This window comes from Carassius gibelio, chromosome B21, assembly GCF_023724105.1.
Source record: "Carassius gibelio isolate Cgi1373 ecotype wild population from Czech Republic chromosome B21, carGib1.2-hapl.c, whole genome shotgun sequence".
Classification (NCBI taxonomy): Eukaryota; Metazoa; Chordata; class Actinopteri; order Cypriniformes; family Cyprinidae; genus Carassius; species Carassius gibelio.
In genome coordinates, this window is record NC_068416.1 from 7,980,427 (window position 1) to 8,124,605 (window position 144,179).

A 144,179-nucleotide genomic window follows, 5' to 3' on the forward strand; every position below is an offset into this window, starting at 1 on the left:
CATCATACACCCGACAGGAGCTTTTGGATATCGGTGAGGACTTTACCAGCAGTTTTATCACCAATCTTCGACTCATCCCTGAGATCGCTAGAACACCCGAGGCTTCGCACTCTACCTGGCCGGGCGGAAGTGCTCGCAGGCGGCGTCGAGATCGTAAACAAAGGCGGGGGAAGCGCGGAGGTCTAAGAGCTAAGCTAAAGCTAACACCGCTCCGGCTCTCTTTACCCAGCATTTTTCTCGCTAATGTGCGGTCACTGGTGAACAAAATGGATGAGTTACGACTCCGCATCACCCACAGTAAGAGACTTCTGGACTGCAATGTCATGGTTTTCACAGAAACATGGCTACACAGCGACGTACCCAACAATGCTATTGAGCTAGCAGGACGCTACACGCTCCGGGCAGATAGAACGGCAGATGACTCCGGCAAGACAAGAGGTGGTGGATTGTGCATTTATGTCAACAAAGCTTGGTGTACGAACACTGTCATTGTTGGGAGACACTGCTCAGCTAACCTAGAGTTTCTCATGGTTAAATGTAGACCTTTTTATCTGCCACGGGAGTTCACTTCCACCATAATAACCGCAGTCTATATTCCACCGGATGCTAATGCCAAGCTTGCTTTGAACGAACTTCATGCAGCCATTAGTAAACAACAGACTGCTCACCTGGAGGCTGCTTTTATTGTCGCGGGTGATTTTAATCACTGCAAATTAAAAACAGTACTCCCCGAATTTCACCAGCATGTTTCCTGCCACACCAGAAGAGACAAAACTTTGGATCATGTTTATACAAACATTAATGGAGCTTACATCGCAAGCCCCCTCCCCCACCTCGGACAGTCTGATCACCTTTCTTTGTTTCTCACCCCTAAGTATTCACCCCTCATCAACCGTGTGAAGCCATCAGTGAGGACCATCAAAGTGTGGCCAACTGGAGCAGACTCTTTACTTCAAGACAGGTTTCAACACACTGACTGGAGTATGTTTGCTTCACAGGCTGCCTGTGGCTCTCACACGGACATTGATATCTACACCTCCTCTGTACTGGATCACATCAACTCCACCATTGACAGTGTAACAACAGAAAAACAGATAACAACATACCCTAATCAGAAGCCATGGATGAACAAGGAGGTGCGACTTCTGCTGAAAGCCCGCAACACCGCTTTCAGGTCAGACGACGCTCAGGCCTACAGTAAATCCAGGGCTAACCTGAAAAGGGGCATCAAAAAGGCGAAGTACTGCTACAAGTTGAAGGTAGAGGAACACTTTTCCAACTCTGACCCCCGACGCATGTGGCAGGGCATCCAGATCATCAGTGACTACAAGTCAAGCAACTCCACACCAACAGTCACGGACGTCTCCTTCCTTAACGAGCTAAATGACTTTTATGCTCGCTTCAACAGCGACATCAAGGAGACGGCCACCAAAATCTCAGCCTCTTCAGACCACCAACCTCTCAAACTCACTTCCACAGATGTCCACACTGCAATGAGCCGGATCAACGCACGCAAGGCTGCTGGCCCTGATGGCATTCCTGGACGTGTGCTTAGGGCATGTGCAGAGCAGCTTGCAGGGGTCTTCACAGACATTTTCAACATGTCCCTCATCCAAGCAACTGTGCCTACATGTTTTAAGTCCACATCCATTGTGCCAGTACCAAAACACTCCTCCCCAACGTGCCTCAATGACTATCGCCCCATAGCACTCACACCCATCATTATGAAGTGCTTCAAGCGACTGGTCCTAGCACATCTCAAAGACTGCCTCCCACCCACACTGGACCCACACCAATTTGCCTACCGCAGAAATAGGAGCACAGAGGATGCAGTATGCACAGTGCTGCACTCTGCACTCACACACCTTGACCATAACAACACGTATGTTAGGATGTTGTTTGTTGACTTCAGTTCAGCATTTAACACCGTCATTCCCTCCAAGCTGACCACAAAACTTGGAAACCTGGACATTAACACCTCCCTCTGCAACTGGATTATGGACTTTCTCACCAACAGGCCTCAGCATGTTCGGTCAGGCCACAACCACTCCACCACCATCACACTTAACACTGGCGTACCACAGGGCTGTGTGCTGAGCCCATTCCTCTACTCCCTTTACACCCTCGACTGCAAGCCTGTGCATGGATCCAACTCCATCATTAAGTTTGCAGATGACACCACAGTGATTGGCCTCATCAGTGACAACGATGAGACTGCCTACAGGGAAGAGGTACAGCACCTGGCCACATGGTGCGCTGACAATAACCTGCTCCTTAACACCAATAAGACCAAGGAGCTCATTGTGGACTTCAGGAAGAAGAAAGGAAGCACGCATGACCCCATCCACATTAACGGGATGGTTGTTGAACGTGTCTCCAGCTTCAAGTTCCTGGGAACCACCATCTCTGAGGACCTGTCCTGGACTACAAACACCTCCAGCCTCGTCAAAAAGGCTCACCAGCGCCTTTTCTTTCTCAGGACACTGAAGAAGAACCAGTTGTCTTCATCCATCCTGGTGAACTTCTACCAGTGTGCGATCGAGAGCATCCTGACCAGTTGCATCACAGTCTGGTATGGGAACTGCTCAGTGGCTGACCGCAAGGCACTGCAGAGGGTGGTGAAAACTGCCCAACGAATCACAGGGACACCACTTCCGTCTCTTGAGGACATCCAGAGGAAACGCTGTCTACGTCGAGCTCGCAGCATTCTCAAGGACTCCTCTCACCCTGACCACAAACTGTTTAACCTGCTCCCCTCCGGGAGGCGTTTCAGGAGCCTCCGGACAAGGACCACAAGATTCAGGAACAGCTTTTTCCCTAAAGCTGTCTCCTTGCTGAACTCTGCCCTCTGACACCCCTCAACACCCCCCACACCACACACATAGACTCCTCCCCCTCTTCAACACTCTGATTTATTTATTTACTCACAACAAGCAAAAAATAACTTGTTATTACTTTCACTACTGCCTGTTCATCCAGGAACACTGTATAATCCATTTGCACATTGAAATATATATATATATATATATTTTTTTTTTTCTATGCACTTTACTGTCCATTGCAATACTGTAAATTATGTTCATAGTTCTGCCTATAGTGTACATACACTTTTACATAGCCCATCTGTATAGTATGTTCATAGTACACCTATCTGTATATCGTGCTTATAGTATTTAATATCTGTAAATTATGTCCATAATACTTACTTGTATAGTTATTGTACATATTATAGACCTTTATTCTGTACTTACTGCTTATTGCACTTCTGGTTAGATGCTAACTGCATTTCGTTGCCTTGTACCTACATATGCAGTGACAATAAAGTTGAATCTAATCTAATCTAATTTCAAGCTCCAATATCACTATCAAATTTCTTGACTTGATAGTGATATTGGAGTTTCATTCTTGTCTCAACTACAAAACTGATCTTTATTGTCTCTTATTGTATCTGTAACTAATTAATTTGTTCAATTAAATCACACCAATCTACTGTCACGATCGTCAGCTGGAGTGCCCATGAACTTCAGTAGAGGGCACTCCACTCAGGACTCACTCAGGACCCATTTCCAACTCCATTTCCCATAATCCCGTGCTTAGGGCTAATCACCACCAGGTGTTTCCCATTACCACTCCCCTAAATAAACTGTGTTTGGACTCTCAATCATTGCGAAGTCTTGTTTAGTTCTGTCTGGAATTTCAGAGCGTTTTCCCTGTGTTTGTTCCTTCCGTGTCTGATCTTGGATTGTTTATACTGGACTGTGATTCTCTGCTGCCTGCCTCGACCTATGCTTGTTCTTGTTATTGATTCTGGATATCCTTTCACATACCTGACGCTGTTACCTGAATTCTGCCTGTCTGGCCATTCTCTTTAATAAACTACTACATATGGATCTGACTGTCTCCGACTCCATGTTACATCTACATTCAAAACTGTTCTCAAGAGGAATTATACATCACAAAATGTAGTTTCAGTGCTGATCCATTAAGCATTTGCAACTGTAAATTCAACCTGATATTGAAGACTAATGGAGTCAATTAGACTCAACAGTAATTAGGCTCATGATGACCCAACATCATAACACGGCCAGCCAGAGGCAAAGGCACCCCGATCTTCATGCATGGCGACAGCAGGCCAAAGGGAATAACCAGCAGATTTCCTCTGTGCTAGCTGAGGAAGCGAGAGACAGGCAATTAAAACTTGCAAATACTCTTTCTAGAGAACTTCATGGAAAAACTTTTTAAAGCTAGTGAAGTGTGCAATGCTAAAATCTAACATCCAGCATGTAGTACTGGTATAAACTCTTGCACTCCAATGACTTAAGTGGGCATAATTTCTAAACAAATAAATAAATGAATAATGAAATTGTGTTACACAATAACACACACGCCTGCAGTTCACGTTAATTGTCTTCACCAAAGGAAGCGAAGCAGGAGAGCTTTGTGTGTTCAGAGCAGGGGGTTGTCATTCCATTTAATGACTGGAGCTCCAGCTGCAGGGCTCTCATTACGTGAATGCTAGTCATGCTGCTCTATGCTGAAATAAAAAGGGCCTTTAGATGGCTATGATGATGTCTAGGAAATTGTAAGACCACCCTAAACTCTGGTTCTAAGGGCTCACAAACTTACTTATACAGAGATGTCAAGAAACAATATATATGGAAGTACTTTTAATGTTTCTGTGCAAATACCGCTGGCATTAATTGTACATGACTTACACTCAAATAAACACAAACAAACAGTGCAATAAAAACCTGTAAAATGAATTAAGGAAAGCACCAGCTTAGACCAGCACAAATTTCTATGCTTAAAGAAATGTAACTTAACTGCCTGGTAGAGACGTGCCAAAAATAAGCTTATTTGGGTCATTACACACTATATACAGTTAAAGTTATTATTCATATATGCAAATGTTAGTTTGTCATTACTGTCAATTTTTATATATATATATATATATATATATATATATATATATATATATATATATATATATATATATATATATATATATATATATATATATATATTGGACCATTATATCCCTTGCTGTTTAAAAGCAGCTTATGACAACTATAAGGCCCAATCCCAATTCTATTTTATATCCCTTCCCCTTCCCCTACCCATCCGACTACCCCTTCCCCTTGTCCCTTGAAACAGAGTGTCAAAGGGTAGGGGAGAAAATATTCCCCTAAGGATTGGGACACCACTACCATGATGTCACACACCATTATTTGTCGTCTAGCTCTTACAATACAATACACACATATACTGGTGTGCTGGTGTGCATTAGAGCCTTTAATTATCGTTTTGTAGTAATGAGCTGCTTACTGATACACACACATATCTGAAATCGCGCAGCTCACACATCCAGGAGAAAATAAACTTGTTAACGCTGCCCCATGACTTTAATTAAATACTGTTTAAATACTGGATCGCTACATTATATTTTCCAGCGACGAGAGGATTCAACCGATGTTTTTAAGTGAACTCACTCTAAAAAGAGAAATGCACAGACGCGAATAAACGCAACTTCCATTAAGATAATTCATTCATTATCCATTAAGATAACCCCTTTGTTTGAAGTGTGGTCCTGAAAAATAATTTTTTCAGAAAAGTCTGGCCCCTCCAACCAAAAGAGAATCGAGACACCCCTACCCCTTCACGTGAATGCGAAAGGGGAAGGGCTAAGGGGTGGAATTGGGATTGGGCCTTAAATCTGATGGTGTATATCTGGTCCAAACTAGTTTACCAGCTATTAGAGTACTGGTATTCCACTGTAAATGTTAATATACTTAAATATACACAGCGACCATGTATGGTTATATTTTGGTACATATGATAATATATTGCAATGAAGACATAGCATCCCATTTGGTCTCACTTCATTTTAAGGTCCAATTCTTGTTATTACCAAACGATTAACTACAAGTTTTGCCCCAATAAATCTCTTACTGTAATTTGCTGCCTATTAATATAAGTAATGCAGATATTATGGAAGGATTAGGGGTGTAGATGCAGTGTTGTGTTTTATACAGTGGGGGCCAACATTCTTTGAACACTAGTATTTTCAACCGCTAAAAAATGATTTTGAGTCAGTTATTTCTATCTTTCACTGTAAGCAATAATAAACAGCAAATATGTTATTAAAAGTTATGCTAATAAGCAACTAGTTAATATTTTTGCATGTAATATATTTATTGAATAAAATAAGTTAATTTATTTCATGGGTTAGGTTTTTGCATGAAGGTGAACACATATTCATAAACTTTTATCTCATTTTATTGTTTGCATACCCACTTCATATATATAAATATGTATGATGGTATAAGGTAAAAAGTATTTATCTAAAAACAATTGAAAATGTTATGGGTTTTGCTCAATTGGATGTCCTGTCAAATGTAAATGTTGGGTAGAAAATACGATTTTTACAAATGTAAATTTTTTAAATATTAATATCACAATGCAAATTACACTCATAGTTGTGTACATATATTGTTCATACATGTTCAATACAATAATGTTACACATACACATATTACATGCCACTTCTCATATTAAAACATCTGATAATATACACTGAACAAAATTATAAATGCGACACTTTTGTTTTTGCCCCTATTTTTCATGAGCTAAAGATCTAAGACTTTTTCTATGTACACAAAAGGTCTATTTTTCTCAAATATTGTTCACAAATCTGTATAAATCTGTATTAGTGAGCACTTCTCCTTTGCTGAGATAATCCATTCACCTCACAGGTGTGGCATATAAGGATGCTGATTATACAGTATCTCAAAACTGCCCGGTCCAATTTCTACTCACAACTCATTCACTCAAATTCTTCTAACCCCCGCACATTATTCTCCACATTTGCAAAACTGACCAAACCCAAGGACAATATAACCTCCACATTCACTATAGACAAATGCAATAACTTTCTGTCATCCTACCATACCAAAATCCATACAATACACTGTTCACTAGCATCCACTTCCTCCGCTTCTCCTCCTTCTGAATATCAACTCCCTCCGCTCACACACCACAGCTTTTCCTCCTTCTCTCCACTGTCTCCCTCTGACACCTCCAAACTCCTCTCGACCATGAAATTCTCAAACTGCCAGCTTGACCCGATCCCTTCTCCTCTCTTCAAAAGCTGTCAAGAAACCCTTATTCCTCTCATCACCATCATCATCAACACTTCCCTTACGTCTGGATCTGTTCCATCCCCGCTAAAACTTGCATCCATCACACCCCTCCTGAAAAAACCTGGCCTCAACCCTGACAATCTGGATAACTTCAGACCCATCTCCAATATTCCGTTACTTTCAAAAATTCTGGAACGCGCCGTAAACACACAACTCCATCAATATCTCCACTCCTCTCAACTCTTCGAAACATTTCAATCCGGATTCCGTCCACACCACAGCACAGAAACAGCCCTTCTTAAAGTCACAAATGATCTCCTCATTGCTGCCGACTTTGGTTTCATATCCATCCTCCTTCTCCTCGACCTCTCCGCTGCATTTGACACTATTGACCATACTGTCCTTCTCCATCGTCTTCAATCTATTGGCATCTCTGGTACAGCACTTCGCTGGCTCACATCTTACCTCTCTGATCGTCACCATTTTGTCTCTGTTAATAACTGCAACTCCCACACCTCCCCTGTCACCCATGGCGTCCCCCAAGGTTCCGTTCTCGGCCCCCTCCTCTTCACCATCTACATGCTTCCCCTCGGTCAGATCATCCGCAACCATGGACTCCATTTTCACTGCTACGCAGATGATACCCAAATCTACTTTTCCACCAAATCCATCTCCCCGGCTATTCTCTCCACCATCACCGATTGCATTTCTGATATTAAAACCTGGATGGACAATAATTTTCTTAAACTCAACAGCAGTAAAACAGAACTCCTTATCACGGGCCCAAAATCTCTCCTCTCCTCTATTCAGAACTTTACTCTCCTTATCGACGGACATATTGTCACCCCCTCCCTCTCTGTCCGAAACCTTGGCATCATAATGGACCCCACCCTCTCATACCGAACACACATCAACCATATCACTAAACTATCCTTTTTCCACCTCCGCAATATTGCCCGCTTTCGCCCCTCCCTTACCTTGGCAACAGCTGAAATTCTCATTCATGCATTCATAACTTCAAGACTTGACTATTGCAATAGCCTTCTATATGGACTTCCTACCAATCAACTACAAAAACTGCAATACATCCAAAACTCAGCTGCCCGCCTCCTAACCCACACCCGGTCAAGAGAACACATCACCCCCGTTCTCCGTCAGCTCCATTGGCTACCTGTTCACTATCGCATTCAATATAAGCTCCTTCTCCTCACCTATAAGTCCCTCCATAACCTGGCCCCACTCTACCTCACTGAGCTCCTGGAACAGCACCAACCCACCCGCCACCTCCGTTCAGCTGGCACAAACCGCCTTGCTCCGATCGTCCGCACTAACCGACGGACTTTGGGGGATCGAGCCTTCGCTATTACTGCCCCCACCCTCTGGAACTCACTCCCTACATCCATCAGAAACTCGGACTCACTGCCAAACTTCAAATCAGTACTCAAAACCCACCTGTTCAAACTAGCTTTTCCCTAAACCCTTGTTGTTTTGTTTTGTTTTGTTTTGTTTGTTTCCCCATGTGAAGCGTCTTTGAGTGTCCAAAAAAGCGCTATACAAGTTTGATGTATTATTATTATTATTATTATTATTGCACGGGTGTGCCTTAGGCTGGCCACAATAAAAGGCCACTCTAAAATGCAGTTTTACTGTACTGGGGGGTCCGAAAACCAGCCAGTATCTGGGAGGCATGTAACAATATTGTATTATTGAATATAAAATTACAAACATTATGGAATATAACTATTATATATTGTCAGATGTTTTAATATGAAGAGTGGCATGTAATATGTGGTGATATTCTTTCGTCAATGATGAGATGTCTGCCAGGAAGCCTGAGATCCATGCAGCTACCTTTGGATCATCGGGTTGAAATGAAAGATAGAGCTGTGTGTCATCAGCATAGCAATGGTAGGAGAAGCCATTTGCCTTATTGATGGGACCTAGTGATGTTATGTATATGGAGAAGTGGAGGGGTCCAAGAGCTGATCCTTGAGGAGCCATAGTGACCAATTGACGTGCTTTCGATACCTCCCCTCCCCAAGTCACGCTGAAAGACCTACCAGTGAGATAAGATTCAAACCAGTGAAGTGGAATCCCTGTGATTCCCAGTGATGAAAGGGCAGACAGGAGGATCTGATGATTGACAGTGTCAAAAGCAGCAGATGGATCCAGCAGAATAAGAACTGATGATTTGAAATCAGCTTTTGCAATCCGCAGGGCTTCCGTGACTGACAGCAGCGCAGTCTCAGTTGAATGCCCACTCCTGAAACCTGACTGGTTAGTGTCCAGTTTGTTGTTTTGTGAAAGAAACAATGATACCTGGTTGAAAACAACTCTTTCGAGGGATTTCACTATGAATGGAAGGAGAGAGACAGGTCTGTAGCTATCTGTAAGTGAAGTTTTTATGTAGTGTGTAATGTAAATAAGTTATTTAATATCCATGTATAAATAATTAATTTCATATTATTATTTATTTATTTTTTTTGGAAGGGAGTCTAGCCAGTTAACCACTTTAAACAGCATGGACCAGCTGACAAATTCCAAATGCACCACTTAGAATGCAGGTGATTTAAGCCAAATTGCAGCACTATTAAAGCAATTGTCTTCAAACATCATCAAATTTAGAGACAACCAAAAAAATTAATCAACGTGTGCTCTTAAATTTCTGCCCACCAAATTTGTGATCATGCCTCAAACTCTCAATTTTAGCAATGTTCACATATGACAGAAAACAGAGTTTTGAAAAGTGCTTTGAAGGTTTTTTTTTTTCTGAAATGTCATATTCATGTTGATGAGGTCTAAAAGGGGCCGATTTATGGGGGAATAATCTACCGTATTAAAAATAATCTTTCTGTCAAACAAACCAAGATCTGTCTCTTTCCACACAAACCTGAGTGAAACACCAAAATAACATATATATTGTATGTTGCTGTTCCATTTAGTCATTTGACTATTTACAATATTACAAAAGTGAGATATGGACCATTTCACTTGATGAACAGTTATTATTGTTTCCCGCTAATAGTCAAATTTTATGATCTACACATTTAACATAGAGCTGCTGTTCAAATATGCAGTTCTGTGACCAGGTAACCTCCAACATTTCCTTGAAATGCTTTCCTTTAATGAACAACATGATGTCTCATCTAGTGAGTATTAGACCAGAGGCGTTTAACCAACAAAAGAACCACCACACACAGCTGACCACCTCTACTCTGTCAAGCACAAACAATTAGCAGAAAGTAAAGTAGCATCTCTGATCCTTGACACAGCATGACATTCTGACATCACAGAGACCTGTCAAAACATTAGCCGCAGTCTCGCTCACCCCCGCTCCAGACTGTTGACATTCTGTACAATCCACTGCTGCCTAACTAGACAAAGTTTGGCTTGGTTGGTTTGAGAAAATCCACTTCTTCAAAGCAAAGATCAACGTGACAGCCTCATATTCACCTCTCTCTCTTTGTTTTTTGTGTGTGGGGGAAGAATGATGTTGAATAAACTTAGCGTTTCATTGACATGTTGACTGCTTTTGATATGAAAGGTGTAATTTCAAGAGATAAGTTTATTTGAAGATGTCAGATCAGGCTAATAGGAAGCTGAAATGTTATGGGTCTAATGCTTTCCATTCAGTCCAGAGAGTCGATTTGTCCTACAGCGCACTGGGATGTCATTTTAACTACTGGGTAAATCCATTGATTGGTACCATTGCAATTTTGTTTCCTTATAGACCTTTATCATCGGCTGAGTAATCAAACTACCTCATGAAATGTGAATACAAAGCGGGAATATCTCAAGTCTGGCTTTAAATTAAATGTAGCAAATGTGTGTTGATGTGTTTTGGCTAGACTACAAAACTGGTGTTAGCAAGATCCTACAGTATCCTGCAGAATCTTATCCATCCTAGTCCAAAAGAAGTGAACTTAACTTTATTGAATGTGGGCTTTTATTTTTATAAAAAATAAAAACTCCTAGATATTATATATAAAATCCCACTTAAGTATACTTGAAAAAAGTACACATTCATGACTATGTTTCCCAACACACCATATTACACTTTTAATAAGTGTGTAAAAATGTGCGTTAAAAATATGGCATGAAAATTACAATTTAAATTGTCATATTTTAATAATCAACATATTTTGAGGTTGACTAACATAAGAAAGCACATGTTCAGTACTTGATTATAATTTATATTACATTACTATATTTTAAATGTATTAAACTCAAACTTCATCATTACAAATATGTGATTACAAATATATTTAAATACAATTTTCTGTAACACTTTATTTTATGGTGTCTTTGTTACGTGTTACATGTACTAACTATTATAATAACCATTAATTATGCATAATTACATGAAAGTAACACTAATATTAACCCTTACCATATAGTAATTACATGTAGTTAATTAATATTACTCAGTACTTAAAATGTATAATTGCACTTTAACATGGACATCTCAAAATAAAGTGTAACCCAATTTTCAATAAATATGACAAGTATTTTAGTTTGTCAGTACATTTGACACTTAAGTTCATCTGACTCCAGTCAATATAAATGTAAACTATAATAAATTGTAGCTTAATTGTAAATAGCATGCATTTAAGTGCTCACACTTAAGTATATAATTTTACAGGTTATTACTTCCATAATAGGTACTCCTTTTAAAGTATGCTAAAGTGTACTTCTTTCTCAAAGGGACACCTTTCACTTTGTGAAATCAAAATGTTGCACCCAGTTGTGAAAACTGGCTAATAGTGAATAGTTATTCTTAAACAGTTAGTGTTATGCTCAAGGCTAAGCTAATAGGCTAAACTGCTAGCTTATTAACTGAAAACAAACAAACACACACACACACATACACACAAATTACTTTTTTTTAATTAAATGCATTGGTTGCATAACGCTGGGACTGGGTATGTTCCATAGTATTTTGACTTGAAGTTTTTAAGAATAAAAGCTGCTTTTAGAAAATAAAATACTTAATAAAAATATAAAATAAACTATTAAACAGAGTCAGGCTCTGAAACTTTATGACATTGATTTCTCATTCTGGAAGCTTGCACTGGAAGCTCTTACATCCATCATGTCAGAAAAATAGTTTTTTACAGAATGGAAGAATAACTCTAGCTTTGCCTCTGCACTGCTCAACAGAGTAGCCAAATCATTTAGGAAAATTGTGAATATCTACTTCAAGCCAAAATAATATTGTTGTCTGGTCATTTCGTGCTTTTGCATTTCGTTTTTGGCACATACTGTAGCATTAGTGCTTGGACGAGCCAAAATGCAGTCCCCATTACCAGTGCTGTCATTTAAATTCGCTGGAGCCTGGACAACATTTTTATGGATAGGGCTAATGAATAGATTATACCTTAGAGAACCCAAGTGGGCCCCCTGGCTGTCCCCTTCCAGATAATAGGGTGATATGGGCTCTGCCTGTTACCTTGCATGTACAATGTGAGAATATGAAAAGATATCATCTAAGTCAGAAAAAAATTAACATAAATAAATTAATCAAATTCTTGTTCTTGTCATGAGTTTCTGACTCCCTGGCCAATTAAAGATGTGTATTTATTGCAAATTATGCAAAATAGTTTTATCACAAACTCAAAATGTACAATCAGCTTGCATGTCACCCCCACTGAAACAACAGAATAACATTCTTGTATTCTGAGAAGATGTATTATGGAACTTGTCCTGCAAGGTTCAGTGCAGCTTTATTCATTGATGTGAAATCTGCCGATATCTGTGTTGTTATTAGAATTGAAGGTCAGAACCGTTATTGATCAGGGCTCTGTGCTGTGCAGCATGAAATCACTCTCAAAAACAAAAGCTGAAACCTTTGAAACCATTTCAGATTCAATAGCAATAAGAAACAATAATGGCCCTCAAGTAATATAGCATTTTTTTGAATGTTCAGTTAATTTTAATTTGCATACCAAGAAATCTTACAAGACAGCATTGAAATTAGTTCTAGGAGTTAATGGAATTAAGTTTCATTATGCATGTCAAATCACAGAGATGTGCAGTTAAGTATTATAAAATACATTATAAACCTTGATATCAGTTCAGTCTTTTGCAGTATTGCCTTTATTAAACAACCAGGCTTTTTAAAGACAACAATGACTACAGTATGAACAAGACGTGTTTTTAATCAGATTTACAGCAAAGTCTTTAATTATTTTATATGAAAAATTGGCAAGCAGTGATACAAAACACACCAGCAATGCATGGTCATGACTGTTGCAGTTATGTTTCTGCATTTGAAACGTGTTCTGGAGTGATTCTTTAACAAAGGAAACTTTTGACTAAGATTTGGTAATTACACTTCCTTACAATTACAATTACACGTCACAAAGCTACTATTTGATCTTGATGTGATACATTTTGGGTTATACTTATCATACTTAGGTCACGATGGTGTTTAAACAACACTTCAAATGTGCTATCAGTTTATTTGCACTTGAGTTGTAGTTTAGTGTGTGGAAGGTCTTTTTCTTCACTAAATAAAAATATTCTGACTTGTTATCTCACAATTCTTTCTTTACATCTTGCAATTCTGACTTTGTTTCTCAGAATTAAGATACAATTTGCAAGTTATAAAGTCAGAATTATGAGATATAAAGAAGCATTTACCTTACTGATTTTTTTTCGTTCTTTTTTCTTCCAGAGGCGTAAAATTCTTACTTTATTTCTCAGAATTGTGAGTTTGTGTCGCAATTCTGAAAAAAAAATAAGTCAAGAATTGCAAGAATTGAAAATAGTCAGAATTAAGATTGAAAAAATGTATTTATTCATTCATTTTTTAAGTGGCGGAAACAAGTTTCCATGTTTAATTCATTCATATTGAAATGATCTGCCAGTGGGGTAAGTAAAATATTCGGTCCCACTTTATATTAGGTGGCCTTAACTACTATGTACTTACATAAAAAATAAGTACAATGTACTTATTGTGTTCACATTGTATTGTAAAACACTTTTGCTGCTATTGAGGTGGGATAGGGGTAAGGTTAGGGAGAGGGTTGGAGGTATGGGTAAGTTGGTTGCACTTTATTTTACAGTATGTGTACTAACATGTACTTATAGTGTACTTACAGTGTATTTATCTAAGAAAGTTCTGGTAATACAAGGTAACTACAATGGCGTAGGGTTAGGTTTAGGGGTAGGTTCAGGGTTAGTACCTAGTTATTACATAGTTATTGTAATTACTATAATAAGTACATAGTATATACATGAGGAACAGGACTGTAAAATAAAGTGCTACCGGTAAGTTTAAGGGTGGGTTAAGGTGTAAGGGATGGGTCAACAGTGTAATTATAAATGTAATTACAGAAATTAAATACAGATGTAATTACATCTATTTTTTTTTTTTAAATATAAGTACAATGTAAAAACATGTATGTATACAATAAGTACATTAAACTAAATTATTAATTAAAATGTAAGTACATAGTAGTTAAGGCCACTTAATATAAAGTGGGTCCAAATATTCTTAAAAGAGTATTTAACTTACCCCACTGGCAGATAATTTTACTTTAATTTTAAGAATGATAAGATATTTTGACTAGAAACCAGACAAATATACTAAGTAAGATAAGCCATTTTTTCGCGGTTGGCTGGTGAATCTGTATTAACTTTCATCGCAGTACTTTCCAGCAGCACATTCCACCCTCAAGCTATCATATTTAAGCACTAATCCGAAATGCACTTTCGTTCACACCTCAAAGGGTCTGATGTCCATCTGACAGAGCTTGGCAGCAGTAGATGTGTTAGTGTGTGCAGGACTGGCAGCGCTGTAGGCCGTGGGGATTGCATGCTGGACAGCGCAGCTCTCTGATTGACTCGTTGAAGCGATTGGCCAGCATGGACAGTTTGCTGCCATGACAGAGGGAGCACGGCTCAGAACCTGAACCTCCGCACTGTCCACAGGAGCCTGCTTCCTGCTGCACAAACAAAACAAGTAAACAAACAGCAAACAAGCGTGGTGCACAAGCAAGCAGAATGATGAAGCCAAGTGCACTCTACAAGCCAAGTTTTAAAGGTAAAGTTCACCCAAATATGATAATTCGCACATCATTTCTTCACCTTAGTATTCCAAACCTATTTGTATTTCCTTCTTCTGTGGAACACAAATGAAAATATTTTTTTACATTATTTATTTGCTAACATCTCTTTGCTCTCTGCTCTGCGTCGAGGCTGAATCTGACCACTAAAACTTTAAGATTAAATGGTTCATTTATATTTTTATAAAAATGGGAGAAAATGTAAACCACGGTTTGGCGGTCAAAGTCATTGTGTCCCTCACTGATTGCCATAGAAACATGACATGGAGAACACCATTTCATGTCTGTATTCGGTCTCTGGAAATATGGAGAAACTTATGGATCTAATGAACTGGTCTATGGAGGTAATTCCTGAACCCCCTGTTTTTCCGCTGGTTCCATCCAGCCCTGATCCCCCTGTATTCCCTCTCAGTCTCCTACTCCTACCTCCTCCAGTCAGTTCCTATGCTCCATTTCCTATGCTCCATTTCCCTGAATTTTCTGTTTCTCCGCTGGTTCCGCCCAGCTCTGAATTTCCTGTGTCTCCACTGGTTCCGCCCAGCTCTTAATTTTCTGCTTCTTCGCTGGTTCAGCCAAGCTCTGAATTTTCTGCTTCTTCGATGGTTCTGCCCAGCTCTGAATTTTCTGCTTCTTCGATGGTTCCACCCAGCTCTGAATTTCCTGTGTCTCCTGTATTCCCTCCCAGCCTCCCTCTCCCACCTCCTCCTAGCACTGCCAGTTTCCCTGCTCCACTTCCGCTGGTTCCGTCCAGCCCTGATCCTCCTGTGTTTCCTCCCATCCTTCCTCTCGCTCCTCCTCCTAGACCAGCCAGTTCCACGACCTCATCTCTGCTGGTGCCAGTCTGTCCCACAGCTCACCCTCAGTCCGCGCCATCTGGATGCGATGGTTCGACGCTGGACTGCCAGTCTCCTGCTCCACCTTGGCATGTTAAGGCCCTGTCTCCGCCTCCAGCTTCCGAGCCCTGGACTCCTGCTCAGTCCTTCGACCCAGCGGCTCCGCCTTGGCTCTTAGCTCCCTCGTCTTCACTGTGGCCTGGCATCCCACATGCTCCACCGGGCTACCTCGTCCCTCTGGCTCCACCTTGGTCAGTCGTCGACCATCCACCGCCTCGGTACTCCATCCCTCCGGCTCTGTCAGGCTCCTCCTTCCCTCTGGTTCCACCTCCATCCTCAGTCACTCCGGCTCCACAGCGGTCTTCCAGGACCCCACCTCCGCCTTGGTCGCCTGAACCTTCTGCTCCACCTAGGCCCTCTGAATCCTTGATGTCACCCTGGCTCTGCGGCTGTCAGCCCCCTGGTGTCGTCCGCTCATACTCCACCATGGCTCCTCCCGCCGTCGACTCCACCTTGGATCTCCGTCCTGGATGGTCTCATGGTCTACCTCCATGCTCCCTCTTCACCTGCTCCTTGCCTGCTCTTCGCCCGCCTCCAGAACCCCCACCCTCGCTCTGCTGGTATTCCTCTTGCGGTACAAAGACGCACATTTCCGGGAGGGGGTGAACTGTTACGTTTATGAACTTTCTGTTCCCTTATTTGGTCACCTTCCTTTTCTTGTTTTGGTTAATTGATTATTCCCCACCTGTCTCCAGTTCCCTCATTACCTCCTGAGTGTTTAAATACCCAGTCTGTTCAGTTCTCCCTCGTCCGTGATTGAATGTGCATCTGAACGTGAATGTATCTGTGAATGTACATGTTAATGCTGAATTTAATATAGTATATTGTCTGTTAGTCTCCTTCGTCATCCTGTAAACTCCTCATTTTAATCACCATACTCCACTAGCACTTTGTCTTTCGTTTAGCACTACCTCACTTGTAACATTTACTATATATTTCTTTATTTTTTTAGTAATACATAGTATAAAAGTCAGATAAAGTTGGACCACATTTTTATTTAACTGTAAACAATGCAGTTCATTTTCTGAAAATATTGCATTCGGTTTGCACATTTACAGGTGCATCTCAATAAATTAGAATGTCATGGAAAAGTTAATTTATCACATTTGTTAAATGTGAGCCAAAATCATCACAATTAAAAGAACAAAATACTTAAACTACTTCAGTCTGTGTGCACTGAATTTATTTAATACACAAGTTTCACAATTTTTGTTAAATTACTGAAATAAATGAACTTTTCCATGACATTCTAATTTATTGAGATCCAGGTGTATTTATTAAAGTATGCATTAAAGTGCATGCCATAGAGTCATTATGATATACTCTTTCTGTATGGTCAGTTACAGTTTGAAGAGTTAGTTAAAATGTTAGTTAAAATGCTTTACAATCTTGCAATGGGTGTATCTTCCATAAAAGACTGAACAGAAAGATTGATTAGAGTAAAAGATTTATGGACGTGAAATGTACAGTACAAGGATTCATGTCATGGTTCATTATTTTCAGTGGTGTTTTAGAAAAGAGTCATTTTTTATGACGAACTGTGTTTTAGCAGTGGATAACATTCTGCAAAAGTCTTAATAACTGCTTTGTAAATTTTGTTATACAGTTATACAAGTAGATTCCAGCTCTGAGAAACTACAAAACATACTGTACAACAGCTTTTTTTACACTATACAGATAAATGGAGAAAGTGATAAAACTAATGTTATCTTTTTTTGAGACACTGGTATATGGAGCAATCAAGTATGAGCAACCATGGTACGAGCAGACTAATTAAAGTTGGTGTAGTAGAACAGAAGTAAAGAGCACTGAGACAGAGCATTTACAGTCTACTGAACTTCAGACTGTTTATACCTTTTGTTCAGTCATTGTGTTCGGTTCCTCTGCGCAGGAGCGTGCTGTTCTATGTCTCCCTTTGCTCCGGGACTCCCGTCCTGGTGAACTTTCTTTTCTGTCCCGGCTGCGGTGAGGACTCCTTCCAGATTCTCCTCTTCTGTGAGGAGCTCGAATAATCTTCAGGTTGCTGGTGTAGATAATAATCTTTCCAAAATCTAATACCGGTTCCTATATTAACAAACAAAGAATCGCTATTATACTATTATACAGAATCGCATTATATAGTCTTTGTTATGGTACTCCAAGCATTTCAATGACGTTGCACTTGAATATGGTAGTCATTCAATACAAAAGTGCAATGATATTTTCACAGTAGCATGTTCGCCACAATAATTTTTCATATAATTTAGTTCATGCAGTCTAATACAGTGCATAGATTCATAGCGTCTGTTGCCATGTAATTACATATATATAATAATAATGAACTAACTATGTTATTATTTTGTGTATCTGTTTTTAAAATCTTTTTTTTTTTTCACTTAGATTTTTGAGATGTCTTTGAATTCAGCTCTCTGTAGGTTGATAATTTTTATTAAAATCAAACGATGTGGCATCCTTTCGTTCCTAACATGTTACCCAGTCCATATCAGTATAGTTATCCAGCATGATATTTTTCCCCATTGAGATCGGATGTGATTTCAAAGTGTTCTATTCATTTTTTTGAGCAGTGCGATATATAATATTATCGTGAATTTGTGTTAATCACGTGGAGCAAAATATGATATTGTGGCAGCCCTACTGCAATTACATAATTATATTTAATTATGTTAAATAACATTGTTATCATCTAAGGTAAAAAAAGAAGAAAAAAAAAAGAAAATTGTACTTGTATTTACAGTACTCTGGATCTATTTTACTGGACTTTTTAAGTCTTTTAAGGAAGGGAAAAGTCAAGAGAAAAAGGAAACCACTGGGGTAAGAGATGGGAAACCGGATTAGGACGTGACACAAGTCAGACTGAAACCTACATCCACATGAGCCTCATGAGTCTGTGAGTTACCTACTATACCATGGCTGGCTTTTATAATTCTAAGACATTGATAGATTTGATTAGATTAAATGTCGGAGATCTGATGTTAAAAAATGTGATAAATATCCTGTCCGTTTTTTCTTGACATGCTGATATGCAAAACGGAGGATCTTTGACAGTTTAGTCTTTCAACAGCATGTCACAGGTGACATTTTAATGAAAATGTAAGCTTAATACAACACAAAGAAGCAAACTAGCCTTCAGTCTTATTTAAAGATTATATGGTTCAGTCTATATATTTGAGTGATGTTCTTTTTCTTTTTCAGATTTGAGCCAGAGAAACACAACAGTGTTCACAATAGAAAGGAAAGCTGATCATTTCTATGCGGATGAGATATAATTGCATGCCTATGTTTAGAAGCTGTGTTGGAGTGGGTCTATTTTTAGATCTGGGAACTATGAATTAGTAACAGTGTGGCATGAAAACTGAGACTTTATAAATATCACTGTGACCGCGGACCAAGACAAAACAAGAGAAAATCTGGCAAGAAATGTTTTGCTTTTCAATGCCAGAAAAAACCCTAATGAGGAGGACAATAAGGAATCCTTACAAAACACACATTGTGTTTCGCCTACAACAAATCGTTACCGTTTTCTAAACTTCGCCCACCTTGGTTATTTTGCAAGATGTCCCACGGGAATGAAATGATGATTACTGTGAACAGGGCAATTTCCATTCCTGTGTGCTCATAAAACGGGGGGAAAAATAATAGCTATTATACTTACGTGGGCTGGAATGATGTTTGACATTGCAAAGCATTATCAAATAAAAAGAAACATTTACGCAGTACAATGATAAAAGCAGCAGACACTGCGAATCAGAATCAAGCAAACCCTTATCAGTCAACTGAAAAAAAAAAAGAAGGGTCTTTTGAAAGCGATGATAACATTAGTGAACAGAACATCAGTAATAACTGATTATTCTGTGAGATTTTTAAGGTTCTCATTGGTTTATAGGACCAAAGTCCCTTTAAGGCAAGTCATTGCAATAAGTAAACATCAAATTCTCCAAAACTGTTGGCCAAGCTTATGACTAAATGTTATATTTGAAATCACTAATTAAATCTAAAGTAGCTGCAGTGATGCGATGACTTTGCCAATTAGCGATTGGCTCTTCCCTCAGTGAAGGCGGGCACATTGCCCTTTCTTCCATTCATAGCTGGTCTAGATGGTTGCTAGCCTGTTCTTGGTGGTTGCTACATGATTGCTGACTCGCTCAAGTCAAAAAAAAGCCCCAAACCATATGATTTTCAGATCTCTAGATATATGGCTCACATCCCACCATGAGTGGATGTTTATGGGATTATTATATCCTATGTCTCCCAGGCAAGAATTAGTTCCTCAGTAAGACTGATTTGAGGTTTTGTTCATATCCATAATGTGAACAGAGGTAGGTTACACAAATGTAATACTTAGCTGGTGGGTTGTGGTGAGGTGTGGGGGGGGGGGGGGGATTGTGAATTATTTTAAATCCATTATCCTAATTGTGAACAATAGCAAAAGGAACAAATAAGATTGTTAATGATAAACAAAAATAGATAAATCTTTCAAAAGCCAAGTTTTTATAAATACGCTCTTTAAACTCATGTTGGTTGGAAATTATTGTTTAGAACTATTTTTAAGAAACATTTAAATTAACAACTCTAAAAATGTCATGTGGTGTAATTTTCAAGTAAAAATTAATAACTATCAAGTAATGACATATCTCTTTACATTTCCCATAGCCTACATGCGAGGGTACCTATGTTTTTAAACATATTTTTCTAAGTAAAATATCATTGCAATTATTAATTCATAAATACCATTGCACTTTTGGGGGCATTTCACAAGCTTAATTAACTGTGAATTGTTAATAAAAAGCTCAAATTATCTGATGTAAGTTTATAGACTCTGACCTTGACAGGCCTCTGTATGATATCATTTTATTTTGTTTTATATTTATTTAATTTTTCTCCATATTTCTGCATGTTGGTTGGCTTTTTGATTGGAATATGTGGCTTTAGATTTTTCTTTTTCTTTTTTTCAGATTTTAATAAGGAATGTGCAGTATTTATTATTGTAATTACTATTATTATGATACAAGATAATGCCAAACTATGTAGAAAAGTTTTCTATTTTAGAATGTTAGTGTATTTATGCTTTTTTTTTTCTCATTACATATAAGGACAGTCGGAATATGGTAATTAGAACTATATATCACATAAGAGGCTTACTTTAGTCAATGTAAGTACTTTAGGAATGTATTTATGTGTGAATGTATCTTTTTAAGGTGTTTTTATTTAATATTTTTTTATAAGTACCAAAGTTCAGTCCAGAGAGAGAAATCTAGCGTTCAGTTTAATGTGCTCTTACTTTATTATCTCCTTCTTGAAGATCTGCACACGCCAGGGAGTTGTATCCCGTCACTCCTCGATAGACGTTTATCCTCTGGGCGATCAGGCCTGTCGGGGGGTACAAACTCTGGTCCTGCATCTCTTCTAAGCCACACAGATGTCCCATCTCCATCTTGGTGTGGATGAAGCTGTGAGGGTACTGCTCCTCTGGACTGTCCAGCTCCTGTCCATCTTCATACACATGCTTCAGCACCCGGCCGCTGTACGACGAGGCCAGCTTGAACCTCACCTTCCTGGGCTTGCCCTCGCTCAAGCTGTCTGGTTCCCTCTGAAGCTCCTCCATGGTCCCTTGCAGCTGAAATTCCCAATGGTCTTTTAAAGAACTGGAAGAACTGTGGAAGAGAAGTATTGAGGAGAGACTCGGTCTGTCCAGCTGCTTTCCATAGCCCTGATGAATTATTGAGCAGGGGATCTTGTGCACAACAGGAGAGTTGCAAATTGAGACCTCACAGTTTCATCAAATAATGATGGTTGAAGGAGAGAAGCAGGTGTGTATCTGTATTGCTAATGCATAAATGAATGTAAATTCTTACTATTACTATTATGTTGAGAGTAATATTGTTGTGGGTGCACTCATACTTGTATATATGTATGTGTGTGTGTATGTGTGTGTGTGTGTGTGTGTGTGCGTGTGCGTGTGCGGGTGTGTGTGTGTATACAGTATAGACCAAAAGTTTAGACACACCTTCTCATTCAATGAGTTTTCTTTATTTTCATGACTATGAAAATTGTAGATCCACACTGAAGGCATCAAAACTGTGAATTAGCACATGTGGAATTATATACTACATAAAAAAGTGTGAAACAACTGAAAATATGTCATATTGTAGGTTCTTCAAAGTAGCCACCTTCTGCTTTGATTACTGCTTTGCACACTCTTGACATTCTCTTGATGAGCTTCAAGAGGTAGTCACCTGAAATGGTCTTCTAACAGTCTTGAAGGAGTTCCCCGAGAGATGCTTAGCAGTTGTTGGCCCTTTTGCCTTCTGTCTGCGGTCCAGCTCACCCCTAAACCATCTGGATTGGGTTCAGGTCCGGTGACTGTGGAGGACAGGTCATCTGGCACAGCACCCCATCACTCTCCTTCTTGCTCAAATAGCCCTTGATGCCTTCAGTGTGACTCTACAATTTTCATAGTCATGAACATAAAGAAAACTCTTTGAATGAGAAGGTGTGTCCAAACTTTTGGTCTGTACTGTATATATATATATAAATATATATATATATATATATATATATATATATATATATATATATATATATATATATATATATATATATATATATATAAATGTATAAATGCACATTCATAACCACATTCTGAAAGCCCCTTCCCTCCACTAATTTAAGCTTTGACAGTTGAGTGCAAGAAGTATCATTCATTACACACACACTTGAACACACTTTTCAAACTTTTTAATAACATAGAATAGTGCTAAAGTCTGCAAACTGGGACATGCATGTGATTCTGATTCATTCTAGTGAATTGGTTCATTCAGAAATCACCAAAAAATAAAATAAAATAAGATTTAATGATTTGATTCCCTGTATTATATTTTCAGCTTTTGTTACATAAATTAAGATGTTTTAGTGTATTTTAAATACATTTCCTTGTTCAATTTAGATATGGTCACCCTAAGATTTTAAAACTTAAGAACTTTTACTTTAAGTTTCACATTTAAAATTGATTAGCTTTGTATATTAGCATTTTTATACAGTGTAATAAATTAATTGTGGCATGTTTCTACAATGTAACTTATTAATATATATATATATATATATATATATATATATATATTTTTTTTTTTTTTTTTTTTTTTTTTTATATTTTAATTTTTTTTGCAGTTCAGGCCTGATTTATGACTTAATTTGTTAAATTGTTATAATTAAGCTCTGTATTTACTAAATAAATAAAAAAATATATATTAGGTTAAAAATGTCTGTAAAAACTATTTCCAAAAAATTTTTAGTAAAAAGCTTAGTTGCCATTAAGCTATTAATTAATTTATTATTGATTATGTAACATTATATATATATATATATATATATATATATATATATATATATATATATATGTATATATATATATATATATATATATATATATATATATATATATATATATATATATATATATATGTATATATATATATATATATATATATATATATATATCAACAAAAACATCAACAAAGTTGTGATTATACAATGCAAAATTGGAATTAGTTTACAACAGATTAGTCACATTCCTAAACACATTTGATGGTATTGTTTTAATAGTTAAATGCTATTAGCATATTTTCAATTTCTTTCTGGGCGCCTTGCAGTGTGTAAAACAGCAGAAATCCCTAAGATCAGCCAGTAGGGAGCCATTTTCCTGAGACAGTATCTAACGAATGGCTGACATTAACCCTTGTGCATTCTAACATCCATCTTGCAATTATCTCCCAAGTTGACTGTTATTGAATTCTAACCAACTGCTAAGATGGTTTGCCTCTTTTTCCTTCCTATATTCATATCTGCTATTACTATGAAATCATTCATGTGAAAAATTGTTTTGTGCGCCTCTCAGTGAAAGACTCATTGAAGGTGTCAAGTCTCCAACTAGGCTGTACTAAATGATTATTAATCTGCATGCGTGCTTATTTTCAGCTGTCATTTGAGACTTTATTTTTCTGCAGGGAACCTCCATTGGGACATCATATTTCTGAGTGCTTTAGATGTTGTCTCAATGATGCCTCTGATGATATGTCATCAGTTCCTTATTTTCCAGATGGTCATAAAAGTGCACGCCGTTGGGCAAAAATATGTGATGGCATAACCTTTCATCTCAGGAAAAGAGTTAATTATTTTCAATGCAAGCTAGAGTATCTGATATTGATGTAGTGTCATGCAGTGTTTGTTTATAATGGACTCTATGAATTTAAAGTGTGCACGAGCTCTCAGCAGTCTATTTATATGGAATCGGTTAATGAAAACTACAGTGGCCACAATTTTCTAATCATTTAAATCATGCTTAAAAATGTCGGAATGTCATTACACTCAGATACACCAACACAGTCTCACCCCTATTCGTCACATACTGCCGTTTGGTCATTTCCCCCTCACGTCCATAAGCAACGTTGAGGGTACCCCCTATTCGTCACTTGACAACGTAGAGGAGGGTCGTCCGATATTTGAATGCAAATCCCTCATCTTTGGATTTTGACGAACCTGACTTATCCATCTAGCGTTTTTTCTGCGCTGGAAAGTATGGTTTCAGGCAATTAATTTTAATGCTGCTAATATTATGTTAATGTATTTTGCAGTAGCATGCTGCCCAAATACTGTTACAATCATTATTTGGTGCTGTGACCATATATTTTATTGGAGCAGAAACCCTGTTCTAAATCGGAATCAGCCTTTTTTTCTTTTTTAATATAATTTTGGGCTACATTAAAATGGCATAATTGCAGGACTGCAAACAGTAGCAAACCTAGTAACTTCTGCAAGCAAATGCAGCTAGAGCTTTTCTCAGGACTAACCACTTTTCTGAGCCATTTTGCAATAACTTTTAACTGGTGCTGTAGTGAGAATAACCACAGGTGTAGATCATCACATTCATTCATTTTGAACATGGCACTAATATTTGTCAAACCACACATTTCGAATTAACTTTACAGTATATCTATTGAGATCAGTCAATCAAATTATTATGTTATATATTTTGCTGATATTTTAAATATTAGTTTTCCTGGGTTACAAAGTGGTCATTACAGAATTATTGAGTCAATTATTGAGTCAATATGTAAAACACAAAGTGTGCGTTCTCATGATTCAGACATTTATATTTGGCCCAAACATTGGGAATTCTTGTAGAAATCAGAGTGACAGTATTATTCTGTTCTGCAGGCTGATGCATTACACATCACAGGTGATTTGTTTGAAGCTGGTATTAGTGCGCTCACACCATCCAACAAACCAGAGGCGGCTCTTTCCTCTGCTCCGCCTGCAGTGATGAAGGAGGCAAAGCAGCTGCAAGAGATACAAAATATTCATGACTCTGTCAGAGTAAACTAAGATGGTACTCTGTGATTTTGCACTGGTATTCGCAGGGGATGAGATGTGTTTAAAGAATAAAGTTTAGTGTTGCACTGTATAGATTTGAATGATTGAAAGTTTCATGACTTTTCCATGAACATGTTAACGACCTATTAATAAATGTCAAGGAGGTATATTATTATCATTATTATTATTCCCTACCAAATGTCTGTTCTGATATTTTAAAAAAGGCAAGATTAAACATTTCAGCAATTAAAAAAAAATAATAAATAAACTTATATAGTTGCATAACAGGAAAAAAATATAAATTAAAACATTAAATTATAATTTTAATTTCAAGTGCCTGACTGTTATATGTATATTTTATTAGGAGTTGAAATTGCAATCCTGCAAGTCTTTTCCTCTCAATTCACAGTCCATTAACTTGAGGAAATCCTCATGAAGAGGGATCACAGAATTTTTTTTTCTTAGCTTACCCATGCTCAGTATGAAACCTCCAGATTTTGTGTTAGCCAAGCAGTCCGATAGCTTTTGAAAAAAAAAAAAAAATCATATTTAACCATCACAATGGTCTTCAACATCTGAATTGCCTTCCGTTGCCCTGGTCTTTCTGTAACATTCACAAAATCTCGATGCCCCAGCCTTATAGCACCACTGCTTCTGCAGCGAGCTGACTGTGACTGAATGGATAATGGCAGGTCAGCTGCCAACGTTAGACTTCATCAGAATGAATCCCAGTCTGCCACAAGTTTGTGACTCTGTGAGATCCCAATGCTTGGCTGCTCTTGGGCAACCAAGCATTTACACATAGCAGTTTGGTTACTCCCCTCAATACCTCGCTAGTCCATTATGGGAATGTGGCCCATCAGCCCTTCCATTTGGCTGGCCGTCAGGCAATTCTTCCCCTAAACAAGCAGATTTACTTCTCTGCCTCATGTGTTTCCTGAGATAAGAATAAAGACATGGGGAATCTGCTTAATGACATTCAGATTAGTACAGTGTGCCAGGTTAGCCAATTACAAACAGTAGTCGCTAGCGCTCTCAGCTATAACAGTGTAATAGAGAGTAGCCAAATTTTTCTAAATCAGCCTCAAGGTGAAAGAGGAGACAACAGGAATGTAGAATAGAATAGAATAGAATAGAATAGAATAGAATAGAATAGAATAGAATAGAATAGAATAGAATAGAATAGAATAAAAGCTTCATTATAAATTCAACTCTATATTTAGACTGGATGAACCAATCAGTTGCTGCATTACTTGGAAACCTTAAATAGCCTAGAATTAGGCCAATGAGCTGAATACATGGCAGAAAAAAATAATAATAAAATTGTTTATTCACATTTTGACCACTTCAGTATGGATGCATGCAACAGTAAGTATGCGAGACAATCCCAGGACTGAAAAATGCTGAAGTTCAGGGCACACTAAATCCATACTGTCTCTAATATGTCTAGTAGTAGTATTTATAGGGGTTATATGACATTGCTAAAAAGAACATTATGTTTGTGTATTTTGTGTAATGCATTGTGTTTATGTGGTTTAATAGTTTTACCCTATGAATATCTACACTTGGAATATCAACAACTGTGAGATTTCATCAGACAAAACAGTTTGAGTTTAATTGATCTAATTTAGTGTCTCTGGGAAATAGTAGTTTTATATAGGTATATATGCATTTATTATGCTGAATAAAAATTGGCATAAAAGGTCCTGAATGGCATTGTTACTAGATTTATTAGGGGACTTCCCATGCAACTGATTGAGGTAAAGTTAATAAATTTGGCACACAGATAGAGGACAGTCTGAATATTAACCATAGAAAATTTGGAGTCTCTATCTCAACTTCTTTTGAGCATACCAACATTTTAATATTAGTCAGATTTAGTCATACGTATTTAAGTCAAATTTTCACTAAAATTGACTTAGATCATCTTAAGACAATGCTGTTAAAAAAAAGTTTCAAAAGATTTCTGATACACCAAACCATTTTCGTAAAGTACGTTGAACGAATTTGATGAAAATGTTGACAAAAATGCACATGAGGCTATATATTCGGAAAGCTACAGCTGATTATGACCAAACGTGGTATGTGTTACTAAGCACGACCCGAGGGCACCTGAGTAGTTTTGGCAAAGTGCCATCTGGTCAAAAGATAGAAAAAAAGTTAATTTTGTTCATAATTTCAGGGGAAAAAAAATGTTTATAATTTTCAAAAATCATAAGACTCATCTAGTTAGATTTGGAGCAGCATACAAAATCAAACAATACCCAGTTGTCCTATGTAAGATTTACTGTACTGATATGAATCTTATATATCTTATATATTTATAGAATCACTCATGTTATGAAAAAAAATATGACAATTTAGAAATTTGGCACACAGATAGAGGACAGTCTCATTATTAACCACAGCAAAATGTTCTTGAATCTTTAACTCAAACTCTTTAGTGCAAGCAACAGGCCAAATTTGAACTCATGTTTCTGCTAATAACTTTTAAACTGTAAGGTCTACAGCACAATTCAGTGAAACTTTACATTAAGGTTGATTATTTAAAGGGTTAGTTCACTCGAGAATAAAAATTCATCCATCTTCACCCTCAAAGCATCTTAGGTGTATGTGACTTTCCTCTTTCAGAATAATCCAATCGAAGTTATATTGAAAAGTGTCTTTGCTCTTCCATTTCTTTCAATGGGGGAGGGTGTTTGTTGTCTACTGTTTGGGAGATGTTAAATAAAGTGCAATAAAGTGAAATAAACTCCTCTTTCAGATGTAGCCGGGCCAGGGCCTCGGAATTACCTGGGATTTAGCCAGCCCAAACTCTAGGCACGAGTCGTCGCCCGAAAATGCATGCAGGTCCTCTACCCTCTTGATGGAGGCCAGTCAAAGCAGGAGCAGAGTTTCAAATGAAAGAAACTTTAGCTCAACTGAATGGAAAGGCTCGAATAGGCCCTGCTGCAGGGATTTTAGCACTAGAGTCAGGTCTCAAGAGGGTATAGATGGGGCCGGGAAGTATTTAACCTTCCCCCTAAGGATCCTGATGACGAGGTCATGCTTACCTAAAGACTTCCCATTCACGGGGTCATAGCGGCAACCTGGACTTTGAGGGTGTAGGGATCTTCGGGCATCATCTGGGGTTTTCTCGGCGAGAAGAACACCACTTGACAAACAGGTTCCACTTCAAGTTGTAAGCAAGTCTCGTAGACAGTGCTCTTGCTGAATTGATAGTGTTCACTACCTCCTGAGGTAGGTCACTGAGGTAGGTCACCTAGAACCTCCACGTCCAGTCCAATACGGTGGCACTAGCAAGACTTGCTCCTCGTCCTCCAGGACTTTGCACAGTGTCTGTGCGAGAAAGCTCACTGGAGGAAATGCATATTTGCGTAGGCCCTACAGCTAGCTGTGTGCCAGTGCGTCCATGCAGAGTGTACCAATGGTCAGGGAGTAACAGCTGGCAGTGAGAGGTCTGTGGAGAAGCAAACAGGTCTACCTGAGCGGCTCCAAACCATCTCAAAATCAGCTGGACAACTCTTGGCAATTGATGTGCCAATGCAGCTGCGGGCCCGTTCAAACCCCTGAGACTACATGCCCATTGTAGGTGGCCCCCCAGCCGGTGGTGGAGGCATCCGTGTAAACCACAGCAAGCCAGGAGATCTGTTCTAGGGACACCCCTGCCCAGAGGAACATAAGATCTGACCTCGGGGTGAGGGTTTGGTGACAAGCCGGTGTAGCTTCCACGCCCACCTCAGGACTCGGCCATAAAGCCAGTGCTGGTGCGGTCTCATATGTAACAGACTGAGCGGTGTAAGTGCTGTAAATATGCCCCAGAATTTCCAGATTTCCACTCGAGCCCTACCCTATTGGCAGCCCGGGAAAGCATAGCGGTCATGTCATTCAGGCTTTGCCACAATCCCGGAGGGCGGCAGCGTGGCCAAATCTTTATCAGACAGCTCTCCACCAGAACGAGCCCCAGATCGTGGCAGCAGCAATGGGACTCCGTCCTCCTGAAGGTAGCAGAGCCTAGTGTGCAGCTCTGAGACGGTCATCATCCCGCAGTGGGAACAGGACTCATCCACGAAGGCCACCTCAGCATGCTCGATGCCCAGATATGTGAGGCAGCGATCGTGACCATCACCTGTTGCCAGGTAACTAAATTTGCTCTTTAGGAAATGTTCTTTTAGTGCTGAGGCGCACAGGGGAATTGGCTGCTTGCAACACGACAGGGGGTAGTGCAGCCTGAAGTGCGCAACCCACTCAACTCGGGAATGACCACCACTGAAGTGCCATCTCACCAACACTTGAAGCTTCTGAGAGCGTGTTGAACTCGTAGCTCACAGCAGACACAGTTGAGCAGAACGATACTAACCCTCGGCTCAGAAGTGAAAAGCTGGTATGCATTGCACCTGCTGCCTTATTATACTGGATGCAGGTGGATGCAATAATTGCATGCCAATGTGCATTGGCTCATTAAGTTTACACTCAAAGTAGATTGGTCTATCAAAGCGATATTCCAATTTCGTCAGTCACCCATCTGACGTCGAGAGTGACCGCCTGAAATGTAAATATATATGTATATACTCATCTCTGCCCCAATTCAATGACATCTTGCAATTTTGTGGAACCTGTTTTCCTGAACATCATGAGTGATGATATATGCTTAGCCTTAAAGTGGTCATATGATGCAAATTCAAATTTTACTTTCTCTTTAGAGTGTTATAAGAATGGTAAGGGGCGTGACATTTCTGTTACACGCATGAGTTATTTAGCCAATCACAACTGGATAGCTGGCCAATCAGTGTACACCATGCTTTTCAGAATGTTGAACTTTGTAAAAATCTACGTGTTTCAGAAAAGTGGGGCATAGAGGAGATACAATCATGTACAGTATGTGGAAAATAATGTTTTTTGAACCTTAAATAATCGGAATGAATCAGAAAAAATGCCCTGTAAGAACTACTTGCAATTTTAACCCTGTAAGTGTGTCCCATCAAGTATTCAAAAGTTATACACAACTAAATTGAAAAGTGGATTAATTTTTTTTTTTAATTAATAATCCACATCCAATAACTGACATAGTAAGCACAATAATATGTAGCCCTGTCTTTTATTCTAAGACAGGGCTACATATTAAAAAGACATCAACCTGTATGAGCCCAAACAGGCCTTCGTCAAGGTGTTATACACACATACTGTACTTGAACTCCTGTTCCAAGTACTAAGTGCAAAGACCACAAGTTTGGGTATTGGGAAAGTCCCAACTGAGTTCTGCTTTAAACATCATGGCCTTACATGTTCTTTTTAAGTTACTCACTGATAGAGGCAGTGCCTTAAAGATTCAACACAGAAATGAACTTGCTCTGTGAGTTATTCATTAATAGTATCTGACCAACAGTCAGAAAGAATATTTGATTTGTACTAGGCCTTTGTAGAAAACATTGCTTTGTAGGGTATCCCTAGCCAACAACATCTTGTCTCAAGCATTTGTGAGACTATCAGCTTATGGTATAGCATTTATGCCTAAGTAGGTCTATACTTGGACTGTAATTTTAACATCTTATACACCTTGTGAACTTGCTATAGCCAACATATCGGGCAATTGGCTAAGACGTCTATGCTTATTAAAAGCAAGGGTGTCGCTTACACACTGCAAAGTCATTGGTTGCTCCCCGTGTTGTAGAGATGTCCTGCAGTGAATCCTGGAAAGGCTAAAGATGGAGACTGTGATGGGAAGAAAAGCACATTTACACACTGGCAAGGACTCGTGCATCACGCTGAATTATTCACAAGCGTCTGGCTGACACAGATGGAGAGGGTTTTGTAGAAAAGTGCTCTGGCCGATACAGTTGATAGTCTTGAGTGGCAGAGATGCTGAATGTTAGAGTTAAGTGCTGATGTGGGAGCACTGTGGCTTCAAGCTGGATTATGTTTGAGGTCAAGATGAAGATAGCAGAAAATGATCCAAAAAAAGCCTATCATTTTGGAATTTGCAGTATTTATTTGTGCATGTGTGTGTGTGTGTACCTGCTATTCCATACATCATAAGAACAAAATGTCCCCACAAGGATCAGATTTGACATTTTTGGTGCCCACGGGGGAAAACATCTTATAAATCTAAAATAGAAAAAAGTTTTGTGTGGCAAGTAGAAAACTGACAAAAAAGTTGTCTTGTCCCTCTGAATGATTGAGTAAGCAACTTGGGAACACAAATGCCATTTATTTTTTATGATTTTTCAGCTATTTGGTAATAAGCTGTATAAATCAACTGTCACTATATTACACCAACTATTTTCAAATAGTCTCACTATTAACTAGTTGCCTATTAGCCTTATTGAAGCAAAAGTCATGGTTTTTATTAATTGCGAGAATTGGACCTTAAAATGTCACTATTAAGCCTATAGCATTACTTGTCATATTTATTTTTTATTTTTTAAGTATTTAGAAGTTTTGCCTGATAGACAGATCAATTCACAAGAAGTCTAGTATAAATAAAAAAGTGAAATAGAATTTTCCATTTGAAAAAAAAAAAGGTGGTTGTTAGGTTTCAGAATATGAAGATATATAACGTAAACTGGACATTTTGGTTATTAATTCTTTCTGGAACATGCTTTTTAAGATGAAAGTAGTTATTTTAATTTGTAGTAATATTATTTTATTTTTATTTTATTTTATTGGTTACTTTTATGCACAATGCACCTCAGCACACAGTTACCCTGCTCTGTAACATTATATAGTCTTCTACTTTGTGACTTGCTTCTGTTCCTAAATGATCCCACTTGCCAATAACACCACTTACAGTTGACCGTGGAATATCTAGCCTACATAAAATTTCACAAACTGAGTTATTGCAAAGATGGCATGTTTGTAAATGCAGACCTCATGGCTAGGTGCTTTATTTTATACACATGCTAGAGTACAGTAGATGCTTCATTTTATATGCAGTATGCAGTGTGTGTAAAGTTCAGAATGTTCTTATAAAATAATAATAACTCAGACCAACCATCTAACAACTTGCTTAAAACAACGCCAGCTCTCTTAGAAAGGCCTGACCTGCTCAACGGCTGGCTACAAATATAATAAATGCATTTATTTTGGCTGTTGTTGGAGAGTGTCTTTCTTTTGAACTATTATTGTGTCACAATAGTAGTTGGGGTTTGTTATTATAATACAACTATTGAACTATGACCAACTATGTGAAAGAGGATTTTTTTTTTTGTTTGTTTTTTTTTCAGGAAACAAGCTGAATAACAAAAGGTTAATGCATTTTTAATTTTTGGCATGTTTGATATATTGAGACAAAAAGCCCCCCAAAAGTAGTAATTACTGAAGTGTTCTTTGTAGAATGCTTTCGATACATCACACAGGCACTAAAAAAGTTCAGTTCATGAGATTTATTTTAAAACAGCTTGACAAGTTATTTGCATTTTCGAAAAGCAGGCGTTGATTTTAATCATATTCTTCAAATGAGTTTGAAAAGTTTTCTGAAAATAGCATTTACACTGCATCCTAATAACAAACCAGAACGTGTAGAGGAGACCAGGTACTTTTTTGGCCCTAAACTTTGAATATTTACTACAGAGAAGTATGCTTATAGGCTTTTAGGGATTCAGGGCAGGTGTGACTTGACTTTGGTCAGCAATTATACAGTTTGTTTGGTCAGTTTTTGGTGTTCCTTTGGCTTGTCTTACAACAATCACTGCCTAATAAGGATCTGACAGGGGACTAGGGCTTTAAATTTAACTGAGACTAATGAGAATCACCTGGAAATGATTAACAAACCAATAACAGGTAATGAAAAGAAAAGTACAAAATGAAAGACATTATAAAACAAGCAAATGACCAAAACCATTGCAGAAATTACAATATGAGAACAGTAACTGAAAAAGGAAGAGGTTATTTAAACACTAGACCTACAGACTTTATGTTATTCTTAATTCAAATTATTTCATGAGGTTATTGTTTTATGTGTTTATGTTGTTGTTGTTTTTTTTTTTTTTTTGGCTCCTAGCCTTTCACATCAGTACTCTGGAAAACTGAACAGTTTGAGGCAGGTATAAAGTGACATTTATTAATGGCTTTATTCACTTATTTAGCTATTATCTTTCTTGATTATTTTTATTGTAACACTTTAGTATAGGGATCAATTCTTACTATTAATAAGTTGCTTATTAGCATGCCTAAAATTAACATATTTGCTGTTTATTAGTAATTATAACACATATAGTGTGCATGGCTATATTCAACAACCCTAATCATACCCGATGCCTAAACTTAACAACTATCTTACTAACTAACTGGCAGCAAATTGAGAATGTATTAAGGCAAAATTCATAGTTAATGGTTTTTTTAATAGTGACAGTTGGCCCTTAAATAAAGTATGAAAATCTGTTTAAATGTTTGGTGTGTTAATATTGACATTGATGACAGATTGGATAATCTTTTCATGCACTGGACCTGAATTAACTGTAATGGAAATATATTCATGCAGGCAGGAACATCATAGACTTGTATAATATTGTTACCAACAAAGACCAGACATCAACACATAAGCATTGTGCAGATCGGATGTATTTTATTGAACAATGCTATTTGTAGTCTGGAGAGGACAAGGTGTGTTTCTCTTGCTTTTTCAGGCCATGGATGGTTGAGCAGCTCTGTAATGCATTATACTACATATGAGTGGGTGAGATGTTGCAGAACTCTATCTTGAACCTGACAGAATACTGTACACAGTGCTTAAAACACAATTTTACCCCTACAGCAGCAACAGTGGTCTTCCAGCAAAAGCAAATTTTTATAGTCCATACACTCTCAAGGACTCTCTCTATCTCTCTCTTAAGTGTGGACAACAAAGATCTGAGAATGCCATTTGGGATAAGGCCCATGTTTGTATGAGCTTAGTCAGGCGATTACATAAGTGAACAGTTTCTCATGAGAATTCCTTACTTTAATCAGCAAATAGTGTCTGATATATGGCAATTAGTGATCTGATTGACTCCCTCATGCATTTCTCTAGTAGTATGGCCATATTTAGTAGAGTTGACTGATACAGGCATTGTTGTTTCTATTGCTTAAGGACTCTTAACTCTTAATCTCTCTTGACTTTTAACCTCAACAACCCTTAACTTATAGCTAGACAGGTAGCGAACACATCTAGTTAAAATGTATAATTAATTATATACTTAATTAACAGGCTGCCAGTATATTGCCATCATGAGTTTCCAATGGTTAGGAAGGCGTAAGATGTGACCAGCAAACTAAATTAGCGTTCAGCGATGGTCGCGGAGATGGTATGTGTAGGTGCATCGGTATGCTTCCATGTTCATAACATCATCCAATAAGTGATCTCCAGGACTTGTTGCAATCATCAGAGGTAGAGAATGTCAAATTTTCAAGTAATGGTTTCTGTCATCTTCCAGTACTTGCATGCAGAGGTCGCCGTCAGCACAACAATTGTGGCCAGGAGTGGCAGTTTAAGCTGCAGAGAAACTGAGGGCGAGTTCCAGATTGGACAAAGTCGTTGGAACACAACAGATGCCTTGTCGATGCAACAGATGAGGGAGTTAACACTGCCCAAACAAGTGAAGTTTGCAACTTCCTCCACTTGTTTTCCATCAGTTGTAATCAGTACTCTTGAGTTTACGTAACTGATGTAAATGACTTTGGTATTTTGTTCACTAATTCAGAGTCCAGTGCTGGCCTCTTTATTTTCTAGGGCCATAGTCAGACCTCGTAGGGCAGTTTGGGTCGGGCCGAGAACAATGATAACAAGGAAGAGGTTGTCAACTGTGCAAGGTTGCCGATGTGTAGGTGGTCAATGGAGTGACGGGCAATGAATTTGATGATGAAGAGGGATAACATCGGTGACACAGCAGCCAGAGCTTTGGTCAAGGTTGCAAAAGATGTCAACAAATGGAGGTGGAATTCCGTAAGCCAGGTCTATCTTCCATAGTGTTTCTTGGTGAAAGGCCTTGACAAAGTCGATAACATTTAGTGAGATCCACTGTTGGTATTCCAGCAATTGTTCAATAACAATCACATAACAAAAATCTGCTCAATGCAGGATCATCCACATCCACTTCACCTGAAATGTCATGTAAGCATATGTAAAAGAACAATGTGTTTAAAGAGCATAAACAATAATATAAAAAATCTAGGTATATTTATCCCAGCAATCATGTTCTACACTATTGTATGTCAACGTTGTAGTCATGTCGCCCAAAATTACTGTCTCACTGTGTAGTGATCCAGGGTCATTACCAGTACCTGGATTTGTGTGCATGATAGGGGAGCTCATTGAGTTTTATCTCAGCCCTACTCTTTCTCCCACTAGAGGTTCTTATACACACCATGTTTCTCCATTTCTTGTTGAATGGTGTTTTCTTTTTTGCACTTTATTATTCCAACCACACTCCTTTTAATTCACTTCACTGTCAGTTTTATCACGTTCTCTCTCTGTCGGTCTTCTTTGCTAACCCATTTCTGTTTTCACATCAGTGCTGGAGAGCTGATAGACGGCCACTAGCTCATGTCTCAGGACCTTTTATTGTACCCCGACTCGCATGTCATCTGTAAAATATTTTCATTTCTCTCGTATGCACCCCTAAAGCATTGCCCTATTTTTAGTCCAGTGTGCTTTTCAGAGTTATGCCTTGCAACCTTTTTGACATGCACGTTTTTTTTTTTTTTTTTTACGAGGCTCAGACAAGTGTTGTGTGCATTTCAGAGAGCTACTTCCAGGAGAGAGTTAATAATTTCACACTGGGTTTCATTACTGTCTCTCTTTTTAATGCGTATTATGTGCTGTGGCCATGGGATTTAATAGGCTGTGCTTATCGTAGCATATTAGAAGTCATTTCCAGGGAAAGTAACTCGAGCATTGGAAACCTACCAGGGTGATATGAATGTTCCTTGACCTTTAGAGTTAACTTCCACCTCTTTCTATAAGGACTTGAAAAATCCTAAAAGTCCCCATTTCACTTCAGAGGGATGTTCCACCTTGATGTTTGGAGCATACCGTACAGAGCATCAACTGATATCCGCTGAAATATCCACTGGATCACCCATGGTGCAAGAATTGAGATACTGGGTTGATGTCACATTGAGGAAACTTCAAAGCAAGTATTGCTTTGACAGGAGAGGAGAGCTTCAAAAGGACCACCGACCTGTAAAGAGATTCCTCTAGTCAGCCAGTCCTTAAGCTGGATGAGATGATAAGCTCACCTCTTCAATATTGTGTGAACCCTTAAATAACACTGACATATACTGTTTTTTAAAGGGCTCATATCAGTTTTTCATGACCATTTTCATGTCTTTTTTATTTATTTTGTAGCTGTGCCTTTAGAATCGATCCTTCACTAAGTGTCTCTTCTTATAGCCTGAATCATATTGTGATATTTACAACAAAAAAAAAAAGATATATGCTAAAATGTGTCGTACAAACTTTTAAGATCAGACTAAAATGCAGAGCAGTAGGTGCTACACACAGCAGGAAAAGTTTTCTCACGTTACTATGTGTTCGTCTGATGTTTAGGAAAATTAAAGGCATTATCTGTTCTTCCTTACATTAATGAATTAACTCAATGAATGAAATTTACTTAGTCATTATTGACAGCACTTGACATCTAAATGTGTTCAAATCACAGGTCTAGCTAGTAAGCGTGCTTTTTTATTTTTATTTTTTGTTTCCCTGCTGGAGGATGCCATATAACTACAAAAAACACAAAAGTCATTTTACTCTTTTGGCAGAGTAAATATAAGTTTTTGCAAGCAACATAAAAATTTCAAGTATTTCATCATATTACTGTAGCTATTTTAGGACTTATATTAATGTCACAGCTCAGGGTAGGATAGGATCTACACATATTATTGTAGTTTATATGTGTGTTTGTGTGTGTGTACTGCATATTAAAAAAAAATTGTATATTACCTGGTTACTCTGTGCATACAGACAATGTGTGTACCATGCTTAGTATACAGTATATCCTACATACTGCATAATTAATTAATAAAGCTACATAAACAAGTCACAGAATATTTAGATTATTTTCACTGTTCAGTGTAAACACTTTATGTATTGTACTGAGCACATTAAAGTGCTGAACCCAGACTCCTTGTTAAGTGGCTGAAAAATATTAGCTGTCTCCTGTTTCCCCATTTGTGTGTGTGTGTGTGTGTTTCCTCATGATCTATTATATGCTATCATTGTTTGTCTTGTTCCGTCACTAACCACCGGGGGTTTTTCTTTCAGCGCTCTATTTTCAGTGAGCTTGATGCATAGCGTCCAAAGGAAGGTCACCAGGGCACTGTGATGCAGAGAAATAATACCCATAACTCACCTCACAAGTACATCAGCTGCATTTGGAATCATTTTCCTAGACTACTGGAGCTGATCTAGTTAAAATTATCAGGCATAAAAAAAAGAAAACAAACAGTCAATATCGTGCAGTGTTTAAGATATGAGACGCTTCCACTGCAGCTTCACTGGGTTTTATCAGAAATCGTTCCTTATCAAGATGAGCAGTGAAGAGACAGCTCACAGAGACAACATCCTTATCACTGATGACCTTGACTGAACACAAGTGCCTAACTGGTTTGTTTTAGAGCTCTAAACAAATTAACATTTACATTGTAATATCAAAGCAAAGCAACATTATTTTATTTTATTCTGTGGAAGATTTTATTTGTCTTTACAATGGAAGTTAACGGGGTCCAAAGTTGTTTTGGAACTATTTTAATAATGACTTTATTTCACTAATTTTCCATTGGTTGGACAAACCGTTATAGTTCAACCACAACTTCACTTCAATGATATTGCATCAAATTTCAAAGTGAAATGTCCAGTGTGCTAAAAATATGATTAGTTTTCCAAAACAATTTGGAAACATTTTATGTTCCTTGTTGTCTGGACATTAAAATGTTAATGCTGTATTGCATTTAAAAATAACATACCACCTACTCTAAACCCAACCCTAATACTTACCGATAGAGTTAACAAAAGCAAACATGTGATAAAAAGCAGATTAGCTACAGCAATCACATCATTTTAGCTTGCTGTTTGATTTACAGGATCTATATGCTCAGTGCTGTACTAGGTGGGCTTCTGAGCAAGTTTACTGTCAGAAAATAATTAGTCATAATGTATTAGGTAGTTCACAGTAACTGTATTTTAAGAACCAATTCTCACTAATAACTAACATGAATATTACTAGGATATTGGTTGTTTATTAGAACTTATTAATGCCTTATTCTGCATGACTATATTTTAGATTTCATCCTACCCTAACCTAATTTACCAACTACCTTAATAACTATTAATTAGCAACTAATTGACTGATGACTGAACATCTCCTTATGCAGTGACACTACATATATATGCTGAACATAGAGATCCATACAGATACAGATCCAACTATACAGATCCAAGCGTCAAGCACTCCGACATCTATCTGGCCGTCCATCAGCTGCATGGATGGGATGGTTTCTGCCCCAGGTGCCCAAGCTGTTGCTGTGGATGGGGCTGTTACCACGGGACACGTGGCTGCTAAGGAGATACACACACATAAACACTGAGAGACATCACAACACAACATCTCTCTGGGGAACATGCTCCATAAAGTGCCACAGATGCTCATAGATTTTCATCAGAATAAAATGAGCATGTCTGCCATTTTTATATTTCAAAGGAAGATTTTAGGTATGTAATTGATGCTATACTCATAATTCATTATTTATCAAATGAGTGTCTACAGTAAAGAAAATAAATAATCTGCAAAGTTCTTTTGATGTTGTCTTTGTATTAATGTTGACTTGATGTGGATTTTATGGCTTTCATACTCGAGAAGTTTGAATTTAATCACCCATTTGAGTATTACAACAAAATATGAAGTATTTTTTTATGATTAATTACTAAAAATAATGTTTTTGTTGATTCAAACCATATATTATATTAGAGCAACTTGCCTAGTCATACCAAAAAAAAAAAAAAAAGAGATAAAGATATAACATTTAATGGACAAACGTTTTTTTCAAACTTGAATAATTAGTGCACTTTTGTTTAATGTATATTGTTATACTAATATTTACAACAATACAAGATTATTCCAAACAATTTTTTTCCCCTCAAGAATCTCATACTTTTAACTAGGCATTTTTTCATTATGACTGATTTATGACTTGATGCCACCAGAAAACATATCAGTGATTTTGAATTAAAAAAAAAAACAAAAAAAAACATGGGTTATCATAAAGAGTGTGTATTCAACTCATATGTATCAATTCCATTAAAAAAAAAGAAAGAAAGAAAGACAATTCTTTAACCCAGTTCCATAAATAAGAAAAAAATAATAGTAATATTTTTAATTAATTATTTCATGACTTGAAATAAACATCTCTTTAATTTAATGAAAAAAAATATTTCATGATCAGATGTGAGCTTGAAGCATTCTAGAGAAAGAAAACATGATAAAAACTCTAAAAAGCCACTTCTAGGATCTCAATGATAAAAAAAAAAAAAAAACCCTGCTCCTTCCTCAGAGTTGCTCCTGTCCTCATTTTTCACTTTCCTGGTTTTGTATCTGCTGTGCTTAAGGCTCCGGTGGCCTCATGTCCCTCAGGGGCCTCACAGAAAACCCTTGACGGCAACCATACACCTGTCGTCTTACACACGGACACACACTCTCACTTTACTTCACTGAGGACCGTGTGTGTGACAACAGTGCCCTCTACAGAAATGCACACATACACACTTTCAGGACCAAGAGAACAGAGAGAATCCAGCACTTTTAGATGACATACAATCCTTGAAAACCAAATTATTTATAGGGGAGGTTGATAGACTTCTTTACATTTTATTTTTTACTGCAGCGAATATGTCTTCAAGTAGACACATGCCTTGAGTCTTGGTTGTGAGGGATAGAATGGTAAAGAAACAGTGTAGATCTGTGTGGACAGATAGAGAGTTTCTGAAATATTGCCCTTGTTAAAACTAGCCCCAATCTGCACTACATAGAAAAAGAGAAAGTGTAAGGCAACACTTTTTAAAAAAGGGGGGATTTGTGACAAAAAAAACTGCCTAGTTTTTACATTTACAAGTATAAACATTTTAGAAAACAACTAACTGCTTTTTTTTCTTTGTTGTATATTAATAATGTTAATATTGATAATGTTCTTAACTTACATTATGCATAAATTATATATTATATAATAAATGAAACCATAAATACAAATCCCAATCTTTAATATAATTCTAAAATGTCACATTTAACGGCAGCATGCATAATTTCTTTATCGTTTATCCCAGGTAGATCAATTGTATTGCATTGCAAATAAAGTATTCATTATTCTTATAACACACTTTATTTTAGATAAAATGAGAGATGATGAGAAGTCACATCAGTTTTGGACCGACTTTGAAACACAATTAAAAATGATTGTGTTGAATTCATGTAGCGAAACCTTATGTATATGTACCGTGAGAGAGCAATCTGAAATCAAAGCATACACAGTCCCAGAAGCCATCAGAAACCTCTTCTCCACTCATCCGTCTCTCCACCCATCTGTCACTCCATCTCTCCGTCAGTCTGAAATGTCAGCGGCATCAATCTTCAAGCAGAGAGTTACTGATATGTCTAACCCTGCGTGAAGTTCAGGACCCCGCGTAATAAACATCCTGACAGCTGAGACGGCCCTTCGGTCTTTTAGAATCACCAAAAAACATGGATGGGAAGAAATCTGAGCTGTGCACACACACATACACACACACACAGTGTCTCAGGAGCTCTCCAGTGCGGTAGAGACGGTGTAGGTCTGTGTCTTCAGCCTCTTCTTCATCTCTCTGATCATCTGACAGAGGGCCAGAGGGTAGCAGCAATACACCGTAGTCCAGTCCTCACACACACTGCCCTAGAGACACACACAGGACGCTCTAATGTATTCTTAATGTAATATAGCCAGAGTTTGTAGATTTCTAAGCAAGGATATGTTTCCCTTATATTGATTTAACACCCCCGCCCAAGTCAAGGAATCTAGTTACGGAATTTAATTTAAGGAATCTTCATCTAACTGTCAAAACCGGATGTGTTCTACTTCTTAGCACGAGAAGCTTATGACAAGATAAATCTCTACACCTTAAGGCAATATTGTAAAACACTACTTTTTCAGGTCACCATAACCCACTGTTCAGCGGAAACTGGAGGCTACAGGAATATCTGACTTGAGTCGTTGGTATCTCGTATTACGGTGAATTTTTTGGCATGAACATCCATCATAGATTGAGTATAGGCAACCCGATCTCACGGCAATTCGTACATATTTTACGAGGTGGCTTATTCGTATGAATTCGTATGACCACACTCGTACAAATTCATACGATTCTTTCCAAATCGTTCGTATTTTACGAGTTGCACAATTCGTATGAATTTGTACAAATGACCTACACCTAAACCTAACCGTCACTGGGGTTTAGACAAATCGTATAAAATCGTACGAGTGAGGCTGTACAAATTCGTACGAATAAGCCACCTTGTAAAACACGGATTGATTGGTCGTAAGATAGCATTGGTATAGCTGGCACATTTCTAGAAAATTTTGCCATTTATGCTAATGCTCATTCTATGTTGTTTTACTTTAATGTTTTTTTTTTTTTTTAATTTAATTAATTTGAAAATGTTACTGCTAGCACTACATTAATGTGTGTGTGTGTGTGTGTGTGTGTATGTTACAAGGTTGAAGGTCAGTCCAAAAATGCGAAAATTTATATTCATCTGAACTATTAAATATTGCTACTTGATACCACACAGCGTTAATATTAACTAAAACTTTTAAATAAACAAACAAACAAATGTTACTTTAATCAAAACATTTTAACAAAAAAAAAAAGAAAGAAAAATAAAATTTCAGCCAGTAGCCAAGGAAACATTTCTCATAAAAATAAAAAATCTTAACAGAAAATATAATAGCAAATCAATGATATTAAAATTACACTGAATGCACATCGAACATGTTGTCACAATCCGGGTCAATGTCTACAAACAAGTTAAACTAGTTATGATTGATTATTCATATTTCCCCTTTTGAGCTGATTCCTTACAAAGGATATGAAGTATCACTATTATATTATTTTATACACTGTATTAATTATTAAATTAAATATATAAACATTTTTAAATGGGAAGAAATGTCATTAAATAAAGTTGAACAGAATGTGTAGGGACAAAGCCAAATTTGGCCTTTTCTTATATGCATAAAGCATTTATATAAATATATAAATTAAAAACTCCATGCACGGCATATTAATTATAATAAAAGTAAAATGATGACAAATGAGGACATGCATGACTGACTTTCTGGCATAAGATTTGTTACATACATCAGTGTGCATTGGAGTGCATACATTAGTCTGCACTTTGCTTTAAAAACACTAGAAGTGCACACTAAACAGAATCCTGCTAATTATGGTAATAGTAAACTAGCACTTTTTTTCTGCAACATTTTAGACTTAACTGAATATTGCAAAAAAGACACTTGCAAATATCCAGCACTAAACCCCACTCCCCCAATTACTGCTGAAAACTTACCCTGATTTTGAAGCGCTCTCGGATGCCCACCCTCATGGCGAACGTGGAGCCAGGCAGCAGAGGCAGACACATGCACTCCCCATACTGATGAGCCAGACTCAGGTCCAAGCAGCACGGCACAAACGCACCCATCAGACCTGCGCAGAAGAATCTGCAATTAGTTTAACACTGCTCATATTGACTACAAAAAAATAAAATAAAAAAAATAATTCTGATAAATATGACTTTGAAAGATAAATCAATGTCATTGCAAAAAGCTGATTTTTGTTTAATGCCCGTGTTTACTTTCAATTAATGGAAAATCATTAACAATTTATAATTATTAAGGAATGTCATTAACTTTTAATGACTGTGAAACGGTACCCAATCACTGGATCAGGAAAACAACCGTAATTACTCTATGCTTATAATGAAAAGTAATACATGGTGGAGTTCCAAGCCACTGTACAGCTGTAATTAAAAAAGAAAATGATTTGTACATAATTTATGTGGTTAAGTAATGAATGTGATTTGTAAAGTATTTTATTTGAGGAAGCAGGATACTCTGTATCTGCTGGACAATTCTAGTCATGGTTAACTGTGACAAACTACAGTAATTTGATACATAAGCAAAGTATTTAAGGAAATATTTTATAATTAACAATGTAATCAAGAAATCTAATGAAATAATAAGAGTAACCCTTATTCTGGATGCATTAATCCTAACTCATACCAAAACTTAACAACTACCTTACTATTTATAAGCAGCAAATAAAAAAAATAAAAATAAAAAAAAATATATATATATATAGTAATAATCCAGCCCCAAACTAAAGTGTGAGCGTAATGGGTTTTATAATGGGAATTTGTTTTCTATATTTTTAAACAAGACCAAAATGTGATTGCAAGGGCCCTCGTCTTGGAGCCAAAAGATAAAGATATATAGTTATGGAATTCTGTGTGCAATTTGTCAATAAAGGTCAATCTATATTACTGGTATAGAGAGGATTCATGGACAGACTTACAATGAATAAGCTGCTGCATTAGATTTTCTGAGGCTATAAACATATTAGACCAAATTATGTACCACTGGAGCTTCAGGCCAGTTTAATTATTTTTGTTATTTTTTTTTTTGCCTAAATAAAATAAAAACATGAATGCAACTTCATATTTCCTAGTGTGACTGTTTTTCATAATTGCAAACCTAAATCTCTTCCAATTTTGGCCTTATATCTAACAATGTTACTTCATCGTAAGATTCCATGCCCTGCAAAGTTAACTTGGTTTTTTTGAATTGCAACTTTATATCTTTCAACCGTGCCTTTGTTTCTCGCAATAGAGAACTTCTATCTCCCCCAATTTAGACTTTGAATCTAAAAATCTGACTTCTTATCTTGCAAAGTGAGTTTAAGACTTTTAAGTCAGTTGATGCTCGGTTGCTCATAGCTGTGACTTCATATCTCACAATATGACTGCTTCTCACGATTGCGACCTTAGGTCTCCAAACAGCCAAAAGAAGCATGTCTTAAAGCAGGCAGTAATTTGTGCTACTCTTGGTAGACTGCGCTGGTCATTATGATCTGTGCATATTGTCGGTAAATCACAGAATTTTCCCTCCCATCACTGCTTTTATGAAATTGCGCTCTTATGCTACTTTGCCTGTTTAGTAAATCTGTCCCTTCAAGTCTTACAGCTGCGACTGACAATGTTGCTTTATATTTAGCAATGTGGCTGTTTTTCATTATTGTATATTATCTAACAATGTTACAATGCAACTTTGAGTCCTGCTAAATGAGTTCAAGTCTTGCAGTTGCGACATCTTAACTTTCAATCTGACTGGTTTTCTTAATTGTGACTGTGATTCTTGTAATTGCAAACTTATTTCTCCCAATTCTGACTTCAAAATGTCACAATGCGACTTCATATATTGCCAACTGAAATTGTTGTGCAGTTGTGACTTTTTAGTTTTAGTTTTATATCTTGCAATGTGGCTGTTTTTCATAATTGTACAATTCCAATTTTTACCTTATATCTAACAATGTTGCTTCATATGTCACAATGCAACTTTTAAGTCTTTGCAAAGTTTAAGTCTTGCAGTTGCGACTTTTTAACTTTCAATCATACTGGTTTATTTGAGCCTGACTGATTCTTGTAATTGGAAACAATGCAACTTCATATTTTGCCAGTAGAATATGCTGCGCAGTTGCGACTTTTCAGCTTTAGTTTTATATCTCGCAAAGTCCCTGGTTCTCACAACCGTAACCTTTTATCTCTCCCAATTCTAAACCTCTAAAGGTTGCTTTATATCTCACAAATGTGACTTCATGTCTTGAAAAGTGAGTTTAAATGTTGTATTTGCAATTTTGTTTCTGAAAGCATTAACTCATAATGGCATTATCAATCTCTCTTACACGTGCTGGTGTCACCGCACACGTCCAACAGTCCAGTGCTCCAGTCTCCTCCTGTTTGAGTGATAGTGGTCACTGTTGTGGTGGTCACTCCGAGGCCAGGTTGAGTCAGGACAGGAAGTTCCATCTTCTCACTACCTGTTGGGTTTGCTTCAATATCTTTCCCACCAGAACAGTCCATTTGGTTTTGAGGGTGATGCCCAAAAAGCAGCTTCAGAACAAAAACACAGACATACAACTCTATAAAAAGAGCAGTAAAAAGGAATCCTTACCTGACCTGGAAGTTTTGACAGTACTGTGACATTAAACAAATGAAATGCATGCTAATGAGGTGAACACTTACAGAGTGAATGTCAAAGTGGTTCAGAACAATCCCTCACGATGACAACAGACTAAAGGAAAAGACACTGGTGAGTTTCCTGTGGTGACTGCTGTGTTTTTTCTGATAGCCGCGTGGCCAAGAAGCCCTGACAGAAAGCTGCTGTGAGCTGATAAGCCTTCATACTCACACACACACACACACTCACAGCACACAGGAGACCCCCACACAAATGAAAACACCTCTCAAGTGCATTTACATAGTAACTCTCAAGTCACAAACAGAAATGGATCACACACAACACCAGATGCAATTCAGAATTCCTCTCAGATACATTTATAGGACATACAATCAAGCATTTTGGGACTGGGCATTTTTCACACACACACACAACTTTAAACCAAAGCTTGCAAATGACGCCTCAAACATGCAATAAGAGCTTACCAGCCTTAGTGTGATGTGACAGTGCAGAATTGCACGTTCTCTCGAGGTTAATGTCTCGCATCACTTCCTTCTGCACCACAGCGAACGCACATCAAACTGGGTCACATCTACTAATCAAATATTGCATGTAGCTGTCATATGTAGAACGGCTCGATTATGTTTTCCTCTCAAGTCTGTACAAAAGCACACAAGCGTCCATCTGAGCGTGTTTCTTTGTGGCTGATCTCATCTCCACCTGCATCCGACTGTAAAAATGAGCTGTCTTCATATCTGCTACGGCCTGCTTGGCTGGAAAATAGATATATCCCTCATAGCGCTTTCTAGTTGGCACATTTTCAGTGCTATTTGTGTCTTTTTTTTTTTATAAACATATGACCTTCAAAGAAAATTTGTATTTTCTTACCTTAGTGTCAAAATACCACAGCCATAACAACCAAAGCTATTGGGAGAGTATCAGACTAGTGATCATCCAATATGGTTTTATCAAAGTAGCCAATAGTTATTTATCATTATTAACCCTAAAGAAAAGTTTTTTTTTAGTTTTTTTTTATCAAAAATACACTAAAACATTAATTTTGTGAAATATTACAATAAAAAAAAATTATTTACATACATATTATTCCTTTGATGTAGATTAATTTTTAATAACATTATTTCAGTCACATGATTCTTCAGAAATCATTCTAATATGTTTATTTGCTGCTCATTTTTTTTTATTAATTTATTTGAAATTGAGATAATCTTATATTGTTTGTTCATAATAATAATACAATTATTAACTTCTTAAAAAATAAAACTAACAGAGGGGAAGAAAGGGGAGACAATAAATAAATAAATAAAACCCTTGCAGTAAAAATATTGTTGAAATGTGACAGAGAAAGTAAGTCTTTCTTAACGTCACTGCCACAAATTTTGTCAGAAAGATCAAAACATTATTTTTAAAGGAAGATATGCATCACAGGGTTGAGCAGAAAGTGCAGGGACGAATAAACATTCTATATTTTATCATAAAGTGCCTGTAGTATTGTAGAAAAAAAAAATAATAATAATTATAAATTTAATTAAAAAAAATTGTTGGAAGCATTTGCCTTATATTATTATAAATATGAAGAATCAAAGTGTAATAGTGATGACTGAATGGCTAGCTATTTAATTCAAGTGATGGCTTATTATATCTAAATAATAATAAGATTAATTTCAGTATGTGGCATTTTTCTTATTAATTGTATCAGCACCAAGTAATGAGAATGAAAACAGCAGCAATCCTTGATAATGATGCAGATTGGCATTTATGTAGTAAAAAAAAAAAAAAAAAAAAAAAAAAAAACACTAAAGGAAAAAAAGGACACTAATATATATTTCACTTGCATTAATTTATTAAGTGTTCACTGAATACATATCATTTTACAGGGGGAAGTCAGGGAGATAACAAAGCTTCCTTTTAAGGTTTTACAGTGAAAAGATAACACCCTCGATTGGACGACTGTAGCTGTTTTCAAACTATTTAAAACAGTGGATGGATTTAAAACTAGTGAAAACCTGGACTGGTTTAAACATTCTGAAAGTACAATAAGACCCTCAAATGTCACATTTACACAAAGTATGAATATTTCCAATTCCATGTACATTTATGGATGGAGTATACAGTTCTCTTTTACGACTTAAAAAGCTGGAAAATGGAGAGGAATATATTACGGATGTCTTACAGACACTGCAGACCCTTAAACAGAACACTTACCAAATTCAGAGAGAGTTTACTAGACGCACCGAGACTAAAATGCCAGATCAATTAAGCAGTGGATGTAATCAGTACTGTTTGATGATGTATGTCAAGGCGGTCATAATGTAATGGGGGGGGGGGGTACAAAAAAAACAACTTGTAACAACAAAGTCTCAGATATCACTGAACCAGGTATATTAAAGTGTCCCCGATGTCCGTTTTCAGGCCGTTCTCACTCATATGAACTTTGTTTTCTTGCAGGTCGATGTGGAAGACTGAACTGTTTGAGATGGGGATCTTACCCTCCTCTTCCTTCCCCAAAACTGGGATTCTCCGAGGTCCGAGGAGTGGGTCCTCGAAACGCATCAGCTTCACTTTGGATAAATCTACACATTACACACCAGCGTTATTCAAAAACAATACCAACATCAGCATACAGCGGCATCAGAGTATTTGGATACTTGAATTCAATATCTTGTGAAAACCTTGTAACTAAAATCAATGCAAGTAATGTTTACCCTTGATGCCTCTGTTGACGCGGGACAATCTGCGGATGACGCTGTCTTTGCTGTCTCCCTGTCGGATGTCAATCCTGGTGGAGAACAGACCGTTGGCCGGCTGAGGGTTCACCAGCGACACTAACACTCCAGACTACAGGAGAAACAGAGGACACAGCTTCATCACACGGAGCATCCCCAAACCATCTGACCAAGACATTATCAGTGGTCTACGATTGTTAGATAGAATGAGATTAATACGGATATATAATACACATTTAAATTTGCCAAAAGCACAACCTATATAGGATATCTTTTTGACAAAAATGTAATGTAATAGAAGTTCAACAAGTATGCATTGATCATTGCGATTGATCAAACGTATTTCACATTGTTACAAACAAAATAGAATATATATATATATTACACACACACACACACAAACACACACACACATTTATTTATTTTATTCTATTATTTCGATGTCTGGATAGCACAATTTAAAAAATCTTTAATATTTCCTCCTTGGTTGTGGGGAAATTGCATATCAAATCCTGCATGAAAACATATCATCATAATTCCAAAAGCCTAGTGATAACACACGATAAGAAAATGTTTTCTGTCTGACCGAACGCTGTACACTACACCACAGAAGCGCTAGCAATGCGCAGCATGCTTCTGAAATGAGTCTGTCTGGAGCTGCATGCAGCACCGGCCAGCTGAAGCAGCTACGACAGGGTCTCGGTGGGCTCTCATCATCACCTCGGATCTGAACACACAGAACGGTTTCCCAGGGCAACAGTCCTCCTTCACTTTGTCATCCGCTTCGGAGGCGAACACAACGTCTATCTGATCCAGCTGATGGAGGAGAGGGAGGGAATGACACCGGTTACCATTTAACTATCGACTGAAACAACCAACAGAGAGATCAGACCAAGAGTCAGCTAATAACAGTGCTTTAGCGCCGCGGCTCGGTGATCACAAAAGAGACATGGCTAAAATGAGAGGGGAAAAAGACACCTTTGCTATGCATTTTAGAGTATGCATTTAATATTCAAATGAAAATTATCGGCTTGGTTTGAATGTGTTGCTTTATTTTATTTACTTGCATTTATTAATAAAAAAAAAATATTTACAGTAATGTGTATTGATGATGAGTCATGTACAATAAAAGCAGGGACATTACCGTATTTTTCGGACTATAAGTTGCATTTATTTAGAACCAAGCACCAAGAGAAAACATTACCGTCTCCAGCCAAGAGAGGGCGCTCTATGTTCTCAGTGTAGACTACAGGAGCACTGAGCAGCATAGAGCGCCCTCTCGCGGCTGGAGAAGGTAATGTTTTCTCTTGGTGCATGTAAAAATTAATTTTGATAAATAAGTCGCACCTGACTATAAGTTGCAGGACCAGCCAAACTATGAAAAAAAGTGTGACTTATAGTCTGGAAAATACTTTTTTTGTTTTCTGTCCTTTGGATTTGTAAAACTGAACACTTTTCAAGTAGTTACGTGCTGTTACCTCGAGTGAATTAGTCAAATAAACGATGTTCTCCAGCAGGACAGCACTCTCATCAAACTCCAGCTCTAGATCAAGAACCCTGGGCCCGCTTTTCTCTAGGTTGTCCTAGAAACACCAGGAGAGAAACAGAACCAATTTAAATGCATATAAATTATTTCATTTCATTTAATTATATTGCAACCAATTCAACTAACACCTAAACATGTATTACTTATTTATATAGTTTGTATTACTGAAATCCAGTCTTCAGTGAGACAAAAATCAGAAACTATTTGAATATTCTGATTCGGGGCTCAAGAAACATTCATTTTGATATATTAAAAAAATATTTACATTTAGAGGTTTATATATATTATATGCGTGTGTGTATGTATGTGTGTGTATATATATATATATATATATATATATATATATATATATATATATAAACATGGAAACATAAAATTTTTCTTAAATGTATACATGAAAGTGTGTGTGTTTACATAATAAATATACACAGTACACACACACACAATTATGTACATAAAATCCTTTTATTTGGGATGCCATTACTCATGATTATGCTATTGTGAACACAGCCTTTGCCCATGCTCTTAAATCAAAGACCCAGTTTTTACAAGATCGCACTGAAGGACCAAACTCTTCTACCTTTATCATGGCTACAAAGGGCATCACTCTCTTCATGTATTTCTTCAGCTCCGGCATGGCACCCAGCTCCATGGCGATGACCTTATTGTCAGGTAGAGCTCCATTGTTGCTCTAGAAATGACAAAGGAAAAGAACTGCTGTTTGATTGACAGCCTATCAAAACTCAACAATCAGAATTCAAAAATGACATTTCGTGTAGAGCCAGAGAAATCGCTTTAGGTCATGGAAACTTTTTTGTGTGTTGGAAAATTAATGGCAATTGAATTTGGACTTTACTATGATATTAAAGGTTCAACTTAACAATAATGTATCAAACGACAGGTGAATTTCACAGCATTAGTTGATCGAATGTTGCACTTAAATCAAAACTAAATTGGAATTAACAAACCGATTCATGAAACCTGCCTTATTAAGGTTGTCTCAGTTTGTTCACTTTTATATGAGGTGTGTGATAAGGGTGGTTCTACCTTGTAATATTTGCCCAGCAGAGAGAGGGCGCTGTGCTGCCACGGTGGGTAGGTCTTTGCTACGTAGATGGTGCAGTGTGTGGGCTTAGCTGGAGGTTTGTTGTCTCCCTTCTGTGACAGACAAAGGAAAGCAAAACTTAAAACTAGAAATGAGATGGTATAAGTGCGGGAACATTATAAAGTGTTATTTTTAATGTAAAGAATTCTATAAACTAAACAACTGTTCTTATTATATATTATATAATAGTATATTATTATTATAATAGTCACTACTGCTGCTACATATGAAATCTTAACTGGACTGAAGAAAGCAATATTTTTTATTTATTTTTTCCTCCAAGAGTTCATACATTTTTTTTACTTATTTAATTTCATAATTTCATAATAATAATTTCCTCTATAAAGTAAATCTAGCTCTATTTATGTTTTTTTATATATATATATATATATATATATATATATATATATATATATATATATATATATATATATACATAAGGTGGTAGTGATATATATATATATATATATATATATATATATATATATATATTATTATTATTATTATATAAATTAATAACAACAACAACAATTACTATTATTTTCAGATTTTATATTTTTTATATTATACATTTTTATATTTATTATTTTATTTCGAAACAGTTTTCAAAATATATTTTATATCTGTGAATGTAACTTTGATATTAACCATTTATTTACTATTTAAAATTTCTACATAAATGCATAGTCATATATATTAATTACTATGACTACTACTGATGCATATAAAATCTTGACACCTTTACTCAGAGCTTATAAACTATTTTAATATATAAACTTAATTTATTTTAGAAACTAAGTTTTTTCTTATATATATATATATATAAATATAAACTATATATTTAACCCTAGCCTTACTTTTATATCCAGTATTAGATTCTGATGTTTATATCCAGTTACCTAGAGTACAGTTTCCTTCACAGTCTAAAGCCTTCTAAAACACATCAGCACAACAACTCCTCACTGAGAAAAGCCTCCCTCCTCCGAGCCTGGACTCATAACACTTACAGAAGCCTCAGCATTGGTAGAAACAGACTGTAGGGAAAGCGTCCCATGTTAAAAGCGAGGGATAATGCACCACTCTTCTGTCAGGGGAGGTCTGGGACAGCGCTGAACTCACTCTACATGACAGCTGTCGACCTGCTTCAGTCTTAATGTCAATTATGTTTGGGTGGGCTTGAGCAGCATGCTGGACTGCTGGGGTCTGGAGGCTCTGTCTAATAGCTTAATGCTACAAGGACTGTATGAATAGTGCTACTAATTTCAACTACAACACCAACGTGTAGCTACCATAAAGTAACCTAACCGAAAATCTTCATAAATCACTCAAACATTAATGTTGAGGTAGCATGGTTGAGGCTTAGAACATCACATTTAACACTAGTTGCTATGCAACCATGCATTCAAGGCAAGAAATTAGCCACTGACCTTTCCTGAGTGCAACGTTTGGTGAATTCTCACCATAGAGATACATTTGAACCGATAAAATTGTGTATTATTATCATAATTATTATAAATATAGCTGCAAGCAGCAATTACAGGACCAAGCACAACCGTGCAGATATGCTGTGACTCGCGCACAATTAAAAGAGTCACCAGAAAGATGATTTTAGGACAAATGGTTTGACAGAAATGGGCAAACATAGCAAATTCCGGCTTCTAGGAGGTGCAGTTCCTGAAGTTCAGAGTGACCCTAAATACTGTTACACAATATACTGACGACCGGACAATCTTTGAGCGTCTGTTATCGCCGTTGACTTTACGACTGATTCAACATGTTGAAATGTCATCTGCGCTGTCAGGAGATATTACTGTGATTGGCTGCTCTGTGAAAGCAAGTACACAATGGCACTTGTCAATATGACACTTTAGGGCTGGGCGATAAAACGATAATGATAATTATCGCGGTATGATTTTCCTCTATAATACGATATGATTTTTTTTATTTATTATTATTTCAAAGGGACTATGAAATCTTAAATACAAGGACTTATAAAAGATTTTTAAAGTTTTTACAACTGTTTTGCTTTAGACTACCAAAAATTCTTTAATCTTCAAATAAAAGTTTTGTTATCACTGCATTTGTCAGAGAAAAAAAATGCAGTTGATTTATAGTTATATTCAGCTTTCAGTGTACTCTCATTATAAAATAACTTCATTAATTATTTAATTCTAACAAATACATTTTGGTTTAAACCTAACCGTGATTAAACATTATTTGTTTATAATCTTTGCTCAGAAGAGACCTGGATTTGTTAGCAAACAAAAGGAAATATAATCGGCATTGGCCAAAATGAGTAGAAAAATATCGGCATATCGGATATTGTCAAAAATCCGATATCGTGCACCCCTAGTTTATATTAATCTTGTTTCATAAAAACAGTTGAGCATTTGAGTGTGCGGATAACAAGTAGATTAGATCTGCAGTTAAAACCTAAGCTCAGAATCGATTCCAGAGAAGCACGATGCATTCGGAAGATCTCAGAATCGATTCACGAGTCGATTCGGCTTCGATTTATTGTCTCAGCCCTAGATGAGGGATGATGTATTTCTGTAGGCTGCACCCAGAAACAAGTAAGCATTTTAGCACTTTCATTCCATCTTCATGAAGACAAAGTTTAATTTTAAATTGTTTTTTTTTTCTGCCAATTAAATTTAGTCATATTTCAAAACTCATAAAAGTGTGGTCAGTCCATACCTTGCCCTTGGCTGGTTGTGTGTAAGCTTTCAGGCGAAGACGGAGGTCATGGGCAGTGTCCATCAAATACTGTGAGGATCGAATCAAGATCTCATCCACTGGACCAGCTGTAGGCCAGCGAGCCTTCATTATAGAACTGCTCTGTAAGGAGAGAAATCAAGTGTTAACTCTGCAGATCAGTTAAAGATGAGTTTTTCTGCTTTTACTAAATAAAAAAATAAAAAAGTCAGCTAGTTGTTATTAGCTGTTTAAAGAAATATCATCTTCAAGGAATTGAAATTAAAATGTTTAAATTGAGTAGACGAAACAATGCAAGAATGGATATACAACAGATGCAATTCTATTCTAAATAGCTTTCACTAAATATGTTCCATATTTCTTTGAAACATTCCTTATTTATATTCTGGAAAAAAGAAATTCCCCAAAATAATGGTAATTAAACTAGCTATTAAGGATATATTTTTTACTCTAATTAACAATGTAAATTCACAATATTGTCAAAAGTATGACACTGTTGCATGATTATATTGTTGCATACAGTTTAGAAATATGTGCCTTTGAAACAAACGACTGGAAAACCAAGGTGTACTGTATGTGTGGAGAATGCTATTTAGTTCCTCAACAGTATGATTGGCTGGGAAATGTTATGGTTTAAGAGTAAGCAGGCAATGCCTTAGTGGAAACCTGTCCTTCAGCGGAGGGGGGTCTCACCTTCCCCAGCAGGGACCAGGTGTGTTCACACAGGTGTGGGCAGATGGGAGCCAGCAGGAGAGTCTGCTTCTCGATAAACTGGAACACAAGATCCCTGTGCATGCCCTCGATGGCCAGCTCCCTGTATTTATCCTTGGCTGCCTGCAAAGAATCAAGAACTTGGTGTTACACATAGCCTCAGATTACACTGTTGAAAATTTCCTGACATATCATGGAATGACACATGCAGTCTCCTGAAATAACGTTATGGCTTACTGTTCTTTATAATTAATATTACTTAAGTAAATATAATCACTCCATATGACTTCACCCTACAATTATTTAGCCAACAGATGAAGGAAGGTGAATTTAATGGTCCATGCGTTACCTGGAACTCAAAGAAACCGCTCTTCAATGCCTCTTTGTACATCATTCTCTCAAAGTGCTGCTCTGTTTTAATGATGCTGGAATTCATTTCACTGCAGACAGATAATCAGGTGGAAATATATAAATACATACAAATAAACACCCTTTTACAGATTAAAACCATGCTTTAATTTTTGCCGTCCAAAATGCTAAACAGTTAGGGATGGTTGCAGCGGCTCACACACGGCAGACATAGCCCCTGGCCCCTTTAAATGCACCTAGAAGTCGAGACTCCCGACAATGAATAACGTCAGTCATCCGACTAAATTAACACTGCAGGATAACAATAACAGGAAAGACAGTCAGCAATCGGCTATTCCACATGGCGTTTTATTTATTTATTATCACAGAACATATTATTAATCAAAATTCGCACCTAACGTAACCAAGTATGCTTACTTGTAAACACAACCTTAAACAGGCTTGCAGATTTAAATCCATTTAGAAATGATGAACAACCAGCCAGCCAACGATCTAACAGAAATTAACAGCTGCCTGTCAAACAAAAATGATAACAAACCGAATTAAATCCTTCATTGCCACACAGGCAAATGACCAATCGCTTGATAGCCGAACTGATTATTATTAACGTGTCACTCACAGTCACAAGCCTAAATTCGCTTTAACACAGTCCTCTTACATTTACTCTTCAAAGCAGTGACTAAAACGTAGCGTTAAATTTGAGGTAGAATTTTTGGCGACAGAAGCTTTTCACCAAAGCAGTGTGTGCATTTTACCGTTATGTTCTTTTCTTTTTCGTTGACAAATTGAAAATAATGTGCGTACTTCCATAAACCAAACGCTGTCCTCTCTGCTATCTTGCCGGGAGTTCAAAAAAAAAAAAAAAAAAACCCACACACACACACAGGGTCAGGCGCAGGGCACAGACGCATCACAGCCATTGACTTTAAGATCACAGAGCTTCGGCTCCGCTGATACATCCGCAGGTGGCACAATAGACCTAGGCCTACTGTCTGACAAAAAGCAGGCTGCAGTCGGGATTTTCCTTTCCTTAAAATAACGGATTACTTTTTTTAAAAAAATAACGAAGTTACTGATTACTTACACACGAAACTAACGCGTTAAGTTACACATTTCAGGAAAAAAGTAATTAGAGTACTCTAACGCGTTACTTTGTAACGCGTTACCCACAACACTGATGAAAGCATTCTTTTTTTTTTTTTTTTTTTACTGAACCCAAACTTTTGAATGGTAGTGTACTGAAATTCTATTTTATTTTCTTATTTCATTTTCCTCTTCTTAACAGAGCACTTCTGTAATTGTTATTATACCACAATATAATAAATTCACTATATTACTGAATGGAAACACTTCACACTAGGGATGCACGATATTGGATTTTGGCCGATATTCGATATGCCGATATTTTCAAAATAATTTTGGCCGATGCCGATACCGATATCGATATATAAACAAATATATACTGATATATTTAAACTTTAATTTTACTGAAGAGAAATCCATGTATCTCTTCTGTACTGATTCTACCATAAATTTATTATTTTACAAATGTAGACAGACATTCACATCTGAAAAACAGGTCAATTATTTCACTTGGAGAATATCGGTTTGGCTCATCGGCAGAAATATTCATATCGGCCGATACCGATAATGGTCATTTTAAGCTTTTATCGGCCGATACCGATATTGTGCCGATATTATCGTGCATCCCTACTTCACACTTCTCTCAGCACTGTGTGTTACCTAATAAACACCCGGTCATTAAACGTGTCCGCTGGTCCGGTCCTCAGGTTGTTCTGATTGGCGATCATCTCTTTCACCCACTCCACCCAGGTAAAGAGACGCAATATTCCTGCATCTGCCATGGCCTCGACAAAGTTAGCATCCTCCACCGTGTCCCCAGCATCAGCCAGAGCCAGACGCATCCCTACGATCCAGACCGAGAGACGAGGTTGGCAAGGGTTTAAGGAGGTTTATGGCATTCACATTCATAATTCTACATTACAGGTCACATAAAAAAGACATATCCTCTTTGAGGGGATCACAAAGTTAGACTTTACATGCATAGGGCTTGAACCTACTCCTGCTGCAGTAAGTGTATGACCGCATGTGAAGTGTTCGGCCTTCAAATGAGCCGCTATTTAGGCTTACCATCTGCTGAAAACTTGGCAATGGCTTGACTCAAAGTGAGAAAGTTGCCAGTGGATTTGGACATCTGGTGGGTATAAACATCTAATTAGACGACTGAAGAGGACCATCCACAATGTGTGTTCAGAAATACAGAAGAACAAACTTCAACTATTTTGTTAACTGAAATACCACAGAAAGAAAAAAAAAAACTGACATTTAGAACTGTTGCCTTGTCAGCTAACTGAAATAAAATAAGTTTAAGCCCTGAAATTATTAAACTGAAATAAAAATGAAAAGCAAAACAACAAAATAACAGAACATTACTAAAACTTAAATTAAAACAAAAGCTGAGAATATAAAATACAGGCTAAATCAACATTTTGATAAATACTATAATAGTATGGTAATTTATGGACTTTTTGTTAAAGATATTAGTCAATACGTGGTCCTCACAATTACACAGGAGCACAATTTATTGCACTGTAGCGAAGGTTAACACAACCTCAGCGCATGACTTTCCTAACAAGACAGACAGAAGAGGAATATCACCTCACCTTTTCAGAGTTTAGCAAAAGATGACCATTGGCACGCACTGCTTTTGGCCATTTGCCACTATCATGAAAAAAACAAAAAAAACAAACGGCATTAAAATGTGTAGCAATACAAATATCCATCAGAGTGACAAATTGAAATTAAACAGCTACATTACTACTAGAGTATTACTTTCTCTTCTCTGGTTAATGTAAACATGTATTTTGTTGTAAAGAAGTACAGTGCAGTGTACCTGTCATTGGGCCACATGGCTACATGATTGTAGAGGTAGTAGGAGAGGTGGTTTGGCACCAGGTCTTTCCCTGATACTCTCACGTCTACAGGGTACCAGAACTCAAACTCCCTCCTGAGCTTCTGCAGCTTCTCCTTTGGGATGTCCGTCTTTGGGAAAGGTGTTGTTTTGAAGAAGATGTAATCCCACACCTCCCTCGTCATCTGCTCGGCTCTAACGGGAGGAAATGTGTTGTTCTGGATCACTTTTTTTGTGGATTAATAGTAATAATGAACATGTGTGGCAGCATATTCAGATGGTTAGTAACGACATTTCTCAATTTGATTCACATTTCTGACACATTTTACGTAAGCTTTATCTTTCAATTCTCAATTGTCTGTTTCCATTATATATTTGCTGGTTTCTTTATCCGAACACTGTGAGGTTGTTAAATACAAGCAGATTTTACAGTACATGTAAATTTGACTTTTATTACTTGTTAAATTCATTTTAAATTAAATATTTTACCTATGTTAAGCTGATATTCAGTCTGATTAAAGCGACTAATTAAAACTCAGAAAGCAATTCTTTATTTAAACTGACCGAAGAGGTGAGTAGAGATGCAACTAATGGCTGATTATTTTTGTATTAATCAGATATATTAAAAAAAAAAGAAAAAAATTGTATTGACAAAAACACACCATTCCACATGTCCTTCAAACAAATGTGCCACCTGAATGCTGTGAAAACACACAGTGCTCAACAATTTATTAGACAAAACAAATAGGAAAAAAGGAAAATCTAAAAATGTTAGTCATTTATAGGGCAAATTAAAAAACTAAACAACTATGTAGTATTATTCACATAATAACAAAAATGGCCTCCTCTGCCTTTGATAACCGCTCGCATGCTCGGTGGCATTGTTTATGCACTTTTTGACTTATTATCTGAATTGAAAAAACAAAGCACTTGACTATTTTCTGCCTTTCTTTCATTGATAACAACAATAATTATATTACAGCATTAGAAATAGCCTATTACTTTATCTAAAGAGCTTTCGCATAATGGAGGACTAACCAATACAGAAAGCTAAAAAAATCAGTTTGGTAATTACCAATACTGTTAGTTAAAAGCAGCAGTGATACAAACCTTACAAAATTGGTTCAAAACCTTACATAAATTTGTTTTAATAAATTTACTAATCACTGTAGGCAATACAGATAAGGATATGACCGTTAACTAAATTTTATTTGCGCCGAGGACAAACAGACGTATCTGTAAAAGCGCCTGACAGGCAAGCCATTATGCTAATGCATCATCTTGAAGCTTAAAATAAAGATTCATCATGTTTTGGGCAGTCTGGATCACATACTTTTCCTGCAGCAGCTCATTCTGTTTCCTCCACTATTTTTTAGATGCATTTTTGTCCACAGAAATGCATTATTCAGTGCTGTAATTTGTTAAAGAGGGGAGGGGGTTCAAAGTTCAGTGGTGCCTGGGGCAAGGTCGGGAGGGAGGTCAGTTTCCTGACAGTCTGATGAATCAAACTCTCCTTCAGTCTGCTGATCTTGGCTTGGAGACTCTACAGTCTCCTCCCTGATGGCAGTAGACTGAAGAAGCTGTGTGACTGGTGAGTCGGATCACTTGTGATGCAGAAGGCTTGACGGTTGAGACGTGTTCCATAAATGTCCTGGAGGGAGGGGAGAGAGACACCAATGATCTTCTCAGCTTCTCTCACTGGGTCTCATTCATGAAACATTCGTAAATATACAAGTAAATATGTGAGTGATTTGCGCGTAAAGAGAACTTCCCGAAAACTCTTCTCCTGATTCACAAAAACTTTGTAAACGTCAGATGTGATAGTGAAATGTTTGTGTGTGTTAATGAATTCCAATCAGTCGTAAATGGGACGCGCGTGCACGCTCATTCTCAATTACCATAAATCGCGCCCATTAAATCAGACTGACAACTATATATGAGCATCATATCATGACACCAAACAAAGGATTTCAACATGTCTTCTCAAAAGCGAATGAAAAATGTAAAGTTCTCAGCTGCAGAAATTGAAGGTTTTTTTTTTTATCAGACGTTCATTCAAAACGCCACGTTTTATTTTCAAGCGTATATAGTGGCGTATCAGGTCATAAAAAAAGGAAGCTTGGCAGCATATTACAGATGCTGTTAATGGAGTTTCATCTGTTAATCGAACAGACCCAGAAGTGAAAAGAAAAACCGTATTAATTACTATATATAATATTTTTTTCAAAATGCTGTGTAAATATGTACCCAATTATGAATTAAAATGCAGCCGTATTAATGAGCAAAACGTTCAGACGTTAGATGTCAGACGTGGCTGGGAGCACGTGTAGATTTATTTCGTAGCAACTAACATTTGGAAAATACGAACGTTTTAATGAATCCGAAAATTTACGCCAGAACCACTTTACACACGATTTACACAAAAATTTGTTCTGCTCGTGTTTCATGAATGAGACCCATTATGCGTTGAAGAGTCTTCTGGCAGGACGCATTGCTGGCGCCATACCACACAGTGATGCAGCTCGACAGGATGCTCTCGATGGTGCCTCTGTAGAAGGTGCACCTGATGGGGGGTGGAGCTCTGGCTCTTCTCAGTTTCTGAAGGAAGTAGAGACACTGCTGTGATTTCTTGGCTAATGCTGTGGTGTTTTCAGTCTAGGAGAGGTCCTCTGTGATGTGCACACCCAAGAACTTGGTGCTGCTCACTCTCTCCACAGTCGCACCGTTGATGGTCAGAGGAACGTGCTGAGTGTGTGCTCTCCTGAAGTCAACAACAATCTCTTTCGTCTTCTCCACGTTCAGAGAGAGATTGTTGTCACTGCACCACTCAGCTAGGCGGCTCACCTCACTCCAGTAGTTTGTCTCATCTCTGTTGCTAATGAGACCCACCACAGTCGTGTAATCTGCAAACTTAATGTTGGACAGATACGATGTTGGAGTTGTGTGACGTTGTGCAGTCGTGGTCAGCTAAGTGAAGAGGAGGGGGCTCAGCACACATCCTTGGGGGTCCCCAGTGTTCAGTGTGATGATGCTGGATGTGTTACTTCCAACCCGTACTGCCTGAGGTCTTCCAGTCAGAAAGTCAAACAGCCAGTTGCACAGCGAAGTGTTGAGCCCCAGCTGGACCAGTTTGTGAATGAGCTGTTGTGGGATGATTGTGTTGAATGCTAAACTGAAGTCTATGAATAGCATTTTGATGTTCGAGTCTCTTTTCTATGTAGATGTGTGAATGCTGAGTGGAGGGCAGTGGTGGTGGCATCAAACTGGAAGGGGTCCGGGGGGGGGGGGGGGCAGACTTAATATAGTGCATGACTAGCTGTTCAAAGCACTTCATGAGGTGCTAAATATAGTGCTAATGTCACACTTGTGTATGCGAGACACAGAAGCTGATGGCAGGAGGTGGTGGATGTTGTGGCGGGCCACCACAAGTAAATCAATGTATGGGAAACCCTGCATGTGTAACAGTATACTGGATCCGGCAGCTCTTAAAGCGACAGCAGTCTAATATTCCTGCTGTCTGTCATTCATGTTAATCAAACAACAAAAGAGAGAAAATCTCTCACTGCTCTTTGCATTATGTAAATTTGGCAATTAGACTTGTCTTATTTATTCTAGAATTCACATTGTTTTGCATTTTTTAACTGTCCTACATTTTTCTGGAAAAGCAAATAATACCTGATTCCCAGTGGTGAGGGTCCTTGTCCGTTGAGGACCCCTCCCTGGAGGAGATGTGCCACGGTGTAGTAAGCCATATAGATGGTGGAGTCTGACAGGGACTCAATGAGCCATTGTTCATCCCATGGCAACCGGGTTCCTATGGGAACCAACACATAAAAGAAGTCAAAAATCAAAGGTACTCTCTAAGGAATAGAATGAAAATTGCTGATGGTATCGCTGAGTGGTTTGGGGGCAAGGGAGGAGTGAGGAATAAGAGTATTACAAAAGAAATATAGATGGGCCTAGTCCTAACAAAACCACTTTGATTAAGATAAGCTTCACACAAAGGCGGCCATCTGAGGTGATTTCAAATGGATGTGTGCAAAGAAAACTTTGTGCAGTTTGCCTAACTATTACAAGCAATTTATTTCAAAAGAAAAATCCGAAAGGATGCCGGACCAGCTGGCAACAAAGCTTGTTAAATACAGTAACACACAGATAAGCCGGTCTAACCTAGCCCATAGGATCTGGAGCAGGCATGTTCCTGAAGCCAAGCCAATGTTGCTTCAAAGTTCTTCCTGGTTTCGTCGCAGAACCTGAAGAGCAAAGCATACAGTCAGAATTCACGCATTCATACAGCCTCTCTAGTAATAACAGTACCACACAGCAACTTGACAATTTCCACTGTTATCTCCCAATGCCACAAAGTGTGAGGCTTACGTCTCAAGAGCCTCCAGGACACCCGTGGCTTGCTTTTTCCATTCCTCATTGCCATAATCCAGATACCTGACAGATAGAGAGCCCAGTCACTGTCTGACAAGTCAAATCGATCAGGGACGCCTCAAGGCAAGTCATCACCACAATAAAAAATGACTAAAATCCCACAAGATCATAGGCACAGGGCATGATTTGATTGAAGAGGAAGTGAATATACTACAAGATGGTAGTGGATGTTATCACGCATTCTGAGATAAAATAGTAGCATCTGTATGAGAGTGTTTTCTGCACTGACCATTGATCACACAGTGCCACAACACACTCGTCTGCAGAACGAGATAACACTTGCTTCTCCGGCTCCATGTAGATCATCGCCTCACCCTAACAAAATGGCAGGAATGGAAAATAATTTACAATGCTACAATCAGAATGTCATCTTATTTTTTTGCCATATTTCATTTCAGGTCAGTTCGGGACCCTGAATAATACTGGGGTGTTTTTGTTGAGTATGAGCTCTATATTGTCCTATGATATGGGCCATTTAAAACAAGTTCTGACTATTATTTTACGTCATGCATTACATATGGTCCACCAACCTTCTCCACCATCATCTTCTGAATGGGCTTCTTGACATCCTGGACCTTCTGTCCCTTGAAACCCTCCACTAACATGATCTGGCAAAACAAGTTCAGTAAAGTTGTTCAGATCTTCACATGTAGGAATAAACTGTCATTTAGCAGATATCTAAAGCAAACACACAGTACTCCAACCACCGACTTCAGCATCTAAAACAAGAATATTTGATGAAGTGTCCCTATATGCATTCATCTATTAGAATGAAGTGATGTTGGTGTTCAGATTATCTTACCCCCTCATAAAAGCCCTTGAGGTAGACCTTCTCTTTGGCCTCAGCCAGCTTCTCTCGGTCATTCTGGCTTTGGATCTTTAGTTCATCACAAACCAGAGGAGCCGACAGGTTCCCATAACCTGGAATCTCAATGATGGGTACCTGGTAGAACAGAAAACCATAAGCCACTTCAGATACACAGAATCTAGGATGTTTGGAAAAATAACTCCATCCATGATGTAATCTGCCAGGCACAGCAAGACCAAAAGTTGTCAATAGCTTATGCACTACTTTACATTGCAAACCCAAACTTGATGGCTATGAAGGCAAATAAATTATAGCCACTTTCTTGAAACATTTTGGTAATATGTGTTTTCTACTCTACTTTAGACTGCAACATTAATAATTTTAATAAAATAAAATAAAAAGATGTATTTACTGATTTGTTTGCTACTTTCCCAATTATGCATTAAAGTAATATTTAAAAACTAAATTTAACAATAAAAAAAAGATAATAAATGATAATATAAAGCTAATAGGTTCCCTTGTGATGTATGTTCTCTAAATAAAAACTTTAGACTTTGTCCATTTATTTTGCGTACTGTTAATATCATTGTTGCTGTTGGTCAAGCATGCCATGTTTTTATTTATTAGTCAGAAAAATAAAAAATAATAATAATCACTTTAAATTTAAAATGTAATTTTTTTCCCCCAAACTGTGCAGCCCTACTCCACAGTATGGAAGTACTGCAGTACCTGCATTGTTAATATTTATTCTAACTTTAAACACAAAATATAATTAATATTAAATGCAGCCTTGGAACGCTCTCAAATCACCACTGGACTTTTCTCACAGCTGAGCCTTGGATGAGGTCTGAAAAAAAAAATTCTTACCGGCTCAAACGGTAGAACCATATAATCTTGAATTCCATACTTCTCTCTCAAAGCCTAAAAAAATAAAAATAAAAAACGTTAAGGCATTATTGTATCAGGAACATTCATCTTATTTGAACTAGTTATTTCTCTGGGAATTTCCCCATTGAAGGAACTAAATCTGGAAACCAAAATGAAATGCCATAAAGCAAATACAGCACCTGTTTCTTTTTAATGTCCCTCAGAGCGGCGATATCATCAGGAGCATCTGACGGAACACTGGTGACGACTCCGGTTCCTGGGAGGACAAATTAGATTTCAGCAAACTCCATAATAAGGTTACTTACTTGAAATGCTCCACCTCACATGTTTTGCAAAAACTAATTTTTTCCCCACAGTCAGACAACCAGTGATCGATATTGCAATTTCTGACACATCAATTTGGAGACGGCCCTTTCAGGATGAAAACAGGACCCAGGGTATAAGAAAAAGAACATCCATTACGGACATTTCCATATTCCATTTCTCCTGGCTTATGAGTAACTGCTTTCAGTTTGGCTGTTAAAAGCATGCAGCATTGCCCTGCGGCCCGTTGAGAGATGCATCTTGTCTGTGCAGGGGTAATGTGATGCGACAATACTGTGGGCTGGTGTCAGGTACCTTTGTCTTCTTTAATGGTGAGCATTGGCAGGGCATAAATGGTCTTGTATGAGGTGAGGGGGGCGCTCAATGCACATCCGAGGATATCCTGAAAAACAATGGGAGAGGGAGTGAGTCTGTGAAGGAGCAGTCAGTGTGTGCATAAACTTGATTCAGTTTGTGAGTTAAATAGTGTAATTTCGCAAAAAGTACTGAAAATACACGTCATAATTTGGTACAACACGCATTGCATTGTCAAGATTAATTTTTTTTTTTTTATATATATATAAAATAAAAAAATAAAATGTAAAAAGTACTGTTATTTTATAATTAGTGCTGTCAAACGATTAATCGTGATTAATCGTATAAATAAAAGTTTTTGTTTGCATAATGTGTGTGCTCTGTGTATATTTAATTATGTGTGTATATATATATATATATATATATATATATATATATATATAAATAAACACACACACATACAGTATATATAAAAAAATATTTACATCTATATTTATATTCATATAATTTATATTTTAAATAAATATATTTAATATATAAACAACCTATTTTTCTGAAATATATACATGCATTTGTGTGCATTTACATAATAAATAAGCACAGCACAAATACATATATTATTCAAACAAAAATGTATTAATCGCAATTAATCGTTTGACAGCACTATTAATAATACACCAGGAAAATAGAAATCACACAATCAAACAAATCACACTTTCATGTCATAAAAATGTTACATTTCACCTCCAAATGAAGGAATAAATAAATACACACACATAGGGGGAATAAAGACACAAACCTGGCCCCTGATGTTCATGATGACAGGAACCACTCCGTTCTCTTTGGTAAAGCCCTGGTAGGACATGTTCCTGGCTGACCGCTGCGTGCTGATGAACAGCTCACCGCTGGCCGTCTCAAATATAATGTACTTCATATCTGGCCGAATCCAACAATTCGTCTGACCAAACATGGTTTCAGGCCTCAGAGTCGCAGCCACCAGAAAAACATTCTTGCCTTTAAGGCCACTGTAAACAGTTAGAAAACAAAAACCTTCTTTAAACAGAGTTCAAACTAGATGACTTACAAATACCATGTCCATAGCATGATAATTTTAAAGTACACGAAGCTGACAATTATTCAGTATCATATTATTATGAATTGTACCTCAGCTTTGCTGGGAAAGGTTCCACGATCTTCATTTTAATCAGGGTGTACTCTTGAGGCCCAACTCCCTGCGACACAGAACATTACTAAAGATACAAACAACAGCCTGAAAGGAATGAGTTCATTAAAGACAGTGCCCACCTCTCCTGTCTGTCTGTCATGGTCCATGCAGGGCTGGCCATCTTTGGGAGAGTAAATGGTGTACCTGGAAGAGCAAGAGAACGAAATATTTTAAAATTTTAAAATAAAAAACGTCCACAAAATAAATGTGATTAAAATAAGTTACAATTATTAAATAAGTTAAAAGATAAAGTTAAACATTTATTTTTTATGAATATCCTAAAGTAGATATGTCTAAGAAGTGTTAAATACTTTAAAAAAATAAAAAAAATAAGAAAGTAAGGTTTTAAATGGTCTTTTTAAGTCATTGTGTAACTTGTGCAGACATCAATAACCTCGGTGGAAGCTCCAGCTGATAATTAACTAACCAACCAATAATTTTTAAAACAGTAATATGAACAGACATGTTCAACGCAAGTTTGTAAATTCTTAAAATTAATAAGATTTTTTTTTTTTTTTTTTAACAAACATTTTTTTTTCTTGAGACAACCTAAAAAGAACTTGCAAAAAACTAGTGGTCGACCGATATATCGACATGGCCGGTTTGGCATTTTTCAAATATCGGCATCGGCCAATAAGTATTTCTGCTCGGCCGATGTGTTTGAGGCAGGACTTTTATTTTGACAGTGCTGAGAGCGGCAGCACATCTCTCACACTCTCTCTCTTGTTCATCGTAGTCATTAACAGTTCTGTCTAATATGGATAGAAGTCTGTCTAATAATCAGATAGAACGGTAAAATAAAGGAATTAATGTATACAGAGTATTTTAAGGATTGCTTTATTTTAGACCCAGTAATAGTGTAATAGTTAGTAATAGAAAGGCACAAATTATAATACCTTCTTGTTTGCCGTCAGCATTAAGCAAATATGCATTTATGCAGTTTACACAAATCTCTGAATGAAATCTAAATCATATTGGTTTTATATCAGCCCCCCTGCTTTCCAAGATATCGCATCGGCTGTCAGAATACACATATCGGTCAACCACTACATAAAACATCTCATTTTAGGTGTCATTTTTGATGATAATGTGCCGTGTGTACAAAACTTTGCTTTTCTCTGCTGAAGTCTTACATTTCTTTTACAATCCTTTACTTTGTGATTGAACTATTGATTAATATGTAAAAAATGTATTTCACTATTGTTACCACACCTCTTCCCAAACTTGATCTTTTTTCTCTCTTTCAGAGTGATGTACTGCCACCTCACAAAAGAGTCGTAGAAAGGGTTTACATCAGTCGTGATGAAGGAACGACGCCAGTCAGCCTACAACATTAGTGAGAAAAACTTCATGGACGGACACAAATATCAAATCATGGCGTTTTAAATGCCAAACTTCGAAGTAGCGGCCAGAATAACTACTGTTTCACTACCTTTAGGCCCATCTTCTTCAGGTCGTATACAGCGAGAGGAGGGAAATATTCCAGCCAATGTTCAGCGTCAGCAAACTTCACGATCTCTTCGTCCCGCAGCCCCAGAGACTTCATGATGTCCCACTGGAACTTGGAGCTTCCAGACTTCGCCACAGCTTTGCTCTGCCAATGACATTACATTCAAAAACACTGACTTCATCAGCTTTAATTATTAGATGTCAATCCTTGTGGGGATTCAGTCCTATAACCTTTAGGTCTGAGTTTCCTCAAAGCACACATTTACCTTCTTGCCCTTTGACTTGTCCTTGATGATGATCTCATCGCTGAACTTCTTCTGCTCTTCCTCCTCTTCATCTTCCTCAGGGAATTGCGGCGGGTTTCCATACAGCTCCATTTCTCTCTTCAGCTTGTCTGCACATGCCTGTTTCACAGAAAACATATTAGTTCATTGCGAACCTTTACAGATCTGAAGCGCAGAACTTTAAATCTACTCACTTTGATGGGCATCCCAGTGCAGTGAAGTCCAAATGGGAAAAGACAATGCTTTCCTTTCAGCCGCTGGTAACCCATTGCAAACTACAGGATATTTGGAGATTTTAGCTCAATCATAAATTATATTAAATTATAATTATCTTTAATTGGATTTCGGACTCACCTCACACTTTGACAGGCAGAAAGTATGTCCAAGGTGAAGTCTCCCATTCATGTATGGGTAAGGAAACGTAACAAAGTACTTGTTCTTCCTGGGGAAACAGATACGAATACGTAATTAGTCATCAACTTAATCTGTACAACGTCAGAAAATATTATCAAAACAGGCTCACTCTGTGTTATCCTCTGAGGTGGTTGGAGCATCAATCTCAAAAACCTTGTCCTGCTCCCATTTCTTCTGAACCTCCTCCTCGATCTTCCTCAAGAAGTCCAGTTTTGCTGTTCCTTTGCGCTCCTGGGTTGACACACAACCCAAAATCAAAATATTAAGAGCAGTTGTGATCAGTTCATTAAAATTGCATATGTTTATTTTAATATTTTGTATTTTTATCTGTATAATTTCAGCAGAGCATCATTAATATATTACCATAGTACATATAGGGTATATTAGATATCTGTACATTAACATTATATGTAATTATTATTATATACATCTATTAATCAGTTCAGAGTATCATTATGTTTATTAACAAAACTGGTGCATTTGATAAACTATGCACTGGGACTTGTGTCTAGATCAGAACAGCAGTGGTGCTCTGATTGACAGCTGTCAAATTCACTCATATTACTCTGCCAACTTCATCCAACTTGTAAGAAAGTAAGTTAAAAACGTTATTGAGCTCACTAACTGAGTGGATCGAGCGGTTATTCCTACTTTTCGTTCAGGATTCAAAGAACACACGGGTCACTGAACAAGGGACACATTCGCGTGAAGCTAGCAGCTAAAGATAAGCCATGCTGCTCAGTGGACCGGTTTATTTCATTTGTTGTTGTTTGAGATCATGAAATAGGCAGAACTCTAGATCATGAGGGTTAATCATTAAAACGGTTTAGTATAGATGAAATTTACCGTCATTCTGATTTATTCGCTGTAACTTCAGCAGGATTTGTTGAAGAGTGAAACCCACGCACGCTCGGCTGATGACACCGTACGGAAACGTCGCCGCCGGATGACGCTTTGTATCATGGGTAATGGAGTTCGTAGAGTCACAGTACCGTGGCTCTCTCTCTCTCTCTCTCTCTCTCTCTCTCTCTCTCTCTCTCTCTCTCTCTCTCTCTCTCTCTCTCTCTCTCTCTCTCTCTCTCTCTCATCCTCTCTAATTCTCTTTCGCTCGTTTAGTATTTTTTATAAACATTTTGATTAACATCAAAGTACTGTTAGCATATTATTGTAATTGTAGTGCAATACATAGTATTGTAATGGCTTAACAGTGAGTAAAAATAATCAATATACAGCGAGGGATTTCGATATTTCGATATAAAATATTTAATAATAATAGAAAGTAAAAATTATTTATTAAAAAAAAAAAAAATAATAATAATAATAATAATAATAATAATAATAATAATAATAATAATAATAAAATGTTTTACATTTCATTTTCACTGGAGTGAGGGGATTTGGGAAAACCATCTAAACCTTGAGTCTCTATTTACAGGTGACTCAATAATTTTATTCGAAATCAGATATGTTTTAACCTGTGTTTTATTTTTATTTTTTTTAATCTCAGGAAATCATCTATACTGATATGTATCAATGCACAGTATGGTACACTTCCGCGGTTAATTGATCACTTATAGATTAGATTAGATTCAATTTTATTGTCACTGCACATGATATACAGATAGGTGTACTATGAACATACTACACAGATGGATTATGTAAAAGTGTATGTACACTATAGGCAGAACTATGAACATATGAACATAATTTACACTATTGCAATGGACAGTAAAGTGCATAGAAAAATTTCAGTGTGCAAATGGTTTATTCAGTGTTTCTGGATGAGCAGACAGTATAGTGCAAGTAATAACAAGTTACTGTTATTTGCTTGTTGTAAATAAATAAATAAAACAGTCAGATGTAGTGATGAGGGGTGAGGAGTCTGTGTGTGTCGTGTGGGGGGGTGTTGGTGGGTGTCAGAGGGAAAAAGCTGTTGCTGGATCTGCTGGTCCTTGTCCGGAGGCTCCTGAAGTGCCTCCCGGAGGGCAGGAGGTTTAACAGTCTAAGTTCAGGGTGCTGCGAGCTTGACGTAGACAGTGTTTCCTCTGGATGCCCTCAATAGCAGGAAGTGGTGTCCCTGTGATGCATTGGGCAGTTTTCATCACCCTCTGCAGTGCTTTGCGGTCAGCCACTGAGCAGTTTCCATACCAGACTGTGATGCAACTGGTCAGGATGATCTCAATCGCACACCGGCAGATGTTCACCAGGATGGCTGAAGACAGTTGGTTCTTCTTCAGTGTCCTGAGGAAGAAGAGGCGCTGGTGAGCCTTCTTGACCAGGCTGGAGGTTTTTGTGATCCAGGACAGTTTCTCAGAGATGGTGGTTCCCAGGAACTTGAAGCTGGAGACACGTTCAACAACCATCTTGTTAATGTGGATGGGGTCATGCGTGCTTACATTCTTCTTCCTGAAGTCCACAATTAGCTCCTTTGTCTTACTGGTGTTAAGGAGCAGGTTATTGTCAGCGCACCATGTGGCCAGGTGCTGTACCTCTTCACTGTAGGCAGTCTCATCGTTGTCTCTGATGAGGCCAATCACCGTAGTGTTGTCTGCAAACTTAATGATGGAGTTGGATCCATGCACAGGCTTGCAGTCGTGGGTGTAAAGGGAGTTAAGGAGTGGGCTCAGCCCACAGCCCTGTGGTATGCCAGTGTTAAGTGTGATGGTGGTGGAGTGGGTGTGGCCTGACCTAACATGCTGAGGCCTGTTGGTCAGAAAGTACATAATCCAGTTGTAGAGGGAGGTGTTAATGTCCAGGTCTCCAAGTTTGTGATCAGCTTGGAGGAAATGACGGTGTTAAATCCTGAACTGAAGTCAAAAAACAACATCCTGACATACGTGTTGTTATTGTCCAAGTGTAGTGCAGAGTACAGCACTGTGCATACTGCATCCTCTGTGCTCCTATTTCTACGGTAGGTAAATTGGTGTGGGTCCAGTTTGGCTGGGAGGCAGTTCTTGAGGTGTGCTAGGACCAGTTGCTCAAAGCACTTCATAATAATGGGTGTGAGTGCTACGGGGCAAAAGTCATTCAGGCACATTGAGGAGGAGTGTTTCGGTACTGGCACAATGGATGTGGACTTAAAACATGTTGCACAGTTGCTTGGATGAGGGACATGTTGAAAATGTCTGTGAAGACCCCTGCAAGTTGCTCAGCACATGCCCTAAGCACATGTCCAGGAATGCCATCTGGGCCAGCAGCCTTGAGTGCGTTGATCCGGCTCAATGCAGTGTGGACATCTGTGGAGGTGAGTTTGAGGGGTTGGTTGTCTGCTGAGTGTGTTATCTTGGTGGCCGTCTCCTTGCTGTTGCTGTTGAAGCGAGCATAAAAGTAATTTAGCTCGTTTAGGAAGGAGACGTCTGTGACTGTTGGAGTTCAGTTGCTTGACTTGTAGTCACTGATGATCTGGATGCCCTGCCACATGCGTCGGGGGTCAGAGTTGGAAAAGTGTTCCTCTACCTTCAGCTTGTAGAAGTACTTGGCCTTTTTGATGCCTCTTTTCAGGTTAGCCCTGGATTTACTGTAGGCCTGAGAGTCATCTGACCTGAAGGCAGTGTTGCAGGCTTTCAGCAGAAGTCGCACCTCCTTGTTCATCCATGGCTTCTGATTAGGGTATGTTGTTATCTGTTTTTTTTCTGTTGTAACACTGTCAGTGGTGGTGTTGTGTTGATGTAATTCAGTACAGAGGAGGTATAGATGTCAATGTCCGTGTGAGAGCCACAGGCAGCCTGAGAAGCAAACATACTCCAGTCAGTGTGTTGAAACCTGTCCTGAAGTAAAGAGTTTGCTCCAGAGAGGGGTAAACATGATCCAAAGTCTCCTCTGGTGTGGCAGGAAACATGCTGATGGAATTTGGGGAGCACTGTCTTTAATTTGCAGTGATTAAAATTATAGAAGTCATAGCATAACTACAATCAAAATGCCACAGTAATAATAAACATTTTGTAATTTAAATGTAATTGGCTATATTGTTGTTATTGGTGTATTATTATTATTATTATTATTATTATTATTATTTTCAGATATGAGTAATAGCAAGTTGAAGCAGCTCTGTGATTGGCTGCTGTCGTTGCGTTGTGACGTTGCTCAGAAGCTCCAGCAGCTCGAGACGTGCTAGTGACTACACAGAAGGCCCAGAGCGTGTTTTTAGACGATGCTAGAAAGAGTTACGCGTAAACACCCAGCCTTTTATCAGTATTAATCAGTTGCGCGCCAGGATGATTATAGAAAATGTGGAAGCTCTGAAATCCTGGCTGGCGAAACTTCTTGAACCCATGTAAGTGATGAACAGTGACATTTGAAACACTGAAGCTAACTGGCGGCGCTAACATGCTAACAGCTTAGCTGGATTTCAAAGCATTTAAGCGCGCAGCGAATAGTTATCGTTTCCTTCGATTTGGTGTTTAACGACAGTTAATTTTTTGTTGTGTTCATACATAAGGTCATAACGTTTAGAATTCTAACACGACTTCCAGTTAGAAACAATGTAGCTGGAAGCTAAGCTAATAGGGTCTGCTTGGCTAAGTGGGGGTGGTCATCAAAACCGTCTGAGAGTTTTCATAGACTGGGCCAAAACCGGATCAGGGCACAAGCTATTTTAGTTTTAAAGCCTTAGAATGTGTGGTCAGCAGGCAGACCGTTTATTTTTGACCTCAGTAGTGTGTTTGGTGGTTGTTTCACTAGCTGACAACTTGTCATGTGCTTGATTTCTGTGCATCCTAGCAGACCTCTTGGAAAAGCTACTAGTAAACAACACTTATGTTGTGGTTGTTTTAGAAGACCTGCATGGATACACTTGACTTGAGTTAGCCAGGAGACTTCTTGTCTCTTGCATGTGTGTATTTACATGAAATTAACCAGAGATGTTTTACAGATGTGAAGCTGACCCGTCTGCACTGGCAAACTACGTTGTGGCGTTAGTGAAGAAGGACAAACCAGAGAAAGAGCTCAGAGCATTGTGTGCGGATCAGCTGGACGTCTTCCTTCAGAAAGGTATCGGTAAAATTCCTTACACAACTGTTTATTTTTAAATGTAGAAACTTGTGAGTAGCTATGCAGATAAGTATCTAATTATTAGTGAATTCAGGCCCTTTGTTTTTAATCTTGAATATGAATGATTTAAAAAGATTATCATACGCTTTGGGTGTTTGCTGAATTGATTCATTGTTCTCTTCCTTTCACAGAGACTACAGGGTTTGTCGATAAACTCTTTGAATGTCTAACCACCAAAAATTATTTGGGAAATCCAGCTGCTAAAGAAGAGAGTAAAATCCCAGTGCAGAAGCTTGAGGAGAAGGAAGAGGTGATATAAAATCACAGCATAAGATATTTCTTGTTGTTTATAATCTTGGAAATGTAAACCGTTTTATTCCACAGCTCTGTATATAAAGTTGGGTACATAAGTGTATTCAGATTATACTGTATGATCGCATAAAGTGATATATACTATATAGCAACTGCTTGATAGTTTATATCATTGAAAAATTTAAACTTTATTATCGCCCAGCACTGATCGGCTAGATGCAACTACAAGGCATGATGATTTTAAGACATTATGAACATAAGCATCATGATTTTCTGTAAAATCAATGTTTATTGTTAAGGGCGCATAAAAATAAAATTGACTAGTGGTGCATTACACTCCTCAATAGTCATGACAGATTTCTAGTGTTAATAAATAAACTGTTGTAATTAACACATTTACATTTGTTCTCAGACTAGTCATGTTGAAGACGATAGGGATAACAGAAGAAGAAGAAGTCCATTAAGGAATCGTTCTGACTTCAATGAATCAAGGTTGGTCTTCAAAAGTGCTTCTTTTCCTTCTGATTGTGATGGGTCTTGGGTGAATATATATATATATATATAAGGTTATAGTTATTCTTCAGTTTCATATGTTCCTTTAGAAATCATTTGAATGTGATGATTTGCTGCTCAAGAAACATTTCTTATTATCAGTGTTGAAAAGAGCTGCACTTAAGATTCTTCTGGAAACCATGACACATATATAGATTTTTTTCAAGATTCTTTGATGAATAGAAAGTTGAGAATAGCAATATTTAAGAGAAATTGTTCACCGTCATCTTTGAGTTTAATCAATATATGTATCCTTGCTCATTGAAAGAATTAATTTCTTCTCCAAAAAAAATAACTGCTTTTGAGTCCAAACATGGTACCTCAGATTATTCCATGGAACTTTCATGATATGTGTTCAAAACCCTTTCACACTGGACGTGTGGCAGTTAGAGTTGTTCCGATTCCGATACTAGTATCGGAAATATCTCCGATACCACAACAAATTCTGGCATCGGCATCGGCGAGTACATGAACCCATATACCGATCCGATACCATTTTCTTAAAAAATACCTAGTTATGACCGCAAGCTTTGCCTAACCGCTGCACGGTTCTTCTTCGCTGCTCAAAATGCATTGAAAACACAGGAAGTTGTGCTGTGTTGCCACAAGCAACCCCTGTTTAGAGCAGCGAAGAAGAAATGAAAACGCGTTAGCAGCCCTGATCTATATATGACTGGATCACTCATCACATTCTAAACTGCCAAAAGACAGTGAAGCCGCTACTATATTATAGATCAGTGGTTAGCAGTATGTCTCTGTAGTACCGGTAGTTACAGACTCTCAAGTATATTCAGTACCGGCAGCTGCGTTCAGTCGCTTCCGTGTAAGTCAAAGCGCAGGGCTCCAGACAGTAGCCGAATATATACTAGTGTCTGTGAATATTAAACTGCAAAATACTATTTAAATATTACTCCCGCAAAATCTACATCTCTGTGGGTGACTGGCACAGATGCGCGAGAGCTCGCTGTTTTGTAGTCTCTGCTGTGTGTCATGAGGACACGAACGCATAAACCGTCACTTCATGAGAATTTACCGTTTCATTTGAGAATACTGTCATATCATAAACACAGACACTCAAAGATCTTCATGGCAGCCCATTAAAATAAATGTTTGGTTTACATGAGTAAATTGACAATATATAAAGCTACTGTTGTAGCCTACAGTAATAATAATACGTCTCTATAATAATAATAATTATGCCTAGATGGTTGCTTGTTTTTTACTTGTTTTGTTGTAAAGAGATTATCTGATTAATAGATCTTTTTTTATATTCCTAGACTTATTTGTTGCAGTTTTTTTATACAGTTATATTGTAAAACTTAAATACCTTTTTTAGTTTGCGGTGTTAGATTTTTGGCTGCATTTGAAGTTCTTTTTTGCATATGAAAATAAATAATACTGTCAAATTCATGTTAGATAATAAAAATACTGTAATAAATACAGTAGTTCACCATGTATTTGTTCATGTTTTATTGAGGGATCTGTCTGAAGCACACCATAAAAAGAATTCTAGCAATTTACACAGGGCTAGTAGTATATACAGCTGTATATACAGATACACACCCAGGTATCGGATCAGTACTCGGTATCGGCCGATACCCTGAGCCCAGGTATCGGAATCGGTATCGGGAAGAGAAAAAGGGTATCGGAACATCTCTAGTGGCAGTCAAATCTGTCCACTATATATCAATCAGACTCATATCAGTAACACGCAGTGTCTGTATGTCTGAACTCAGGACTAGAGATGACCGCAGGAGAGACGACCGTAAGCGGCGGGAACCGGACCGTCATGGAAAGAGCGGAGGAGAATCATATCGAGACCGACATGAGCGGCGAGGAGGAAGCTCACGGGGGAGGAGCTACAGTCGAAGCAGGAGTCGGAGCCGCAGTGGCAGCCGTGGAAAGAGCCGAGAAAGAGAGCACAATCAGAGGAGAGGTGAGGACCGGCCCAGATCACTTCTGTCACCTTACATTTACCTAAACTTAAGTTAATTTGTGTGCAACAGAGTGCTTAGCAATGTATTTAATTGAAATGGGTAATTGTTCCATAATATGATTCAAATTTTTTGGCCAGAGCTATTATTTAATTTTTTAACACATGACTAAATGAAGTTCAAACATGGAAGAACTAGGGGTGTGCGCTATTGACAAAAATATATCTCAATATTTTCTGATGATATTTTACTGAGTGTGTTATTGTGTTGGTATCTTAATAACTACCGCATTTGGGCTGTTACCAAGCAAATGAAATCAGTACCAGTAAGATTAATCCTTGCAATGGGGAGGAATCAGAAGCTGTGTCTGAAGTGGCATTTAGATGTTTTTACACACTGCTTAATGCACAACATGATCGCTTAACCTGTGATTACAAATGCATAAATAGTTTTGATAAAATAAACATAAAATGTTAAATGAAATTCAAAATTATTGAAAGAACAAAAAATAAACTTTTAAATGTGAAATTGAAATGTTTTTTTCTCTCTCACTGCACAGTTGTAAGTCTCTTAATTAGCAACCTGTTTTTTAAACTGTTGTAAAAAAATCAATATTACTTTTGTAATCATAGTCATTTTTGGAGAAAAAAAAACAGTACTCTTTGTGCAATATTCATTAACTATATGAATTATATAGATATACATTTTCTGTCCCCATATCTTGAATTTTGTGATCAATCTAAAGGCATTTTATTAAACTGGGTCATGCATTGATTGTGATGTGCACTCGCACGAGTTTAACTTCACGTAGCATAATGTTTTCCTGCACTGTAAGGGTGTTTTGAATGGTTTTACCAAGATACTCGAATGTCAAATCACACATTGTTAAACCCCTAGTAAGAACTTAAATATGCATCTTTTATAATAAAGTAAGCATAATTTAGAATTTTGTTTTTATTTGGTATAAAAATATCAGGGTGGTGAAGAAAATTTGAGCAATTTTTGAGGGGGAATATAGAGATGTTTTTTTCTTTTTTTTTTTTTTTATAAATGCTTTTTAGAAATGTGTTTGTGTGTCTTATTTTTTTAAACTTTCTTTGCAAACAAATAAGTCTCTATTTGAAATGTGTTTTATTTTAGCAGAGCACAGATCCAAATTTGAGCAGGAGCGGAAGGACACAGAGCCTTACGTCCCATCCTCTGGCCACATGGGTAACCCACACCACCAGCAGACCCATCCGCCCCCCCTGCTCCCTCTGCCCCCTCCTCAGCACCAGTTCCCCTCCTCGGGGAGCCCCGCCGTCCCCAACGCCGTAACCGTGGTAGCACCGGCTCACCTGCCCGACAGCACTACAGAGAGCTGGTCCACATACTTCACCAACCACACAGACATCAAGAGCTTCAACAAGAGCAGCACGCTCAAACACCGCTGCAGAGACTACGACGGTAAGACACTGTTCACTCTGACACTTGTTTGGTGGGAATATGGTGCTGGAGTGAATTTGACCACACTTTTCTAATCTTTTCTAATGTTGTTAAAGCTATTGGTAACCGAAATAAAGCTTAAATAGATTATGAATTTTTCATGAAAATCTTTAATGAAAATTAGAATGGAAATTAGTTTAAGTACTAAAATTACTATAATGAGAACTGAAATAAAACAAAATCTGTATAGAAAAAGTTTAAAAAAAAAAGTGTAAAATTAAATATAATTCATAAAATTAAATGTAATTTACTAGAATTGCAGCGATTTATTTTTTTGGTGAACTCAGCAGAACACTCTGGTGTTCTAGAATAACCACAGGGGTAGTTCATCACATTAAACATGTTCCATTAATCTTTGACAACCAGAATATCTACACTTTTTTTTTTTTGCTTTGTTAAAATAGTTACTGTTCAAAATGAAGACAAAATGCTCTTTTTAGCATGTTAAACCTAACAAACAATTTGTGAAAAAACCTTTTCAATGTGAATTAGTTTGATATTTTCAGAATTAAGGTCCAAATACATTTTGGAACCACTGATTTGATATCTGAAATCTAAGTCCAGTGATGTAGAAGACATCAGAAACACTGATGTGTCTTGATGCTCTCGAAGGACACATTAACTCTTCGGGGTGTCTGTTTCTAAAGCATCACTAATGACTATGGTGCAGCAGTCTCACTGCATGGCCTTCTGGGAGCGGTGTTAAACCGGCAGTGTTTATATTTACTACCCTGTCTTTCTGGAGCGAGGGTATTTCTCACACTGCTGACAGTAGCAGGAGAGTTTCCACAGGTTCGCTCCATTAGCCCTGATCTCAATAAACAAGCTGTGATTTGGCACTTGATTTGACCAGCTGTCTCTTTCAACAAGCACACATAATGTTTTTATATAACGATTCTGATTTGTGTGTTTTCTTTTTGTTGACAGAGAAAGGATTTTGCATACGAGGCGATCTCTGTCCTTTTGACCACGGTAATGACCCTCTGATCGTGGATGACGTCACACTTCCTAGCATGATCCCGTTTCCACCCCCACCAGGCCTGCCCCGGATGCCCATGCCGCCAATGACCGAGCCTCCTCCTCGCATGCCCATGCCGCTGCGCCCTCCCCACGGACAGCCTCCGCCTCCGGGCATCTACCCCATGCCTGGTGAGTGTCGCTTTGATTTCAGCATGCTAGACTAGTTTTTTCCTCAGTTAAGTTAAAAAAAAAAAAATTAAATAATTGTATAGTCTTTGCTTATTTGTTTTATTTATCATTGTCAATTTAGCAAGTTTTATTACATCATACAGTTTTTAATTGATTTAAAAATCTTGAAAAAATAAATGTAGTGCAATTCATCGTTTGTTTTTTTTGTTCTGTTTTTTTACATTTTTGATTAATCGGTAGATATTCAAATCTTACACTATGCATCGCAGTATTTTCCAGAAAATAAGTTGCAGTGTTCCGTTACAAAACAGGAATGAAAAATAAGTGTAAACTGTAAAACAAACATAAATTAGAGTGGCTTTCATTATATGCAACATTTATCATAAACCCCAAGCCTAAACAAATGTATTTAAAGTGGAAATATATATTATACATACTACCTATATGTGGGAAATGCACTTTAGATGTTTTGCATTTTTGACATGAATTGCATTGTACAAGGCGCTCTGGAATTTAAGCTGCAACATGTTTCAGATTATAAAAAAAAAACTGAATGCTAATAAAGTAAATGCATTTGTTAATTGTTCAAATGTATCAAAGTCTTGGACTCTAAATCTCGAGTGTGACTTTATATTATCAGCACGTCCTAAGGTGTAGTTCAGTCTGCTCTTGTCTTGTTTTAGGGCCTCCTCTAATCCCAGCTCCTGGGATAGATACTCCACCCCACTCCAGAACCAGCAGAACCTCTTCCCCTTTGGCCCTGCCTGGAGTGGGACCCCCTCCTCCTCCACCACCACCACCTCCTTCCTCTTCTTCCTCCTCTTCTGCCTCTCTCCACCCTCAGTACACTCTCTCTGAATGTAAGCCACTGCGCTTCTCTGTTCTCAGCTTGAGCAGTGGTGCTTCTAGAGCTTACTGTTAGAAGTGGGTTTTAAAGGGGTCATCTCATTTAGGAAGAAAACGTCTGGTTTTGATGCACTGGACAGATACTCCAGTTACTCTGTTTTTTCCCATCCATCTGTATTTTTGTTTAATTTTTATTATTTTAAGTGGACTTCACAGAAGGAAGTATGACCCCTTTAAAGAAAAATAAGCCTCTTTTCTGTCGGTGGTGGTCCTGGTCTTATATTTTTTCCTCAAGGCTGCAGTAACAGATTCTGACCATGTAGTTGTGCTGTTGTTGCATTTTACCTCTTGCATCTTTTTGAGCTTTTTCCTCTGTTACTTAAAGGGATAGTTCACCCTCAGTTGCTGGTCTCCATTGACTTAACATAGTGTTTATTTTTTTATTATTTTTTTCATACTATCAGGTCAGTAGGGAGCAGCAACTGAAGGTGAACTGCTCTTTTAAAATTGAAAAACAATTTTAAATAATGAAAATTGAGACCGTGCTTACAAACACCTAAGGTCTTTTTTAAATTGAATAAAGGGAAATAAGCTTCATCTTTTGTTAGCAGTGTCTATTATTATATATATTTTCCCCTGCATGCAGTGCATATGTTTTAACATGCACGTCTTGTCTCATACAGACAACTATGACCCTGAGGCCTATAACCCAGAGTCTCCAGGACTGACCGGGCCAGGCAGAGCTCAATACCGCCATTTCATCCCCCGCATCCAGACGCAGAGACCCAATCTCATCGGCCTCACCGCTGGTGACGGGCAAAACTCCCGAGGTATCAGATGTGTGTACTTCATTAAAGTTTTAAACTCGTTCGTTTTGGTAACATGTAACTGAACTTTGGTTTATTCATGTTTTTAGCGGCTAACATCGTAATCCAGACAGAGCCAGCCGTCACGAGTGTGTCGAGTGGCGATGTGAGGTACAGCTCTGAGCAGGAGAACAGGAAGAGATGCCTACCATCTACAGACGGACCACAGGCCAAAAAACCCTGGATGGAAAAGTGAGTGATGAGTGAGCTGAGATCTGTATCCTCAGACACGGATTCTGATGTAAACTCATGTGGTGTGACGGGGTCTTTTCTGTTTTACAGACAAAATTTCAATAACCAGCATAAACCCACCTTCCCGAAAAAGAACCATTATGTAAACACCAAACTAGAGGTCCGCAAAATCCCCCGGGAGCTCAACAACATCACCAAACTCAATGAGCACTTCAGCAAGTTTGGAACGATAGTCAACATCCAGGTACACATCCTATATAGATTCACTTGGATATCAACTACATGCTTTCTCAAAAAGATTGCTTTTTAGATTGATTTATGTCATCGTGGTCATCTAATGCTTTTGTTACACTTTGTTCAGAAGTAAAACTGCGTCCTGTCCTGTGATTTCTACAGGTGGTGTTTGGGGGTGACCCTGAGGCGGCATTGATCCAGTACACAGCTAATGATGAGGCTCGGAGGGCCATCTCCAGCACCGAAGCTGTTCTGAATAACCGCTTCATCAGAGTGTACTGGCATCGAGAGACCACATCGAACACACAGGAACAGGGACCCAGTCAGAGCACAAACCCTGGACAACAACATCCCACAACACACAAGGTCTGGCACAAGTGTCTGAGTAAAGGCTGTTCCTACATTTCATTGTGTTCTAATATTTGGGAAACAGACTCTTTACTGGCTAACCCTCATTGAAACATTTGTGTTAACGATTAAGTTTCACAGATGGGAGCTTGTTTGCCATTTGTCTACATTCCTTGACTGAAATAAATTTTGTTTACAGGTCATTAATAAGCAGCACCCAGCAGGATCGTACGTGCTGAACAATAAAACCTTCCCTAAACAGCAGACGGCCCCGGGAGCCACGGGCACAACGGGCGGCACTGAACCGACCAGCCCCAGCCAGGAACCTTCAGTGGTAAAGAAAGCACATGAATGTTTGCACACATCTGACTGAGAGAATACATTTACATTGTCATTTAGCAGACGCTTTTATCCTAAGCAACTTACAAATGACCCCAGACATTCTCAAAAGTTCTTATCATAAAGAGCATTTTAATTTCTTGCCGAGGCTCTACTTATAGTTTTATGTGTGTATACACTATCAAAAGCAAAAGCAAATATTTTTGGCAGAAGTCTCTTATACTCACAAGGCCACATTTATTTGATCAAAAATAAAGTAAAAACAGTAATATTGTGATTTTATTTTATTACAATTTAAAATAAATTTATAATAAAAAATACTGTTATTTATATTTTATATATTTTTATATATTTATATTTTGTCTATTTGACTAATTTAAAATGCTATTTATTCCTGTGATACTAAAATTACATTTTCAGCATTATTACTTCAGTCTTCCATGTCATATGATCCTTTAGAAATCATTCTAATATGCTGATTTGCTGCTCGAGTATTAGTAACTAATACTGGTAATTCACAGTTATTAATGAGGAACCCTTTTATTTATCAGTGTTGAACTTAGTTTCTGCTATTTAGTAATTTTGTAGAAACCATGAAAACTTAGGATTATTTGATAAGAATGTTCAAAAGAAGAATATATAAGATTTCTAGAAATATTATTTCAATTTCATATGAAATATAAATCTTTTGTAACATTCTAAATGTTATAATCAAATTGTTGTGGCCTTTTTGAATCAAACTATTATTATTATTTTTAAATACATTTTTTAAATTGGTTCACAAAAGTTTAAGCATTAAAAACCTTTTTTGTTTCTCGAGAAGCAAATCAGCATGATTTCTGAAAGGGTCATGTGACACTAAACACAGGAGTAACAAAACTGAAAATTTCCATCGCAGAAATTGATTATTTTTTAATTTATATTAAAAAGCAAGTGTGTAAGAGACATCTTTAAAAACACTCATATTAACATTTTATTTATATAGAAGCCCGAACAAAAAGCTGTGAGGTGCAATAGTCAAAAATGTATTTTTTAATGCATATTTAGATAGAAAAGCGGATTAAAAAGCTGCAGAGCTTTGTAAACCTCTCAGAGTAATCATGTCATTTCCATAAGAAATATATTATTGCCAAGAAAAATTTACCAGGATTTCTATTAATGGTAACTTAGCGCTAATTTAACAGTACTGTACGTGTGAAAGGGGCTAAACTCTTCCTCTGTTTACGATGTGAATTTGAATTAACGTTGATCTGGGAAATCTGTGCATTATTTCTCTAGGTTTGTAATGTAAATCATTTATAAACCTTTGCCAACACAGGAGAAGACATAAAACTGTTTCTAAATATGCCATTTACTGTACATAGCAATTTGAAAATAAAAGTTTCTGCTTGTGGCCAAATGCGTTGGTGCCTTTCGCAGGCATTTGTTTTAATACATAATGTACTTAAGTTGCATATTATGAATATGCATATTGCATTATGTATTTTAACATTGTTGTTCAATTAAGTCATGTAATTTCTTGGTTTTCATATTTCATTTGAGCCAAATGTTATTGCCTCATAGTTAAATAATCATTACCGGTAGTTGCAGCCCTAGATTACAATATTTATTAATACAGCTGGATCGTTTTACCCTTTGCTATTAAAAGACAAATATTTAGTCTTTTTTTTTTTTTTTTTTTATAGTATTAAAATATTCTCATTCTAGAATCTGTATTTTTTCTTATCTCATGAGCAAAGTGTATTGTCACACCTCTAGTGTTGATAAGAGGTGATATAGCTCATAATTTTCCAAGTGTATGACACAGCTTCCATTCTTCAGGTCAACCCTATATTCATGAAAATAATAGCAATAACTTTGCCATAGTATCCTTTAAAATGGTCAAGCTGTCACAGTCGTTGCATGGTTCAAATTTTTTGTTGTTGTCTCGTTTTAACCTGTGTGTGTGTCTGTGTGTGTGTGTGTGTGTGTGTATATATATATATATATTATATAATATTATATTATATATATTTTTTTATATATATAAATAATGTGTTCATAATCCGTCAACACTTATTGTAATTTCTCTGTTAAACAAGGGTTTGACACCACCTTCAGGTTTAGCGAAGGGTCAGTTCTCACGCACGGTGTTGAAAACCGCATCAAAATCTTTGGGAAAAACGGCCAAAGTACTGGAAGCTCAGGAGGTTTTGAAAAAGAAGCAGGTGAGTATTTCCTTTCTCCTTCTGTCCTCTGTAAACCAATAGCAGTGGTGATAGTCTGGATTTTACTTATGAGTGAGCTTATGTGACCTCTGACCTTCTGTCCTTCAGGAGGCGCTGAAACTGCAGCAAGACATGAGGAAGAAGAAACAAGAAATGCTTGAAAAACAGATCGAATGTCAGAAGGTAGGAAGATATAACAAAACATTTGTTGATATACAAAAAGCTGAAATCTTGGATGAATCTACACATTTATTAATGTATTTATTTAGTATTTATGACTTTAATTCCACATTTCAGAGTAATGTTGAATGTCATATGGCTGAAAGTTGTCAGTTGATCTATCTTGCGAGTGTCCAAGACATTTTTTTGACACAGCATAGAATGGAATTCATGTCAAATTAACAATGTTAATTCCTTATTATTTGTTTCTTAAAAAAAAAAAAAAAAAGGATTGTATTTAATAGGATTGAATACATAAGAAACAGATCAAGTTTTCTTTTTCAAATTTTCCCCAAAATGTATTCATTGTCAAATTATTTATTACTAATAATAAGATGATTGATTTAATAGGTGAATCAAAACTGAGGACCCTGCAATGAATGTGTTTTCCTGATTCACTTTTAGTTAAATGAATATAATACACAATAACTTCACTAGAGATTTTGTACATCCTGTTTGATGACACTAAACCTGAAACGTCTTCTGCAGGTGCTGATAAACCGCCTGGAAAAGAACAGAGGGATGAAGCCAGAGGAAAGAGCCAACATCATGAAGACACTCAAAGAACTGACAGAGAAGATCTCTCAGCTGAAGAATGAGATCAGCCCCACCTCACAAGCTACTGCCAACACCACACAAACAAAGTCAAAAACAGATGTAAGACAGCTCTTATAGAACTGCTGTTACTGCTGAAAGAAGCTTCTGATGGCTTAGCACAGATCATCGTGTCTGATATCCGAGTATAGGCAGAACTTAGAATCTGTAGTTACATAGATTGCCACCTTTGTTTTATAAGATCTTACTGAATTTAAGTCTAACCATCATTTCATCTACAATATTATTTCATCTGTAGGCACAGAAAGAGTTGCTTGACGCAGAGTTGGACTTCCATAAGAAGTTGACGTCAGGAGAAGACACCACAGATCTGAAGAGGAGGTTGGGTCAGTTGCAGGTGGAGGTAAGTGGCCACTGTGATCTGTGATATCTGAAAAGAAATTATAATTTTTGGGAAGAAAATTAAGCCTGTTATAGCACCAATAAAAAAAAGGTGTTGTACATTTATAGTTTATTATAGAACAATAGAAATAACTTTTTACTGTCTTAGTGATACGTGGTTTTACCTGTGGTTATCATGATCTACAAATGTGTGATGCTAGCTGTGGATAATTTTAATAAGATTAGAGTCTTAACTCTGTCAGTAAGAATATTTACATTTTAGCTTATAAAAATAGTTACAATGCTGGTACTGTCAACTCAAGCCACTTTCAAATCTGCAATACCATAAGAAAACACATGTATTATTAATAAATAAGATTATTAGTAAGTATTCATTTTTTCAAAAGCAATTAAAGCGTTTAAATGCAGTTAACTTACCGGCCGCGCCCCCACACCTGTAAATCATCTTACATTTCATACAGTTGACTTTTGACAAATATGATGCAGGGCAACCACTCCATAACTGCATTTATGCCCTGAAATTCAAGATATTGGTGCAGAAATGCCCCTGAATGTGTTTTTGTCTCATATTTATATTATATAATAAACCATATCACAGGGGCAGTGAAAGCAATAGCACACGAGTGCTGTTTGTCCCGAATATCAGGAGTTCAATTGTGATTTTATGCAGCAGTTCATTTACATTTACATTTACATTTATTCATATAGCTGACGCTTTTATCCAAAGCGACTTACAGTTGCTATGTATGTCAGAGGTCACATTCGAACCCGGGTCTCACACCAAAGGCATGTGTCTTATCCACTGTGCCAACACCACCCCATTTCAAACTTTTCTTTCGTGGAACATAAAAGAAAATGTTTTGAAGACTGTTGGTAACAGAGCTGTTTTGGTTCAGTAAACAATAAGTAACAATATTGTGTTTTGCTCAGATTTGTATAGAACATATGTATCTTTTAAAGCCATAGCAGAATTGTTGTGCATCTCCAAGCAGCACAGCAGTGTTTAGTTTCTGAATGAATCCATGTTTTGAATGAATCGTGTGAATCAATGATTCCATTGTAAGTCCACAAGACCGAAAGTGCACATGAAGTGTTCCATTTGGGACAGGGCCTAAGAGAGACATTGACTTCATTACTGAATGAATCAAAAAGTTTGAGCGAATCAGAAGAAGACATTTACTACCATCTGCTGGCAGATTTAGTTTCTTATTTAGAGTATAATTTAATTATTAATAATAAAATTAAAGGGATAGTTCACCCCAAAAATGTTTATTCTGTCATTTACTCATTCTTATATCATTTCAAACCTTTCTTTCGTGGAACATAAAAGAACGTATTTTGAAGACTGTTGGTAACAGCTGTTTTGGTTACTAATGACTTTCATTGTATGACAAACGATACTGAGATGTTTCTCACAGGCTGTTGTTAGGCTGTTGTAGCCTTTTTGTTGAAAAAAGGAAGAAATATTTCCTTTAGAAATATTTATTTTAGAAATATTTCTAAAGCTACAATTTGTAATGTCTACTTTAGGGTTGTGCCGATAGACGATAGTATTGTGTATCGAAGATAGTCAGAGATATCGACGATAGGAGATGACACTGTCGGTAATCAAGACAATATTAGGCTCATTCTCCTATTAATGTATTAGATTATTATAATAATAATAATAAGTATTATTATTTTTATTTTCATTAGGTGGCCCATTATAATTCAGCTATCAAACTTCCCAGCTATTTCACTTCAGCACCGCATTTCATAATGCATACAAAATACATAGTTTTGGCCATTACAAAGTCTCCATCCTCAAACAGACGTACATCGTCTGCAGATATAAGGAATTTCATTGCCCTTTAATAAGTAATCTGAATGACCTGTATATGTGCACTTTTTTTTTTAAACTAGTCTTCACTAACTGAGTTTAGTGCCACAGTTATGTTAGGATGCATCTCATTCTTGTTTCTGTGCGTCGGTCTCATCATGAGTCGCGCGGTCCGGATCGCTGTATCACTGATGCATCAGTTCAGTTCAACTTTACTCCAAATATATGAACTTACCTGTTTTGAATACTTTTTATTTAACGTGTTCATTTATATCCAATATTAGTGTTAAACTGTTGGACTTTAAAATGAAATGTACTATTGATTTTCACCGTTGACTCATTTTACAGAACAATTAGACTGATAACTTCCGTGCTCAGATGCGGCAAATTTGTCACAGGACGCGCGACATGACAGTCGGTCCGACTATATATGAACTAGCTGTTTTAAATATAGTATTTTTAGATTTAACGTTAGTTTATCAGTATGTTTTAAAGTATATGTTTTTTATTATGCACGATAATATTGTGTATTGTCGATCTCACAGACTGACGAAAAATGACCATATCGCCCAACACTAGTCTAGTTGATCCATTCTAGTTTAACACAACAATAGTTTAAAATAATGTAATTTGTGATTAATTTGAGTGATTAATTGAAACTTCATGTAATTAATTAAAAATTAATCAACTTGACAGCCCTATTAATTATTGAAGATCCTCCGTGCTCTCTCTTATGAATTCCTTTATCCATTAAGCTTGTTTTATTAGATCGAGCTGGTTTGAACTCGAGAAACCTAAAAAAAAAAAAGACAAGAAAAGAAAGGTTTTATGCCACATACTTTTTTGTAGTTTTTAGAAAACATAAATTATAAAAACATGATATAATTTATACATATTTCTCATCATGAAAATAGACACAGAAGCTGGAATGGAACAACAATTATTAATTATTTCTTGGTGCTGAAGAGCATGCCTCTCAAATGATAGCCCAGTAGTTGCTATACCATACTTTGTCGTACCCTTTTTTTTTTTTCTCCTCTTCTTTCAGCTTTTTTACCCCCACTAAACAAAAGAGACAGATAGCTGGTTAAATTAGCTGGTGTGAAATATGTATGTCATTACACTTCATCTCCTACACATTTAACTCTGGTCACTTCCCAAACCCCAAGGACCCATCCCTAAACAACACACATCCCTCTCCACACACCGATGCTTCTCATTCCATTAAAGTTTGATTGGCTTCCATGTAAGAAATGAGCCACAGATCGAGGGGAAGACAATTAATGGAAGAGAGCGAATGGAAGAAACTGCACTAGCTGAGTAACCGTTCAGTCAGGGTATGAAAGAGAAATGACCAACATTTGGTGTGGCTTTTGTCACTCCGTGGCTTATCATTTTTTATTTGCAGTTAGAGTAAAGGTTAGGCAAGTTTCAAAGTCTAGTACTTTTTGGAAGTTTAGAAGCTCTCACTACACCATTCCCATACTTCCCTAGCTTTGTTTACCTTGTACTTTAAAAATGTGAACAATAGAAATAATATAAAATAAGAAGGTGTGTATGGACTTAAAAAGTCTCAGTTCACCCTTTTACAAAAAAGATGAAGCAGACATTCTTAAACCCTTGAAGTCATGGCATTAAATTTAGTAAAGATAGTCGCATGTGCGATGTAGGCTGTCATAGTTGATCCGTTATTCATTGACCGTACTGCCCAGCTGCTGCCCGGCCCTTGACAAATGTGATTCGTGGATTAATTGCACAGCTTAACCATCATAGAGTGAAAGTTTAACATTTGAATGTGTTTTTAAGTCCCATCTTCAAACAACACGAGCGCTGTCTTGCTCTCTCTCCCTCGTGCATATTAATCAAAATCAATTGACAATGATGTCGGGAAAAAAAACAATGCAGTGATGAAATGTTTTCTGTGTTGTCAAATCTTGTGCGATATCCTAAACTGCAGAGATAATTACACAGTGCGTGCCGTACACTAATGATTCCTTAGAACTGATTCAGTTTAATGAATGGTTTAAACAAATGACTTGTCCAGCACTGAACTCAGGGGGCGTCTGAATTGGTGTATAAAAAAATCTGTAACACTTTACAACAACGTTCTATTTATTAAACTATTTAACTACATTATTTAACATTGTAATAATAAAGTCTCCATAATCATCGGGAAGAAGGAGGCGGGAACCGGCCGACAATCAGATAACATTTTAATAATTCAAAATAAACACAAAACAGCGCATCAGCCCCTCACCGACGATTGATGCGCACCAATAAAAACCAAAACATAAAATAAAGCCCAAACCTGGTCCTCTCTCGTTCTTCAGTCGTCGCTCCAGTTTTATATTCTTCCATCTCCTCTGTGGGACTCGAGACCGGTGGTGGGTGGCAGGTGTCGCTGATTTCCCAATCACTCCACCGGCCTCGCTCGTTCCCACATCCCTCGGCCCCGCCCCACTAGTCACATACCCCCATCGCCCCTCGCAGGCCACAATGGGGAGGGGGGGGGTACGCCCGAGACTGTGTACTACTCAAACACCCCCCTCCCCCCACTCCCTCCAGGGGGGGGGACCGCTCACGGGGACCTGCGAAACCTGGGGGTAGGACAGACGAGGCGAGAGGAAAGGAGATGGAAGGAGGAGCGACAGAGACGAGAGAGGGGAGAGAGAGAAAAATAAATAAAAACCTCCGTTTCCCAGACGCACTGCTGCTCGGCCCTCCACCAGCTGGGCGATCTCTTCCGCGGTGCCTGGCGGTGGCACTGGACGGCCCTCGGCGGACGGCACGACACCCCTCCGGCCCCCTGGCGAACGGCGCCGACTTCTCTGCTCCCTCACGGACGGCAGCCGCCCCTCCAAATCGCAGGCGGCCGGCAGCGAGCTCGCATGTCCCCGGCAACTCACTCCAGCCAAACCAACCGCAAAAATATAGTAATAAAAGTATTGCTCATGGTAAATTCATGTTAGTTAATATGTTAACCATTCAAACCATATCCTAAAGTTACAAACAAATAATTTACTCTAATTTAAATAATAGTCTGATGCTTAAATCATCTAATATGAGAATGTAAGTGTGCTCACCCCATTTTTGTTTGTAAGAAAAAATTAATTGGATTTCATATCGCAATATATATCGCAGAAAAATAAAATATCGCAATTTAATTTTTTTCCAATATCATGCAGCCCTACTTTCTATTGTCTCTAACCAGTCTGCCCATTCTCCTCTGACATCAACAAGCATTTTCATCCACACAAAATCCACACACTGGATATTTTCTCTGTTTCTGACAATTCTCTGTAAACCCTAGAGATGGTTGTGTGTGAAAATTCTTCTGAAATACTCAGACCAGCCTGTCTGGCACAAACAACCACTCCACGTTCAAAGTCACTTAAATCCCCTTTCTTCCCACATTCTGATACTCTGTTTGAATTTAAAGTTATAACCACATCTAGATGCCTAAATGCATTGAGTTGTTGCCATGTGATTGGCTGAATAATAATTTGTATTACCAAGCAATTGTACAGGTGTACCTAATAAAGTGGCCAGTAAATGTATATTGTCCTCACTATATTTGTCTTGTTTTCCAATACAAATATCTGAATACCCCTAAATCAAGAATCATTTAATTGAGATGTAAAAGGACGAAATATTGCTTCCCAAGAAATTTTATAAAATAAAGTGAGTTTTGGCTTAAAACAAGAATTATCTGTCAATGGGGCATGAAAACTTGTTTTTCCTTTGAATTTGATTTGAAGTTGATTTTTCTGAATACATTGGCAGATATTTGTTCTGTATGTAATCAGACTTGCTTCATACTGATTTTGGTATAAAAAAAAAACTGATTTGAGTATATGTATCTTGATTTTTTTTTTTTAATCTTGAGATATTTAAATTGGAAAACTGTATAAACTGAAGGACTGTTTGATGAGACTATACAGTAAAAATTAAAAATTTGGTGTTTAAAAGTCTTCCATCCACTTTCATAAAATCAGCTGAAACCCATGTATGCATATGAAATGTTTTACCCTGGTTCACACAGACACATATATATATATATATATATATATATATATATATATATATATATATATCGTTTTTTTGTCTTAAGTTTTGTTAACACGTCCACCCTCTGTTTTAAAATCACATAGGCAACAAGGTTGGGATTGATCTCGGCTGGGCGTGGCAAGCCACCAGCAGCACCAAGTCGAGGCCGAGGGAGGGGCAGAGGGCGGAGCCTGAGGGGGCGTGGAGGAGGCAATCACATGGTTGTAGACCACCGGCCTCGAGCCCTCACAATCATTGGCTTCACACAGGAAGAGAAGGAGGAGCTCATGCCACATTTCATGGTAAGACTTGAGTTTAGATGCAGGATTGTATCTTGATTTGTATATATTTGTATTTGTATATCACTAAATTTATGATAAACTCTAATGACTTGTATAGAAATTTGGCGAGATTGAGGAGCTTCGGGACCATGATGCTTCCAGTGTCGTGATGACCTTCAAAACGCGAAGTGAAGCAGAAAACGTACTATGGCTTTTTTATGTTTGTTTTATTTAGTTTTACATTAAAACTGTATTGTATTATGTTACTTCAATTTAACAGCACTAAATCTTTTTTTTTTTCAGGCTGCAAACCAAGGGGCTAAGTTCAAAGGTCGAATTTTACAGATCTCATGGTACAGACCCAAAACTCCATCTGTGTCCACTGAACCAGAAGAGGAAGAGTCAAAGAAAGAGGTCAGCGCTGCAGGAATTCATGTAATGACGGTAATTAGACAGCCAGATTACACCTAAAGATATTTTATTTTAAATATATAATTAGCAGTGCTATGTATTGAATGTGTAATTAAAATGTTATTACTATGTTTATACTGGATGTTTGTTTGTTTTTTCTTAAATATGTTTATATCTTTACTGACTCTTCTAGGAGCCAGTCAGCCCCTTTCTGCTTCCAGAGGAAGAGGAAGAAGATGACGATGAAGATGATGAATATGAAAGCCGCTCATGGAGGCGATGAGGAAGGGGAAACTGCACCCCTTTTTGTTCAAGAACTGTCATTTTTAGTTTCTGTTTGTGAATTCTAATTTAAGTATATTAGATTGAATAAGACAAAGAGTCTTTTAAAGACGGTTTTCAGTATTTTGAGAAGTGGAAAAAAATGAAAAGGCTAATGGCATTCTCCATATGGGAGAATATAAGAGAACGGGAGACGTCTGTGGTCACTTGCAGTGTTTCTGTCATTCTGCAATTTCTGCATTATATATCAAACTCTCACTTTTGCTGAGAGTGAATGCAAAATGTTCAATTAGGAAACATTTTGTTTCACTGTGCATGACCAGATATCAGTAACTCACAACATTTGTGACAACTGTTATAATTTTTCTTTTTACGCCTAAATTTTCGCACATTTTCCCAGTTCAATGTAAGATTAAACATGAAACTTCATCTGCACTTTGTGCCACCTTGGCCTGTGGTTGAAGTTCTCCCAAATGGACACACTCACGCATTTTTCTCATTTAAGGCATCTCTTTCCATTGTTAAGAAACCATATGCCCTAATGATGTCAGACCCTTTTACAACACTTTTGTTTAAACTATAGGCAATATATATATATCCCCAGTTGGATTATTTTTCCTCCTCCTCAAGATTAATGTGCCACTTCCTGTAAATATAGGCTCGATATGTGGAAAGATCCATGTGGCATATTTCATTTTGGTCCGTGTGTCCGACTGTTCATATTTATTTCTTGCATCTATGCGGGGTTCCAAAACCAAAAAATGCTTTGGATGAGGGTCAGAGAATATTATTATTGGTAATTGAGATAACATATGAACAGGTGTTGTGAATGTATTCCGAATTGATTTACACTTCATTTACGCCTTATATCGTCAGTGTGCAGCTGACGTTTTATGAGATTTGTATTTTTTTTTTGTGTGTGTGTGTGTATATTTTGTAAATGGTTGCAGTAGTAATGACTGTTCTCTTCATTATTTTAGCCGTTAGAATGAATGAATCACTGAACGAATCACATTCATGACTCTTAGAGGCTTATTTAAGTAACCGTGTGACTTATAAACATCATGCAATTTTTTTTTTTTTTTGTCATATTTGACACTCGGCTTGTTTAAAAATCCTGGTCCTCCAGAAATGGGTATAAAATGTACCATTTCTGTAACCTTAGATATTATCCAATAGCATGCTGGCATCTGTATGCGTGTGCTCATTTGGTAAAAAAAGAAAATATATGTACGAATGCATATATATTTTTTTAATAATCATATTTACATACTTTGCTAAAACAATTAAGATGTAAGTTTATACTTCCTTTTAAAGAAGGACCAGTGTAAAACTTTGAAACTTTATATATACTGTTGATGTGACATTTAATAGCACGTTACTATGCCATTTGAATCCAAACATTCAGTGATGTACCTGTTTGCCCTACTCTTTCCGAATGATTGTACAATATGTTCTCAATATCCACAACGTTTCAGTTTCTCAGTAACTCATAGAAAGGTCTGGCAGGTCTAATAGGAGGACTTGGGGACTATGTGTGAATTTAAAGAATAGATTTTGATCATTTGTACAACAGTTACACCACATTAGTACAGTGTCATTTAGCATAAATAGATTTTGACTTTATTACTGTTTGTAAATTGAAAAATCTATGGATGTATTTTTCAGTTCTTTGTTTGTAAAATGGATTTCTAACAGCTGCATGTTTGCTAATCAATAAAGATATTGGAATGGGGGTGAGCAAAAAAAAAATATATAAAGAAAAAAAAAGATTAAGTTCCAATTGGCCTGCAATAAAACTATTTGAAATGAACAAAAAAAAAAAGAAAAGACAGAGAAAACTCAGCTAAAAGAGAGAGACAAAGAAAAAAAATAAGAAAAAATCCATGATCCATTCCAAGAATTATTCCCCTCTGAAACAGTTGTCATGTATTTCTTTTATTTTGTGTGCACTGAGTGAATGATTATGCTACATAAAAAAAAATTCTTAAGGTGTTTGATTTCTAATCATTTATTTTAGAATCTTTTTAAGTAATTATTAATGATAATTATTTGCTAATGGGGAGAGCAGGGCTAGTTGCCAGTTAATGTGTAAATGCATAGCTTAAAGCATGTATACATGTTTTCATTACATTTATGCATTTAGCAGTCACTTTTATCCATATCAACTTACAAAAGAGGAACAATGTCAGATTTAAGAGACCACTAGATTAGGAAACCGCTAGAGGTGTGTCTTCAGTTGGAAGTGGAGTTCTACCAGAGAGGAAAGAAGGGTGAAAGTTATGGAGAGTGACATTTTGCTTCATTGAGACACTTATAGACACACTTGTACAATGACCTTAGCTGGTGGGATACAGTGGTAGTAGTGAGTTGAGGTAGGAAAGAGCTGTTCCAGTAGTAGTCCTGAAAACCAGCGTCAGAACTTTAAATTTGACATGGATACAGTTTGGCTGATTAAAGACTAGACAATAATCTGCAAAAGACTTAGTCAAGTTGGTTGGAAAGCCTTCCCATAGAGTATTACAGTAGTCCAGTATTTAAATTAGGGTTGGGGTTAGTAGTTGTAACTGTAACATTCTGACCGGAAGGGTCTGATTTTCCTGATTTATTGTTGTAGAGTGTTAACCTGCACAACTGAGACATTGTTGAGCTGTGGGTGAAAAAGCTTAGCTGGTCATCAACCACTACTCCTAGGTTGGTTGCAGTCCTGGTTGGTGTAAGTGTTATACATCCCACTTGCACAATGATGTTGTGGTCAACTGATGGGTTTGCATGGATTACAAATAGCTCTGACCTTGCCAGGCTGAGCTGCAGATGACGCTCCATCTAAGCAGAGATGTCTTAACCCTCATGTTAACTTTGGGGTTAATTTGACCCCATTCAATATTTAACGCCTGTACAGACATTATTTTTATTTTTGCTTCAGATTTAATGCATTTTCCAAATTTAATGGGGACAACTCTGTAAACAAAATTAACCTGCTGATATTTTTTCAATGTTCTGTACACATTTTGTAGTTCTTCCTTCCAGGCTCTTTTAACAGTATAAAATATAAGAAATATAAAAATTTCACACACATTTGTTTTGGTTGTTTTATTGAGGTCACTATAACACGTTATAATTATATAATGTTCATTTTAATTTTACATATTCAATATTGTATTCAAAAACTTCCCTCTGTTTTAGGGCTCTAACCTAACATAACCATATCTGAAGAAGTATACATGACATTGGACATAATTCTCATGAGAACTTTGATGTTTCCCGTGCCATGGAGGAGGGGAAAACATAATTTTTCAGTGAACTTTAATATTTCCCGTGGCGTGGGGTGGGGAGGGGAAAACCTAATTCTCATGGTTTACCAAACAAAGGGGAGGAGCAAACATTATAAAAGCATGAACAGAAGCCTACTAAACCATTTTTCTTTGTGCTCTGTGTGCTCTCTATTTTTTCCATCTCTCTCATTTGAAAATGACATTTTCTGTCAATAAGATTTTGTCACAGGTTTTTGACAGTATAAGGTATAAGTGACATAGAGGAGAATGTGTCTGAGACTGATGATAATATTTAGGACCCTGATTATGAGGCATCCTCCTCAGATGAGAATGAGACTCCTAATGTTGACCCTCCTGTTGTCTCTCAACCACCCACAAACACATAACCTTCCAAAAATGGAGAGTTATCATGTTCCCGCTCACCACCTGAATAACAGGGTAGACTTAGTGCTTCAAATGTCATCAAAATGGTTCCAGAGCCTACTAGCCCTGGAGAACCCACAGGGTCAAATTTGGCCGCTGTTAATTGCTGCTACCCAAAATGAACCAACAAAAAAACATTTGTCAAATTTAACTTCAAAAGCCCAGAGTGCCACTTCTGACCCCTGCATAGAGACACCTAGTGGATCAATATTGAACTCACAAGTGCCAGGGTGGCAGTAACAAGATGGCTGACCACATGCTGTTTTGTTGAGCTGGAAACCTACCAATACAAAATAGTCTTCTCAGCAAACCAACTGTTGGTAAAATTTTGTATTTTTTGTTAATCTATTAAGTATTAGCTTGAAGAATTCCTAGAAGTAAGTTTTATATTGTTTTCGGTTAAATTAGAGACTCTGAGCTAGTTCAAAAAATGATGGGCCAAAAATGACCCTCTGGGTGTATGGGTTAAAAAAATGTTGGGTCAAAAATGACCCTTTGGTTCTTTGAGTGACTTGATGGAGAATGGTGACAGTCCTGTATTTGGCTAAAGCCTTGAAATAATTTCATTTGTATAATATATTTTAATAAGTAACGCCCTCTGGCCTGTCAAGGAGGAAAATTGCTGTCGATGTGCTGTGTGCAAGGACCTCAAAACTGTAATGCACTGTGAAAAATGTGCAGTTCCTTTCTGTATCAACAAAAAAATTAATTATTTCAAAGACTACCACAATGTCTAATATTCCTTTCTCTAGCAGAACACATTTTTGGATAAGCAAAGACCCATGTTGTTAGTTTTTTTCAGTTGTTATTTTGGCCCTGTGTTCTTGTTTTCATTGGCCAAAGTGTTTGTACATTTGAAATCCAGTTCTAACATGCAACAAATAAAGCAAAAAAAAAAAAATAAAAAAAAAAAATAAAAACATTGTTAAATGTAGCTGTGTGGTTGACTGATTATTTTCCTAAATTTAAAATAGTTTGCATTTCCTTTTTGCTATTATTTGTTATTGTGATTCTTTGAAATGAAAGCCAAAAAATGAAATGGGTCAAATTTGGCCCTAATCCTAAATTAGGGAATAAAGGGTTAAAATTGAAAAAGTGGATATTTTGGTGTTCAGTGAACTTGTAGCAGTAATTTAATGCATAGTTCATAATTTTCCAATGAAGAAAACGGTTCTTGGGTTCTCCACTACTAGATATGCTGTCAGCCATGTCCAAGATATAAAATCAGCATTTCATGCTTTTTATCACACCATCGATTGAAAAGGATGTACTTGAAATGACAAACTTAGAGGGTAGGCATGTGTATGGGAAAAGTTGGAGAGACTTTGATGTGACTGACTTGCAAGCCTAGACTGGGTTACTCATTTTGGCAGGAGTCTACAAGTCAAAAGGAGAAGCAACAGCAAGCCTTTGGAACGCTGACACTGGAAGGGCAATATGTTGCAGCATAATGCTAGGGACAGATGCGTCTCTCATCGGCTGGGATGCAGTCATGAGTGGCCACCCTGCCCATGTTTTGTGGAGTGGCCCCATTTGACATAGCATATCAACTGCCTGAAGATGCTGGCCATGCTTTGAGCACTACTTTACTTTCTCCCAGACCTAAGAGGTCACAATGTGTTGGTGCGCACCTACAACACAGCGGTGGTCTTTTATATCAACCACCAAGGGGTCTGTGCTCATGCAGTTTGTACAAACTATCGTACCAGATCTTTGTGTGGTCCTCTTGCTGTGAGCAGTTCACATTCCTGGGCATCTGAATATGGGAGCAGACATCCTGTTGAGGGAGAGGCATCGGAATGGAAGCTTCACCCCAGGTGGTGAAGCAGATATGGAGAATATTTAGTCAGGTGTATCTGTTTGCTACTCAGATACATTGCACTGTCCCCTTTGGTTTTCTCTGACTCATCCAGATCCACTGGGACTGGATGCCATGGTGCAGACTTGGCTGAGGCTTCGTCTGTGCACTTTTCCTCTGATCGCTCTGCTCCCAGGAGTTCTGCTGAGAGTATGCCGGGATGGGGTCCATCTTCTATTAGTAGCCCCATTCTGGGTGGGCTGAGTATGTTTCTTGGATCTGATTTCTCTCCTCGATGGCGCTCCATGGGAGGACACAATATTCCATCCCCGCCCGGAGCTATGGAAGTTATGGGAGTGGCCCCTGAGGGGGCACATCTCATAGCTTTTTGTCTCTCAACCAAGGATGCTGAAATCATCCTTCAATCCAGAACTCCCTCCATGAAGACTGCCAACACGTCCCAGTTATTAGTTGGGACAGTTCTGGAGTTCCTGCAGGCCCTTCTCTCTGCAGGTTTGACCCACTCCACCCTGAGGGTCTATGTGGCGGCCATTACAGCCTACCGCGCCTCTCTTGGTGGCCATTCAGTGGGCAGACTCCCTCTGGTAACATGTTTCCTCTGCGGTGCACTGAGGCTGAGGCCTCCCGCCAGAAGAAGCTTATGCTAAGTGGTTGATCAGGATGCTATCCTAAAACCTTGATTCCTCTGATCTCCCCCCACCAATTGGGAGTCAAGGTTCACTTGAACCGAAGTATGGCATCCTCCAAGGCCTTCTTGTCAGGTGTGTTTATACAGGACATCTGCAACGCAGCTAGATGGTCCATGCCCCTCACATTCATCAGATTTTATGGTTTAGATCTGCGAGCCACTCATGGCTCTTCTTTCTCTTGTCTTAATTGTGCTCCTTGTATACATACTAGGCAGGGACTTGTAAGTCTGGCGGCGTGAGCATTCTTGTTCACATAGCGTTTCGGACGCAGCTCGAGTTCCTGAAGGGGAACATCCCAGGTTACGTGTATAACCATGGTTCCCCAAAGGGAATGATATGCTGCGTCTCAAAGCCATACTTCCGGCATCCCTGCCAGAGTTCGCTTCATTCCTAGAAGCTGATGCTCTTTCCACCTCACATGCTTTTATAGCTTCCTGGTAACTATGTCAGCCGCCTATGATGTCACGCCCATTCATGAGACTGATTTCACATATTATTCAGAGCTGGTCACGCTAAAGGGCATTCCCATAGCATTTCGGACGCAGCGCCTCGTTCCCTTCAGGGAACCATGGTTACATACGTAACCTGGGACGTTTTTCTTGGGGTCAAATTGACCCCACACATTATGTATGTTGCAATCGTTGATAACAAAAAGGACTGTTATGTGTTCCTTACTGATGTTTTGATTGTGATGATGTTCTGTTTAAAAATAAAATCCTTCTAAATGTTTGAAATTGTGTTTGTTTTTCCCGGGGTCAAATTGACCCCAAACATAACTCGTGTTACTATCCTTGATAAAATAAATAGTTTTTCTTTCCAAATGTTATAGATCACAATAATCTATACTTAGAAATATTATAAAACAAATAAAACACCAAAAACATATATACTTTTCCAATTTTAGGTCAATCAGTAAGATTTTATGGTGATTTGTAAATGTGTCCATAGTCGTGCAATGGGTATTCTGGATGTATGGGGGGGGGGGGGGGTCAACTTAAAAGGCCATTTAAGTAGTCAACAAATACATAAATTACCTGATACACAAACTTTTGTAAAAAAAAAAAATAAAATTCTAGTGGTTTAAATTACTAGGGTCAAAATGGTAAAACAATTTTTTTTTTTATCAGATTTGAGGGTAAAACGGGGGTTTTAAAGGAAGGAGAAGATACTGCTAAGACAGTGTGATCATCAGGTTTAAATAAAAGAAGGATCTGCATATCATGGTTCGGGTCTATCGGGTTTTTGAGTCATTCCTTAATCACGTGACAGACCCATACGCTAAAACCAATGCAGTATTAAGACGTAAAGAGAATTGATTAGTTCATCTTTCGGGTCTTCGGGTTGTTCGTTCTTTTGTCACGTGACGTGACAACATTGGCTAGAGTAATAAGTTAATTTACAACCTTCCTTACAAATGGGTGCATAGTACTTTTTTTTTATTACTATTATTACTGGTTATGCTTTAAATGTTGTCCATATGATGCCGAAAAAACTTTGATGAAGAGATTTTCTTTCTGTATTTTTTTTTTTTTACAGTGGATTCTAATCTTCAAAGCTTACCTTTTTGTATGATTTATGTCTTTTGAGTTCACCTTTCAGATTAGATTATATAACTGTAGTGTTACTTGTTTAGGATTCAAAATGTTATTTGCTTTTAATTTATGTCATTATGTCCTTTTTATGCTAAGTGCTAATTAATCTTTTCTGTATCTTATAGCATTTTAGTTTTGTGAAAGAGTAATGTGTAAATAGATGAAGAAAAGAAAAGGAGCAAACACTGAACCCTGAGGCACACCTGTTATTAGCTTTTGTGACTTAGACACCCTTCCTCTCCATGAGACTTTGGAGGAGATCTGCCATTGAGGTATCAGGAGGATCTGTTAGTTAAGACAGCAGAAAGACAGCAGAAAGGTTCAGAAGAATAAGAACAGATCATGTGGAGCCAGCCAAAGACTTCATTAGCAGTGTCTGTTTTTGAAGCCAGACTAGTTATTGTCACATAGTTTGTTCTGTGAAGGAAAAGCTGAGAGCTGAACACAACTCATTTAAAGGGGTCATGTGATTATTTTTTTTTAAACATCATTATTTTGTGTATTTGGTGTAACAGAATAGGTTGACATGCTTTAATGTTCAAAAAACACATTATTTTTCACATTATATTTTTATTTTTCACTTCTATGCCCCACCTCTCTTTAATGGTCTTTCCTACAAAGTTCTTCCTTATGACCAGTGCAATCTGCTCTGATTGGCCAACTGACCCAGTGCATTGTGATTGGCTGAACACCGCAAGCACTCGCCGGATATGTAACGCCCCTTTCCATAATCGCGGGCTTCATCTTCCAAAATAAATGTAAAGACAGTTAATAATGGCCTTAGTTTTACCATCATTTCAAGCCCAAAAAGGGAACAGAGTGGTGGACAGACACCGTGATGAAGCTTGTATGCGTTTCCAGTATACAAGCCATGGACAGTTATGACAGCTGACTCCACTGTGTCTCTTTCTTTCTCTCTCTTTCTCTCTCTCTCACACACACACTCACGCAACACATTTGAACATTATTATATTATATACATTAGCAGCAGTTGCCCCCAGCAAATTGAAAAAGGTTAGAGAAAAACGTACTGTGCCATGGTATAACAGTAATACTCACTCTCTGAAGAAAGAAACTCGTAGTCTTGAACGCAAATGGAGAAAAACTAACTTGGAAGTTTTTAGAATTCCGTGGAAAACAGTATGTCCTGCTATAGACAGGCTCTAAAAACTGCCAGAGCCGAGCATATCCACAAACTCATAGAAAATAACCAAAACAAACCAAGGTTTTTATTTAGCACAGTGGCTAAATTAGCAAATAACCAGACGCCACCGGATTCTAATATTCCATCAACGTTTAATAATAATGAATTCATGAATTTCTTCACTGATAAAATAGATAACATTATAGAAATACAATAGCGAATGTAGATTCTACAGCATCTAATACTTCAGTTCCATCCATCGCACCCAAAGATAAACTGCAGTGCTTCACAACTATAGGACAGGAAGAGCTAAATAAACATATCACTGTATCTAAACCAACAACATGTTTATTAGATCCTTTACCCACTAAATTACTGAAAGAGTTGTTACCTGTAGCCAAATAACCACTTATCAATATTATTTACTCTTCGTTATCTTTAGGTCACATCCCAAAACAATTTAAACTGGCAGTTATTAAGCCTCTTATTAAGGAACCAAAACTAGATCCTAATGAACTGGCAAATTATAGGCCTATTTCAAATCTTCCATTTATGTCTAAAATTTTAGAAAAAGTTGTGTCTGCTCAATTGAGCTCCTTCCTGCAAAAAAAAAAAAATGATATGTATAAAGAATTTCAATCAGGTTTCAGGCCACACCATAGCACAGTAACTGCACTTGTTAAAATTACAAATTACCTGCTTCTTGCGTCAGATCAAGGCTGCATTTCATTGCTAGTTTTACTTGATATTAGTGCTGCGTTCGACACCATAGATCATGACATACTTATAGATAGATTACAAAACTATACAGGTATTCAAGGGCAGGCTCTAAGATATTTTAGATCCTACCTGTCCGATCACTACAATTTTGTTTATTTAAATTGGAAGTTATCTCATTTATCACCAGTAAAATATGGAGTGCCACAAGGATCCGTCCTAGGTCCCCCTCTATTTTCAATATACAAGTTGCCCCTTGGTAATATTATTAGAAAATATGGGATAAGTTTCCTCCGTTATGCTGATGATACTCAGCTATATATCTTAACGAGACCAGATAAAACTAAATTATCTAAGCTAACAGAGTGTGTTAAAAATGTAAAAGATTGGATGACCAATAATTTTCTCCTATTAAATTTGGATAAGACAGAGGTATTAATTATTGGACCAAAAAACATTACACAGAATCTTGTAGATTACAATTTCCAACTAGATGGATGTATTGTTACTTCCTCTACAGTCAAAAATCTGGGTGTTATATTAGACAGCAACTTGTCTTTTGAAAACCATATTTCCCATGTTACAAAAACTGCATTCTTCCATCTTAGAAAAATTGCCAAGCTACGAAACGTTATCTGGGACCAAAAAACATTACACAGAATCTTGTAGATTACAATTTGCATCTAGATGGATGTACTGTTACTTCCTCTACAGTTAAAAATCTGGGTGTTATATTAGACAGCAACTTGTCTTTTGAAAACCTTATTTCCCATGTTACAAAAACTGCATTCTTCCGTCTTAGAAACATTGCCAAGCTAAGAAACATTTTATCTGTTTCTGATGCAGAAAAGCTAGTTCATGCATTCATGACCTCTAGACTGGACTATTGTAACACACTTCTAGGTGGTTGTCCTGCATCGTCAATAAACAAGCTACAGGTAGTCCAAAATGCAGTGGCTAGAGTCCTTACCAGGTCAAGAAAATATGATCATATTACCCCTATTTTACAGTCTCTGCACTGGCTACCTATTAAGTTCCGTATCAGTTACAAATGAGCTTTACTTACCTATAAGGCCCTAAACGGTTTAGCTCCTGCGTACCTAACTAACTTTATACCACGTTAAAATCCATCACACTCCCTAAGGTCTCAAAACACTATTTAGTGGATAGCAAAGTCCACTAAAGGAGGTAGAGCCTTTTCACATTTGGCTCCCAAACTCTGGAATAGCCTTCCTGATAATGTTCGGGGTTGAGACACACTCTCTCTGTTTAAATCTAGATTAAAAACGCATCTCTTTCGCCAAGCATTCGAATAATGCATCTCTTAAATTGTGACTGTAGTTGCATCTGACCAAATGCACATTCTTATTCTTTAGCTTGGGTTAAACTAATTATTTTTACTTTGTTGGAACAGCAGCTACGCTAATTATGTCTCTATTTGTCTCTCTCTTTTGCCGGGGGATTTACATCCCGTGGTAACTAGGATATACACAAGCTCCAGTCTGGATCCAGAACACATGAGAAGAGATGATGCCCACCCCTGAGAGGACTTCAGATGATGCTAACCCTGAATCAACAAACAGAACTTACAAATATTGCTACAAGTGTGATTGCATCATATAATAATTCCTTTTAATAATGTTCACCGTCTGGTTGACTACGTCTTGTATACACAAACTGACATTTACCACTTATAAGCTACTACTAAATATTGTAGAAACATATTTTTTTCTGTAAAGTTGCTCTGTAATGATTTGTATCGTAAAGAGAGCTATACAAATAAACTTGAATTGAATTGAATTGACCCAAGCCCGCATCTGGCCAGAGTCCAAAATAACCCCCAGAAAGACCACAGGCTGTCTGGGTGACAAATGTCTCTTCATAAGGTTGACATTCAACCTGAGGCACTCAAGGTGGCAGTAACAGCGCTCTGTGAACAACTAATTCCCATTCTCCATCAGAGCTCTCAGGGAAGAAGTGACGCAGCGCTTGCGACATCTTCTGAGCCTCTGAGAAGCGCTGTACAAACCCATTCACAGCAGGGCCAAAGAGGCCTTTCGGCAAGTCCAGACAATCAAGGAAGGCCATCTTCTCGGTGTTCCTTATTTCAGCGAGGTTCAGCCAAAGGTGGCACTCCAACACCACCAGGCTGGCCTTGGTCTTGCTGATAGCCTTAGCTGTGGTTTTTTGTAGTGCACAGAGCCAAATCAAGCGCTGTGCACAGCTCTTTGAAAGCATCCTGATGTTGGCCAGACTCGCCCATATCATGGAGAAGTTTAGCCTGAAACACTTGCAGGACTGCCATCTGGCTAACGCCTCTGGAAAACAGGGCATATGCAGCAGCCAGTCAGTCCGAATTCAGTGCTGCATACGCCCTGTTTGCCAGAGTCGAAATGGTCCTGCAGGGCTTCAAGGGATGCGCTGCATAGGCATTTGATCCCAGGGTGGACAGTGGACACAAGTGAGCAGCTACCGCCGTCAACAGAGGTGAAAGGTGCTGAGGAGGAAAACCTAACTTGGGGTAAATAGGGGGCGCACCACATCTTAGTCAGTTCTTCGTGAACCGTAGCCAAGAACTGGGCAGAGCGCTAGCAGGAACCACTCATCTAAAAGGCTCATCTGGAGCCGACCACTCGAGACCCAGATCCTCCACCGTCTTAGAGAGAACACGGATCAGCTCGTTGTCCGGTTTCAGCCACGATGGTTGTTACGAAGGGAGGGCTTCAGGCTTGTAGCGTTGCGTTGAGCCATCAAGGATATTAAGTTGTCGACAGCAATCTTTCCCTCAGAAGCACCAAAGGAAACCAAGCTGTGGAGGAGGAGCATTGATCCTCTCATGTGAAGTACAATGGTGCGATGAGCCGTGGTGAAGAAAGAGGGGCACGCTGGCGCTGGGCCGTCATTACACCACTCGCACCCATTGACAGAGAGCCACTGCTAGCTGTTTCTTTCTCTTAGGAGAGAGAGAAAATGGAAGAGCAGAGCCAGAGGTACTCTCTTCAGTAAAGAAGGCAATACACGAATGGAGACTGGACCAACTCGTATTCTCACAATGAGAACATGAGCTGTCAGCAAGCGCAAGCGACAAACTTGCTGTGCCCGTCCATCCCCTGCAAGCACCGGGGCCAATGAGCAGAATGTGGCCACTAGAAGAAGACGCCACTCTCGCGCCCCAGACCGAATAGGGGAGCGCCCCTTACATAGACCCTTCCTTCATGAACACTGCCCGACACACACGAACCCCACAGCACGACAAGGACACCAAAGCCCTTGTTTATTTTTGGACACTCTCCCCCCCCTCCTTAGCAACGTTTATTTCCTCTTTTATTTTATTTTCTGTTGATAAAAGCCTCTCTGAGGCCTGACGCCACGCCCACTGTGTCTGTCGTTGGTTCCTCCCATAACAATATATATAGTTAAGATGTTCTAAATGATTGTTTTTGAGTGCTGTTTTAAAAAAATATATACCTAATATACCTAAATATAACTCTACCATTCAAATGTCTCAGCAGAAATCAAGACTCATCAGACCAAGCAAACCTTTAACAATCTTCTATCGTCCACTTTTGGTGAGTTTATTCATATTGTAGCCTCAGTTTCTGGTTCTTAGTTGACAGCTGTGGCACCCAGTGTGGTCTTCTGCTGCTGACTCCCATCTGTGTGTCAGAAATGTTCTTCTGCAGACATCGGTTGTAATAAGTGGTTATTTGAGTTAGTGTTGTCTTTCTATAAGGTCAACAGTCTCTAAAGTCTGAACTTTAGCAGATTGTTTTTGCCATGTCTACATGCGTAAATGCTGCCATGTGATTGGCTGATTCGATATTTGCATTATCTAGCAGCTGAATAGTAGTTGGCTAATCTTAGTAAAAGCTATTTTTTGTGTGTGTTCACATTATTCTTGTTATTATTATTATTATGAACTTATAATTATTAATTATTAACGTACTATTCCTTTTGATACACATTTAAAGACAATTTCAAAATACTGTTCTGTTATATCATACAAAAGAATCATAATACTAATAACTAAATCACTTAAAATTGAATTTGAGCAATAAATTAATGTTGCTAAATAAATGCACTATATTACACATTTGTTATGTTTTTACCTGTTGTGAAAACCAATTTTTTTATTATTATAATTACAGATAATGTTTGATAACAAACTGGAGATGAACTGGACCTGAACATACATAATGAAAAAGTTAATTTAATGTAGACTGTGTAATTTAAGACTATTAAATACAATAAACCATTATATATTTAAATATAATTGAAAGTAGAAACAAAGAAAAGGAGCAGAGCTTATTGTTTGACAGAAATATTGTTTACATTCTACACAGCAAAATCACAGTCATATTCTGATTTGTCATATTGTTCAGGATTCTAAATAATAATAATAAAAAAAATAATAATAATTCCGGCTGGCTGCTTCTCATAAATAACATTGGGATTTGCTGCCTTATATTTGTCCAACATATCCCACCCAAACTTTCATCACAGTGTAAAAGTTAATTTGGCTTCAGTGGTTTTGACATATTCAAATGCTTATGAATAATGCACAGCCTTACTTTGGGAAGCCAAGTGAAAAACACTCAGAGTCGATTTGATTTAATGCAAGCAGTGTTGATTTCCCCGTGGGACGGCACGTCAACCACCAACTTTACCAACTCGTCATTCTCTCATCCTTTGCTGCTGGAGCGACAAGCACTCAAAGCACGCTTAGAGCCTAGATACGAATGGAAATGGATGGAGCAAACACACCGATGACGACGGCGGCGAGGTCGTTCTGTGGATCAGAGCTATAATGCCTGCAGAAGAGCAAACTCCTGTCACATCTCACCAAAACCAAATCTATAAAACATGTCACCTGAAATCAGTGCCATGCTGTTGCCGGATGATGACAAGCCCACAAATACCATCGCAACCCTTAAATAATGGATCTGTTTTTAGATGACAATGGGAGGTTTTGAGATGATGTGGGCATGGCTAGCAGAGGGAGAGACTTGTGAAGAAACGGTGAGGCTGATCTTTCCATGCATGCAATGTGAAACCTGACGCTACAGAAGCATCAGTCAGGTGGTTTGACTGTCAAGGCCTGGAAGATAATGTGTTTGTTTAGTTTGTCTGTGGTATATGTCATCATGACCTGATTGTTCATTTTAATGCAAAAGCATTTGTTTCAGTTTTTAAAAACAATTACTTATTTTTACTGCACAAATTTTTCCTTTCCTTTCCTTTCCTTTCCACTGTAGGGTATAATAGTTAGTAAATAAGTATGAAGAAATTTGTATTTGTATTTGAATTAATTTAACCATCAAATAAAATGTGAAGAAATAACATGTTCTTAAAGAGATACTCAACCCCATAATTAACATTTTGTTATTAATCGCTTACCCCCATGTCGTTCCAAACCCATTAAAGCTCTGTTCATCTTCCGAACATAATTTAAGATATTTTGGATGAAAACCGTGAGGCTTGTGACTGTCCCATTTACTGCCAAGTAAATAAAACTGGCCCAGAAAAGTATGAAAAGCGTCGTCAAAACAATCAATCTGCCATCAGTGGTTCAACCTTAATGTTATGAAGCGAAAATAACACTTTTTTTGTACTGTATATGAATATAACAAAAATAATGACTTTATTCAACAATTTGTCTCCACTGAGTCGTCCCACATCAATGTAGCGCAATTTTGGAAAATACATTCAGCTCATACACTCCAAAATGTTTGATATATACGTGTACAAAAAGTTTTCAAAAAGAAAAGTATTCTCGTTGCTTCATGACATTACAGTTGAACTGCTGATGGCAGATAAACTATTCTGATGATGCTTTTCATACTTTTCTAGACCTTGACAGTGTAATTTACTTAGCAGTCTATGGTGCAGTCACAACATATCATAGTTGTATTGTTAATACCCCTTAATTAACTAGTAAATTAACACATTACATTTTAATTTACAAGAAAATATCTGAGTTACTTTTTCAATGGGTTTCAATACTTTTTAGCTAGTAACACAATATTGTAATGTAATCTAATAACTTTCTTCAAAATTGGAAATAATATTAAAAAGTAAAAAAATAGTAACAATTTATTTTATTTTATTATTACTTTTAAATGTAAAAATATATATATATATTTTTTTTACTAATAGTGTTAATCTTTGAATTTGAATTTTAATCAATTTAGTTGTATTCATAACAGAGTAGGCAAAAATTACCTGCATGTTACTACAAGCTTTACTTTACTTTACCCATGAGGCCATGGGGGAGGATCTGTGAATGACTGAAGAGATGCAACTTATAATATGACAATATGAAGAGTTTGTCTGAATTATATACTACACGCGGTACTTCATAGAACATGCTCTTTTAAGGGTACCTAGCGATTTCGGTGCAACCATCGTCTGTATGAATAAGTTATTTGAATAATTTACTCAACCAATTTGATTAAAAAAATTAATTATGCTGTGACTTTGTTTGGAATTTTTTTTTGACTAAATGTTTCCATTGTAAAATACAAAAATAAAAAAGTTAATATTAACTTGTTTTTTATTTACCCAATGTATAAAAGCAGTATTAAATAAATTACATGGAAAATGTTATACATCCATTTTTTGACCATGTGCGTCATGTCATCCATACAAAGTGAAACGTAGCTCCAGCGTTTGTGAAGCTAAAAGTTTGTTGTCCCAACGAAGGAGAAAGATGCACCATGTTATTGACCCATTACTATCAATTTATATCTTTTTATCATGTTTGTTTATATGTTGAATACATTGTTAAATGTACTTTTTTATTATTATTTATTTTTTTAATTCAGAGTCTCTAAGTAACTTTTGACCATGACTGTTAAATCTCACAAATAAAAAGTACCACAATAAACAAAACATTTATTTTGATCCTCAACTCAAGATTTCGCTCACAGTACAGAAAAGTAAGCGTTCATGTAAAACAAGATGAACCGATGAGCTATGAATGGGGCATTTTTAGGTTATGCTTGTAAAATATTCATGAGTTGAAACTTTATCTTGAGAAGGATAGGGGTGTGACTTTATCATAAAAGGTGTCATAAACAAGATTGGGAATATCATGACACTGTTGGCACAACAAGACTGTTTATAATTTTGCCAAGACTTAAAAAAAGTACACACTGTTAATTTGTATAATGAATGAGAAAATGCCAGCGAGGTAATGGATGCCCGCCACATAGCGGATAAATAATTGAGCGTCTGGGGGAACAGGAGAGGTGGATGGGATCGGATGGTGCATCTGTGTCACTGCACTGCCTGGCTTCTCTTTCTGCAGCCAGTAACATGCTCACCACGTCAACCAGCCATAGAGGGAGAACAGCTGTTTACTTCCAGTTACCAACAGCAATGACATTCATTTACTGACCCTCTTTGAGTTGGAGGAGCCTTGCTACAGAGGTTCAGTGGTGTTCATATAAAATGTTCCATCACTCTAAAATGTACTGTATGTACATTATGTATCTGATATTATTTAATGACTTTCTTTTGCTAGTTCAACTCTTGCGTATGATCCATTCTAATAGAGTTACACATCATTCATTTCACTTTGATAAAAAAGGACAACAGCTTGGTGAATCTGAACATTTAATAGAGCTGTCAAAGTGTTTCTGAGGGCTTACTTGTAATGCTCACGCTGTTATAGCAGGTTAGGAGAGAGCAGCTCTGTCAGTGGAGATTGGGGGTCAGCCAAGGTGAAAGTTTGTGCCATTCATCTTGAGCCTCAACTTTCCTCCCAAGTTAATATGGGTGATCAGTATTTTCCAAGGAGATTTCCTGTAGAAAATCATTTTTTTAAGAACAATTAAAAAAAAGAAAAAAGAAAAATCAGTTTACTTTTATTAATACCCTAAACATTTTACACAGCATGGGCCACTGCATATTTTTAATGATCTACAAGATGATGGACTTACTAATATTGAAAATATACAAAACCGTTCTTTGATTACACATTTGATGTATACCCTGCGCTACATGTGAGATAGTTCTGGATATATATGTATAGGAATAAAAAAAAAGCCAATTATTATGTAGCCTATGTTGTAAGACTCTTCATACCGCCTTCATGTAATATATAATTGACATAATTTGTATTAAGAATAATACACATAAGTATCATTTTGGGACTTATTTTTAATATATTAATATAATTAACACATTTTACAATATTATTGATTATTATTATTAGAAAATTATTTGTCTGTTTTTCGATATGAAAATAAAATGCATTATTATCAAAAAAAAAATGCAATATCATTATATAATAAATGTAATTATCATTAAGGACATTAAAATGAAATTAAAATGACAATATTATTTAATTAAAAAAATAATAAAAAATATATTTCATTATTATTAACTGTTAAATGTCATAAATTATTTAACGGTAAAACTAAAGTGTTTGGGAACACATATTCACTATTAACTAAAAGTTTCCTCTCAATAAACTCCTACTTACTGCTCACTTGTAAGGTAGTTGTACATTTAATTAAGGAGGATAAAGAGATCTGGAATATGATCATACAGAATAAAGCATTAATAACTGCGTTCTATGTACAAATAAATAGCCAACATCCTATATGCGCTTCACTGCGTTGAAACATAAATATCCGTGAAATTACCGAAAAAAAAAATGTTACAAAGTAGGCTACTTTTTTTTTTTTTTAAGCAGTGTAATTAATAGAGAATAGTGTTACCAATTTAAAACAATCCCTTCTCTGATGAAGTGTAAAGTATTGAGATACTGTCAAACTTTTTTTGTGATGTGGTGCAGTAGGCTTGCGCCACAGACCACTTGTAAGTTAAATAGAGGAGCAGGCGGGAGGGCGGTGTGAGGGTGGAGGTGATGGTGGTGGGGGGAGAGCCCTGGAGGCGCTGCCAATGGAAACAGCACACAGAGGAGCGTCGAGCCAGAGCGCCGCGTCGCCTCCATGTCAGGTCCACTCACCTGCAAGGTGCGCAACGAAGATGATGGCCATGAACGGCAAGCAGCACTTCTCCATGCACCCTGCGCTGCACCCGGGCTCCGAGGGCATGCGGCGGGTGTGCCTGCCTGCCCCGCAGGTACGTCTCACGCTAAACTCCTCGTATTGTCTTCGTTCTGTCACTTTGAGGTGTTTTGAGTTGCCCCGGCATCCATCCATCCCTCCCTCCCCGGCCTCTCCTTTCTTTCCTCTGAGCTCACGCGCTCTCTCTCTCTTCTCCACATGCCTATCCAAGAAAAGCTGCTGCTTTCATATTAATTTTTATGACCTGTGCTTTGAGGAGGGTGCTTGGGAATGTTCTTTAATCCGGAGTTGACACAATTCCCTACTGACTTCCATATGCGCGCTCTTGCTTGCAGCTCCAGGGCAATATATTCAGCGGCTTTGATGAGAGTCTGCTGGCCCGCGCGGAAGCTCTGGCGGCGGCGGACATCGCGTCTCACGGCAAGAGTCACCCTTTCAAGACGGACATCACCTACCATACCATGAGCAGCGTGCCCTGCACCTCCTCTTCGTCCACAGTGCCCATATCCCACCCTCCATCCAACCTGCCCTCGCACCACCACCACCTCAGCCACCAGACCCTTGACGGGGATCTGCTCGACCACATTTCCTCCAGTTTATCGGTCAGCGGGATGGGTGCGCCGCCCGACCCGTCGGGGATGACCACTCAAGCCCACCAGCACCACCTGCAAATGGGTCACTTGCACCAAGCCATGGCCATGGGTCACCCGCACACCCTGTCGGTCCACAACGGGATGGCGTGCATCAACGACGTGGAATCCGATCCCAGAGAGCTGGAGGCGTTCGCGGAGAGGTTCAAGCAGCGGAGGATAAAGCTCGGAGTGACCCAGGCGGATGTGGGCTCTGCCCTGGCCAACCTGAAGATCCCCGGGGTCGGCTCGCTGAGCCAAAGCACCATCTGCAGGTTCGAGTCCCTAACCCTGTCCCACAACAACATGATCGCTCTCAAACCCGTCCTCCAAGCCTGGCTGGAGGAGGCCGAGGCGGCTTACCGGGAGAAGAACGGAAAACCGGAGCTTTTTAACGGGGCCGAGAGGAAACGAAAGCGCACGTCCATCGCGGCGCCCGAGAAGCGATCGCTCGAGGCGTATTTCGCCATCCAGCCGCGACCGTCGTCGGAGAAAATCGCGGCAATCGCAGAGAAGTTGGATCTAAAGAAGAACGTGGTTCGGGTTTGGTTCTGTAATCAGCGGCAAAAACAGAAACGGATGAAATATTCTGCAGTGCACTAGTGCTGGTAGAGCAAAGTAGACATTTTAGGAACACAACAGGGATCTAAATCTTTTCTTTTGAGAAGCCTATACCTCCAAATGATGGGACCAGTGTGAGAATTATTCCAGGGGTCCTGAACCCCTCATAAAGGCTTGACCTCTCATAAATAAGTCAAATGTTCTTATTTGCACATTTTTGCAGCATTTCAGTACTAATAACAAAAGTTACATTAAAAGTTCATTAGGACGTGGCTCGTGTGCTTAAGGCAACCATAACAACACGAGTTGCTCAAACACTTTTAACGAGCATTAATGTCGGAATTTACATAAATCAATAAAGCAAAAAGTGGTTGTGCGAGATCGACAAACATCAAACAATTAGCTATGTTCTAAAAATCATACCACAGAAGGCAGAATAAATCGCACACCGTTTAAACATTTAAACAAACTTGACAAAAAAGTAAAAAAAACTGATTCATTTTCATTACAGTGTTACTTTCTATTTGTAAGAGCAAGCAACACTTGTGAAGCACTTAATGTGTAATTATTTTAGCTGATTGTGGTTGCACAATATTATGGTTATAAAATAATTACAACAACATGCACTGTAACATGGACATAATGTAAATTATTATTTAAAGTACTCTTCGAAGCAATAGCTAATGCTAAAACCGTTGAAAAGCTTTAAAAAATGATAAAACTTTAATTGCATTTCCAGGAGATTAACAGCTACTAAAACGTTGTTTCAGTATTATCACACGTGAAAATATATTTTGAAGTGTGTACGTGTGTTTTTGGTATTTGAAAATGTATATTATACAATTTGCGGAGAAGGTCTACCTTCTGTTACTGTCACATGAAATGTCATTTGAGATATGTGTACTAATGTTTGTAATGTTTGAATGAATCTCTTGTCAGGTGTGAATGCAATCATGGTGGAAATCACATATTCTCACAAACTGGAATTCTTTCGTGAACGATCATCAGTTGAAGTGATAATAATATGCAAATCCTGGTGATGTAATGAAGAATGCTGCTATTTGATTTACATTAATGTAGCCACTGCAAACACTCTCACCTTTAAACTTCACTTTACAAAATGTGTGACTTTGAATGTTATTTAATAAATTGTTGATTTTTTTCAAAGCCTTCGTGGGAGTTTGATTTATGTGTTATTGTTTTAATATATAAACATTTAATAATTACAGATATGGAAAAGGGACACCCATGTGTCTGATTAATTATGCATAAATTATATCAAGAAAGCTACACGCATAAAAATCTTTGTACTATCATGAATTTTTAAAAATTAGGTGTTGTTTTATTAATTAGCTCCTTGAGCTCAGTAGTGATTAAACATGAACGAAATAACAGACTAATCACCAGCTAATGTAAAGAAGATTTACAGAGAGAACAAAAGGACAGTTCCAGATAAGTTTAAGCGGGGTTCCTCTTTTCTAATTCGGGTTCCAGCTTGTTTAAACAGACACTGCTGAATAATAAATGTCTGTCACGGCTTTGTCACGGCTTTGTGCACAGGGATTTGAAATGATTAAGTAATGACGATGCAATATTAATTGTATATTGGTATAAAACAGGCAGAGAGCTGAAGGGAGAGTTGTTAGTCAGGAAAGGCTTCACAGACTCGAGGGAAGGAGGAAGACACGCTGCTCAGGTAAAACGATGATCATCAGAGTCCTTTTGTGTCGAAAGTCTGTTACAGATGATGTTGTTATACATTTACTTTTTTATACAACAAAAATAATAGTATAGCCTATGATATTTTGGAAAAGTTCGATAAAGAGGATAAAAGTGATACCATGTTTCTTTTTAATCAGAATCAAACTCGAGAGTTTTACTTTTTAGAGCCGAGCATTCGCATGGAATAACTATTCTTTTTTATTATTATTTTTTTAAGGTTGATGTAATGTTTTTCGCTTGATATCTTTAAATGAGTAAATGTTTTAGCTTAATTATTTTCCTCTATGTTCCTCTATACGAATATTAGGATTCGTGAATTAAAAGAATTAAATATATAACCTAATGAGTTAATTTTGTTTCTATTCTATTCTATTCTATTCTATTCTATTCTATTCTATTCTATTCTATTCTATTATTTTTGTGTGTGTCAATAAATGGGTATTTTAATTATTAGCCTGTTATTATCATAACGATGTTGTTGCCCAAATAAGTAGCTACTAGAATGTATGAAATATTACCTTTTGAGGCATAATAATAAGTTCTAACCCTGTATCCATTATTCGCATTTCTCTTAAGTTAAGATATTAGCGTTTTTTTTAACGCACGAAAGAAATGCCAGCTTAAGCGATTTTTTTTCAATAACGCATAACGACTAATTACAGTCCTGTTAATTGCACGTTTTTTTTTTCATCCTGAATAATAACCTTTCCTAATTGCCGAGAAGGATCATCGGTCTAAATTGAAGTTGTTAAACTAATATGATAATGAAGAAGGGTTAAAATCATTAGAGAAGGCAGATCATTAATAATTAAGAATAACTTTTTTATATCATAACCCCCAAACAATGGTGTAAACCAATCTAAGTTGAGCGCAGAGCAGGGGCATGTGGCCAGTGGTTGAGACTCAATTATAGATGACCTATTGAAAGGTATAGAGGTCAATTGGCCAGTAACTCGTGTCATAAGGAACATCCTGGCAGGAAATGTGCTGCCTCAATTTAGGGTTAATTTTCATCACCCTTTCTCCATTCCGAAATTCTAATACTGAATAATTTGGAATCAGTAAAATCTGATTGATTGAATGATTTCACTCTAAAAACGGCTGGGTTATTTTTTAACCCAAAATGCTGGGTTGAGTCTGTTGGGTCATTTTGTTGGGTTATTTAATTTCTTTTTAAACACTTTTGGGTAGTTTCATTTTACCAGGTGTTGGGTTAAACCTGCAGGGTTGCGTCGCTGGGTTGTTTCAGGCCAGCGCTGGGTTATTTAACGCGCCTTGAAGATGTTTAAATCGCTCCCCAACTGTCACTTTGGAAGAACAACGGGGCAAAGCCACGGCTTTCAACTGTTTTAAGGTAAGTTTATTTAATGTTTTCAATAATAATTATTTTAAATTGGCAGAATTATAACTTTTTTTTTGCAGCAACAATACTGTTAAACGTCTACAGGCCAACATTATTTACGTTAAATGATGAACTGTTTACCTCAAACGGCCAACCTACGTTACGCGACTCGCATAATCGTGTTAAGGTAACGTTATCTGAGACGACAGATTAATAAAGTTTTATTAAGTTTCAGACAGTGACTGATGGCTGAAATATGCGAATACCTGTGAAAACAGAGGAAAAACTAGTTTCTGACACTGAAAAGCGAATTTGATATTTAAGTGAGTCAAATGAGTTCAAAAAGTGAATTCGACTTTCTGCTCTAATGTAAACGCCTGCAGTTGTCCATATCGACATTTAAATCATACAAATTGCGTACAATATAGTCGGACCGCAGGTCTAAAAGAACCGACGACCCAGTTCAAGTAAACCGGTTCAGTAATTCTCGAACAAAGTGATTCCCGGAAAAGAATCGACGTCTCAGGGCATTTCAAAGTGCGCGCACGCACAGCGAGTGACGCTGGCCGCGTTAGTGAAGTGATTTGATGCTTTTGTGGTTTATAAAGTCTTTTTACATACAAATTATAATTCAAAATGTGTTTTTTTTCCTGTCAGAAAAGCGCATGGATACATTTGTGAGAGAAAAACTCGTCGAGTGCAGTCTTATTGAGGCGTCTAACGGTAAGTTCGTGTTTATTATACATTTTACATAATTGTTTGTCTGTGATAATCAACTAACGTTAACCCTCACGTAACTTAAACGCACATATATTTTTATTTCGTGCTATAGTTAAAGCTGCACCAGAATGTACCTAATTTATTAATTTTCCAGATCGTGTTTTTGACTTGTCCTTATCACTTTGGTACATCTATAAGTTTTTATATATGGACTGTTTTACCTACGTGACTTGTCATAGAAATGTCTGTGTGCGCGCATGCAGTGTGATCTCCCTTATCTGTGCCAGTGACTGTGTGTGTTTGATATAGCCAGCATATTAACATAAAACTGTGATTTATAATGACTGGAACATCCCATTGATTAAACAGTTTGAAAGCACACCTTTCAGCCAATCACTATATCATATTCTGCTTCTGTAGACCAACTCATAGGTGAATTTAACTCATAATCATGATGGGTCAATTTCATGATTAACTTCACACAGTTAATTGAACTGAATCACTGTTATTAAAACAATTTGTATTTTTTCTTTTTTTTAAACTTTATTTTAAAGGTTGGAACAAACATGGAATTCCTTAACTGAGCAGAGTCCACAAAACCCCATCCAATTGTCGTGGCGATTTAAAAATGACAGCAGATCTCTCAGGCATTGATCATAATCAATGGACAGGTAAGGATATTCTGCACTATTTTCAAAAGGAATTGCAAATTGTATATTTAATTGTATTTTTCCACATGTGGACATATACATTGTGAAATAGTCCAAACTCAATTGAAAAGCATTTGTATTTCAGATGCCTTACACAAAAAGCTGTCAATATGTGTCAAGGGTGGGACTATACTATGGGGCGTGTTTGTATTGGGAGATATTTTGTAGTTTTTACCCCAAATCTCTCACTGTTTGCACTCTGATGCACGTCAGCAAACAACATTGCAGTTCTACTCTTATTTACCTAGCTGCATCTTACCCTATATTTTATTCCTCCGGTGAAAAGCATTTGGTTAATGGTGAATATTGACCAATAGTACCATGTGGCTCTAACGGTTAGCAGGGGATAGTAGCTGCATTTGGGGTAAAAATGACAGAATTATTTATTGTGTGAGGTGCCAAGAATATAGGGAGATTGCACTGTCTGTTCTTTATCACACATCTCTCGGAGCGGCAGCTGCCTTTAGTAGTGCCTTAACCTCCATTGTTCAAAGCATTTTGCACAGTTGTCTTTGGGTGACGTCACCTCCCAATACAAACACTCTCCATAGTATGGTCCCACCTCTGGCAAAAATTGACAGTTTTCAATGTGAGGCATTGGAAATTCAGATGCTAAAGATTCCATTTGAGTTTTGGCAGGTAACATGTGCGACACAGTGAAAAAACAGACATGGTAATTCATAAAAACTCATGTACTTGTTCTTATGTTGCATCTATGCTAACATTAGTCTGTTTCTCTCTTATTCCAAGGTCACCGTAGCCACCCGTATCCAGTACATATCCAGACCAGATGGAGATCATCATCTAGAAAGGACCTCTACATCCCTGAAAGACAGCGGAGACCAGGACAACTAGAGCCCCAGATACAGATCCCCTGTAAAGACCTTGTCTCAGAGGAGCACCAGGACAAGACCACAGGAAACAGATGATTCTTCTGCACAATCTGACTTCGCTGCAGCCTGGAATTGAACTACTGGTTTTGTCTGGTCAGAGGAGAACTGACCCCAACTGAGCCTGGTTTCTCCCAAGGATTTTTCTCCATTCTGTCATCGATGGAGTTTTGGTTCCTTGTTTTTCTTTAGTTGGGGACAATTAATATCAAGCGATATCATCCACTTGATTGCACAGAGGGACGATACATCACTGAATCAATGACGAATTGACTTTAACTGAAAACTGAGTGTTTACTGTTGTCCCTTTGCATTATTACACACTATTTTCCTATTTAATACTGTAAAGCTGCTATGATGCAGTATTTGATCAATATGACAGGCTTATTACTCATAATACATGGAAAATACAGCTACAAACTGACTTTGTTTTTCCATTTGAAATTTGGCAGTCACTGTGCATTCATGAAAACTGAAACCGTAATTTTTGTTCAGTGTTTTTGAAACAGTATTTTTGTTCAAGATTTGCAATTGTGTTTGGATTGTCACAATTTGTCACATGTGGAAAACGCAATTGAAAATATAATTAGCAATTCCTTTTGAAAATTGTCCTTCCATAGACAGGCTCTATAACGAAGTACACTGCTCTCAGGTGTAGATCTTTGCTTCAGAGCTTAAGTGTTTGACAATAGTTCACCCAAAAATGAAAATTGTCACTAATTATACACCCTGGTCTGAAAGCTCTCGAATATCAACGAAAATATCTTAACTTGTGTTCTGAAGATGAACAAAGGTCTTACGGGTTTGTAACGGCATGAAGTTGATTAATAAATGACAGAATTTTAATTTTTGGGTGAACTATATGTTGAACTACCCTAAGCACTGCACATCTACCTACGTAGGAGTCTTTATATACTTGATATAAATTTAAGGACATCTTTAAATGATTTTACATTTAAATTTAAAGAATGTTAATTGTCAATGTCATTTCACTGTGTATTTAAATAGCTAAATATGTCAAAATGTAATAGTTCAACAGCTAGACAGGTCATTCAGATATAATTTTCTTATTTATTGCAACTGTATTTCTGTGATTTTTATTTATTTATTTTGCATTTGCTGGAAACAAAAAAAGGGAAAATTCCATGTTGTTTGTCATTGGTACAAATTTTTTTATGTCAGATGGCATTAAAAATATTTTTTAACAGTCTAAATAACCTGTATTCTTCATTATTTATTAATCCATGATTGCTTTATTAAGCAAAAGTGAAATTATGAGAATAACCCAGCAAGAATAACCCAGAATCATAAAAATGCAAACCCACAAATGGTAAAAATGACTCTATCTTGGGTTTTCTCAATAACCCAGCATGCTGGGTTAAAATGTGTAAACCAGCATGCTGGGTTACTTTAACCCAGCACGTGTTCTGTCCAATATTTACCCAGTGCTGGGTTGCCAATTGGGTTATTTTTAACCCAGCCATTTTTAGAGTGTTGTAAGCTTTTTGGTTATTTCATTCCTCATAAGAACTCTGTGTAGCCAACTGAAATAAAGTCTTAATTAAAATATAATATCCTACTGAATGATTTTGATTAATTTCCTAATATTATGTCTTACATTTTATGTCCTTTATTTTGGGCCATGTCATACTAGCCAATTCAGAGGGAATTGTGCAGGCTGTTTTCTGTTTATGGAAATGATCTGACTGCTACAAACTTAAAATAAAATAAACCAAAAACAATTTTACACAATGATTTTTAAATTTCACAAGGAGCTTCTAATTAGAAAATCGACACTTTCAATAATCAAACAAAACAAAAGATAACAAACTAAAATCTTTGAAGAAAAGAGAATGGATGGATTCATTTCAATTCAAGTTCAAAGCACCTTTTAACCAATTTCTAAGTTAAAATGGCTATTTAAAGGACTACCCTTATCTTTAGGCAACACTTAAGAACTCGCGGTTGGCGGAGTCGTGTGTGTCAAAGAGAAAAGTGAATTCCTGTTTTTATTTCAGAGCAGAGAAGATCTGACAGAATGAGTGTGGAGGCCGTGCAACCATCGACTGTCTCCTGGAAGAAGTGACGCACCCCCTCCTCTCTCTCTCTCTCTCTCTCTCTCTCTCTCTCTGCGGGCGGGACACGCGCTTGTTCTTGCGCCGACAATCCGACTCCGCGCACGAGCACGGGATAGTTAAGACACCGACGCTTCAATTATTCATAGATCGCCGGCAGCAGCACATGAGACTGCAGCCAATGCGGAGGCAGACATGAGCCCGGTGTGCTTTATTAGTCCGTTCCTATCATCGTCACACGCAAAACCACCTTACACTCTAAAAATGGCTGGGTTAAAAATAACCCAATTGGCAACCCAGCACTGGGTAAATATTGGACAGAACACGTGCTGGGTTAAAGTAACCCAGCATGCTGGTTTACACATTTTAACCCAGCATGCTGGGTTATTGAGAAAACCCAAGATAGAGTCATTTTTACCATTTGTGGGTTTGCATTTTTATGATTCTGGGTTATTCTTGCTAGGTTATTCTCATAATTTCACTTTTGCTTAACAAAGTAATCATGGATTAATAAATAATGAAGAATACAGGTTATTTAGACTGTTAAAAAATATTTTTAATGCCATCTGACATTCAAAAAGTTGTACCAATGACAAACAACATGCAATTTTCCCTTTTTTTTGTTTCCAGCAAATGCAAAATAAATAAATAAAAATCACAGAAATACAGTTGCAATAAATAAGAAAATTATTTCTGAATGACCTGTGTCTAGCTGTTTAACTATTACATTTTGAGATTTTTAGCTATTTAAATACACAGTGAAATGACATTGACAATTAACATTCTTTAAATTTAAATGTAAAATCATTTAAAGATGTCCTTAAATTTATATCAAGTATATAAAGACTCCTACGTAGGTAGATGTGCACTGCTTAGGGTAGTTCAACATATAGTTCACCCAAAAATGAAAATTCTGTCATTTATTACTCAACTTCATGTCGTTACAAACCTGTAAGCCCTTCGTTCATCTTCAGAACACAAGTTAAGATATTTTCGTTGATATTCGAGAGCTTTCAGACCAGGGTGAATAATTAGTGACAATTTTCATTTTTGGGTGAACTATTGTCAAACACTTAAGCTCTGAAGCAAAGATCACCTGAGAGCAGTGTACTTCGTTATAGAGCCTGTCTATGGAAGGACAATTTTCAAAAGGAATTGCTAATTATATTTTCAATTGCGTTTTCCACATGTGACAAATTGTGACAATCCAAACACAATTGCAAATCTTGAACAAAAACACTGTTTCAAAAACACTGAACAAAAATTACGGTTTCAGTTTTCATGAATGCACAGAGACTGCCAAATTTCAAATGGAAAAACAAAGTCAGTTTGTAGCTGTATTTTCCATGTATTATGAGTAATAAGCCTGTCATATTGATCAAATACTGCATCATAGCAGCTTTACAGTATTAAATAGGGAAATAGTGTGTAATAATGCAAAGGGACAAAAGTAAACACTCATGTATCGTCCCTCTGTGCAATCAAGTGAATGATATCGCTTGATATTAATTGTCCCCAACTAAAGAAAAACAAGGAACCAAAACTCCATCGGTGACAGAATGGAGAAAAATCCTTGGGAGAAACCAGGCTCAGTTGGGGGGCCAGTTCTCCTCTGACCAGACGAAACCAGTAGTTCAATTCCAGGCTGCAGCAAAGTCAGATTGTGCAGAAGAATCATCTGTTTCCTGTGGTCTTGTCCTGGTGGTCCTCTAAAACAAGGTCTTTACAGGGGATCAGTATCTGGGGCTCTAGTTGTCCTGGTCTCCGCTGTCTTTCAGGGATGTAGAGGTCCTTTCTAGATGATGATCTCCGTCTGGTCTGGATACGTACTGGATACGGGTGGCTACGGTGACCTTGGAATAAGAGAGAAACAGACTAATGTTAGCATAGATGCAACATAAGAACAAGTACATGAGGTTTTATGAATTACCATGTCTGTTTTTTCACTGTGTCGCACATGTTACCTGCCAAAACTCAAATGAAATCTTTAGCATCTGAATTTCCAATGCCTCACATTGAAAACTGTCAATTTTTGTCAGAGGTGGGACCATACTATGGAGAGTGTTTGTATTGGGAGGTGACGTCACTCAAAGACAACTGTGCCAAATGCTTTGAACAATGGAGGTTAAGGCACTACTAAAGGCAGCTGCCGCTCTGAGAGATGTGTGATAAAGAACAGACAGTGCAACCCGGATCTCCCTATATTCTTGGCACCTCACACAATAAATAATTCTGTCATTTTTACCCCAAATGCAGCTACTATCCCCTGCAATGGGATGTTCCAGTCATTATAAATCACAGTTTTATGTTAATATGCTGGCTATATCAAACACACACAGTCACTGGCACAGATAAGGGAGATCACACTGCATGCGCGCACACAGACATTTCTATGACAAGTCACGTAGGTAAAACAGTCCATATATAAAAACTTATAGATGTACCAAAGTGATAAGGACAAGTCAAAAACACGATCTGGAAAATTAATATATGATGTTTACGCTCATAAATTAGGTACATTCTGGTGCAGCTTTAACTATAGCACGAAATAAAAATATATGTGCGTTAAAGTTACGTGAGGGTTAACGTTAGTTGATTATCACAGACAATTATGTAAAATGTATAATAAACACGAACTTACCGTTAGACGCCTCAATAAGACTGCACTCGACGAGTTTTTCTCTCACAAATGTATCCATGCGCTTTTCTGACAAGAAAAAAAACACATTTTGAATTATAATTTGTATGTAAAAAGACTTTATAAACCACAAAAGCATCAAATCACTTCACTAACGCGGCCAGCGTCACTCGCTGTGCGTGCGCGCACTTTGAAATGTCCTGAGACGTCGATTCTTTTCCGGGAATCACTTTGTTCGAGAATTGCTGAACCGGTTTACTTGAACTGGGTCGTCGGTTCTTTTAGACCTGCGGTCCGACTATATTGTACGTAATTTGTATGAACCCTGCATGTTCTGCGTGTCTCTGTTAATGAAAGGAGCAGAAGCGAGTCTTCCTTGAAGACGCACTGAAGCGCGCGTGACGCTCGCGGTGATTTCAGTCTCGCGTCTGATGTCTCACTAAATAAGGATGTGAACACATGAACAACATCTACAGAACTGCTCTTAACAAAAACTTTAGTTTGCTTAATTTTCAATAATTAAAAGATAAATTAATGTTTGGTGTTTAATGTGCATCTCAGAAAATGCTTTATTTAAAAACGCACCTGAATGGCACTTAAATGCACTTAATTCATCTGTCAACTTTATTGTCATTGTTCAAAGTACAAGTACAGACAAAGAAACAATTATTAATAATTAAATGTTTTTTTTATGTATGCATTGCATTCTATGCATTAAAAAAAAAAAAAAAAAATCTAGGAAACTTAGTTGTTCATTTAACGCACCCCTGAGCTGGTAATAGTGACCTCTTTCAATATGCTAACAGTGAAATGGTAAAACGTACTTCACAGGTAATTTCAGATTTTTGTTTCAATTATTTCCCAGCTACACCATCAACTTCATCCTCAACATCAACAGATGCATCACTTCTCAGTGCTGATTTTTCCTCTTTAAAGCACAAGGTACCAAAAGCTCTATAATTATAGCTGATATCCTGCTCAGCCCAGAGTTTAAACTAAGTTTGTGCTGTCATATTGTTAGAAGAAAAAAAAAACAGTGCAAATCACTATTGAAATCCCACCAAACTATTTTTTCAAGCAGTATTTGCACTGTAAACTTTTTTTAATTTATATAAAGTGCGGGTGAACTTAAACTATATGGCTATGCTGCGGTTCCTGTAGGCTTTGCGTGTGTGTGTGTGTGTGTGTGGGGGGGGGGGGGGGGGGGGGGGTGGGGCCTCTATGTCCATTTTGCTTGGGGCCCCCAAATTCCTTCAAACGGCCCTGCATATACGTATATATATAAGGTTTGACATGTTTATGGTAGGGAACTTACAAAATATGGAACATAACACTTAATATTATAATGATTTTGAACATGAAAAAATATAAATTTGACCCATACAATGTATAATTGGCTATTGCTATAAACCATGCTACTTATAGCTAGTGGAACTTGTTATATATATACAAAAATGTAAATTACATCATCCCCATCAAATTTTAGTGCTGAAAATATCACCATCAAAATCAAGAGAAAATGCTAAAACTCTAGTTCACATTTTAATGAAGACCAGAAATACACAGAAACACCTGACTGAAAATAAAAAAGTAAATAAAAAAAAAATCTACAAAATGCTCTGAAGTACAAGAAGTGACAAAGAAAAACTATTTTCAGTACAGTTGTAATCTTTATTGCATGCAATCCTGAATCCCTTAAAATCATACTTTATTGGCGAATCGGGGGAACTGTATTCAAATACCCCAGTGTGCAAGGACACTCATTTTCTCCCAGAGAAGAGTAAGTTGAGCTATGTGACACCAGAAAACTGTAATACAGTTGACCCTGTGGCTGATGGGTATCTGGGTATCATTCGCACCCCTTTAAAAGCATGGAGGATTGTGGGACGTGCACACTTGGCTCTTGAATTGCCTTTGAATATTGCATGCATCAATGCAGTGTGGTTATATCATAGACAGTAAAAGAAATGGACACAGCGACCCCATTGGATTCAAGGGAGACAAGTGAAGTCAATTAGAAGCACGCACTTCCTGGGGGTCGAGCTCATAGACATCATATAAGTAGACGCCCTATTGGCCGCTGGGCGACGAGATTTGCGGCCGCCATCTTGAACCGGTCGTACTCCTAGTTTCGTTGCGTAGCAGCAGTTAAGATGTGCTGCATTTTCCTGTTCTAATCGGCGGACCATCGCAAGTACGGCTCGGGATTACTTTTCACAAGTAAGATTTAACATTACTATTATTACTACTATTGTTATTTGTGTTTGCGCACGTGATTTCAGGAAGTAATGTATATTAATGGTCTTCCTTTCCTGTCCACACTCGTGTTTTTTGACAATAACATTTAATTTTGTAACAAGATAATAGTTTTTTTTTTACAAATGTAATTTTACTCTGTTTGTTAATGTTTTTACTCAACATTTGTGTAGTTTTTGGAGGATTTATGATATCTTCTAAATTTCCATAAATAAATAAATATTTATTTAAATAAGCTTTTTACAAAAAAAAAAACAGCATTTTATGTAAAATTCACTTTATAAAAGACACAGATTTCTAACTTTCATTCATGGGGATAACGGATAATTTTAAATGATTTAATGTAACAGTTATACTCATTTTGGGGAAAATGAAGTAAAAAAAAAAAATCACTTTAACCACTAGATGGCTATAGAGCTCCACTATATGCTATTTGCAATTTGACTACCTGAAATATATATTTTCACAAGTTGGATTCAGTTGGATTCATATCTAAATATTATAAAATCACAATAATAACAAAAATAAAATATTTTTAGTCAAATGTTAGTATTTTTTTACTGAAAAAATCCCAGTTTTTCAATGTTACATTACAATGCATTGCAGGCAGTAAGCATGGCAAACTGCATGACTTCTGTAGACGGGGTTGGAGCAGGTTTGTGCGTGTGCATGCTAAATTGTTTTGTCTCATCCTGTCATCTCACTCTCTCTCCCTCTTTGGTGGTTCTGCATTTTGCATGATTTTTTTTTTTTTTTAATAATTTTAAGAGAGCAGTTGTTTTATAACCTCACAAGTGTGTGTGTGTGAGATGGAGAGAGAGAGAGAGGGAGGGAGGGAGAAGTGTGTGTGTGTTTGTTTGTGTGTGTGTGTGTGTGAGAGAGAGAGAGAGAGAACCAGAGAGAATGTATATGTCACAAATTATAAGAAATTGTTTCTTCAACTTATTAAAATATCGTATTTTATCTGTTTGTGCTTCTTTATCATATTTATAGTGTGTGATTTATAAATATCCTACCTCACATATTTAGATTTTGGGCGTCTGGTCACTTATATATTATATCAGAATATAATATGTCACTGTATGCCTATTATGAATATTAAAATACACTGAATCATGTGTCCTGTATCATAGCTGCATGAATGACCTTTGCAGCAAAAAACCCTGCGTCAAAATCAGTTAGGTATTCAGTGAGATATGATTAATTTAATGCGCTAACAGCTCATTGCACCTGGCAAACAAGTTACACTGAGTGGAGCTGGCGACCGGTCCAAGATTTTTTTTGTGTTTGTTTTTGTAACCTGCATTTCGAAGATGCTTGTTTTACAAACAAGGCCCAGTTTGACGCCGGATTTGCATATCGTTTTTCTTAAGGATAATGCAATCCCAACGAAAAAGGGTCACGATCGTGTGTTGGAACCGCAGGCGGTGAGTGAAACTGCTTAAAATATCTCTGTGTTGTTAACTTAGCTATCGGCGCGTAAGCACATCAAGTAAACCTTGTACACCTTTAAAGAAAAAAAAAAAAGACGACATAAAGTGGAACTTAGTCATTTTCCAAAACCGCTAAGCAAATATATACAGTTTCAATACATAACACATAGAGACGTCCTGCTGTAGTCGTTGCTGCTGCTGCTCTCGTTCAGTTTCAGCCTCTGGATCTGATTCTGGATCATAAATATACGCTGAATCTGACTGTTAGCCATGGTTTGTTTTGGATGATGTTTTTTTTTCTTCACGGTAATGTCACAACTTCCAAATGCTCTCAACGCAAAAGCCTACTGGCGCTCGTGATTCTTTAGCTCCGCCCACACGTCACGCCTCCAGCCGCTCGTGTTTTTCCGGAAAAAATCAGCACAGACTATCTTTCTCTTATGAATATAATAAAACTAAAGACTTTTTGGAGTTATGAAGGATGCAGTACTACTCTATAGGTACTCAAGATTAACAGGATATTGAGTGAAAACGAGAATTTCACCCCCCTTTAAGAATCTTAAAAAGTCAGAAACACAAAAAAGTAATTGATAGTGTTTTTATTCATTGCAAGTAATATAGTTCATATTTTTAAACCAGTGACTGCACAGAAATACTGCTCTAAATCTGTACTTTATTAAAAAATATTTAAGAATGAAATAAATGTATTTGCAAAATTCCACCATCTATACTGCAACGGTCAACGTAAATTAAATAACACATTCAGAGAGAGAAAAAAGTTTCCTTCATTAATTTTTATTTGGCTTGACTATATGCACATCATGAGATCTTTCAAGAAATCATGCAGAAGCATTAGTTGGTCTTCATGAGCAGGTTTGCAAGTTTTCTGAAATAAAGTTAATGTTATTCTACTCAAATAAGACAGTGGTATCATATAGAGAAAACATCAAGTTCCAGAGTTTACCACATGGTGCTGGATATACTCATGTAAATTCCTCATTAGTTTCTTGTCAGAACGGAAATGTTTAAATTTGCCACCAGACAGCCCAGAAACCTCCTTTAACAGTTCTTGCTCAGCCTGGCAGAAAAACACACTAGATATTGAAATCACACGTAAGATCAGAGCTTGAATCCTCAGAACTTGATTGTTAGCATACATCTTAATTAAATGGTTGATACATTTTGAAATCATATTTTCCTGATTTCCTGGAAATTACACTAACAAACTGATCATGAAAAGATCATGCTGATTTTGGGGAACAGGCCTCTAGATGGGGTGTTGAACGGCCTCATCTTCACTATGTTTGCTTGTCAATACACTGTAAAAAATTTACTGTAGAATTTACAGGATTTTACTGGCAAAAAAAGTTGCCAATAAAATACAGTAAAAATGATCTTAATTGCTGTAAAATGGACATTACTGCAAAGCAGTAGTTTGTAGTATTTTTACAGTAACATTGAATTTAACTTGTAGTTTATTTTACAGCAATATTTTGTAATTTCACTAAAGTACAGTATTTACCTGGCAAAAAAGTTGCCAATAAAGTCCTGTAAATACCCCCAAAACCAATATGATGTTGTAATAATTTAACAATAAAACTGCTTTAAAGAATAATTTTAACAGTAAACTATAAAATATTGATTTAAATGCATTATCATAAGCTCTATCTTAATACATTTACAAATGAATAAAAACCAAGTCAATGATGTTGCAAATAAGTATTTATTAAATCTGGCAGAAAGACATTGCAAGGCTTTTACTGGTAAAATAAAACTTTCAGTCTTTCAACAGTTAAAATCTTATCATAAAAATAACATACCATCACAAATAACTACAAATACATGTTACAAAAATTGTCAGGGTTCTGTCACTTCAGTCTAGGGATATTCATGGTTTTGTGACAGAGCCCTGATACTCTCCTCTTGTCATTGTTTTTATGTGTTTGTGTCCAATTCAAGCACATGGCTTGCGATTGGTTTGCTGGCCATGTGCTTGTTTTTGTTTTTTTGTGAGCACATGGCTTTTGTCTTTGTTCCTTTGTGCCATGTGCTCTCGTCAATTGTCTTGACCCCACCCATCTTGTTACCTGATTATTGATGTAATTTTCCCCACATGTGTTCCCTCGTTACCCTCCTCATTAGCTCCCTATTTATTGTCCTTGTGTTTGCAGTCTGGTTGCTAGTTCGTCGTCTAATATTTGTCTGTGTATATTGTGCCCTGCCCTGCCCTGCCCTGCCCTGCCCTGCCCTGCCCTGCCCTGCCCTGCCCTGCCTGTCAAGTTTGTCTGTTTTCCCCCACAGGGTAGTTTTTGTTTGTTTGTTTTATTATTATTACCATTAAAGAGCCCTTCTCTCTGCATCATTGAGTCCTCGCCTCTACCCAAACCCTGACAAAAATAAGCCATATTCAGAGTAGAACATTAAATTAAAAATGAAGGTCAATCAGAATTTGTATAATTTTTGAAAAAACAATGTTTTAAAGAAAATTATTAATATAAAATGCTGGAATCAACATTAAATCACAAATTCTGTTGTTTGAGCTTATATGTTCTATTAAATTTAGAATATTCCTGCAAAAGACAATTTAATAAATACATACTGAGAGTCCATCAACTTTCTGAGATGAGCACACACATGAGGGTTGCCGCTCTTGTTTTTCCTCCATGTATCCATCTTGTATCCAGTGAGTTTTGTGATTCCAAGAAAACATCTGCACATAAAAACAAGCAAAAGCATCAGGATAAAATTAAGTATTGAATGAAACTAGCTCAATAAAATAAATGTCAAAATGGCACTTTACAATACAATCAGCATTTACCAGTACTTAAAAGGTTACTCCACCCCAAAATGAAAATTTTGCCATTAATCACTTACCTCCATGTTGTTCCAAACCCGTAAAAGCTTTGTTTGTCTATGAAAAACATTTTAAGATATTGTGGATGCAACTGGGAGGATTGTGACCGTCCCATAGACTCTCCAGTAAATACCACTGTCAAGGCCCAGTAAAGTATGAAAGATATCATCAGAATAGTCCATCAGTGGTTCAACCATAACATTATGAAGCAACAACAATACTTTTTGTATGCAAAGAAAACAAAAATAACGATTCATTTAACATTTTGCTTTCTCTGCGTCAGTGTAGCGCCATTTTGGAGAGTATCTGTTGGACACAAACTGCAGAAGCTGTTCTGTGTCAGCTGGGTCACATGGACACGCTTTCTATGTTTATTTACGCTTTGATTTGAACAAAAACAAAAATAACATCTTTGTTGAATAAAGTTGTTCTTTTTGTTTTCTTTGCATACAAAAAGTATTCTCGTAGCTTCATAAAATTACAGTTGAACCACTGATGGCAGATGGACTATTCTGACGATGCTTTTCATACTTTTCTGGGCTTAGACATTGTTGATTGTTTGGCTGTCAGTGGGACAGACGCAAGCCTCCCGGTTCTCATTCAAAGTATCTTAAATTGTGTTCCGAAGACGAACAAAGCTTTTACGGGTTTGAAATGACATTAATCACTGTTAATCACGTTAACAGTGATTAATGACTAAATTGTCTTAATGGGGTGGAGTAACCCTTTAAACTAAATAAGTAACCTTTTTCGCAAATGAAATTACTTAAGTAAAACGTGTTACTTTTAAAAAAATTCAAGTTTGAAAAGATGCCTGCTCATGGGACGCCAGACTGAAGTTGTAATAAGACTCCAAATCCAGCTACAAAGTTCAGGTATGAATTCACAACCATCTGACCCTCAAATAGTCAAAAGCCACTGGGTGGACCTGAAATTAAGATATATAAGCTATAATGTAACCTACAATGCAGTATTTCAATATAAAATCAAATTATTTAAATAATTAATACATTACCTAATAAAATCAGCTTTAGAGTCTTGAAGCATCAAACATTTCTCCACATCAGCTGCTATTATTTGCACCTACAAGACACAAAGAAAATAGTCTTGTGAATTCTTTAAAGCATTTACATAAATCAGATCAAAATTAACACCCAAAATGGCATATATTTTAGAATAAACAATTTATAAATTATATAAATTATAATTATAAATTATAATATTACATTGTAGAACTGTACCACCAATCAAATTAAATAATTGACAGTGCAAAATTACAACTGTGTAATGACATTAATGTTTTACATTAATTTTTTAAAAATACAATTAATAAATGTTGTAAAAATGCAATGATACTTTTTAAACGTGAAACTAAACCGCCATTAGGTGGCAGCAAATAACTTAATGAGTGAATCAACTGAGACATTCGTTGAACTGGGGCAAAGAGTATAGAAGCCTAAGAGGCGAAACTCAGTAGAACGCTCCATAGCAACAGTTGCCCCCATGACGTGACGGCGCAGCCACCATTATGGACTGAAAACTGAAGCTGGGCTTCTATACTCTTCAACTGGGGTGCATTTCCCAAAACCATGGTTGCTAACTAAGTTAGTTACTGTAGCAGCTTTGTTGGTTGCAATGCAATTTCCCAGGTTAGCAAACAGGTTAGCAACTATGGTTTTGGGAAACGCACCCCTGATCCATTCAAAAAGATGAAACATTCAGTAAAAACACCGCTGAGTTTTGATTTGAGGATGAGCATAATAGTTTTGCTTTGATCTTTGTTTGGAACTATTTTCGTTGGTGAAATAGAACAAGAGTTAATATTGTGTCTAGAAAATAAGTAACTTGTTAACTAATTCATTATTGAACTATGTATTTGCAATCCTGATACTCACGAAAACAGCTCACTTGTGATGCTACTAATATCATATGTTATAAATAAACTCAACAGTTGAACATTTACCTCATGTATTTTCCGCGAGTTTATGTGTGGTTAAGCTTGTTTTGATGTTAAATGAAACGTTTATATAATCAGAATCAGTCTCACGTTTCGATGCTTTTTTTTTTTTTTTTTTTTTTTTTATCAGGCTAACTTGTCCAGTCGGGCATATAAAGATGTCTTTCACTTAGGCCTATTATATAGTAAGGCATCACGTCAATATGGGACAGTTGAACACATATAAACAAATGAAATTTCACCTATTTTGCCAACTACTATCTGTCGAACAGCAAAATATGTGAAATTTCATTTGCAAAGTTTCCAGATGGATTCCGTCAAATTGCAGGAAATTTTTTTTTCTCAAAATTACATGCAAAAACCATAAAAATACAGATAATATTTTACAGTCATATTTAATTAAATTAGAGTATATTACTTATAATAATAGTTATAGAGAGAGAGAGAGAGAGAGAGAGAGAGAGAGAGAGAGATTAGTTCTTCTCCAAATGAAAATTTCCTGATAATTTACTTACAAAAGAAAGAAATTTTTTTAAATACTATTTAAATTTAGGGTTAGGACTACCTCTAACCATGAAAAACTCTCACATAATGCACCTTTAAAGTGTAATGGATTAGTTTATGCATTATTTTAAATTTCCAAACTCTTTATAGAGTAAACAATGAAACAACCTGTTATTATGATTGATATTAAAGGGTTAGTTCACCCAGAAATGAAATTTAGCCCGTGATTTACTTACCTTCAAGCAAACCTAGGTTTATATGACATATTTCTTGGGTGACCCCAAATTGTCGACGATTCGATGCTTCGATTCGAGGAGCCTGATTCAACCAATCTCACCGTCGAATATTCACAGGCTGTTATGATTATGCCATTCTGACTATATGGGGAGCTCAAATGTCTGATTTCACAAAGAACTTGCGTTTTTCTCCCAGTAAGTTAATATGTAGCCTATTATTATAAAGCTGTGAATAAGAATCTGAAAAGAAAGAAGCTTTAAATTAATATTTCAAAGTGTGTGAATAAATCCAACCAACCCTATAGATTTATGTGTCACTTTCCATAATCCGTGACCGACAGACAGAGACTGGATTTTTACTGGATAGGTACAAGTGATTTCAAAACATTTCAGCCGGTGTATATTTCGTTGATATGTTTTTTACCTTCATTGTAATACTACGCTGATATCTCTTCAGCGCACAGCGTGAGCAGGTTAAACTACAATTCAGAATATTAATAACTATGACTGGACTGTCACACCCATACCATTATAATGAGAAGACCATTATGATAAAACGGTGTGAATCTTTAGAGTTTAACTGCTGTGTTTCTGCACATTGTTTCGTGAAGAATGCGTCCACAAAAGGAGTTCATTTAGAGCAGATTCAAAGATCCATGGATAGATGCACTTTTATGATGGATACATACACTTTTATGATGGATAGATGCACTTTTATGATGGATACATGCAATTTTATAACGGATAGATGCACTTTTATGGAACTCAAAACAGAAGCACCCATTCACTTCCATTAGAAAGCTGGGAAGAGCCAGGACATTTGTTAATATAACTCTGATTGTATTAGTTTGAAAGAAAAAGGTCATTTACAGTTAAGAAGACTTGAGGGAGAGTAAATAATGGGCTTATTTTCATTTCAGGGTGAACAATCCCTTTTAGGCTTGAACATGCAACCCAGGAAAAGATTTGTGATCTCATTTTAAAATAGAATATAAAAATAAAACATTGGTGAATTGATTGGATTATTTTTTTTCTAAAATAATTTTTTTTTTTTCAGCAATCTTATGATAGGAAATAATGTAATAATCTGACCCGGAGTAATTCATTTTGCCCAGTAGAAAATTACTAAAACAGTCCCTTCCTGGGACCTGCTGTGGTCATCGGCTGTAGATTTCCACCATGCACTGGCTTTTCCACATAACCTGAAATCAAAATTAAATAAATATTCTAAAATAATCTTTACATTTAGGGTAAGTGAAATGGATAAGTTTAAGCATTCTTTAAAATTCCTAAACTCATTATGGAGGAAACACGATAACTTAACCTGTTATTATTACTGATATTAAGGTTTGAACATGCAATATACAGACACTGTGATCTGATTTTTGAATAGAATGTCCAAAGTGAGATTTTGGTGAATATATTTTATTTTTCAAAAAAGAAATACATTTTAAAACATTACATTAACATTCTTATTAGAGGAGAACTCAGTCAATTTTAACATTTGGCTCTGTTGTTTGTAAATGTGGAGTGCTGTCAGTACCGAGAACAATGAAAACAGTCGTTGTTGCCTACCGTGTTATCCTCCTTTTAAAATTTGCACCCAGTAGACTGAAACAGGGCCTGTTGTAAACATGCTTTTAGCCTCTTAACAACCTCAAAATGTCATTACCAGTGCCCAGCAATGTGAAGTGATTTATTCCGAGTGAACATGCACTCAAAAAAATGGATTTGTGGCACTGTTCGTTTTACACAGAGTTTTGTTAAAAAGACACAAATATATTTAGTTTTCCGCCAAAACACAATTGTATTGTGCTTAATCAACTTAAATTGTTTCATTTTCAATTTTACTTAATTATCAATCGTTAAACTAACGTAAAGTGTTTAATTTCGTAATTCAAAAAAAAAAACGGAAGTGACGATTTCCAACGCATTTGATGACGGCGAGAAGGAGAGCAAGAGGTACCAGTCAGGTAAGAAAATCTAAAGTTTTTCTTGTGTTAAGTCAAAGTCTTTAATTTCTCTTAGAGTTCCTGTTTTGGGGTGCTTTTGATTTGCAGTCTTGTATTGTGTAATCGGTTTACTGCACCGTTAATAGATGATTTTGAGCGGTTGGGAGATGTGAAAGCGCACGACTCTCTGTAAAGTATTGACTTGAGTAACGTTATATATATAACGTTACACTAGGGCTGAAACAATTACTCGACAACGTCGACGATTAAAAAAAAAAGCCGGCACATGTTTTTGAGTAACGTTAGTGAAAGTCTCCAATAATGCAGTTTGACCAGTGTGGCGCTATAGCGCAAGATTGTAATACACTTTCCTGTTTCAATTCAAAAAAAGAAGATAGCACTTCAGTTTGAGGCAAACCGAGCCGATCCGAACCTTGGATGAATATGTAAATATATACTGCACGCCTTCCTTTCAATAACTGCATGAACTGAACAAAAACTGACCGCGATGTAAAAGCAGCTCTTAAGAACATATTTGATTACAGCGATGTGGATGTTTGCACAAACTCTGAGGTTCTCCAGAGTCCAGGCACTCCAGTAAAGAAAAGTCCAGTCACGTTTATTTATCAGTCCTTATGCAATAGAAAGCTTTTCAATATTAAACATGAAAATACAGAGTCAGTGTCGCTAGAATTATAACTTGATTTCCTGTTATAAAGCAGCTCTCCAGTGTGGAGCTAGCTAATCATAAAATTTATTTTATAATTGGGGGAAATATTTCATTAAAGTTTTAGTTCTGCGCTAGATCAAACCAAACTGTTTTAAATATCATAACCCAATAAGGTATTTTAAGAGAGATTGTATTTATTAGTAAAATGTTTATCCAAAAATAAAACGTCCTATCACTTACCTTTACTTTGTTATATATATCGCTTACAATAAGAGATGTTAAGAGACAGAATGATTCGTCATTCAGCTACTTCCTCATATAACTAATCAAATGGCGAATAGGAGTTTCTCTCTTATCTCATTTTGTGTGCAAAATATATTTATTTGTATAAATTAATTGTATACTAGTAATAAATAATGACTTTCAAAAGTGGAAGTAATTACCTTTATTTGTTAGAATATGTATATTTTAACTAATTGCAAAAGCTAAATAATCAATAAATGTCTAACCATGAGATGATGACCGAGTTTGGAGACCCCTGGCTCAGCACAGTGAAAGTATTTGAAGCTTTGTTTATGAACATGGTGTTGTGGTCATACAATGACTTTAAACCGGACACTACTCTGAGCTGTTCACATTATACAAATGCTCCAGATATGTAATCAGGTTCACCCTTTTGGAATGGTAAACATGACACTATTCATCACTCACACAAATAAATCACTTAATATTTTAATAATTGAATTGGTTTTTGCTGTTAAACATTTTTTTAAATTTTTTATTGCACTTCATGTGTTTACAGATTTGAGCCGAATTTGAGACATCCAGAATTACCTTAGGCCCATCAGAATCAACAATCTTTGCCAAACTGGATCCGCACTACAAAACTTATGAAGATGTTTGCATACTGAAGAAGAGTCCTTGGACAAATACTGAAACCCTCTTGGGGCACACTACACAGGTAAGAACAACTGCACTCAACACAACCCCTTGTATTAAAACATTATTCTCTCACTGGCCACTGGAAATTGACAAAAGACAGATAGAATAAGATTAGGTTTATTAATACAATAAATACAAAATATGTGGTACTACTATAAACTGACAGATTATGAATGCATTCGCCTCCCAAAAACCATTCATTTTGATGCAAGGCAGGGGTGTCCAGTTCTGATCTAGGAAAGCCAGTGTTCTGTGGAGTTCAGCTCTTACACACCTGCCTGGAACTTCAGGTAATACTTTATTGTTATAAAATTCCCAAGAACCTTGATTAGCTGGTTCAGGTTTGTTTAAATGGCTAGGTCACCCAAAAATAAACATGTCATTAATTACTCACCCTCATGTAGATTTAGTCTGAGCACGCAGACGCACTTCCGGAAAAATCGGCCGAAAAAAGGCCAAAGACCGGCTGATTATCAATCGCGTATTTTAAGCAAAAAACGTCCGGTTTCCGATTGATGGCGGTGTCAACCGATGCATCCCTAATATTTTTATGAAAATGCGAGAGATTTCTGAACCTCCATAAAGGCTGCAATGCAACTGAAATGTTCCCAGAGTCATAGTAAGGACATCAGTAAAACAGTTCATGTGACATCAATGCTTCAACCACACTTTTACAAAGCTACAAGACATTTTTTGTACAAAGAAAACAAAAATAGCAATTTTATTTAACAATTCTTCTACAAATCACATATGCCGCCATTATGGACAGTAACAAGAGGCATGAACATTGCTTTCCTCTGCGTGTAATCAAGGCTCAGTGCATGCGTGTTCTAGGTCAGCACCATGCGCATTAATTATTTACGTGCTGTTGATAATGGTGGAAGATGCGATTTGGAGAAGAATTTTTGAATAAAGTCGCTGTTTTGATTTTGTTTGCAAAAAAAAGTAGTCTTGTAGCTTTGTAAAACTATGGTTTAACCACTGATGTCACGTGGGCTGTTTTACTGATGTCCTTACTATGTTTCTGGGTCTGGGAACATTCCAGTTGTGTTGTTTACCGTACAGGGTCCAGATGTGTGTACCATTTCCCACTGTAATGTTTGTTAGAATCCCATCTTGACTGCTTGCCTGGATTTCCCATAAGAAGATGAATGACTGACTTTTTTTTCATGTAAAAAAAAAAAAAAAAAAATGCTTTGTTGAAGGGGGTAACTTTAAATAGAAAATATTGTGTTAAAGTAACTAGAACTAATTGTGTGGAACCACTGTCCATAATTGAAATGAGTAATTTGAAACAAACCTCCTTGTGTTGATAGAGTGAAACAAATTTGGCTAGATTGTAATAAACCAGAACATGTTGAGTTAACTTAACCAGTTTAAGTTGAAGCAAATTTAATAAACTGAGTTGGTTGGACATTACTATTTCACATAGATTCTACCTCATTCAGTTGTGTTGTAACAACACAAGGAGTTTGTATAGGCTAGTTTTTGTTGTTTTCATCTTCAGACTAATGAAATTGAAGTATCCAAATGAAGACTCTAGCAGTATGGAGTATATGGTGAGTTTTTTTTTTTTTTCCAAGGTTAATAAATGATTTGTTAAAGTTAATACACAAGAATTTGAGTTCTCCATCCTTTTAAATACTTCTAGGATACAGACGTTGCCAGCAATCAGGAGGTGATCCGGAAGACTCGTGGGAATCTATTTGAAGCTGCATCATTGAAGACAGTCCAGCAGATGTTGGAGTTTTAAAGGATACAGTTCTTCAGGACCTATAGCAGTTTACAGTCTGTAAAACCATGTTTCTGGGACTGATATATGGACTGAACTTGAGCAACCCTCCTGAACTCAGGTACACATTTGGAATACTGAAGAAGTTATTTCTGGAGCCAGTTCCTGTTCCTGGAATAAGGTTTGATTGGTTGCCCATGAATGCCAATTAGAAAATGAGTAGTTTGATATTTCTGCTATTTTGTGTATTTTTTAATGTGGTTTAAACTGTATTTTACTGTGTGTAATTATTTATTGCTTGTTTAACAAATGCACTTTGATCATTTGTGACATCTTGCCTTTTGTCTCATTACAAGTCAAATCACACAAAAAATGCTTTGTTGAAGGGAGTAACTTTAAATAGGAAATATTGTTTTAAAGTAACTAGAACTAATTGTGTGGAACCACTGTCCATAATTGAAATGAGTAATTTGAAACAAACCTCCTTGTGTTGATAGAGTGAAACAAATTTGGCTAGATTGTAATAAACCAGAACATGTTGAGTTAACTTAACCAGTTTAAGTTGAAGCAAAGTGAATAAATTGAGTTGGTTGGACATTACTATTTCACATAGATTCTACCTCATTCAGTTGTGTTGTAACAACACAAGGAGTTTGTATAGATTCAAAGAAATTCATTAATGTTTTCAAAACACAATTTGGTTGTGTGGAACCACTGTCCATAATTGACTTAAGTAAGTTTAAAGAGTAATTTTTTTGAGTGTGGTGAACCGGACTGCAGTAGATGTGAAAGATATAAAAATTACAAATCATTCTCTGAAGGCAACAGAAGTTACAGTCACACACATTTATATATAAGCAAATACATACGTGGTAGCAATATGTTATAGACCATATATAATGGTTATATAGTTTAACCATTCTTATAAAAGTAATTCCTGGAAGGGAACATTATGAAGGGGGATACATTGAAAACACTTTAAATTTACTGATTTATGTAATTTTACATTAATTTCTGTCATGAACAGGAAAATAATAAAAAATGTACACTAATTTTATGTAAAAAATATTGTTTTAAACTGTAAAAATAGTATGAATTGCTTTTAAAAAACATAATTTTGATGTAATTGCTAATTAATGGTAAAACAAATTACAGCAAATATCTGTAAAACAACAGCATTTTACTGTATAATGAAAAAGATGCTTATTACCTAAACTAATGTCACACCTGGACTCATTTAGTGTGTTTTTGCCCTTTGACCCAGTTTGTGTCTTCGGTGTTTAGTTTGATTAGTTCCCAGGTGTGTCTATTATCTTCCTCATGTGTTCCATGTCCCTGTTAATTTAGTTATTCCATCCACCTGTGTTTCCCCATTATCCTCTGTACATAAGCCTTTACCTTTCAGTTCTGTTTTGTCGGGTCTCCTCACTTGTGACTGACTCACTCACTTACGTGTGTCTATCGCTGTGCTCCATGAGTTGTATATATTAAAAGCCTTATTTCGTTTATCCTGGGCTCCGTATTCCTTCAGGCAGCGTAAACCCGTGACAGAAGACCCGACCTAAAGAAGAGAGTATAAAACCTTGTGTTTTTCCCTCCGTTTTGCTTTTGTTTTTTCACAGTCTTTTCGTAGTCTCTATGGATCCCCTCTATCGCCCCGAATTCCTCATCCTCCTGCTGAAGCAGGAAGGACGTTCTCTCGAGGACCATACCAGACAGTTTCTTCTATTAGCTAATGCCACCAGCTACCCGGACGACGCGCTCTGCACCTTCTACAACACCAGCCTGAACTCCAAGTGCAGAGCGTTGTCGCCCGAAGATGGTCCTCGGGAGGATTTCGCCACATTCGTGGAGTGGACTCTGGCGAGAAATGGCTCATCTTTCACCATCTGCCCCATAGAGGACCTCGCCAGCCCCACTCCCGACCCAGAGACCAGCCAGCCACCATCACGCCGCACGGAGCCAGAGCCCACCGCAGCCACAGAGCCCGAGCCATCCACTGACAGGGAACAGGATCTCGAGAGCGCGACTGACCAGGTGTGTGAGCCGGCAACACCGTGCATCGTGGGAGTCCTCGTGGAGATCGTGGGCGTGGAGGAAAGCCCTGCCCACACTCCTGCGACTGAGGGTGAGACGTATACAGTCTCTGAAAGTCATATGGAGCAAGTTCTGGATCTGATGGGCTGGTCTATGGAGGTAATCCCTAATTTCCCTGTTTCCCCGCTGGTTCCGTCCAGCCCTGACTCCCCTGTATACCCTCTCAGTCTCCCACTCCTACCTCCTCCAGTCATTTCCTCTGCTCCATTTCCGCTGGTTCCATCCAGCCATGAATTTTCTGTTCCTCCGCTGGTTCTGCCCAGCCCTGAGTTTTCTGTTTCTCCGCTGGTTCCGCCCAGCTCTGAATCTTCTGTGTCTCCGCTGGTTCCGCCCAGCCCTGAGTTTCCTGTGTCTCCGCTGGTTCCGCCCAGCTCTGAATCTTCTGTGTCGCCGCTGGTTCCGCCCAGCTCTGAATCTTCTGTGTCTCCGCTGGTTCTGCCCAGCCCTGAATCTTCTGTGTCTCCGCTGGTTCCGCCCAGCCCTGAATCTTCTGTGTGTCCGCTGGTTCCGCCCAGCCCTGAATCTTCTGTGTGTCCGCTGGTTCCGCCCAGCTCTGAATCTTCTATGTGTCCGCTGGTTCCGCCCAGCTCTGAATCTTCTGTATCTCCTGTGTTCCCTCCCAGCCTCCCTCTCCCACCTCCTCCAGGACCTGCTGGTCCCTCTGCTCCACTTTCGCTGGTTCCGTCCAGTCCTGATCCTCCTGTCCTTCCTCCCATCCTTCTCCTCTCTCCTCCTCCTAGACCAGCCAGTTCCTCGTCATCCCTGCTGGTGCCAGTCAGTCCTGCAGCTCACCCTCAGTCCGCGCCATCGGGGCGCGGTGGTTCGCCGCTGGACTGCCAGTCTCCAGCTCCGCCTTGGCGTGTTAAGGCCCTGTCTCCGCCTCCAGCCTCCGAGCCCTGGACTCCTCCTCGGTCCTTCGACCCAGCGGCTCTGCCTTGGCTCTTAGCTCCCTCGTCTCCACCGTGGCCTGTCATCCCACCTGCTCCACCGGGCTCCCTCGTCCCTCCGGCTCCACCTTGGTCAGTCGTCGACCATCCGCCGCCTCGGGACTCCACTCCTCCGGTTCCACCTCATCTTTCCATCCCTCCGGCTCTGTCAGGCTCCTCCTTCCCTCCGGTTCCACCTCCATCCTCGGTCGCTCCGGCTCCACAGCGGTCTGCCAGGACCCCGCCTTGGTCGGCTGAGCCTTCTGCTCCACCTAGGCCCTCCGGAACCTCGACGTCACCCTGGCTCTGCGGCTGTGCTGCTCCATCTTGGGCTCCTCACCCACCGGTGCAGTCTCCGCCTGTCGGCCCCCTGGTGTCGTTGACCCCTCCTTCACCATGGCTCCTCCCGCCGTCGACTCCACCTTGGATCTCCATCCTGGCTGGTCTCTGGTGGACCATCTGGCTCCTCCTGCTCCTGTCTCCTCCCTGGCTCCTTCCTCCGTCGTCTCCTCCCTGGCTCCTCCTTCTGTGGTCCCTGTCTGCTGGCCCCCTCCTGGGAGTCCGTCCTCCACCGGAACCTCCTCCCAAGTTCCCACCCACGCCTCCCTCTGTTGTTTCTACGGTGCGAGGACGCACCTACCGGGAGGGGGGGAGTACTGTCACACCTGGACTCATTTAGTGTGTTTTTGCCCGTGACCCAGTTTGTGTCTTCGGTGTTTAGTTTGATTAGTTCCCAGGTGTGTCTATTATCTTCCTCATGTGTTCCATGTCCCTGTTAATTTAGTTATTCCATCCACCTGTGTTTCCCCATTATCCTCTGTACATAAGCCTTTACCTTTCAGTTCTGTTTTGTCGGGTCTCCTCACTTGTGACTGACTCACTCACTTACGTGTGTCTATCGCTGTGCTCCATGAGTTGTATATATTAAAAGCCTTATTTCGTTTATCCTGGGCTCCGTATTCCTTCAGGCAGCGTAAACCCATGACAACTAATGTTTAAAATGAACTTACAACTAGGTCTGAACTTTTGATATATTATCTAAAGCTATCATATATTTTTAATATTCAAATTGAGCTGGAAAAATTGTTAATATCTGTGATTAACATTTGCTGATTAATGCACTTAAATAAATAACAAAACTAATACAACATATGTTATTCACTTCCGGAGGTTAACGAAAATAAGGACCTACAACTATAAAGTGGTAATGGTTAAAGGAGATGTGTGTGGATACTGCAGTGCTGGACAAAAGGTCAAGAAGCCACTACATCAGTGGAGCCACTGTCCTGCAGAGTTCATCTCCAGTCCTAATTAAACACTCCTGAACCAGCTAATCAAGGTATTGAGGATTACTAGAAACTTCCAGACAGGTGTTTTGGAGCTACACTCTGCAGGACAGATGTTTGACATGCGCTATACATCATGGGTTTCTCTCTAAAAATGCATTGTATGTTTGTGCACACTCACCGCTTCACTGAAAAGTTATTTTCGGTCTCTTCACGGAAATACTGCACAAAATGTGTACTGTAAACATCAGACCATATTTAAGATTGAAAACTTATTTTTATGCAAATTTATTTCAGGTACAAAATTACATACTTCTACAGACAATGTAAAAAAAATATAATAATTTTGATCCTTAGGCCACATGCCTAGCACATGTCAAGAGATTTTTCAAGAAATCAAGCAGAGTTATTTCTTGGTCTTTAAGAGCAGGTTTGCAGGTTTCCTGAAATAAAGTAAATGTTATGGTTATTCTACTCAAATAAGACAGTAGGTATCATATAGAGAAAACGTCAAGTTCCAGAGTTCAACTTACCACATTGCACTGGTTATACTTGTGTAAAGTCTTCATTAGTTTATTGTCTGTACGGAAACGGTCAAATTCGGCACCAGACAGCCCAGAAACCTCCTTTAACAGTTCTTGTTCAGCCTGGCAGAAAAACACACCCTGCAAAGATAATGAAATCACACGTAAGACAAGGGCTTGAATCCTCAAAATTTTTTAATTCTGATTTTTAGCATTAAAAAATAAAAAATTATATATATATATATATATATATATATATATATATATATATATATATATATATATATATATATATATATATATATATATATATATATAAATAGCTCTTTAAAGAGCTGTCAGAAACTTAAAATTCACAGCAGGAAATATATTTTTTTCTTCAGCCTCAAATGTTACCACATATGAGAGCCACAAATGTGAACAAACCCAATTAAGCACTTAAAAGACAACAAGACAATTTGTGTGTATAATCTCACCTTACAGTTATGCATTCGCACTTCTGTCACATAGATTTCATTTCTCTAGAAATAACAGGTAAATGAAATGTTGTAATCACATTCTACTTTGTATATTAAAGTATAGAGTGTTTTGGATTACTACAGTCACTATAATTAAAACAATTTGTTTAACTTTACCTCATTATTCTGTGACAATCTTTTCACTTCTCTTTCCAGCTCCTCTAAAAGCTCTCCCAATAAATTCTTAATGCTGTTTTCCATAGAAACGCTGGAGACCAAGACAGCAAAAGCAAGCAGTAGTATATCTTCATTTTGTCTGTCTGCTTGGGTTTCTCAAGACTTTGGTTTTCTGAATCTAGAGGGACCTGATTCCTCCACTGCTGAATGCTGTGTATATATACTCTCAGAAAGACAAGGCTTGGCTACCAAACTTCCTTTTTGCATGGTAAGCTAATCTTCGTTCATTGGCTGGTAACGGCGCACTCACTAAATATCTTGATTGAGATGAGGTTGATGATTTGTCATATTGTCCTGATTTCCTGGAACTGACACTGACAAACTGCCAAGAAAGATCTTAATGATTTTGGGTATCAGACCTCTAGATGGGGTGCTGAAGGCTAAATCTTCACTGTTTGTTTGCTTTTGCAAATAAGTTTCAATACTGCAAAATCAAATAATTAATACTGATAGCTTTTGTAGCAAATCTGCATGATCCTAGCAGAATAACCACATATGAATTTCATCTCTTTAACTATGGACATGTTTCATGAACATCTGACACTAAACATTAATTAAAAAAGACAATATTTAAATAATTCATCACATTATATGTTAATATTTTTTATTCAAAACCTATTGCAAAACACTAGATTATTTCTTTAAAGTAAATGTAACTTGGGTTGATCTTTTGATATATTATGTGAAGATAATATTTTTAAAGTATCCAATTTAGGGTTGAAATTAATATTTGCTGTTTAAATAGATGTATTAAATAATAATAATAATAATAATAATTTAATTAACAAAGCATCTGTTTTTGCACATCTTAAAGTAGCTATGTATTTCCCCCAAATTATATATTTTTTATATAATGTGTTTGGTGCCAGGGCTAAAGAGATTTAAATATGGTTTGGATTTTTGTGAATATTGTTTTACATTAATTAAAAATGGAATGTGATTAATTTGTTTAATTATGATGGATTATTATTTTAAATCGATCGGCAGCACTAGTCCAAATACTTTTTGATGACAACATAACAGATCATGAAATAAAATAAATTAGAATAAGATATTTTTTTATGTATATATATTTCTGAAAGAAGTCAACTAAGTGTTCAAGAAGGCCAACATACACTTTTAGTAGGCAGATGCAGGGAGGCTGATAAGCCTTGATTTAATCATGCTTCACAACCGTCTGAACAAGAACTGAACTGATTCCATCACCTCTGTAGACTAACAGTCTTTCTTCTCTCATCTGATCTGATGCATCAGTGCAGGTAGGAGTTAAGAGTGTTAATGTTACACTTTGTGATCTCTGAGCACTGGTCCTGGTTCTTTCTGATCCTGTAGAAATGCTCAACATAGTTGGATCGTCCCAGGAGCTCAACAAAATCCTCATCGTGGGTGATGACAAGAAGCTGGAAGTTGCGTTGGTGAGAATGACTTAATTATCCTGCAAAGAAACCAAAAGTAATAATTGTTTTGTCATGTTCCTCAAGGCAAGGCAAGGCAAAATTATTTCTAAAGCACATTTAAAATGGCAAGTGCTGACCAAAGTGCTGTACAGTTAAAGTATAACTTCACAAAACAGATACAATCAGCATGAAATGTTCAAAGAATTAAAGTAAAAAATTAGATAAAACCGTCCACAATACTCCAATAAGATGAAACATAAAATAGCAGCAAATTAAAATGCTAAAGAAAAAAGTTAAGTCTTAAAATGAGATTTAAAACTTCCAATATCTGGAGTCAGCCTAATATATGCTTTTAAATCCCCCAACAATCTAGGGGCAGCAATCGAAAAAAGCTCCTTTTAATTAAGACGAGATCGAGGCACGAGAGCATCATACTCAAATTCAAATGGAAGCTAGTGTAATGAAGCAAGAATCTGTGAAATATGGTCCCTATTTTTCTTTCTGGAAAGGAACCCGGCAGTGGCATTCTGAACCAGATTGCAGAAAAGATAAAGAAGAATTAGAAACACCAAGGTACAACGAGTTACAGTTATAAATCCTAGCAGTGACAAAAGCATGAATCAAAGAGCATTCTTAATTTCTTTGCCATTAAAAAGGTTTTCAAATTCGCAATGGATCTAAGATGATAAAAACAGTTTTTTTTTTACAACAGTGCTGATTTGCTTATCAAACTTTAGTTCGTCATCAACAATCACGCCTACGTTTTTTACATGTCCATTAAAATGAGCAGATAGCAAGCCTAATTTATTGTTGATCAGATTAATAGAGGCCATTGGGACAAAAAACTATGATCTCAGATTTGTATTTATTCAGTTTTAAAATTAGCAGCCAGCCAGGAACTAACCTCAGTCAAGCAGTTAAGCAGAAAGAGTATGTTATAGTTATTCTTGTGTTTTAATGGAACGTAAACCTGAGTATCGTGAGCGTAAAAATTATATGGAATATTTTACTTTGGAAAAATATGCCCCAAAGGAAGCAGGTATAATGAGGTCAACAACGGCCCTAAAATAGGACCTTGTGGCACTCCACAGTTTAACAGAAAATTATCTGTCAAAGAGGTAAGATTTAAACCACTCTAGTGCAGGTCCTTGAATACCTACACAATTAGTTTATCTTTCAAGTAGAATTGCATTGTCAATAGTGTCACACGGCACACTTAGTTCTAAAAAGACTAGAGTGGAAGACTGTTCAAAATCTGCTGCTACTAAAAGGTCATTCAACACCTTTTACAAGGCTGACTCCGTACTATGATGCCTCC

General features: G+C 37.5%; 5 protein-coding genes and 1 long non-coding RNA gene across 15 annotated transcripts; 3 read left to right on the top strand and 3 right to left on the bottom strand.

Annotated features, from left to right (window-relative positions):
• Nucleotides 1-14,914: 14,914 nt before the first annotated feature.
• On the bottom strand, nucleotides 14,915-21,703 carry LOC127985705 (glutaredoxin domain-containing cysteine-rich protein 2-like). The gene is made up of 3 exons (XM_052587770.1): nucleotides 21,380-21,703; nucleotides 17,956-18,165; nucleotides 14,915-15,088 (listed from the first exon to the last, which is right to left on the bottom strand). Exons 1-3 carry the CDS (start codon nucleotides 21,701-21,703, stop codon nucleotides 14,915-14,917), a joined length of 708 nt encoding a protein of 235 aa, XP_052443730.1.
• Nucleotides 21,704-40,679: 18,976 nt separating this feature from the next.
• Nucleotides 40,680-46,443, bottom strand: LOC127985449 (PLAC8-like protein 1). 4 transcript variants are annotated; one of them, XM_052587453.1, is made up of 5 exons: nucleotides 46,185-46,443; nucleotides 45,765-45,813; nucleotides 45,425-45,632; nucleotides 43,035-43,171; nucleotides 40,680-41,361 (listed from the first exon to the last, which is right to left on the bottom strand). In XM_052587453.1, exons 3-5 carry the CDS (start codon nucleotides 45,600-45,602, stop codon nucleotides 41,230-41,232), a joined length of 447 nt encoding a protein of 148 aa, XP_052443413.1. In that variant the 5' UTR covers nucleotides 45,603-45,632; nucleotides 45,765-45,813; nucleotides 46,185-46,443; the 3' UTR covers nucleotides 40,680-41,229. The 4 variants fall into 4 exon arrangements, with proteins under 4 accessions (XP_052443413.1, XP_052443412.1, XP_052443414.1 ...); XM_052587452.1 differs by having other exon boundaries at nucleotides 45,765-45,888; nucleotides 46,185-46,442; XM_052587454.1 differs by lacking the exon at nucleotides 45,765-45,813.
• A 1,095-nt stretch (nucleotides 46,444-47,538) lies between these two features.
• LOC127986103 (leucine--tRNA ligase, cytoplasmic) lies at nucleotides 47,539-68,937 on the bottom strand. The gene is made up of 32 exons (XM_052588320.1): nucleotides 68,794-68,937; nucleotides 68,057-68,178; nucleotides 67,888-67,975; nucleotides 67,728-67,808; nucleotides 67,516-67,653; nucleotides 67,233-67,394; nucleotides 67,013-67,125; nucleotides 65,881-65,944; nucleotides 65,740-65,807; nucleotides 65,375-65,600; nucleotides 64,576-64,663; nucleotides 64,137-64,213; nucleotides 63,937-63,990; nucleotides 63,064-63,204; nucleotides 62,792-62,869; nucleotides 62,491-62,576; nucleotides 62,199-62,264; nucleotides 61,992-62,074; nucleotides 61,497-61,635; nucleotides 57,804-58,016; nucleotides 57,574-57,631; nucleotides 57,041-57,104; nucleotides 56,633-56,816; nucleotides 54,870-54,960; nucleotides 54,503-54,643; nucleotides 53,792-53,932; nucleotides 51,037-51,147; nucleotides 50,570-50,680; nucleotides 49,922-50,026; nucleotides 49,164-49,259; nucleotides 48,423-48,555; nucleotides 47,539-48,290 (listed from the first exon to the last, which is right to left on the bottom strand). The coding sequence occupies exons 1-32, from the start codon at nucleotides 68,797-68,799 to the stop codon at nucleotides 48,085-48,087; spliced, it is 3,534 nt and encodes a 1,177-aa protein (XP_052444280.1). The 5' UTR covers nucleotides 68,800-68,937; the 3' UTR covers nucleotides 47,539-48,084.
• Nucleotides 68,938-72,011: 3,074 nt separating this feature from the next.
• On the top strand, nucleotides 72,012-93,335 carry LOC127986100 (RNA-binding protein 27-like). Of its 7 annotated transcripts, none has more exons than XM_052588316.1 (21): nucleotides 72,012-72,220; nucleotides 72,818-72,936; nucleotides 73,128-73,246; nucleotides 73,661-73,740; nucleotides 75,537-75,736; nucleotides 76,875-77,180; nucleotides 78,147-78,368; nucleotides 79,052-79,228; nucleotides 79,898-80,053; nucleotides 80,131-80,272; nucleotides 80,363-80,516; nucleotides 80,669-80,872; nucleotides 81,054-81,188; nucleotides 83,275-83,400; nucleotides 83,509-83,583; nucleotides 84,109-84,276; nucleotides 84,473-84,577; nucleotides 90,547-90,744; nucleotides 90,842-90,925; nucleotides 91,027-91,137; nucleotides 91,328-93,335. In XM_052588316.1, the coding sequence occupies exons 1-21, from the start codon at nucleotides 72,162-72,164 to the stop codon at nucleotides 91,415-91,417; spliced, it is 3,030 nt and encodes a 1,009-aa protein (XP_052444276.1). In that variant the 5' UTR covers nucleotides 72,012-72,161; the 3' UTR covers nucleotides 91,418-93,335. The 7 variants fall into 7 exon arrangements, with proteins under 7 accessions (XP_052444276.1, XP_052444273.1, XP_052444275.1 ...); XM_052588313.1 differs by having other exon boundaries at nucleotides 76,878-77,180; nucleotides 91,027-91,167; XM_052588315.1 differs by having other exon boundaries at nucleotides 76,878-77,180; nucleotides 79,898-80,044; nucleotides 91,027-91,167.
• A 16,737-nt stretch (nucleotides 93,336-110,072) lies between these two features.
• On the top strand, nucleotides 110,073-111,935 carry LOC127986506 (POU domain, class 4, transcription factor 3). The gene is made up of 2 exons (XM_052588778.1): nucleotides 110,073-110,168; nucleotides 110,449-111,935. The coding sequence occupies exons 1-2, from the start codon at nucleotides 110,073-110,075 to the stop codon at nucleotides 111,343-111,345; spliced, it is 993 nt and encodes a 330-aa protein (XP_052444738.1). The 3' UTR covers nucleotides 111,346-111,935.
• A 2,187-nt stretch (nucleotides 111,936-114,122) lies between these two features.
• On the top strand, nucleotides 114,123-118,177 carry LOC127986050 (uncharacterized). Its single transcript, XR_008160752.1, has 4 exons — nucleotides 114,123-114,379; nucleotides 115,025-115,090; nucleotides 115,642-115,758; nucleotides 116,548-118,177. It is a non-coding gene; the product is annotated as an uncharacterized LOC127986050 (long non-coding RNA).
• The last annotated feature ends 26,002 nt before the right edge of the window (nucleotides 118,178-144,179 follow it).

Coding starts and splice junctions, on each gene's coding strand:
- LOC127985705 (XM_052587770.1), bottom strand. CDS start 21,703: ATGGAGGAGCTTCAGAGGGAACCAGACAGCTTGAGCGAGGGCAAGCCC. Junction 18,166..21,379: donor TTCAAGAAGGAGATAATAAA/GTAAGAGCACAT, acceptor TTGTTAATATAG/GAACCGGTATTAGATTTTGG. Junction 15,089..17,955: donor ACACAATGACTGAACAAAAG/GTATAAACAGTC, acceptor TTGTTTGTGCAG/CAGGAAGCAGGCTCCTGTGG.
- LOC127985449 (XM_052587454.1), bottom strand. CDS start 45,602: ATGGACTGTTCTGGTGGGAAAGATATTGAAGCAAACCCAACAGGTAGT. Junction 43,172..45,424: donor GTGCGGTGACACCAGCACGT/GTAAGAGAGATT, acceptor TCTTCTGCGCAG/GTCTGATGGGTGCGTTTGTG. Junction 41,362..43,034: donor GAGAGCGCTTCAAAATCAGG/GTAAGTTTTCAG, acceptor GTGTGTCTCTAG/GGCAGTGTGTGTGAGGACTG.
- LOC127986103 (XM_052588320.1), bottom strand. Junction 57,105..57,573: donor TTTTGCTAAACTCTGAAAAG/GTGAGGTGATAT, acceptor TATACCCACCAG/ATGTCCAAATCCACTGGCAA. Junction 56,817..57,040: donor TGCCAAGTTTTCAGCAGATG/GTAAGCCTAAAT, acceptor TCTGGATCGTAG/GGATGCGTCTGGCTCTGGCT.
- LOC127986100 (XM_052588312.1), top strand. CDS start 72,162: ATGATTATAGAAAATGTGGAAGCTCTGAAATCCTGGCTGGCGAAACTT. Junction 72,221..72,817: donor GCGAAACTTCTTGAACCCAT/GTAAGTGATGAA, acceptor GATGTTTTACAG/ATGTGAAGCTGACCCGTCTG. Junction 81,189..83,274: donor CCAGCCAGGAACCTTCAGTG/GTAAAGAAAGCA, acceptor CTGTTAAACAAG/GGTTTGACACCACCTTCAGG.
- LOC127986506 (XM_052588778.1), top strand. CDS start 110,073: ATGATGGCCATGAACGGCAAGCAGCACTTCTCCATGCACCCTGCGCTG. Junction 110,169..110,448: donor TGTGCCTGCCTGCCCCGCAG/GTACGTCTCACG, acceptor TCTTGCTTGCAG/CTCCAGGGCAATATATTCAG.